The 117,156-nt window shown below is 40.1% G+C and overlaps 8 protein-coding genes across 13 annotated transcripts; 4 read left to right on the top strand and 4 right to left on the bottom strand.

The window, feature by feature from the left end:
• Window positions 1-1,463: 1,463 nt before the first annotated feature.
• Window positions 1,464-7,106, bottom strand: ndufa4l2a (NDUFA4 mitochondrial complex associated like 2a). The gene is made up of 4 exons (XM_026155221.1): window positions 6,919-7,106; window positions 3,534-3,619; window positions 2,771-2,831; window positions 1,464-2,671 (listed from the first exon to the last, which is right to left on the bottom strand). Exons 1-4 carry the CDS (start codon window positions 6,961-6,963, stop codon window positions 2,615-2,617), a joined length of 249 nt encoding a protein of 82 aa, XP_026011006.1. The 5' UTR covers window positions 6,964-7,106; the 3' UTR covers window positions 1,464-2,614.
• Window positions 7,107-13,330: 6,224 nt separating this feature from the next.
• actr5 (actin related protein 5) lies at window positions 13,331-19,403 on the bottom strand. The gene is made up of 9 exons (XM_026155109.1): window positions 18,981-19,403; window positions 18,544-18,782; window positions 18,260-18,429; window positions 17,789-18,006; window positions 17,078-17,242; window positions 16,563-16,667; window positions 16,195-16,334; window positions 15,834-15,966; window positions 13,331-14,738 (listed from the first exon to the last, which is right to left on the bottom strand). Exons 1-9 carry the CDS (start codon window positions 19,362-19,364, stop codon window positions 14,418-14,420), a joined length of 1,875 nt encoding a protein of 624 aa, XP_026010894.1. The 5' UTR covers window positions 19,365-19,403; the 3' UTR covers window positions 13,331-14,417.
• A 9,916-nt stretch (window positions 19,404-29,319) lies between these two features.
• LOC113014024 (vesicular inhibitory amino acid transporter-like) lies at window positions 29,320-32,933 on the top strand. Its single transcript, XM_026155328.1, has 2 exons — window positions 29,320-30,429; window positions 31,157-32,933. Exons 1-2 carry the CDS (start codon window positions 30,049-30,051, stop codon window positions 32,342-32,344), a joined length of 1,569 nt encoding a protein of 522 aa, XP_026011113.1. The 5' UTR covers window positions 29,320-30,048; the 3' UTR covers window positions 32,345-32,933.
• An 866-nt stretch (window positions 32,934-33,799) lies between these two features.
• Window positions 33,800-39,550, top strand: bpifcl (BPI fold containing family C, like). Of its 3 annotated transcripts, none has more exons than XM_026155210.1 (16): window positions 33,800-33,975; window positions 34,102-34,207; window positions 34,335-34,446; window positions 34,641-34,772; window positions 35,507-35,662; window positions 35,749-35,812; window positions 35,940-36,000; window positions 36,120-36,211; window positions 36,393-36,569; window positions 36,671-36,730; window positions 38,038-38,205; window positions 38,420-38,487; window positions 38,573-38,615; window positions 38,702-38,762; window positions 38,983-39,059; window positions 39,163-39,550. In XM_026155210.1, exons 2-16 carry the CDS (start codon window positions 34,108-34,110, stop codon window positions 39,205-39,207), a joined length of 1,416 nt encoding a protein of 471 aa, XP_026010995.1. In that variant the 5' UTR covers window positions 33,800-33,975; window positions 34,102-34,107; the 3' UTR covers window positions 39,208-39,550. The 3 variants fall into 3 exon arrangements, with proteins under 3 accessions (XP_026010995.1, XP_026010993.1, XP_026010994.1); XM_026155208.1 differs by having other exon boundaries at window positions 34,074-34,207; XM_026155209.1 differs by having other exon boundaries at window positions 34,071-34,207.
• Window positions 39,551-40,972: 1,422 nt separating this feature from the next.
• LOC113013689 (PRELI domain containing protein 3B-like) lies at window positions 40,973-45,538 on the bottom strand. Its single transcript, XM_026154793.1, has 6 exons — window positions 45,416-45,538; window positions 44,013-44,181; window positions 43,802-43,891; window positions 43,513-43,583; window positions 43,223-43,325; window positions 40,973-43,108 (listed from the first exon to the last, which is right to left on the bottom strand). Exons 1-6 carry the CDS (start codon window positions 45,445-45,447, stop codon window positions 42,992-42,994), a joined length of 582 nt encoding a protein of 193 aa, XP_026010578.1. The 5' UTR covers window positions 45,448-45,538; the 3' UTR covers window positions 40,973-42,991.
• Window positions 45,539-49,370: 3,832 nt separating this feature from the next.
• atp5f1e (ATP synthase F1 subunit epsilon) lies at window positions 49,371-50,941 on the top strand. Its single transcript, XM_026154668.1, has 3 exons — window positions 49,371-49,468; window positions 49,825-49,952; window positions 50,738-50,941. Coding segments are annotated over exons 1-3 (162 nt in total). The 5' UTR covers window positions 49,371-49,436; the 3' UTR covers window positions 50,740-50,941.
• Window positions 50,942-50,949: 8 nt separating this feature from the next.
• On the bottom strand, window positions 50,950-85,809 carry LOC113012995 (piezo-type mechanosensitive ion channel component 2). Its single transcript, XM_026153485.1, has 56 exons — window positions 85,746-85,809; window positions 84,339-84,434; window positions 79,339-79,440; window positions 79,105-79,150; window positions 78,841-79,000; window positions 78,116-78,332; window positions 77,791-78,004; window positions 77,490-77,655; window positions 76,777-76,896; window positions 76,559-76,600; window positions 76,296-76,428; window positions 75,825-75,979; window positions 74,882-75,148; window positions 74,223-74,331; window positions 73,902-74,023; window positions 72,895-72,954; window positions 71,760-71,908; window positions 70,597-70,761; window positions 69,867-69,908; window positions 69,540-69,572; window positions 69,241-69,353; window positions 68,771-68,946; window positions 68,407-68,583; window positions 67,919-68,083; window positions 67,392-67,592; window positions 67,096-67,300; window positions 66,824-66,925; window positions 66,569-66,734; window positions 63,338-63,581; window positions 63,120-63,216; window positions 62,384-62,543; window positions 61,389-61,478; window positions 61,191-61,273; window positions 60,921-60,986; window positions 60,561-60,673; window positions 60,277-60,397; window positions 60,077-60,151; window positions 59,769-59,935; window positions 59,264-59,463; window positions 59,027-59,188; window positions 58,414-58,707; window positions 58,029-58,287; window positions 57,658-57,846; window positions 57,368-57,572; window positions 57,087-57,219; window positions 56,792-56,939; window positions 56,470-56,684; window positions 55,858-56,016; window positions 55,563-55,710; window positions 55,085-55,273; window positions 54,736-54,828; window positions 54,085-54,254; window positions 52,771-52,887; window positions 52,419-52,498; window positions 52,087-52,312; window positions 50,950-51,984 (listed from the first exon to the last, which is right to left on the bottom strand). Exons 1-56 carry the CDS (start codon window positions 85,807-85,809, stop codon window positions 51,729-51,731), a joined length of 8,226 nt encoding a protein of 2,741 aa, XP_026009270.1. The 3' UTR covers window positions 50,950-51,728.
• Window positions 85,810-93,125: 7,316 nt separating this feature from the next.
• On the top strand, window positions 93,126-116,886 carry gnas (GNAS complex locus). 4 transcript variants are annotated; one of them, XM_026153833.1, is made up of 14 exons: window positions 93,126-93,387; window positions 93,731-94,603; window positions 94,790-94,928; window positions 99,971-100,043; window positions 103,773-103,827; window positions 103,925-104,044; window positions 108,759-108,856; window positions 112,984-113,038; window positions 113,351-113,424; window positions 113,567-113,625; window positions 113,717-113,837; window positions 114,140-114,270; window positions 114,708-114,775; window positions 114,919-116,886. In XM_026153833.1, exons 3-14 carry the CDS (start codon window positions 94,790-94,792, stop codon window positions 115,063-115,065), a joined length of 1,140 nt encoding a protein of 379 aa, XP_026009618.1. In that variant the 5' UTR covers window positions 93,126-93,387; window positions 93,731-94,603; the 3' UTR covers window positions 115,066-116,886. The 4 variants fall into 4 exon arrangements, with proteins under 4 accessions (XP_026009618.1, XP_026009619.1, XP_026009617.1 ...); XM_026153834.1 differs by having other exon boundaries at window positions 93,126-93,434; window positions 93,731-93,982; XM_026153832.1 differs by having other exon boundaries at window positions 93,128-93,387; window positions 93,731-93,982.
• The last annotated feature ends 270 nt before the right edge of the window (window positions 116,887-117,156 follow it).

The raw sequence follows: 117,156 nt of genomic DNA, 5'->3' as shown, positions 1-117,156 counted from the left end.
CTTTCCTGTAATCTTTTAAAGTTGTCTTGAGCAACAGTGCTCCAAGCTTTCTGAAGGTCTTTCAGATTTTTTCTTTGGACATTGGCTGCTTTTTCACTCAGTTTTAGTCCAGTCTTCTATTTATTAAGTGACTTAATACTGACATATGAATTATTCATGTGTAAAAAATGCACCTAACTCACAGGATGAACCAATGTTGTATCTACACATAACAGGAAACTTGGCAATTGTTAGGAACTTTACTAGCAGCCTGTCTCAGAAACAACTAATTTGTTCCCATTTCTCAAAGTTTGACAGGCATAAAATAGTATTTCTGCACCAACGAGGTGATTCAAAAATAGCTATTAGCTGAAAACTTGGAATATCTCAGCCTGCTGTGCGATATGCCTTCAAAATTGTGAAGGAAATGGACAAGAGGAGGACAAAAGAAGAAGTGGTCGGCAGGTAAACAGTATCTGATAGTCATGTCCTTAAAAAACAGGAAAGTAAATCCAGCAAAGACCTGGCACAGGACCTGAACGACAACAGTGAGTGTTTACAGCCATCTGTAAAAAACAGTGGAGCTCTGTTATAGTTTGGAGATGCATATCAGTCAGAGTTTTGGGGGATCTTGTACAAGAAAGGTATCGTCAGATTTTGGTCTATCATGCAGTACAATGTAGAACCCACCTGATTGTCAGCAGCTTCATTTTTCAGCATGATCCCAAATATGTTGCCAGTACAGTAAAAGCATACCTGGATAGAAAAACACACAATGTATTGGCCTCCCCATTGACCTCAACATTACTGAAGGTATCTGGGGAGGCCAATCATCTTGACAGAGAACAAACCAAAAGGGACCAACCATCCAAAGAAGAGCTTTGGATGCCCTTCAAGAGAAGGAGAGAACGATTCCTGAAGACTACTAAAAGAAATTATTGGAAAGCTGCCTAAAACAGTTCAGTCTGTGTTGAAGAACAAAGGTGGTCATACCAGATATTGACTAGCTTGGAAGAACTGTGCAGACTGTTTTTATATTTTATGTATGTTTGCACCTATTCCCAGCAAAACACAAAGAAACGAGAGGTAAATTAAGACTTTTTCATGTCCTATATATTAATGGAAAATAAGATGGTGTGTGTAGGACACGTGCACAGGTTATACATCAAAGTCTTTCAGGGGGAGGACTGTTGAGCGTCCTGCCTTGGCTGTCATTCATCAAAGATGGTGAGCTCCTGTCACACACACTGGTACACACGGATAAACACAAATACAAAATGCAACCACACACATTAAATGCAGTTGTAAAAACACTAATCAGGCTGCAGAGTGACAGCTGCATTGCCAACAGATGGATCGGTTCCATCAGAGTTACTGAATGCGTAGGTGTGGAAAAAGATCGGTATCTGGCTCCGTTCGGTGCAGGTGTTTGAGGAAAGTCACCTGTGTATGCGCTGGAAAGTGCAGAGTGACAACAAAGGCTCTTCTAAACACAAATAACACTTTATTTATTGAAAGAATTCAGCAAAGTTGATGCATCTCATCTTTTTTCATAACTTACACAGTCATCGCTGAATTTAGTGGCTGCTAAACCTACAATCATGTGACAGTTATGAAGGAATACATGCAGTCTGGTCACACTAATATGACCTTCACTGTGATGCAGCACAGCAGGCCAGTGTCATGTTATGAAAAGCTGGTGCAATTAAAGCTCCTCACTTGCACAAATAATGAGGAAAACAAAAAAATCAGCAACAGAGGAAGAGTGTATACAGAAGTTTGAAATACAACCTTCAGGAAGTGAAAACCACAGCAAAAAGCAGTACAAAGCATTTACAGGCTTCATCTCCTCATTTTACTTTTATGATCAATCATTTCTAGATATAGAATAGTTGACTTTTTCTTCTTATTAAAGGCAACTCAGTTGATTTCTGTCCAACACATAAAACAGATCTACCCAACCCTGACTATATTTTCATATACTACTCGTGTGTTTACATATAAATATTTGAATACCATGAAACCTTCTCAAACAGACCAATATGATGGGCTTGTATTTGTGATTACAATTGTCTGAACATGCAAAACCATTGTTCCGGTGCCAGCAATGTGTTGCCAGACATACGATAAAGGCTGAGTTTGTGCATATATGTGGAAACAAGCCTGTTTTTCTATCATGCATATGGGCCTTCAGGATTGATTGACCGACAATCCCGGTCACATTAACCAGGTCACCAGCAGCTCTGCAAACATCACACAGAATCAGAGACACTAAAGGCGCATCCTGATCTGGACTCTGTTTCCCCCGTCTGCAGCGTATTTATAATATTTATGTCCAAAATGCTAACTATAAGTAACTTGACTAGATGTAAATATTCCATGTGATTTTATTACACAAGTAATTATTTCTGGATTCTTGATTTATTTACATTCAGTTTATCAGTTTATACCAAGTATGTTTTCTTAATGATTATTTCAGATGCATTTTACACAAAATTATTCATTTTTATGAGGCCAAAGAATTTTTTTTTCTTGAGTATAGGAAGGGCAGGGGGGATGAGTCTGACCCAAGATCAGGATCTGTCATCCTTTATGGGGTTTTTTTGTTTTTTAATTACACTCTGGTTTGTGAGACTCAGAAGTCAGGTCCCTCTTTCTTCAGGTTTTTGTAGTCTGTGGTGATGGCCACAAACTGGGGGGGAAAGTAGAAAAAGACTGTGTTTGTGTACGTTGATTTAACGATCAATCGACAGTAAAACACAGTCAGATTAGAGTTCATGTGCTGCCTTACCTTGTACTGGTAAGTCGGGTCAAGTTTATTCCATGGCTCTGGGTTGTTGGTCTTGTCCCAGCTGAAGACACAGAGAAAATTAAATGATTAAATCTGATGAAAAGTTAATCAAGCTCTCTCCTGAGAGCTTTTTTGTTTCATCCCCGCTTTGTTCAACTGGTAAATAGAATAAGAAAGAAGCTAAAGAAACAACAAGACAGTGCTCCATCCCGTGAGGTCTTGTAAAAAGCATTTAGCCATGTCTGCTGTTGTTGGAGTTTCTTATATCAAGCGCTTGGGAAACAGCAGGAGAAGAGAAAGTCCAAGCAAAAAGGATAAGAGTAGGCAGGACTCCGTGTGACAGAAACCATCCTGAAACAAATCCCTCCACTTAGAATGTGAAACATTTATTCATCTCCTCTCCGCACGCCTTTGAATAAATTTTAACAAATGTGCATTTCAGGGTGAAATCAAGCCTATCACAGAAGGACGGCTAAGTCCTTTCTCTGTTTGGAGTCCATCTGTGATCATCCAGTAGGTGGGGACTGGTTGCTCTTTGGAAGTTGCATGCAATTAAAGTGAAAACAAAACTAAACAGATGTGCGAACCTGAGGAAACACAGGGTCTCCCAGCTGTGACACATTTCATTAAAAGATGGTGGGATAATGACTTTTAGCTTGTTGTTTTTTGTCAGTTGAAAAACAGTAATGATAACGAACAATTAAATTATGTTTTTAAAAAGTTCTCACACGTGATCAAAAGTCAGAAATTTATGTGTGCTTACGTAACATGGGGTCCTCTGGCCAGCCGGATCAGATACAAGGATGCTCCGCCCATTCCCAAACAAATGAAGAAGAACTGGGGGATGAGCTACAGAAAAATAAGAATTAGGCTTCTACACATATTTTACACTTAAACCATAAAAGACAACACATTTACGCCTACATGCTAATCTGCACCACACTCTTCACTGGTGTATTGGCAGCTGTACCTTTTGCTGCAAGGCCAAGATGCTGTTTTGTTTTAACATAATGGACGTTTGACTTAAAAAGAAAGAGCTCAGGAAACTCAGGAAAGCTGATAAAATACATTTCAGCCAGATGCATCGTAGACCACCCTGAAGACAGATGAAGACCCCAGGGACTGCCACATCCAGGGCTGATATACGTAATCTGGATATTTTTCTGCCAGCAGCAGTTTGTTTGTCTTATGTGATTTAGAAAAACAGAGCTGGCATTTACTCCCTTCAAATGATCGTTTGGAGCATTATTTCTATTTCGGCTGATTTTTCATTTTTATTTATTTGTCATTCTGCAGTCCTTATTCAAGATAAACTCATACCACCCTGAATATATTCACAAAAATCCATTGTTACCATGTGCACAATAACAGGAAGGGTAGTATAACTTGTCTCTTTGTATGTTACTTTTAGGGAACATGTGGGCTGCGTTGTTCTTTCTTTTGGCATAGAAGTTCACTGGTGACGCTTGATGATTCTTCTTGGTGAAGCCAAATCTTCTTATTCATTTATTTATTTATTTTACACTTCAGCTAACCTGTCATTTTCAGATTTGTCATCACAGCATCCAAGTGTGTTAAATCCCCACCTCCATGACTGAGAATAAAAAAGAAAATCCAGATTTGTCGGTCACAAAAAACAGAAATGTTAAAGGTTGTTAAATAACTATTATCACGATGGGAAGCTGTTAGTCCTTTCCAGCACTGCATCATCTTCAGCCTCGTGACTCCTGACAGTCTGCAAGTCGAATGTCTCAGTAAGAAAAAGCACATTCCTTGAATTTCAAGACAGATGCGGCACATCTTTTTTTTAAGCTAAAGTGAGGCGCGATGTGAGCCAACTTATTCAGCTGTGAGAAACTTTCTTCTAAATTAGCTGTCAGCCTTAAGCAATAGCATCATTTATTCAAAAACAGACACTCGATTTAAAACTGAGTCTATACTTAATATCTGCCGTAACAGAGGTGATCTGAGCAGCTGGCCCACTGAAGCTCAGGGGATTGAGTCTTGGCCTGCTGTTGCTCCGTCACCCTGCATCATCCCAGTGAACGTGCTGACACACATCTGGCGCATGTCTGTGCGTGTTTTATATAATTAAATCTCAGAGGGAAATTTTGTACTTCTGACTTCTCTGTCAGTAACTTCTTTAAAAAAAAACTTTTGCTGCTGCTTTTACAGAATTTTCTTGTTATTTCAAATTATATGACGTAAATAAAATGACAAACAAATAAATATTTGTTTAAGATAAAACTGTTTAATTCTAGTTTAATGCTGTAAATAAAATTCAAATTTGATGCACTGAGTGTAAAACAACACAAAAAATACAGTAAAAGAAGAAAAGTTTCTGTATTTTTTTATTATTATTTTCATAATGTGTGATTTAGTACTACATAAACCCACCCTCACCTCCGTGTTTTACAGCTGGCACACCAAACCTGCTGAACTCCATCTGGTCCAATAAAACAATGTGTTTTGGTTCACTCCACCAAAACAATGTGCTGCCACTGTTGATTAGACCTAATTCCAAGTCCTCTGGAAAAGCTTTACTTTGCAAGCAGCGATTTTTCTGCTCTGACATCCCCCGTGGAGACTGACTTTATGCAATGAGCTTTACACTGCCTGAGCCGTCACTGAAACACCAATTTTCACAGTTAATCTTTGTGCCAAGTAAGAAGCACTTGCCTGCTTATTTTTTGGATAGTTGAAAGAAATAGTGTGCAGCATGCCATATTATTTATTTCCAATATGGCAACTGTGCCTTGTCTTCCTGGTCCACATTAGCACTGCTGCAAGTGTTTTTCATTTTTACGAAGCCACAGATGCACAAAGGTATTTATTAAGAGGTTAGTGATCACTGGTTCTAAGGAACTTCACATGCTGGATTTCCATGTGCCATTTTTTTTCGGGTACAAGAATTTTCTGACATTCACACACTTGTGAAAAGTGTATTTTTGGACACAGTCTGTATAACTGACCCTCAGTCTGTCTTTGTCTTAGTGCTGCCACCACCTATCTGTCTGTCTCATTCTGGTTTTAATCACTGGTTCCATCTCCTCTCTGTCTGTCTCCCTGACTCTCGATCTACTTTCCCATCTGACCAACGATGCATTCATCTGGCTCATTCTCTGTCTGTGGGGCTCAGAGTTTCGGACTCTCTCTAACAGCCTTTCAGTCTCTCCTTCTTTCTGTTTGTTGTAACTTGATCAAGGAGGGTTGTAGAGTCTCACAGGGATTTGCCTCCTGCAGCTCTTCCCTCACTCCCGCTCTCCCTTAGAGTCTGTCTCTCAGTATCTCTGCCTGTCAGGATGATAGACCACATCACGGAGCGCTGGTAGAGTCTCATACGGATTTCTTCCCCGCTGCTTCTCTCTCTCTTCCCTTCTCCTGGGAGGCCAGTGAGAAGAAGTTAAAACTCTGTCACTCCCCTCTCTGACAGCAGAGCCGGTTAAAAACTGCAAAAATAATCCCCTGCCCTGTAGGGACAACTCAAATTTAAAAATTTCTTACTAAACATTTGTGAACTGCTTAGATTTTTGTCAGTTTAGATTTAAGGGGTTTGCGGAAGTCGCTGATGTGTTTTTGATGTCTTAAGCTTCTCAGTTCAGCTTGATTTTGAAACGAGCAACTGGAGCAATTTAACAGACTGAAACAGAGCTAAGATAAGATTAGATGAGACAAAATTAGACTTCTAAACAGACCTGCTGCTTTAACCAGTTCATTTACCTGTTACATATATACACTACTTAGGATGTCATGAAGTTTGCGTTAATACAGGCACTAGAATCAAATCAGTTATGTGCAGCAATTGTTAACATTGGGCAATACTTTCTTTGAGCATAGTCTAAACCAATATATATATAAACCTGTGGGTTTAATACTATTTTAACGAGCTGAAAAAAAAGAACCATCCTAGGATTCAAGTGTTTATCCAACCTCGCTAGTGACAAACTGAGTTTCTAGTGCAGCTTTGGTTTTGTTTCATTCAGTGAAGCATGTTTGAATAATTTCAACACACTAAGCAAAATTTCAGAAATGCAGAGCAGTTGATGGATTTCTATTAAAATGTAAGTTACATGTTAAAAGAAGCTGGACATGGCTTATCAAAATTTGAAACACCTAAAAACTGATCGAGAATTTAAAAGATTACTTACACCGGGGTGCTTCTTAGCATGCTCGACTGCTGCCCGAAACATCATTGCTCCAGTTTACAGTAAATCAGGAACAATGCATGAAAAGAAATGAATTCAGGCCTTTGTTCACAGCAAACACAAGCTTTGCACAGCCGAGCCCAGACGGGATGTAGACCTGTTGCTGGGAGAGGCGGGAGAAGGAGGAGAGAGAGGAGGAGGTCGTTTTACATCTGATTACAGCCACTGCTGTTCCCCTGTTGGGTAATTACACTGTGCTGGACACTGGTTAATAGTTTGTATTTAAACGGAAAAGTTTCGCCCCAGTAAACCGTTATTTGATATCCAGAAAAGAGACATTTGATGCTATCAGGCCATTCAATTAAAAGAAGTAGGGTTGTCTCAGACCTCAGAGGCGTTTTCTCTACCATTTCCCTCACTGTGTTTAAAGACTTGTCGGTCATTTGGGAGCTGACTAAAGGAAATGGAAAACCATTTGAACGCTGTGTCCTTTTAAATGCCATTAGGGAATATGGACCCTTGTCAGATCCACAAAGAGAAGACCCAAGTCCTGAATGAGGCTCATTCTTGCGTGAGCGTGTTTTGATCCTGAATAATTAAGTTAACCAAATGTTCGTTTGATTGTTGCTAAAATACAATTTACACAATCTTAATGAAATGCGCTTTTGCGATGTGTCCATATTGCATGCTCTTTAGCAGCAGATTCTCTGGGCTTGACTTGGCAACCAAAGTCAAGGATGCTCAACCAGCATGTTTGCTTTATTTCAGCACAGTCAGAGAGCTAGATGCACACCAAGTGTGTGAAATGTGGCAACACAGTTTAAGCCATCTAAAAAAAAAAGGAAAATCTAAAAAGCAAACATAACCCAGTTTAGTCTGAACACCAGAAGTAACACGTACCCTTCACATTACGGCCGTTGCTGTGATTAAATAAAGGTAAAACCATCAATGAGCAGAGGTCAGGGCGACAACGCTTATCAGCTACACTGTTGCGTTTTAAAGGGTTATTGCACTGATTGATGATGATAGAAGTAGAGCCGCTAACGTACGTGCTCGCTCGCGTAAAATGCACGCTGCCTTTGGTCATCAAAAGAAAATGTCCCAGTCCCAGTCTGCCTAATGGACCCGTGTCTCTGATTCACTGCACTTCAATTTAATTAGAAGTGAAAACAAATACAACTCAATTTAATAAACGATGGCCTCACTTTCAACTCCACAGATGTGTTGTCCCAGATGTCTGTGCTAGATAATAAAGCAGCATAATAAAAGTCGACATGATGAGTGCTGTGGTTAAAACAGGTTTAAATAATTTTCTGTCTACACGTTTTAATTTTTTAAATACTATTTTAGCCTTTTTTTTCTTCTTACAAATGAAAATGGATCATTTGCACAGCTAGACCGACAAGGTTTTTCATAACAGCAGAGATTCATTATAATGACTTCATCGGCCTCAGACAAGGTGCCTGCAAAAGGTAATGAATCCCAGAGTGAGACAGGGCCATGGTCCCTCCTGTGTGTGTGTGTGTGTGTGTGTGTGTGTGTGTGTGTGTGTGTGTGTGTGTGTGTGTGTGTGTGTGTGTGTGTGTGTGTGTGTGTGTGTGTGTGTGTGTGTGTGTGTGGTAGTCAGACCTTTTGCAAATTGCAAATGAGTGCCTGGAACTACTCTCAAAGAGACTGTGCGTTCAGTGCCTGTGCTGCTGATGTTGTGGAAACATCAATCTTTTCACACTCTGTGGACTTGTCTTCCTTTCGGGGGCAAAAGTTAAGTGGTTAACAAACAAAAAACTGTAGAATATAAATTAATTATGAATAAATAATTTTTGAAAAAACTTCAATGGTTTTAGTGTCTAGCACAGTTCTCCAGCTAGTTGATTTGGACTGTATAAAACAAATGAACCTGTATAAATCTGCTCACATCAAGATTTGGAAGAGAGTTTATCAAATGTATTTTTTATTTATTTATTTTTTGGTGTTTTGAGTATCGCAATGCAAATCTCTTTTAGTTGAGTTATAATTAGGAGAAGCCAGACGGCTAATATCTGAAAAACTCTCCAACAACAGCTTTATAATAATGAAAGCGTCTAAATTAGGTTTGGGGTTTTAAATTGTAAATGCTAAAAGGGGTTTAAAAATGAGAAATATGACTGTGTTGGGTTTTTTAAATATATCCTCATTCTTTTATACACATCTCTCTTAAGGTCCCGGTACAGCATTTCAGTCATGTTGAGGTCTGGACTTTGACTGGATCATTGCAGCACCTTTATTGCTTCTTTAGCTTTAGCTGTTGGACAGATAGCCTCACATCTGACTGTAGAATACTTATATATTATATACAATATATATATTGTATACAGAGGTGCAATGACTGCAAGGTGCCCAAGATCCAGTGGCTGCAAAACAAGCCTAAATCATCACCCCTCCACCACCATGCTTGGCTGTTGATATGAGGTGTTTGTGCTGACATGTTATTTGGTTTTTGACAAAAATGGTGCTGTTTATTATTAAGACATTGTTCCAGTTGTTGATTTGGAGAGTAGAGACTTTCTCCTGACAACCCTTCCAAGCAAACCACACTTATTCAGTGTTTTTCTAATTATGCTGTCACAAACTTTAATATTTAAAATGCAAACTGAGCCCTGTAGAGTCAGAGATGTATCTCTTGGGTCTGTTTGATTGATTGATTGATTGATTGATTGATTGATTGATTGATTGATTGATTGATTGATTGATTGATTGGCTGGGTTGGGTTGGGTTGGTATTGGTTGGTTGGTTGGTTGGTTGGTTGGTTGGTTGGTTGGTTGGTTTTGGTTTGGGGTTGAACAGCCTGACCTTGGGGAGAATATGCTGAGCATTCTCACTGTAGAATGACAGACTTCCCACTGTTTGGAAATTGACTTAAAACCCTTTCCTGATTGATGAGCAACAATTGCTTTTTAAACATTGTTGTTGACTCCTTTCCTCTTTGGCATTGTGTTAAAATAAACATAATGGCTGCAGATGAGCAAACTTTCAAAACTGTTAAAAACTGCTTCAGTAGTGAGGCTCACACTATTTTTGTTTTCACACTTCATTTGTGACTCTGTGACATGTTGTGCTTGTCTGATGTAAAAGTGCTGAGTGTTGCTGACGTATAGCCGTAACTGTCATTTCTGTTTCTTAAAGATAAACAGCTATAGGGATCAGCTGGAACTAGTTTTCTGGCCGTCCACACCCCGAGGATGCAGGGTACAGCCCCGAGGGATAAAAGTGTGTCTCTGACCTCTTTTCTGATCCATGTGAGATTACGTGTTCGCACTGAGATAAAGCTTTTATGTCTGTGTTTAAATTTCCCTTCAAGGCTGCGCAGTCAGAGAGGCAAATGACAACGATAATCAGTATATACCCAGCGAGCGTTTTACAGCTGATGAGGAGACAGATTCCAAATACCTTTTTTAGTATAAAAGCATGGCCTACTTTTGCCTTCAAAGGCGACTCTGGAAAGTTTGTAGTTCAGTTCAAGTCACTTACAAAGGTGTGAAAAAAGTGACAGGTTTTCACTGAGCAAAAAACTGTTTTAAAACATCCACAAACTTCTCAAAGTGTTCCTGCAGCACAGCCAACTTTCCTCTGTGAAAAATATATAGTATTTTCAAACAAAAAAAGCCTTTAAGATTTTTAAGTAGATAAAAATTCTACTTTTGCATCACACAGTTCCTTGAATAACATATTCACGGGCAACAGAGAAGTGGCTTAAACAGCTGGAATCTTCTTTAAAGGTTACTTATTTGTGCTTTTGAAGTCGGTTACTATATGGCTCCTTTGTCAATAGTATGAATATGAGCTTGCAATAGCCTCTGTTCTTGTGCATAAATACTCCAAATGATTTTTAGTACACTATCCTTACAGTAATTTTATCTACTCACAGACTGTCCATGTTCTCTGTCAGTGCAGGAAATACCAGCTGTGTCAGGGTCAGTCAGCTCCAAATGTTGATGTTATTGTATAGCATCTACATAAAGCTTCTCTGGTTGGACGGCAGCCAACATGTCCGTTGAAGATGAATCATTGAAGTCCCGTTCTGGGAGTCAGGAAACTCGAGACAGTGGTACATGATAGAATTTTTAATGGAGTAATGGATTTAAATTCATGATGTCAATGTGTTTTTACTTTGATTGACCACATTAAATGTTTATTTAGCAAAAATATGAGTCATACCCACAGATTATAAGCGCAGACAGGTCACTTTCTTATAGTGCAATCGTCTGCAGGGAAACCTTGAGTCTTTGCATTCATATTTTTGACACACACCATCTAAACTTGCAGATCAAGTAGACGGGGATCCACTAGGGAATCCTGTTACACTGCAGGAAGTGCTCAAGAAAGGATCAAGGAACACAGCAAAAATCAGGTTGTAGACTTTGACTCCAAACTGCCCAGGTGACATCTAATCAAGCATCTGTGGGAAGCCTCTGAACTATCAGCCAGAAAACCAGGGTTAGATCATCATGTTGGAACAATCATATCACTTCTTTTTTTACCCTTTTAGGCTCATTTAAATCACCTTTTGCAATGTTAACTGAATTTTAAAAGGTTTCTGCAGAAAACCAAAGTGAATTTTAATTGTAAACCGTAACTGTGGGTGCTTATAGGAGCTTGCATTAATGGAGGGGAAGTCTTATTCAAGACAGCCACTGGAGCAGCATGTCAGAGTCAGACTGACAGCAGCTGGCACGGTGAGCTCCGGGAGGGGGATGAGATACTGAAGTGACATTTGCAGGCAAAAAAAAAAAGCCCTATTTAAATGTAGTTGGACTTTAAAATGATAAAGAAGTACATGAACATGTAATGATTATGTGAAACTTCTATTTACAATAATCCATCAGATCCCATATTTTTAGATTCATTTAATGATTTCAGTCATTACGTGTCTCTAAATCAGCAGGTTTAAAGCTGGAGTCACCTTCATGTTTGCATGTGTGTTTACAGTTTAAAAAAAAAACGCCATGACTGACAAGAGAGAAGGCAGGAGGAGAGATGGAGGAGCAAGAAAGCATCCCAGACTCACTGTAACCCGGTTTACATCATCCGTAACTATGCCAACAAGACACTCTGCTGACAGGCTATTACATATATCGCAACCATGAAGACCTCTTTGAACTTTGAACTGGCAGGGAAGTGGATAATTTCACTGAGGATCTGTCTGCAATACAACAAGTTTTACACAGAAGCAATAACATAACTGATATTGGCCATCCATTAAGAAAAATAATACCTTTTGGGCATCTGTCACAGCTCCAACTCCAGGTCATTATTTTTTCCTCCCCTTTACAACAGGACTGTGACATGTGCTCTGAGCTGCCTGGCGTTCCTGCTGACCTACAACACTGGAGCTCACAAATAAATCCTCCTAATTGGACACTGGCCAACTTGGTGGCACAAACAGGGTGCAAGACAGAGCAGGCTTGTTTAAGAATACACAAGATCTGCATGGTGTACCTACAGTATCAGCAGCAGTGCTTGACTTGTGCATCACAGCTGTGTGTAGGGTGTACAATAACTGCATCACAGCAGCGAGAAGAATAAGGCCACTGGAGATCCTGACCTCAGAAAACGGTTAGGATTAAAGAGTTTTTTGCATTTTTTAGAATCTCAACTTAGTCAGACATTATTCACCTGCTGTGAATGCTGTGCACTGAATGGTAAGGAGAAGGTAGAGAACATCTGCTGGGTTTTTTCCCCTCAAAATCATTAGGAAAGCCTGGCTGGACTGCAGCGTAGCCATAGAAATAAATCCTGGTTACTAATTTTCACACATAAAAGATTGCCTTGTTTTTGCCCTTTAATCCCTCTAGTTACATTTGAGCCAATTAACCTGCAGTCACTGGCCTGTGTTGGCTCCGATTAGCCAAGTGCAGCCCTGCTGTGGAAACCGGGGGCTATTTTATGAGTGGGGTCGCCACACAGTTGTTTTGGGAAAAGCAGAACGTTCTGAACCTTGAGCACAGTTTAACGCCACATGATGCTATTAGACTTCAGAGGACTGAGAAACAATGCAATGCACACACCCTCCAAGGCAACTCACGGTGTGTCAGACAAGATTCAAAATTTTCAGATGAGTGTGGAGGTATAGATGTATACTCTGTCAACAGCAGACCAGATTCACCTGCTGTCCAACGACTCCATGAGAATAAAGTCCAATCAGTTTTAGCATTAAAGAAAGAATGCTAAAACTGTGGTAAGAATATGTCTCCTTCAGTCTGGCTGATAAGTCGACTTACATAAACTATTAGTACAAAACACTAAATACTGCTTGTAACTGAATAATAGTGAAGCCAGAGTAAGATTTTGTGTTCATTTGTGCCATCTAGTGGTAGAACGATATACTGCAGCACACAATTTTATTTATTTATTTATTTTTGCATTTAAAGAGCCCATCTACTTTTACCCAAAAATATTTTATTACATTGTTCTGGTGGCATTTAGAACAGAATAACTTTATTCTCCACATTAGCAGAAAATTGTGTGTGAGTCATCAAGTCATAAATCAATTCATAAAAAAAATACTGGCAGCACTCAGCCCACAGTCACACAAATGCATACATAAAACTTCAGTACAAATACATCACAGAGTCTTATAACTCAGTATGCTAATTGCTTTTGGCACAAATGATCCCTTATGCACCTTTTGCCTACCTAAAGGCGCCCTGTGAAGTCTTCCTGAGGGCATTAGTTCAAAATAAGAATGTTATGTGGTCTCATGCTCTCTAATCACTTTAACACCCACAACAGTAATTACATGTTCCAGGGTCAAATTACTGGTCAGATTTTCTGTAATCTGTGACTTAGAGCTCAAAAAGGATTCCTCTGATAAAAACCTACAGGACAAAGAATTAAAGCTGGCATGAAAGAAAGTTTCTTTTCCCTAACTTTAGTGAAAACAAAGGCTAGCTGCATGTATAAATAGCACTAGAGGTGTTTGAGGGAATGTGTGTGAGCATTCAGCAAACTGAACATTTAACTAGAAAACAGGAAAAGAAAGGAGAGAAGAAGAAGGGACAGAAGACACGAAATATCAGATTTCTTTGACAATCAAAAGACAGACAACGGTCTCCAAGAGGGGAAATGTTTTTGTTTTGTTTTTTAAAAACACAGACATACAAAATAAAATTATATTTACACAATAATACAAAAAAATACTCTTGGCCTTTAACAACATTCATTTGATCCCTGTTCAATATGAACTCTTGTGATTTCACCAAGAACAGCAGTGTACAATACTCCTGATTCAGTTACAGTTATGCATTTCCCGTCTCTCTCAAGCTCATTTTAGGGGTTTTTTCCCAGCGCCTGGAATTCAAAGACCAAAGCGTTCAGCAGGAGTGACAGCAGCTTTCTGGCGGTTGTTGAAAAAGCACGATCCGAGTCGAGCTGAACGAAAGAGGACAAAGTGAAACCCTTCACTTCATCCTGAAATCATTCCTGAACTTCGGACACGTCGAGGGGGGATATCAGAGAGCTTTGCTTCACGTGGTAACCATGGTAACATCAGCAACAGCACTAGTAGAGGAGGGGGGGGTCGGATCTGTCGTAACCATGGTGATGGCAGCAGGACCTTCTGTAGATGCTTGCATTGTAACGGGTGGCTCAGCAGGGCGAGCGGGTTTAGCGATCTTCATGGGAACGAAAGCGTTGGAGGCGCAGTGCTCGCTCAGATACTCGCCTCCTTTCTCCTCGTAGTCCTGTCTGCTGATCCATCCCTCCGACACTGCTCCAGGAGGGTGCTCCAACGCCCAGCCTCGTGCTCCATGCCAGGCATCCAAGGCCGGACAAGACGCCATGGTCACCTATGAAGAAGTTTTAGGTTAGCTTCAGATGATATCAACACTAATCAAAACATCTGAAAGGACCGGAAAGTTTAGCTGGAGTCATTTATCCCATAACGGTTCCCATAACTCACTTCTTTATTTTGAAACAAGCTCTGTTGCTTCATATCTAACTATATGCACTATTTACATGGCTGGCTACTCACTGGACACTTTATTAGGTACACCTTGCTAGTACTGGGTTGGATTCGTTTTCCCCTTTAGAGCTGCCTTAATTCTTCAGCCAAGTGCTGGAAACATTCCTCAGGACAGTTTGGTCCATAATGACATGATTTGTCGGCTGTGGGGGCGTTCACTGGATATGTTTTATTTTTCAGACCATTCTCTGTAAACTCTAGTGATGGCTGGGTGGGACAATCTTCAAAATCACTTAAACTTTTTTTCTCCATTCTAATTCTAGGTTTGAACTTCAGTGCCTGCATGCACCGAGTAGCTGCCATGTGATTGGCTGATTAGATATTTGCACTAACAAGCAGTTGAACAGGTGTACCTAACAAAGTGTATGGTGAGTGTACATTAGATCATTTATATTTATGTCACATCCCATGTTGAACTTTAGAAAAATATTTGAGCTGATGACTTTAAAGCAGGAGTGTTGAACTCCAGGCCTCGAGGGCCGGTCTCCTGCAGGTTTTAGATATCACCCTGGGTCAACACACCTGAATCAAGTGATTAGTTCATTACCAGGCCTCTGGAGAACTTCAAGACATATTGAGGAGGTAATTTAGCCATTTAAATCAGCTGTGTTGGATCAAGGACACATCTAAAGCCTGCAGGACACCGGCCCTCGAGGCCTGGAGTTCGACACCTGTGCTTTAAAGAGACGATACAACCTTTTTGTGGCGTTTTGCGTTCCGTTACTATGTTCAAGATTTTTTCCAGAGAAAACACAAAAGCTTAAAGTCCAGGGTTTTAGGTCCACCTGAAAGCTCTTGTTTTCTGTTTTTTGTGGTTACTGTTTGAACTATATTAGATTTTTTTGTCCTTATCAAAAAAAGATTTCAGATTTTTTGACAAAGTAAACATAACAGCGTTTTAGGAGAGCACAGGCTGTACCTTGAATTGTGACTGGAAGGGTCTCATGGCCAGCAGTTCTCGCTCTACCCTCTCTTTCATCCCAGGATACTGCATGTTCCCTCCGGTCAGAAATACATTGCTCACTAGCGCCTCCTGCTGCTCTGGAGTGTACCTATTTGTGATTAAAGCATCAAAGTTCACATCATTAACAAAAAAATAAATAACAAAAAAATAAATACCATCAGTAAAAAACTAATAAAAAAATAATAATAAAAGAATGTTTATATAACATAGCATTTTCTGGCTCCTTGTAATAACTTCATCAGGATGAGGTTATGTGTTTATACAACTTCTCTGCATATTCGTGCTTTTGTGTACAACCGTTACATCCCATCATTACCTGGCCAAAACATATTGCAGAGTCTCCATCAGTCCCATCTGCTCCTCTCCAGTCAGCGAAGGCTGGAACAAAATCTCTGGACACCGCAGACGCTCCGTCCCCACAAAGAGCTGGTGGTACTCCGCCATGTTAAACACGGGCTGGAGGAGGAGGAGCGGGGAAAAAAAAGTTCTCCTTCATTAACGTGAAGTTATGACAGTACTGACACCACCACATGTTTCAAATGTTGCAATAGCAAAGTTATGCTCAAAAACTACTGGAAGTTTTTCTACACATTTTGCCACACATGACCGCAGCAGGTATTTCCCTGCACAGCATTAATGAGGCTCTACATGTCTCTGAGACATTCAGGTATCCTGTGCCATTACCTGAACCACATTAGCAGGTTTTTCTGGCAGCGAGTCCTCGGGGAAGTCAGAATCCATCAGTGCCACTCCATCTGTCTCGTCCATCGGCTGTTCCAGCTCTGACACCTGACAGAGAGCCACAGAACAGCCTCAGGCTTTGTGTCAGGAGCACTACATCCACCGCAGCAATCAAGCATAGATGCTGTAGAGCCTCGCAGCACAGTCGTGATAATGACATTTACACCTAATTAATTATTGGATCATTTCAATTTCACTTGTGCTCTGTAGTCATTTTCACTGTAATTTGACAACTTGAGCTCTTATTATTTAGATAACCATCTCATTATAGATACAGTGCTAACACTGTCATATGCTCAGCATTCTTCTATTAACTGTTTTCTACCAAAAAGCAGTTGCAGATTTGTTTATCCAAATACTGATTCAGACACAGAGCCTGGAAATGTGGGCACAGCACATGCAAAAACAAGTCAGTACAACCGAATTCTATTTTTTAAACTTGATGGCAGAACACCTACCTCCGCCTTTCCCTCTGCTCCATCACTGTGCAGCAGCTTCTGTCTACCCTGCTCTACAGCGAGCTGCAATTTGTTGATGTACGACTGCAGCTCCTCGGCTGAATCCATGTTAAGCTCCACCAGACTCTTGTGAAACTGATCCAGCAGGCCGTCCTCCAGCAGCTCCTGCACGCGCGCGCACACACACACACACACACACACAACTCTATGATCAGTAGGTGAAATACTGTTTTATGTGTTTATTACCGAGTGCCAATTTCCATCTTGTCTTCCGTCCTCAGCTGGAACAATCAATCAATCGTCTTTGACTCGCAGTGTAACTGCCAACATATAAATTATGCATTTCTTTTCTGTGACTCTCTTTCGCTCTTGCTTGGTCACCCATAGTGTTGCAAATGATTCCCGCAATCCCAGTGGAAGTGCATTAAATTAATTAAATTTTATCTGCCAATCAGGTGCTATGTTAGAAATCATGTTGTTTGTCAACACTGCACTACCGTTACAACTACTATAAGTATGCATGCATGTACCGGCCTAAAAACAAGATCCAAACCTCCTGATGACAGTTCCATTGAAATATAGAAAGGTAGGCGTTTAAAAAAATGGAAAAAGATGAGAGAAACAAACAGGCTAACTGATAAGACAGGAATCCGCCATCAGAGAGACAACTCTTGTGCTTGTGAACTTTAAAAGGTCCAATAAGGTCCTTGCCTGTACTGCTAAGAGTCTGTCCAGCCTCTCTTGGTCCTGCTGCAGCTTCTCCTCTCGGCGGCGAGCATTAATCTCTTGAAGTCGTCGAAGTTGCTGAGCTCGTCTCTCTTGCCGCTCCTCTACACTCACACAGCCGCCCGGCACCTTACTCGAAAACGGAAGCTGCATACGGTGAACTTCCCGCTCATAAAACTCTGGGCTGCGCCACTTTTCCAGCTCTGCGGAAAACACAGCATAGAGGAAATGCAAAGTCAAGGGGAGAAGAGAGCACATGCATGCACCTCTGTGCTGACTCCTCACTCCTTTTATTCACAGTCATCTGTTTCTCTAGTAGTTCTGAGGAGGAACTCACTGTGTGCAATCTACCGATGTTACTAAAATATTCTTCAGCTATCATAAATCTAAAGCATTTAATTGCTGTCCCATAAAAAAAACAAATGCGTAGTTACATGTCCATGGATATATTTGTACCTTCATGATAATCCACAGCAGTGTAGCTGTGCTCATGCAGCAGCTCCTCCATGCGGCTGAGTGTGATGGCAGCAAGGTGACCTGGGTATTTCAGCTGCAGGAGGCGCTGCAGGTAGGACGCTGCCTGACTCCCAGCCACATTCACACGCTTACAATTCACAGCATCCAACCTCGAACAAAAACCAGATAAGAACTAAAACTACGGTGTGTGATAAAAATCAGGAAAACAGAGCAAACGGTAAAAGCTGTATATAAATCATTCGTTTGTGCATGTTGATCCTCACCTGCCATTAATAACCGGCAGGATGTGTGAGCAGTGGTAACCTGAGGACAGAATGATTCCCGTGTGTGGTGACTGGAGCTTCCTTTGATTGTTATTGTGGTAGAAACTGTACAAGGAATCCACACCATAGGAGACGTATGGGACGCTGTAGCACTCAAAAAGCAGCTCTGACATCATCTGGCGGCAGTGCAGTGGGTTGCAGGGCGCCTCTGTCAGCACAATGGGGTGATCCACACTACCCTGCAAAAATAATAATAATAATAATAATAAAGTGGTGTTGATGTATTGTCTGGGTGTCCAGGTGACTTACATGACTATAAACAGCTAGCAGAAAATATCCCGGGAGTTAAGTTGTTCAATTAATCCTGAACTCCAGATACAAAACCTTCAAACCGACCAACGTTTCACTTACAAATGACTGATTTAACTTCCGCTCACCTCTGACGTGATGCCCAGGTGTGTAAACACATAGTCGAAGATGAGCTCTTGGATTTCAAAGTTGACCACCACGTTTCGGTCAAACTGGCTCTTCAGCAGCCACCGCAGCGGCTCCAAATTGGGGATGTCGTTACCGATCTGGGTCTCACTGCGGGCAGCGCCTCTGCTTCGCGCCGCCACAGACTTGAACAGGAGCCGCGGAGGGTCGAGCTCGGCCCCCGGAGCCGCCCAGCCGGCCCGGGTCTGGAAGGAGCCGTTATCTATCACTATAGGAGAGGGTGTATGGGTCAGATACTGTACGGGGAGCTCAAGAATTGGATCAGGGGAGGCTTTCCAGTCCTGGAACGAGAAAATCTGACACACCGATCCTTCTTTGGAAGCCATTTTGAAAATGTGTAACTGCAAAATACAGCCGACTGGAGGCTCGGTGTCGCAGATTTACAGTTCCTGACAGATTTTTAAATCACTTTTATCATATAACCTTGATGTGTGTGATTTTAGCAATACGAACTGGAAACAAACATTGATTAAAACACACACACACACGCACACTATACATGACAAATCCGAATGGAGAAAAGCATAAGCATAAGACTAATATTCCAGCTAAGTGATTCCCTAAATATGAGACGACCCCCCTGGTGGGCTAGCAAGGTACTGCAGGTGGGCCCCATTTATGTACAGTTACATTCCATCTATCCATTGTATTTATATACAAAGTTAATTAAATCTGAGAATAGGCCGTGGTTAGTTTGCGATATTACTCTTTACTCTTATTTACTGCTCTTGTTTTGAAGTTCGTGTCCCAGTGGCAGGTGGGTCACACTTTAGCCTTAAAACTGTGTATATGACTGGGTAGTATGAGCAATTTATAGCCAAAACCCTATATTAGTTATATATTTTGAATAAAATGTTCAAGTAAATTCATCACGTTTTCTTGTATTTCTTTTTAGAGTGAAGATTTAAGATTGGGTGAGCCCCAGCACTCTTAACTTTGAAAATGGCTGGTCTAGCTAATTTAAACAAAATACAATTAAAACATTTAAATTATTTTTAATTCCTGATCACCAATTTATTTTTGAAATGCAGTTATTTTATCTACAAAAAAGACCCCGTATAGAGTTTCAGAGAGCTGTATGGTAAACACCAAGACCCATCACATCTGTGTAGGTTCTCAGTTCCAGGTCACAGTAATCTAAGGAGCTTGGAAAGAAACTGGACTTCTTTGAGTTTCTTGGAGAATTTTCACCTCTCATCCAAACAGCTTCTTCAGCTCTAAGAACAAATAATGGAGATTCCCAGGTATTTAAGCCCTAGTGGGAGTTGTCCCTTAAGATGGTCATTGACCCACTATTGACCATGTGCCTCATGACATGAGCCAAGGTGTGAAAAGGGGTGTGGATCATTATCAGCAGAGGTTTCGGGTGAGACCTTGCCTCACCCTATCATGTGACTTCCTTCCTTCCTTTTTGAAATCCTTTAAAGTGACCTCGCAAGAACTGCTGATGAACTTCTTGGTAGTATTTAGAGTGATCTATGCTCTACATCTGCTACTTCAGTTATTAGCAAAGGACTGAATAACACTGTATTCATTTAGAGTACAGAAGTCTGGAGCTGGTCAACTGTTCCCTAACTTAGAAACTCAAGAGTCTGGATAACTGTATCAGAGCACAGTGTCTAGTTTTGTTTTGGGCTGTTGTTTTATATCATTTTTTGATGCAATAACTGGACTACAAGAAATTTCTGATAGTCATTGTTTGGAATATAAACGTTAACAACAACAGAACCAGGACAGTGGTATATGTACAATTTAGAATTTTACAGTTTTAACAGTTTACAGTTTGATTAATCAAATCTGCAACTGAGATATTCAAAAGTACATATCATGTCTTTCGCATTTTATATTCTTTTTGAGAGAATTATTTTAATATTTCTTGAATATAACAGTGCAGTGCGTTTTTGGTGAAGGCCAAGAAAATGCTGTTGAACTGAACGAATCTACTTAAGCTTTTAAATTTAGCAGTACCGAATGCAACTGAGGCAATCTTTTGCATTATTTTTTAAGTTCTGCTAACGTTTTCGGGTTTAGACTGCACAATTTTGCTCTCTGTGTTGCATTTTTAACTTTATGTCTACTGTGTCCTCCAATCCCTCTTGGGTCCACACACTCTACAGGTCTTCTCTATTGTTACTATTAGATCTATTAGCCATTTCTTGTATGTCATCCCGCGTTTGCTCTCTCCCCACCCTCCTGTCTCCTGTCAGCACTGTCCTGTCCAATAAAGCCAAAAGGGATCATGTTCTGAAACGTTTCATCATCTTCCAAAACGTCCTGTCTTCTAATGTAACCGATGCTCCCTGAACGGAGAGTCTTTTTGACCTCATCATTGATAATAATACGCATATGTAAAGCTGTATTTGTTATGTCCCATCCCTAATTTCCAGCTGGGAATGAGAAATGGGCAAGAGCGTAGATTTGGCATGGACGGAAGGGATATGTCCTCACCAATAATTTGATCTCTTCGAGTAAAGAAAAACAAGCCAGACAGAAAGAAAAAAACGATCTGTCAACGTCTCATTCACCCAGCGGTGCAGAAAGAGTTAAATTACGTCCTCCACTGGAGTCCTACCGCATGTGACAAATATGGCCAATGTGATTGGCTGTGCCTTTCAGGGAGCTCTGTTTAGTTTTAGCAGCGCCAAGCCTGCGCTGCGAGAACCTGGAGGAAGAGAGGAGGATGGCAGCAAAAAGGAAGAACCTGGGTATAAGAAAGTTATTTTCAAAGAAACCTGTAAGTCACTTAAAGTCAAGTTCACTCATAAAATGTGTCCGTCATAATAACGTTACAGGCTATGCTAGGGTTTGGCCCACATCAGTCTAAAATTGTATGTAACCATGAATAACGTGTTTTGGAAACTAACTGCACAACATGCAGCACTATTAGTTCTCTCAGTCTCATTTCTAATTTTGATTGAAACTGTCTGGGAAAACGGCAGCCTCGAGCAAGCCAGGATATTAGTTTACAGAGGCTGTTAAAATTATATGTCTAATGTTAAAATGTTGGTGACACAATAATTTCCTCCTAGTGGTACTGACATATTCATATTTTTGAGACAAAATATCATGAGGTAGTCAAATATTCCACCTTGTAGTGCAGCTTGCACAAATTGTTTTAAAAATGCACTCACCGTACAAACATTACTGATGAGTCAAGATCTGCACAAATTGACAGAAACACTGAAGCAGCTACACATTTTACTCTTATTGTCATGTATGTCCTATTTGTCAGGTGAATCAATGTGTTATTTTATCAGGTGGCAGTATGTCCTAGTGCAGTCAGAGGGGAAGAGCCAGGGCCAAAGGTGAGGCACATCAAGCACATAATAATAATTTTAATCTGAGGATAAAACGCATGTACTGAGACTGAGAGCACTGAAGCTAAAGAAGCTTCAGTGCTCTCAGAAGACTAAAAGCATGGCTAAAGTTAACAATGACTCAAATGAGATTAAACAATGCTGCTGTATGCCATGTCCACCAGGAGAGACTGAACAGTATAGATGTAAAACAAGTATGCCAGCAGTTTATCTCAGTTAACGAGAGGAGCAGGCATGTGTTTGCCTCCTTCACATAGTGGACATTGAGTTGTTGTGTGGGGCACCAGTAGTCCATGTCTGTTGCTGTAACAGTAGTTCATGTTCAGAATAAAAAATCCCAGCTCACTGATTTGATCGGGGCAATAGTGTGGCTAAAATGTTGCGTAATTCTGCTGAGAGACCTGGTGGTTTTATGGACAAAAACCAGCAGGTCATTCAGTGTTCCCTTAGTGCTAATGTGTAAGAGATGTTGGTGCAGTATAACTGAAGTAATGTTGTTAAGTTCTTAAAGTCATATTCTTTTATTGTCATGACTCTATTTATTTATTTATTTTTACCTGATTTATATGGAATATGGCTGAAATAAACTAAAATCTAAATTACTTAGTCATTTGTTTAATAGTAATTCAACATTATATATTCACATATAAATGGTTATATAAATTATATAAATATAAATTAAATGGTTTAAAAGCATGTAGAGTAGCATATGTACGCAAGTATATTCTCCTTTTTTTATCAAGAAGGGGGGGGGGGGGGGGGGGAGAGAAACAGGACAGGGTTCGGTGGTTGAATCATCCGTTCCCAACAATGCCAAAACCAAATCTACGCCCTTGGAAATGGGTCCCGAAAAACAGAGGGTAAAATGTGTGGGAATGTGGTAGCAGACAATCGTAGATGTTTAAAATGTTCTAATGTTGGAAACTTGTGCTGGAACGCAGGGGCAGAAAGAGACGCACATTACCACGATTTGTATCCACATTTATAGAAAAAGTGACATAAATATACCTGCCTTTCACCACTAGAGGTCGTATGTCACCGTGTGAGGATAATTTATGTGCTCATATTTTCATTCATAGTTCATATTTGAGTTATTATAGCCAGATTCTCGGATTAGATCTGTTATTAAACATACAGATTTTTTTTGGTAAGTCTATATCTTCAATCTCGTAATACAAGAATATTAACTCCTCTCTAGAATAATATAATTGCCTTTCACAAGATTTTTCCCTCTAGTCTGAAGCTCTGGCTCTAACCACTGGAGCCATTTCAGTCTGTGTGCAAACTAAAATGCATGTTACAATTGTTGTTTTGTTTTATTTTTTACACACGCAGTATAAGCTGAAGCCATTCAATCTGTTATTTCACCAGTAAAATTCCTGGATTGTTTCCGTCTGCCATCCTGTTACTCTCAGCTGACCAGGCAAAGCCTCAGCTGGATATGTGGGGCACCTGCACATGAGAGCTACTGTACGTCCCAGTCGGCTTCCATTCAGATCAGCCATCCGCTGCATTATCTTAATGGAAATGGAACCCACTGTGGCAAAAAATGAGACACGAGATGCAAAAAAAGATGTTATGTCAAGTATTAAAATGGAAGAATCGTTTCTTTATCTTCATCTTTTCTTCTTGCAGTTTCTTATTCTTTGTTTTTATAACCATTATGCCCACCATGTGCAAATGTACACTTCATCTACTTCACATCCTGTGAAACTGAAACACAGCGAATGCACACAAAAGGCAAACACACTCAGTTAAACCATTAAAATACTGAAGACTGAAATACAAGACTGAAGGGCCAGTATTGTGCAAATCCAGCAAAGGAGCTCTGCTGATTATTATTATTATTATTATTATTATGATTATGATACACTTTTTATTTAGCTTTTCTCTCAAATAAACGGACACTTATACAGATAATCAGATAACATGTTTTTTGGGGGCAGCATTATTTCCTGGATAGCAGAGACACGTTGGGGAGGAAGATAAAGGTGTGTGTGTGTGTGTGTGTGTGTGTGTGTGTGTGTGTGTGTGTGTGTGTGTGTGTGAGAGAGAGAGAGAGAGGGGGGGGGGGGGGGTTACAGTATGATGGCGTGTCACTAAAGCACGAGCACAGTTCACTGCTCAGGCACAAAGCTCTAAGTGACTGCCGCCCCCTTCCTCCTGATGCTAATAAGCAGATCTGGGTCACATCACCCTCTCAGACACACACACACACACATGACTACATACCACTGGTAAGACACAAACACACACAACACACACAACCGCATCCATACTATCCACACACAGAGAAAAATTCATCCCCTTCCTACATTCTGTCCTTTCAAAAACACACACACACACACACACACACACACACACACACACACACACACACACACACACACACACACACACACACACACACACACACACACTGGCGTCCATTCCTCCTAGGAGGCGAGACGTGACTTTGTGCTGCTGTCTGTGCACAGCGCTTGCAGCTTTATGCTTGTTGTGCTTGTCATCCAGGCAGCAGTGATGAGGAGGGGGCAACTGATAGGCTACAAGCACTATGGGAGTGCCACGCGTGATGCCAGGCAGCCTCCATTTTGTGGAAGAATGAACAGACAGTCCCCACTGAAAGAGAGGGGGCGTGTTATAAAGGTCCTGTTTCATTAAAAATGTTTATGAATACATCGGTGATTTATCAGCGACGATAAGTCTCACTATGATGAGATGCAGTTAGTCAGTGGGTAGTGGGTAATGGGCAGGGCTTCACCTCCTTACAGCAGGACGTGACTACAGTTTCTCCTTCAGAATATTTTTGTTTTTTTTCCCCCGCACACAGTTTTGGGAGGAAAAACATCCGTCAGTGTGGATTAAGTGTGTGACCGTGAGTCACAGCATTCTGAACTCATTTTAATTCCGTTGTCATGGCAACACAGAACTTTCTTTTGGCCCACATCAGCACGGAATTAGGAGACATCCCTCCTTTTATCGCTTTTCTTTTTGTAATTGAGGAGGCAGCTTTAACCATCCTTGGTCGTTTGTTTAGGTTTGTGTCATTTATGGCAGGAGCACAATTAAGAAGCCTGCAGCAGTGCCAAAGCCAATAAGTGCATTTTTCCTCATTTGTTTTTTCTTTTTTTTCTTTTTTCTCTTTTCTTTTCTTTTTTAAATTCGAGTGTTACTCGCTGAAAACCGTCATTTTACAGACCTGTTTAACTGATCATTTGATCACACACACACATTTTCAGTGATTTCCAATGAACCCCTAGTTGGATGGTTTATAATCCATACTACAGAATGTAGTATATACATTTTAAATTACTACAGTATTTAAAAATGTTCGTTTGCACTGGTTTGGACAGAGTCATGTGTCTTCGCGTATTTTGAGATCAAATCAAATGTAATGTAACTAGATTTCTGATTGAAAACTCGGTTTAAGGTTGGGATAAGATTCGGCTGAGGATAAGGTTTGGGAAAGAATTACTGCGATTAGAGCAAATCAGATAATACTGTCAGTAACTGCTGCGTTTGTGGTAGTGTTAAGAAACGAACAAAGCAGGAAGAGAGACCAGTTTATGTAACGACTCTGACTCTGAACACTTCTGATATAGCAGAGGCACGCTGCAACCTCTGTGACTCTCCTCTGCGCCCTGTCACGTCTGCGCATTCAAGCACACACGCTGAGACGCATACACAGTAAACTGCACTCCTTTGTCTCTCTGTCTCTCTCTCTCATCACATACCAAAACACACACACACACACACACACACACACACACACACACACACACACACACACACACACACAGGGTTTGTCACTACCGCTCTCTTCAGTGCCTGGCCCTGTAAGCCTAGCAGATCTTTTTGGGCCACAGAGTGATGAATGTGTTTGTGCACCTGTCACTATCCATGCATCAGATATGTGTGTATGAGAGAGAGAGACTGTGAAAAAAGGTATTTCTAAAATTTTAATTTGTTATTGGTTATTTCATCCGCTGGGTATTTAAGAAAAATAATACACGTTTGGGCCTTCCAGCCATACAGGTGTTCTCACTAGCCTGGCTAATCCAACTTCTCATCCGGTTGAGCAAAGCTGTAGAAGGACGTGCTCATTCACAAACCCCGCCCTGAAAAGCACCTGTCCATTCACAGCCACCAGAATTAGTCACGATAGGCCCATCCAACTTTGTATTTCCACACAGGCCAAAATATTCAATTCAATTCAATTTTATTTATATAGCGCCAAATCACAACATAAGTCGCCTCAAGGCGCTTCATAGATACACAAATAGTGTGGTCGAATAACTGCAGCAAACTCTGTTCTTTCAGACGAATCTGCCAGTGTGTCATTGTAGAATAAAAACCTTGATATAAGCATGAGTGAGTTGCTGGGGTTTAAGTGAGGTGTGTAACAAAATCAAGTAGTAATGAATGTAATTTTTAGTGGAGCCATGTGCAGAAATTACAGTCATAGAAGGGAACAAGATCCGACTTTTGGGGGGGACAAAAAAAACCCAAAAACACAAACAGTGAAACTGTATTTTTCGCCTCCATTGCTGCAAATCATCATTGTGAGCAATGAAATCCACAATGTTACAAAATAAAATAAAATGCACTGCCTCACAGTGGTTTGATCCACTGCCTACATTCCCTCACTCCTCTACTTACCCGAGGTGGACTCGAAACAACATGTGAGACACTGGATTTACAATAAAATATATTTACAGTCACATATTAATAATATTCATGATTTTTTTGTGTTTATTTCTGATTTTTTTCCCCCTCAATTTTATGATTTCTATTTAACTAATCAGTGCATCGGTGTTGCTTGATATGGGTTTATGCAGCTGCATATAAAAATGTCTGTTTGTTTCTCAACAGTGCAGCTTTAATTTATACATTAATGAAGGGAAAGGTTCGATTTAAGCCTTCAGACAGAAAAAAAAAAAACCCGACCGGTGCTGAAACAAAAACTCTTTTCTCCGAAATCTCAAAGCACACGCGCGCACACCCTGTCCAATTACTGTGGCCATGGCAACTATCAGAGATTATTGCTCCCAGTCAGCACTGCACGGCTGTTAGACGGGGCTGTGAGCCTCTCCTATTTCAGGCCTACACACACACACACACACACACACACACACACACACACGGAGTCTGAATTAATCCTTCTCTTTGTAGCCTGGAAGCTAAACTGCTCGCCCCAGAAGCCAGTGCTAAAGTAGCTCAGTTTGAAAGAAAAAAAAAGTCAAACTGAAAATCGATTTATTTTCTTCAAGGGGAAGCGAAATATAAATCTATTCTGTTCGACAGGATTTAATCCGGGCTTTTATTTTATCACTTTTATTTCCCTTTTTAATCTGTTTCACTGTTACTGATATTATTTTCGAGTGGAAGCAGCGAGTTTTTATGTCGGATGGAGCTGAATGTACCAGAGCTGCGTGTTTGCAGTCGTGTGCGCGCCCGTGTGTGTGACATTTGCAGCGATCCTGTCCCGGCGTTAGCCCGGGGACTGCGCGTGTCATGGGGGAGGGAGAAGCGCCTCAAGGTCTCATCCCAGCTCCTCACCGTCCTACACACACACACACACTCAGACATGATGACACACACTCACTAACAAAAACTGTGTTGGCCTGAACACAAATAGCAGCTGGCAAAGCAGCTCAAGCCAAGCATGAAAATATGCGGAACTTTTACTGTCCTCTGGCTCGTTTCTAAATTTAGATCTCTCGCCCGTTTTTTTTTTTTTCTTGTAATGATGCTCGTTAAAACATTTGGGCCTGTGCAATCAATTTAATCACAGTTGTAAACAGGCGTCACAAAGATTGTTCATATTTTAGAAGCTCAAAAATCACTGCTCAGGGAGAATGTCTGTATTTTTCAGCCTTCCTGCCACGGAGCGCTACGTTTTTGCCACAGAGGCAAAAATGTGATGACAGTTTTGCTGTCTTGTCACAGCAAATTACGGAGGGACAAATGAGATGCTTCGTATTCGCAAGGATTCAATTCAATTCAATTTTATTTATACAGCGCCAAATCACAACAACAGTCGCCTAAGGGCGCTTGATCACATCTGAGGTGGAGAAGAAATATTCCCTTAAACTGAGATTTTCAATCTCGTCTTTAGATGAAAGCAGCTCAACGAGAGAAAATAATTATTGTATAGATTCGATGTTGCCCGTGTTGTGTTGCATTTTAACGACTGCTTCTTTGGTACATATTTTCTGTGTGACTGTGGAGCTGTCCGCGGAGCTGTCCTCGGAACTGTCCGTGGTGCGCATTCAGCAACTGGCCTGCAGCAGGATGCGCAACGAGTTGCATCCTTCCCCCAACCTGCTGATCACGCTCATCTGGAGTAGAGCTGCTGGCAGGAAACGCAAAGTCTGTTGCTGTTTGCGTGCACGTAACACACAAATAAACCCTGAGATAAATTTAAGTTTGACTCATTTCAATATTTGCCTCAAATTAACATGCTTCGTTTCTCTCACCTCTTCTGTTTTCATTACATAAAATATTACACATGGAAATGTGTAATATTCATCGATATTTTTTGTTGTTAACAAAACATGTTTTATGTAGGAACATAAAAATTTTTAAAGGTGGCACGCTGGGGCCTTTTGTCTTTTACAGAAAACAGAGAAAATTCGCTGTGCGCTGTGTCGATTGATATAGCGAGATATGGCGCAGTCATCGTGCTTCATTTCACAAAATTAGGATAGATTTCAAGTGTTGGAAGAGAATTTTTTTTATTTAATTTTCCTTTTTAAAGAAGAATATCGCGATTATTCACGCCTTTGTAGACGACATTGTTTATTTGTCATATCGGCGTATTTGAGGTATTCCAGACGTCCAGACGAGCACTCGGAAACTCAAAAATAGCCTTTCCAGTTCAGTTATTTTTACACAGCCACACAGCAGCAGGTTTGGATAAAGGGTGGAGGTTTGTTTCATCACATCACACCCGCCGTTTGTTGGTATCGGTGTCCGTGGACCTGTTGACAGGATGAGCAGGTGAAATGTCTGGTGTTTTCATTCATGCGTGATGTCAGACGCACTTCTGTGACACTGATGTATTTAAATGGCCTGAACGCTTTTATTTTCGTGATCGTTCGGTCGGTCAACCCCAGATGAGATCTCTCTCTATCTATGTCTCTCCACGCCACCCGTGACGGTTCCGCTGCGCGCGAGCCTTACACTGGCACTCTGTGCGGACACGTGCACGCCCCTCTCGCTCCCTCTCTCCCTCTCTCCCTCTCTGGGTGATGCGGAGATTCCTGCGCTCACGTTGTCGCCTACAAGACTCCAAACTGAGAGGATTGCTTTGTGTATGTGGGGAGGAAAAAATGCAAAATTGACATTTTTAACGACGAATGGAAATATTTTTTCGTTTTGTGTCTGATCTCAGGCGCTTCTTCGTGGAGGCAGATGCCAAGGAGTGTTTTTATTAAGGGAGGTAATATGGATAAACAAGCCAAGAAAAGCAGCTGAGGATATTTTTTAAGCTTTGAGTAAATCGGTTAGGCAGCCGTTAGAATGCTGGTTAGTTTATTTTGCAGTCACATCGAAGAGGCAACAGGCATGGTTTCACTGTAGCGGGTAAAAAAAGTAAAACAATCAAAGAAATTGCCCTGCATACACCTGAATCTGCGCTTTTTACGCGTCTTATTTAACTGTAGAACGGATTTTCTTTCGGAAAGAGATGGCTCACCTAATCCGACACAAGCTCACCAACAAATTGACCAATGCGGCCCACACGGTGTCCAACAAATCTCAGGCCAAGGTCAGTGGGGTGTTCGCCAGACTGGGCTTCCAGGCCGCCACGGACGAGGAGGGTTTGGGTTTCGCGGAGTGCGACGACTTGGATTATGACTACAGGCAAGGTATGCAGATGGATGTCCTTCAAGGAGAAGAAGAAGGGGGGCAGATGGAGGGAGATGGGGAGCTGGAGGGAGACAGCCACTACCAGAGAGACGGCACCGGGCCGAGGCCCTCGTCCCTGAAGACAGCAGGCTCTCTGGAAGAAGACAAGCCAAAAATCACGTCATGGGAAGCTGGCTGGAACGTCACCAACGCCATTCAGGTAGGCCATGATTACTGTCATCCTGCACGCGTGAGTGCAAAAGTACCATGTGCTGCACGGCCATATTAGGCCTGCAACCGCACATAAAGTCACCTTGAAGACTTCATATTTTCACATTTAATATTTAAGCTGGAAAATAGGATGATGCTCATGGGATGCAAATAATTCCACACAAGCCAAAATTAGAGTTAGTCACCTTTAATTTTGTGCGATGAAACTATAAAAGGTTTCAAATGTAAAGGGCCCGTTAAGCTACATTTTATCAGTTAGATCCAAGCTTTGGCTTCACCTCGAATTGGTTTGAGCGTAAATCCGTTGCAGTGAGTGGGTCTTAAAATGTATTTATTCAAATCTTTTTATCAGTGGAGCTGCAGGCGGGATCTGCTTGACTTTGATAGCCTGGAGGCTGAATAGCACCCACGTGCTTATCAGAGCCTCCATCAAATTAAAAAGCTCAATCAAATGAATTTGAAAATTCGTTTTGGAATTTTCCTTAAACGCTTTAATTCGATCTATTATTTAGTACAGATCAGGTATCGGACATATTATTGCAGTTTAATTTAAAATAATCCGTGGTGACAATTTTTCCTGTTGCGTTATTTTTAAATATAAATTTAGGCTGTTATTATATAAGACGAGCTGGTCCTTGCATGCCTGGGTTAGCTCGGCCTGTCACTGCGATGTGGGTCTCGTCCATTACCACTTAACTGCGCTTCTCTTTCCGCAGGGCATGTTTGTCCTCGGCCTGCCGTACGCCATCCTCCACGGCGGCTACCTCGGCCTCTTCCTAATCATCTTCGCGGCTGTGGTGTGCTGCTACACTGGCAAAATCCTCATCGCGTGTCTGTACGAAGAGAACGAGGACGGCATTAAAGTGCGCGTGAGGGACTCTTACGTGGACATCGCGAACGCCTGCTGCGCGCCCCGCTTCCCGGCCCTGGGCGGCCACGTCGTGAACGTGGCTCAGATCATCGAGCTGGTCATGACGTGCATTCTTTACGTGGTGGTCAGCGGAAACCTGATGTACAACAGCTTCCCGGGGTTTCCGGTTTCACAGAAAGCCTGGTCTGTGGTGGCCACGGCCGCGCTCCTGCCATGCGCGTTCCTGAAGAACCTCAAGGCCGTGTCCAAGTTCAGCTTGCTCTGCACGCTGGCCCACTTCGTCATCAACATCCTGGTGATTGCCTACTGCCTCTCCAGGGCTCGAGAGTGGGCCTGGGAGAAGGTCAAGTTTTACATCGATGTGAAAAAATTCCCCATTTCCATCGGCATCATCGTGTTCAGCTACACCTCCCAGATCTTCCTCCCATCGCTGGAGGGAAACATGCAGAAGCCCAGTGAGTTCCACTGCATGATGGACTGGACTCACATTGCGGCCTGCGTCCTCAAGGGCCTCTTCGCCCTGGTGGCCTACTTGACATGGGCAGATGCCACCAAAGAGGTCATTACGGATAACCTGCCTTCAACGATCCGGGCTGTGGTGAATCTCTTCCTCGTCTCCAAGGCGTTGCTTTCTTACCCTCTGCCGTTCTTCGCCGCAGTTGAAGTTCTAGAGAAATCTTTGTTCCAGGATGGCGGGAGAGCCCTCTTTCCAGACTGCTACGGCCCCGGAGGGCAGTTGAAATCATGGGGCCTGGGCCTCAGAGTCGCCCTGGTGGTCTTTACCTTGCTTATGGCTGTCTTTGTCCCCCATTTCGCCCTTCTTATGGGCTTAACTGGGAGCCTCACCGGTGCTGGCCTGTGCTTCCTCTTGCCAAGCCTCTTCCACCTAAAGCTCCAATGGAGAAACCTCCTGTGGCACCACGTCTTCTTCGACGTTTCCATTTTCATCATTGGGGGCATATGTGCCATATCTGGCTTCATCCATTCCATTGAAGGTCTCATAGAGGCGTACAGGTATGACATCCACGACTGAGAACTTCAGAGAGGGCCTGTGAAGGGCAATTGTCCTAAAATAACGCACTCCTGACGAAAACACCGCACTGAGGACTTGGCATAATCACTTGACGAGGATTATTTGTGTGAAATGTACATCTTTTTTTATTTTATTATTTTTGCCTTCGTGATAATGTGCAATAATAAACTCTACAGTCATAGTGTAAAGTAGTCTACTCATTCCAGAAAACGTGTTTCTTTAACTGGACAGAGGAACACAACCTCCTGCATGATAGGGGGTGAATGAATATGCAGGCATTTTAAAAAGCCTGTCAAGTGTCAGTCTTCATGCAAAGATCCAGTTAAAAAGCCCGACACGGGTCTAACTGTGTGCGTGTAGTGTTTATATCTGGGGAATGAAATATGTGGAAAAACAATGGAGTGATTATGTTCTTGCTGGTTTGTTGAACTGCTAGATATCAGTATCCCCCCACTTCAGAGAAAATACAAGACTAAAGCACCCATCCGATCAGATGGTGCACCATAAACCATGAATAACTTGTGTGTAGTGGTTTGAACAGAATGATTTTTTTTTCCAGTCGGTTTTTGGTTTTGTGTTTCTTTTTTTGTTGTTTCTTTTCATTTTTATGCCTATAGTAGTCCTTGCTGTTTGTTTTCTTGGTGTTTCAAGTGTCATTCTGGATGACGTGAATTCAAGTGCAAGCAAGTGGGTCCTAACTGTGTTATATATGGAGAACAAAAAAAAAATGTCTGATAATATTCTGTTCCTATTGAACTTGTCAGTTGTGAATTAATGGAACTAATCATGGTATGTGAGACAAAAGAGTATTTGTTGAATCAAGAGATAAATAAATGAGATATTTTATGGCTGGTGATTTCAATCTTTTCTTACCTTTTCTCTTCTTTATTTAGCTTAACCTCTGCTAAACTTCCTCATTAAGAATAAGTTGTTGCCACTTCGCCTTTTCACAATGTGAAGTGGAGGCACTGAAAGTGGGGTGGAGGTACATTTCTACATTTTCCAGTATAATCAGTTCATGACAGACAGCATAAACCTATAAAACTGCAAGTGGCAAACAGTGGGAAAACATAGCACATTTGTTATTAATCCTATTGTAGATGTGATCAATCTGAGCACAATTGCTGTTTAACTTTAAAAAAAGTTAAATAATCTAAAAGTAAACAGATAAATTTCACTTCCTTTTATAAGCATACAGCTATGATTTGCATTTATTCTGAGAATGAGGATGTTGGTACAGTGACTTTTTTGTTTTAAAGAATACTTTTAATCTACCTCCAAAAATTACTGGTTATGGCTGCTGTGCTTCCAGTGCAGACGGAGGGGAAATTTTCTTTCTGCTCATCAGTCCTATTTGGCTTAACTAAATTGGTTTTCTTAGAAGTGATACCACCCATGTGTTCAATGCAGACAGGGCAGAATCAAACAACTGCTTCCTCTTTGTCACACCGACATAAACAGAGAACGACTGCAGGAGGGGCCCGGGGTATTGTTAGATGTCTGTGAGTTTCACTTCTCAGTGACACAGGAAATTAAAGAAGAAAAACAGCACGGAGAGGCTGAGGCGACATGTTTGCACATGCTGAGCAACTCTGAAGAGCTGAATTTGGCAAGTTCATCCCGCATTTCAGGTATGATACCTGTGTGATTTATCTCAACAGGTTTGCTGTGCACGTTTGAGTTAAGAGTTTACTTTCCCACACCAAAATGTAAATGTCTTTGACAGCAGCACTGTTTGTTTGCACCACAAACGGCAGAGGAAAATGCTTCTATCTGTGACAGTAGTGCTCAGCCTCCTCTCCTGCGTTTGTGGAGAAAATCCTGCAGTGCAAGTTGTCCTGACCAACAAGGGGCTTCAGTACGGTAAGGACATGTTGGATCGGCGCTTGTTTTCACTTAGCTGTTAAGGTTGTGTAAACACAAGTCTGTTAATAAATGATCCGTTTTATTCACAACAACTGAAATTTTATGCAAGTGCTGTTTGTCCCAGGGAAGCATGCAGCTGCAGACTGGATTCAGGAAAGGTTGAGTACAATCACTTTCCCTGACATCACCGGCAGTGTTCACATCGTATTCGGGGACGTTGACTACACTCTAACAGGGTAGGATTGCATTCCATGTTCTACAAGTACAAAATCTAAGAATCTAAAATATCCTCTATAGAAGGAATCAGCATTTGTTATGAAAATTTCAGCACATGCATGTTAGCCAGCAGGAGTCTTTATTTCACTCACATGACTGATATTCCTCAGCTTTGTAACCTCTGGTTTGTCTCTGCTCTCCCTTTGCGTTCTAGCATCACCATAGTAAAATGTGACTTACCAGAGCCTTCTGTCGAGTTCCTTCAGAATCCCCCAGGATTCAAGACAACCATCTCAGACCTCTCTATTGCAATAACAGGCGGTTGGAGAACACATTTTGGCTTAATGTGAGTTTTCTACGTGTAAAATACAAGCTTTTGTACAGTAGGATTATAGGGTGTAATTTCTTAACATGTTCCATTTGGGTACAAAACAAATCATCATCCAAAAAACAAAAAAAATAAAACACGTGAGACAATCTGATCATCCCTTTTAACACATCCTTTTTTTTTTAAAAAACCACTGACTATAGTGTGATTTAAATCTGTAATGTACAGAAGCAGACGTGAAGTATAAATGAGGAAGTGTTAGTGATAGTGATAGTAAGTGTTTGAAGCTATAGTGTGTTTTTAAAGATAGTCTCTGGCGAGGTGAGGTTCCGCTCGCCTTTTCTAACACAGCTGGCATCTGAGTTATGTTAAACCTGAAAGCTTATCACCTGTATTTTAAGCTGTTTACAAAACCTGTGATATTTTCTGTTTTATCATCTAACAACAGGGGGTTAGAGTAACTTACAGCGCTAAACCCAAATATTAATTACAGCTTTAATCTACTGATGCTTTTCCAAACTTAGTTTCCATGTAACACATTTGAATGTTCTCTAAGCAGAGAAGTAAAGAGGGAACATTTCACATCTATATTAAACATGAGACCTAATTTGTAAACTCTATCAGATGCCTGTTGTAAGATACGCCACATATGCACAAGTGACAGATGTTTCAGCGCCTTTGAAAGCAGATGTTGTGTGAATAAGTGTTCACCAGCACCAACAATGCACTGTGTTTGTATTTTGTATATCCAGAAACGATGGCGGGACGTTTGATATGGCTATATTTAACGTAGATGTGACCTCTGTGGTGCAGCTGGGGAAAGAAGCTGACGGGCATCTGTCTGTCAGCAGCATCAGCTGTGACGCTCAGGTTGGAGATGTGGACATAGAATTTCATGGTGGAGCAAGGTACAGTAGAGCAGAAAGAGGGAGACACGGGGAGGTGGTGGGGATTTCATGTATGATGTAAACCTTGGCTTTCTATTTGTGAACAGTTTCATCTTCCAACCGTTTGTGGAACACTTCAAGGGACGGATCAGAGATGAAATACAGAAAAGAGTGAGTGCTTCTCTACAGCTTCATCGCATGTGTTAGTGGATGCTTGAGCTTTTCTGTATGATCGTCACATAATGTTCACTGAAATGTGCTGTTAAAACACCAGGACTTTGCTGTGTTTTCTCCCTAGCTGTGTCCCGGTGTGGAAGAAAACATTGAAAGCTTTGAGAACCTCCTGCATGTCATGAACGGTACTGCAGCTCCTAATTACAAAGAGGAAAACCGTGGGCCACAAATTAGTGAACAGAATAATAAAATAACAGCATTTTAAATGTATAAAGGAATAATGCTTTTTTCTCACTCTGCTCAGTTTCAGTCGATGTGAATGAAGTTCTCTCTCTTGCCCTTCCTCTCACTGACATCCCTATCATCGGTGCTTCAAGTATGAATGTGGGCCTTAAGGTAAGGATACACATTTTCCAGTTTCTATGTTAATGTCCCGGGCTTCTGATAACAGTCCATCTACAAGCCAACATATGCAACTATATTTTATAATGAAAGCTTATGAAAAAACATTGAGAAAGGAATAAGAATTTCAAAATAATGATATTTAGTTTTATTTGATCAATTTTTTTTATTAAAGGGGGAGTTTTACAATATCAAAGCTCCGGTCGAGCCTCCCTTTGAGGCCCAGCCTTTCACCATGCCGGACAAGCCGAGCTACATGCTGTCAGTGGGCATGTCTGATTTCACTCTGAACTCTGCCTCCTATGCATACTTCTCAGCTAAATTGCTTCAGCTCCTCATCAATGACAGCATGGTAAGTGAACACACATACTAAAAATAAAAGACAGTTAAAAGCAAAACAGTTCAAGTTTGAGGTGAAGTGTGTGGTTAACAGACGTTATTTTATCCTCTCAGATCCCTGCGATATCTCCAGTGCACTTGAATACCACCTCATTGGGAAAATTCATTCCAAAGGTAAGTCTGTTTGTGTCAGGGTTACATTTGGCAACACTGAAAAGTAATCCCAGAAACACTACATGATGATGTTCACCCTGCAAAACAGCGATACTTCAAACATCATTGCATTCTCTCAGATTTATTTTTCAATTCGTTTTCACGTTTAATGTTTTCAAAGCACCCTGACCAAGGTTGATATGGTTAAATAAAACTAAATGAAAAATTAAAGCTAGAAAAAGATTTTACTAGGCTAACATAAAAAAAACCTATAAGCTAATTTTGTAAACATTTTTAAACCCAACTAAAATAAAATTAAAATGTATAGAGTTAATTTTGTGTGTCACCTACACTCACATATCACTGACATGCTCACAGACACACACACACATTCACACACACATCACATGTTCACTGTTGCAGACACACACGACGCATGTTCACATATGAGTGTTTTAGCTGCGAAGGAAGGCGGGAGTTGGAGTTGGGCTAAGATCAGATCAGAGAAGACCTTCTCCCCTTGCAGCAAGTAAAAGACAGAAAGCGCTGTGGTCTTGCTTTTGTACACAAGTGATTGGTCTCTGAGTCAGCGGGGTTTAAGTGTTAGACCCAACAGTTCTGTTGGGTGACTGTGAGGACAGTTCACTGTTCTCTGTTCACTGGATATTTCCTCTTTTTCCGACCATTTTTTCACCTCATTCACGTAAACCCTCGACATGGTTACGCTGGAAAATCCCTGCAGATCAGCAGTTTATGAAATCCTCAGACCGATCCGTCTAACACCAACGATCACGTTACATTTGTCATTCATTCAGAAGCTTGTATGTAAAGATGTTTTAACAGATATGTTAAAATATCTTTGCATACAAAATGACAAGCATGATAAAACCAACCAGCTTGAAAAACAAACACACACTATGCCGATAACTAGTCACAAAAACTATTTAAAAAATCAAGACAGCTAAGTTTTGCTATCGTGGAAGTGAAAGTATTTTACAAATGGGCTAAGAGAGGAAGTATGTCTTCCATGCCTGTCTCAAGTACTTAGGTAAACATCCCTTTTCTAGTATGACTTCCGGGAGAAGTCGATGAAACACTCTGTGGCCTCTTGTGTGTTTTGTCTTTGCACGTATTAAAAAAAACCCACTTTAATTCAGTTCATATGATTAGCTTTGTGTCTTTATCTTCATCTGGGACTCATTTGGTTTCATCAGGACTCCGTTACCTCACTTACTTAGCAGTAGTTTGCTTAATTTATACTACTTTCTCTTTAAGTTCGATACAGTCAAGAATAAAGTGTTTACACTTGTTACTTGTTCACTTTGCAGCTTGCCGAGATGTATCCAGATATGCTGATGAGTGTTCTGGTTTATGCCCAAGAGGCTCCAAAGTTTTCCATCCAGCCTGATGCCGTTAACGTCACCATCAAGGCTGTTGCGAAGGCCTCCGTCATCCTACCCAATGGTACCCAGATCCCGGTGTTCACCATCAATGTTGTGAGTACTTTTGTTTGTTGGACCTTCGCTGTACTCACTATATTATCTTTAGGGTTGATATCAAAGTTTGGACCAACTTAAACTGCAGCATGCATTCTTTACGATTTCTGACATTTTTTTAGCAGCACTGATCGACTACAAAATATGACAGATTAATGGTAACAGAAATTAACATTTGTTGCTACTGAAATATAATCCTTTTTTTTGGTTCCAGGACTCCAAATTCAGTAGCGAATTGTGGATCGATGACGGAAAACTGAAAGGCTCTGTGAAGATGGATAAGTAAGCATAAGCAAGTGTTAAACTGCAAAACTGAGCTCAACTTCTTAAACTTCATTCTAAAAATAATGACACTGTTTTCTTCCAGTCTGACGCTGACCCTTGCGTCGAGTGAAGTGGGGACTTTCAAGGTAAATGTCCCCAAAATTAAATAAACAAGTAAAAACAGCAGATTTTCTGTTGGTCACAGGTCAACAGCGTGTTTTTCTCTTTGCAGACTGACTCTCTTGAATTCCTGGCGAGGAAGGGGGGGGAAATTGTACTGATTAGAGTGAACCGTGAGTCTTAGATACTTCATTTTTGCCACTTTGTGCTACTTCCACTTCTTCATGACATTTATCTAAAAAACAATGTGTATTATGTCAAGCAGTTTCCGTAAACTAGAGCGACGCAGGGCAGATACGAAGTACTTCCCCTTCTCTTCAATCTAACAAAGGAGGAGGCTCGCTGTGTGGAAACAGTGTTGCTCCTTTCCTGACTTGTTTTTTTCTGTGACAGAGAAACTGGGAGAAGGATTTCTTGTCCTCGGGACAAAACATGCACAGCTGGTCAACTCGGTTCTGAAGAAGGAGAAGGTCGGTACTTTTAGGAGAACACACAATGCTTTGGTCTTTGAATGAATCTGTAACTCAGAGCAGAATTCATCTTCGGGCTGACCACTGTCTTTGTCCCAAACAGGGATTCATATTAATCTCTTCAGACGTGCAGGTGTCGCTAACGTAGAGACGCTTCAACTGACAAACACCAAACATGGCTGCTCCTCGTCACAGTTCCTCATCAAACCTCCGACCACCAATCAAAATGAATGTGAATGGATGAATCTGTAGTAACAGCCCTAATGCTGTCTCCTCATGTCTGGATTGAAAATCATGCTTTGAAGTACATAATCAAAAAAAACTTGGCTTGAAATTTGCACATCTTATTTGCAACTTTTGAAACGTTTCCTAAGTGGAGCTGCCAGACTTCTTTTCTCTTAGTGACAACATCTATTTTTAAAACTTCTTTTAGATTCTCTGATGAAAATAATGATGTGAAGACGAGTGAATAAAGGATTAAAAACAACTTCTGTCATAACTTTAGAGGACTTTATAGACACGTACACTCACCGGTCACTTTATTAGGCACACCCTCATGGACCCTCTTTTACTTTCAGAACTGCCTCTTATAATCCTTCATCGAGGTGCTGGAAACTTTCCTCAGATGTTTTGGTCCATGTTGACATGATTTGTTCGCTGTGCCAATTCCCTGTAAAAACAAAAATAGATTTGTGGTTACTGGACAGAGGTCTGGTGTCTGTGGAGTTCATCTGAGTACAGTGAACTCATTTTCATGTTCAAGAAACCAACTGAGATGACTTTTTGGCATGGTGCATTATCAGAAGAGGCACACTGACGGGAGATGCACCCAGTGTGCTTGTCTGCCGCTGTAGCTTTCCGTTTTAAGGTTCAATGCGATGTGCGTCATAGTTATTGTAGTTTTGTATTTTCTAATTAGTTTTTTATTTTTATTTCATTTTGATTATTTTGTTTTTAGTTCAGTTTAGCTTCAGTTTGCCTCCAGGGAGGATTTTCTTGTTTCACCTTAGTTTTTATTGTTTAAAAATGTTCAGCGTTAGTTTGGGTCTTTTTAATTATTATAACACAAAGTGCATATGTCAGAGGCAAGCTCTAGGAAAACTAGTACAGATATTACAATAAAAACACAGAATTTCTTTAAAGCAGTTAACTCATTGACTTTTGTAGACACCCAAAAGTGTCCTCATTAGTCCAGCTCTAATAACATTTGTACTAAACTCAGATACTAACAGTAAGGAAAATACTTCTAATTCTTTTCAGTTCTTCGTTTTTATGTTAGGTTTAGTTTTAGTTAACTATAAAAACCTTGATGTGCATTCAGAGATCCTCTCCTACATACTTTGTTGTAACAAGCGGTGGTTTGAGTTACTGTTGCCTTCCAAATCAGCTTGAAGCAGTCTGTCGTTCTCCTCTGAACTCTTTTTTTTGGACCGGTCTCTGTAAACCTTATAGACCATTGTGTGGAGAAAAATCCCAGATCAGCAGTTTCTGAAATACTCAGATCAACACATCCGGCACCAACCACGCTGTTTAAAGTCACTTAAATCACCTTTCTTCTTCATTATGATGCTCAGTTTGAGCTTCAGCAGGTCACCTTGAGCCCATCTACGTGTGTAAATCCATCTAGGTGTTACCTGAGGTTGGCTGATTGGATTTTTGCATTAACTAGCAGGTGAACTACTGTTGAGTATACCAATAGAGTTAAAAAAAAAAAAAAGCAAAAAAAAAAAAAGCACCCTAATAGACAATCCTATTGTAGCTGGTGACAGTACACTGTGCATTATTTATTCTACCACCAGAGGGCAATGTCTTTAAAAGGAAAATTCCAAAAGAGGTGTTTGATTCATAAAGTCAGACAGCAGTGAACAGAATTTAAAACCATTTAATCTTTGACACAAATCCTCAACACCATGTTCATGAAACAATGACATCTCTTTATTTTGTAACATTTCAGTGTGCACACTTTAGATTTTGTTCCACGTTCACATTCTTGGAATGTAACACCACCAAAGTATCAATACAAGCCTATTTACAGCCACTGTTCTCAAAATGTACCCCATAGAAAAACATCACATTTCATGAAATGAGACTGTGTGGACGGGTCAGGTTTTAGACAAAATGATCAAGAGGTGGGTTGCACATGATGAAACTGAAAACCAGACAGTTACTGTTTTAAATGATGAGTCAAACTGGAAGTATGCATGTAATGCTGTCGAAACAGAAAGCTAACCATGGAGCATCTTGGAAGACCTGTGATGCTGCTGAGATCCAAGAAGGGACACTTTAACACTGTACAAAGCTTAAGATGTACCACCAACCCTTCTCGTGTAAACTTTATTTGTAGCTTTGTACATTTTATAGTAAGTACAAAAAAAGAAAAGAAAAAAAGGGATGTAACATTTCTTTCATCTCCTTGTGGTCTTTGAAAAACTTATTAGGGACACTAGCCATTGTTAACAATGTAGCACCTGAGAGTTCTCTATGACACAAACAAGAAAGATTTAAAGAGGGGGAGGGACTGCACCAAATTTGCACAACATCACAAGCCAACAGTTCTTAGTTGGTCAGTTCAGCCTTTGTAAATGTTACAAATACAAAATAAATAACAATCAAATAAAACAGAGCTCATTTGCCACAAATAAAGTTAGAATAAAGCGTTCTGGGGTGTAAAACTGGTTATTTCTATTTCTCATGTAGGCACAGAATGTGACCCTGAACGTAACCCTGCAGGGCTGCACCACAACACTGGTGAGCGTCAACAACACACTAAACACTGGTGAATCCTGACACATTGCTCAGTGCCCACTCTTCTTTTCCTTCTTTTTAATTTGCACCCTTCGAGGACTTGCCGCCACTTAAAGTATATATGCTGAAATTAAGTTAAACATTCAAGTATTTACATTCTCATACTGTAACACTTAACTATACAGCACATCACTGTAAGAAAAAACTGAATTCAGAAATCAAGTATTCTTGAAGCAAAACTCGACCACAGTGACCCACAAGTGGGTGAAGAAAAAGAACCAAAAAAAAAGTCCGGTCCACTGTGCTGACAGCTGTAGCATATATACCAGTAGTCATGCATTAGTAACACAAACAACAGTCTGCTCCACTTGGTTTAAATGCACTGAGACGTTTGTTAAATAACAAGTCTAAGCTGCCTTCATTGCTCTACAACACCTTCTCTCACTCTCCTGTGACCCCTGACACAGTTATGATGCAGTATCAGTATCAGACCTCAAAGTCTAACCCATGTTCTGAGGGAAGTTGCACTTCTTCAAAGTGTTTCTGCTATGGTGAAAACATCACCCAAAGGTACACGGAATCTGATCCACCCACCTGACAGAAAGCTGATGCAGTTTGTAACTTACAGTTTCCCCTTTACTTTCATATTCTTTTACAGTCTGTGTGCATGGCAGCATTTGGTTTTGAGACATTTCAGTCAGCTTTGCTGTGCACGGCATGGTCAATCAATCCAAAGGTTGACATTAAAGTTGCTCCAATCGAGCCATCCTCTGCTTGTTTATGAAGATTTGAAAGCGATGATGAAATGTGAGAGACAAAAGGAAGAACCTGGTGAGATGATTCAGAGGCACGCTGTGAATTCAATTCTAAAAAAAGTTTCCATATCACAAAACCAAGTCATATGAGCTTCAAGTGCAGTCCGATTTAAGTGGTGTTTTGTTTTTGTTTTTAAACCGTCATCAGCTCAATGCTTCCTCGTCACTACCTGACTGGTGTAAAAGTCTGTTGGCGCAGACTGCTGAGGAAGGACTAACAATGATCTCATGACAAACAAACGCAGGGCCGAAGGATGGGGCTGTGGTTAATAGGCTGTGTTGGCAGATGAGGTGAGGGTCCCCTTTGAGGGGAAAATTACAGAGAAGCCCATCGGTTCATGATGGTGGAGTAACAAACCGGGAAGATCCAGATCATTTATCTGCAACTGCTGCCGCCATGGGGGATCGCATGGTACCGCGAGCAGTGGCAGTCAGCTCCTCGATTTCTGTGTTTAACCGTCTGATTACCCACTCCATCGCCTCCCGACCCTAAAACAGACACAAATGCCTCACATTATAACGCGCAGTGATGAGGATTTTAAAATCAGAAGAGTAACTATATTATCAAGGTGAGTTTAAGGAGGATTTTAAAGGCAGCTTTACCTTGCTGGCATTGACAGATATGGTCTTGGCCATGAGACCCTCGAGGTGGTTGCTCAGACTGACGCCTTTCACACTGATCAAAGCCTCCTGTGTCAGTACTGTCCTGAATATGCAAGCATAGAAAAGTCACAAACACAGCTGAAACAAGTTTTTTCTTTGTAGAGTTTTTTGTTTTTAAAAATCTTGGAGTTAAACATTCAAAACCTTTTTGCAATAATAAAGGGTTTTTTTAATGTTGTGCTTTTTAACTCCAATTTAACTGATGAGAAAGATAAAAATGAGTCCCTTACTTTTCTGGGTCCTGTGGATGTGGCTTGTATGTCAACTTCTCATCCACAGACACCAGGTTGGTAAAGGAAATCTGTAAGAACAAAACACACCTGAAATCAGTCTTTTTATATCAGCATCTGCCACAAGGTGACACATAGCAACCACATCAAATCTATAGTGACAGAAATGCTGATTAGACAAGTAAATACAACTGCAGAGATCAGGTTACAGTTACATCCTTCCATAACAATTCGGCTTTCATGTCTGTATTGATGAAGCATAATAAAAGTATTTGTCAATCCTACTCACGTTTGTAGACTGCAGCTCAAACGTCTGCTGTTTAGGGTCCACTACTGAATGTTCCTGGACATACGTGCATGTTCTTGTGACCCCAAACATCTGCAGGAAACAATAAAATAAAAAAAATAATACAATTCTGAAATGATACAAGGAAAAACAACTTAACATTACCCAGTCTGAACAAAACACGTCGATCATTTCTCTTATCCTTTTAACTCACCGACTTGGCCAAAGCAGGGAGCCCCCACTCTGTGCTGAGCAGTCTGGTGCTGTGTAACCGTCCCTCAGTGTCCACACTTCTGTCCAGAACATCCACACCAAAGACACTGGGATTCATGGGATTGGGATACTTCTGCATCGCAGCCTTGGTCACCGTCTCCCATGGGTGGCTGTATGAATCGATATCAACGTTAGAAACGGGCAATTTAACATTCTGAAGATGACTCAATGCTTGCTGCTGAGAGTGTGCTCTTCAGTGTGGAAAAACATCTTAGATTCTGAGGTTACTAAGGTAAACACTACTTAAAAATCCACCATGCCTGTATTTCACTCATCTTACAAGCAACAAAAAGGACCAGTTGCGTTATTGTGCATCTCTACCTCCATCAGAACAAGTGTACAAGTGAACTAGAACAGATATTTAATAGACATCGCTTGATTTGACTTGTTTGGCTGGAGAAAAGGTTTAGTGCATTTAGTATCTTGCAATGCAAGCAGAAGATGTGGTGCATTTGTGGCTCCGAACAGTCAGATCCATTCATGCAGCGCTTTGTCTCAAACATTCAAGTTAGCAGACGACCCGCTTAACTCCCAACCCAATTTAGGAGGTAATAATATAGGAGAAAATTATTTTCTGCAAATATGGGGACATTTGAATGTAACAACATCGCTGATGGTGAATCACAATAGCGTCTGTGTTTGCAGACAGGCGGGAGAAGAAACGCCCCCTCTGCACAGCGCAGACTCACAGCAGCAGCACCCACGGCTTTTCTCTGGAAACTTCTAGTAGAGGGTTTAAGCAACCAGGCTGATTTTATTTATCAGTCGCTGTAAAACGAGCAGAAATGCTCTGATTATATACCGTTTATTGTGTTTAAACGACAGACCGGTCGTTATGTAACGTTCCCCGTCGATAATGTCAAACACGCGGGTAATTAAATTTTTCTTTATCCCGTAACAAATACCAAGGCTCGGGGAAAGCATTTGAAAACAGTCCTCCAAGGCTGAAATGTTACAATAAACCTAAACATCATTACAGTCATAGTATTCAAGGCGAAAAAATTAGCTTTAATGTTAGCAGCACAAAGCTAACGACAAAAGTTAACTCGGGTAAAGGGCACTTTAATTTCAAATACCAATACATGTAGCAAATACAGGCTTCAGCTGTAAACATCAAACGCGGTGGGAAGTCAAAAGTCATTTCTAAACATAACTAATATAAACTAAAAGCGTTGGGTAACTCGACTAAAGCGGCGTGCCTTCGTGTTATCTAACTTATCTGCAACCTTCGCAGCTTCGCCCAGACTGCACACGGAGCCACGAAAACTGATTATATAAGAAGAAATAGCCAACTTAACAACCATACTTTATAAAACACTACCGCAAGAAAAAAGAAATACTCACTTGAAAATGTGCTCTGACGTCCAAATCTTCATTTTTACCGTTTTTCTGTCAGAGCACGGGAGCCGGCGACAAATGACAGCGTGACCACTGAGAGAGGAAGGAAGGAAGGAGGGGCTGAGTGAGAAACCTTTAACAGTCTTAGCCGCGATGCTCCCCCTGCTGGCAGACAGAGCTGCTGCACCCCTTCCAGAATAATCCATTTGTTAAACACCTCTGAGACCCTCAGCAGCAGGGGCGGATCTAGAGAAATGTTCTTAGGGTGGCATAAAAAATTTAGGGTGGAAAAATCAAAGCCATTTCTTTACACCTATGCAGGTGTTAAATTCTGTAATAAAATACATCAAATGCAGGATAAATAAAGTCTTTCTGATTCTGAATTTGATGTATTTTAATAAACATGTTTATACATTTTTCATATAAACATAGTCTGCAACTTTCTTACTGGCTTAAGCCCAAATTATTACATATTTCAGTTACATAAAAAATGTGAATTTTGATGTTGTGTACTGTGTAGTCTATATAATAAATAAGCACTATGCCCAAGAAGTATAAAAGAAAAAAAAGCTACACAGAAAGCTACACAACAGGAAGTGGATGAGTTAGAAATACAAGTCTAAGTTCAGTTTCACACACTTTTTATTAAAAATAATCAAAGTTTTACATGCTTAAATTTGCACAAAATATCAGAAGTCTGCACTGTTAGTTGCTACAGACAACAACAAATCAAGCCATTTGATGCTATGTTTAACTATTTTTTATTGGGGGGTAACATTTTGCGGTATATTTAGTTTTAGAACTTATATTCAGTGTCAATTTTAGCTAGGCTAATGCAAACTTAATTTAATAAACAACATTTTCATGTACAAATCTATGGTGGTACTAGGGATGGCAAGAGATTATGCCACCAGAGAGAGTGATCGTTATATAATTTTCTATGAATGGTCCATGTATGAAATATAAGTGTATATATATGTAATGGTTCAATTCAATTTTATTCATATGGCATCAAATCACAGCAACAGTGGGAAGGAAAAGCTCCCTTTTAACAGGAAGTAATAACTCGTGATTAATTGCAGAGTGGTGTAAAAACACATAGCAACTGAAAAAAGGTGAGTGAAGAAGAAGCACTCAGATGGTGTTTGTCCCCAGGATCCAAATGGGAGCTAGTTCCACAGAACAGGTGCCTAAAAGCTAAAGGCTTTGACCCCCATTCTACTTTTAAATAGCCTAGGAACCACAAGTATGCCAGCAGTTTGAATGGTAAATGGTAAATGGCCTGTATTTGTATAGCGCTTTTCTAGTCCCTAAGGACCCCAAAGCGCTTTACACAACCTGTCATCCACCCATTCACACACACATTCACACACTGGTGATGGCAAGCTACAATGTAGCCACAGCCACCCTGGGGCGCACTGACAGTTTGAAGAAAGTGGCCTGATTATTCAAGACATTGTCTGTGATTTTTTTAAGTTCCTTTGTCAAATTCCTTTGTCACTTTGGGTGAACATTAACAACAAATATAAGAAATGTTTGCATTTTTTAATTGGTTTTTCCATCTTATTATTTAAAAGAAAAAAATTCCAGGTCATAAATTCCAGGTCAGCCATCAGCGATTTTAGATCCAATATTGTGTAAATGTATAATTTCAAAGATTTGTGTAACTTGATATTACAGCATACATCGTCATTTACTATGGACTTAATTAATAGATTAACTGTCCATGCAGTCACATCATTATGTGAATAATATGAAGTACAAAGATTCACAAAAATAACCCAAATATTCACAGTTCCTATGAAGAAAAGTCCTACTGTCTGTTGCTATGGTAACAGTGGCAAAATCTTCAGATTGAAATTGAAACTGTTGGCTGCACAGCTGATATAAGAAAGAGAAGCATTTTTATCTGTAGTTGAGTTGGAATTCTCCATCAGTCAGACCTGTTAGTGGGAAACATTTGTTAGTAGCAAAATTATTTCAAGTCAAAGATTCACATTTTCCCACAAGTTGCTTGACCTTGTTCTTTTTTATTCATTGTGCAGGAAAATGTATTCTACTTGTTGTTTTTAATTAAAATCAGCACCCTATAAACTCACTGCATTCATTCACATTGTGTAGATATGCAGTGGTTTAAAACTACATAACACATACATTTCAGTTTAGAGCATTTAGGCAGGGATGTCTAACTCATTTATAACATAGGCCACAAACAGCCCGCTTTGATATTAAATAGGTGTGACCAGTGAAACTCCTCTTTCTGTCAGTGTAAAGAACTTTAACTGCACATTTAATCCCTGAGATAGTTTAATATATCAACTTAATATAGCGTTATAATATAGATAGCTTAATATCGACTGATTGACCGCTTCATGAGGTGGTTGAGGTAAACCACCTGCAGCTGAATGTGGCCAAAAAAAGGAGCTGGTGGTGGAGTTTGGCAGAAACAGATCCCGACCCTCCCCCATCTGCATTGGTGGGACTGATGCCGAAATAGTCACATCCAACAAGTTCAGCTGGATCACAAGCTGGAGTGGTCCGCCTACACGGACGCTGCCTACAAAAAGGGTCTGAGCCGGCTTTACTTTCTACCAAGGCTCAGATTCTTCTATGTATGCAGCAGGCTGCTCTACATGTTTTATCAGTCTGTTGTTTCGAGCACCATCTTCTTTCCTGTGGCATGCTGGGATGCAGGCATCAAAGCAAAGGACGCAAACAGACTGAACAAACTCATCAGGAAGGCAGAGTCTGTTGTTGGCATGAAGCTCACCACCCTGGAGGAGGTGATCAGTGATAGCATGCTGGCAAGACTGCTGGCGATCTTGGACAATGACTCCAGGCCCCTCCATAACACACTGGACAATCTGAAGAGCAGTTTCAGCAACAAGTTACTTTAACCTCGCAGTCTGAGGGAACGTTAGAAGAGGTTGTCCCTTCCCGCTGCTTTCAGACTCTTTATTTCATCCACTTGGGTCAGATCCACACATGTTTAGCAGAATTAATCACACCTCAATGCACCTTGTCACTTTTGTACACCACAACATATATTTGCACACGTACTTGTCCTTTTATAGTTATATGTATATTTATATTTACACATATATCTCTATGTTTATCCACTTATCTTAATGTTTATCTATCATAACTCTGTTTCTACACACATTTATATGAGTGCTTCTTGTTTTTTGTATATTTGCTGCTATGATAACCGATGATTTAACTCTTGGATTAATAAAGTTTTTCTGAAGTGCAATTTCAACTGTACGTCTGCCATTTTTCTCCATGATAAAGAAATGCTGCTGCAGTAAATGAAATAAATCTATGAGTGTGACTCTTTCTGTATTATACCTTCTTGAAGCTGTTTTCTTAATTGTGTACATATTAATTATTAATGTAATTTTTACTAGTCCCTTGCACATTTTCTGTCTTACTTTTTAGTGTTCATTATTTAACTTCTTTTTTTATTATTATATTTTGTGGGGTTTTTTACAGTTGTAAATGTAAAGTCTTTGCTCCTTCATAGTATGAGGCCCTGACTATGCACCCGTGATGCTTTTACATGAACTATATTAGTTATTTATTCAAGGCTGCACTATTGGGGGAGTTGTCATTATTGTTGTTGGTTTTTATCCTGCCAGCTGCTGTAACACAGTATTTTCCCCTCTGGGATCAATAAACTATCTATCAATATTTAGGCTTAAAAAGAAATAAATGTGTGAAATTACAGAAAAATCCCTGGCAAGCTGTCCCATAATTACTTTTTTAAACAGGGTTTGTTAATTCACAGACCATACCACTTATTTATTTATTTTATTGAAATTTAACTTTATAATTTACTGTCGACTCAAAGTAAACAATAAAAAGCCAGGTACTTTGTTCATCCACGGAAGGCGGGACAAATAAAAGTACCAGCTGTCAATCACGACCAAAAACTGTTTTATTGGCTGGGAGGAAAAACGTCTTGCGCCTGTCAAATACGTCATCACGCAGACATCCGACCTGTCCTTGAAGCTACAACACAGCCAAGATGGTCGCATACTGGAGACAGGCAGGCCTGAGGTATTAAAATAAAAATAAATATGTAGTTACAATGAAATGGCTTGTGGTAAATGTTGATTGCTTTATTTTAACGGGGTTTAAAATGAGAACAGAATGCTCTGTCAAAGAAAATGTTGGTTTTTAGTGTTAAATTCTCAATTTAGCTACATAGCTAATATACTAAGTTTACTAACGTTAGTGTTCCCCACCGTATGCGTTTAATTTATGGCAGTAGCATTACCTCAATACCGAGTCAGGTGGGACTTCCTCTGATAGTATGTGGTTTCTTAATGAAGAAGAGGTTGTTCTTGTCCTCTACAGACAAATCATTGTCGGTAGCATTTAGCATGTGGCTAACCTGTGTGTCCTCTCTGCAGCTACATCCGCTTCTCCGCTATCTGCGCTAACGCGGTGCGGGCTGCCCTCAAGCCGCAGTTCAAAGCCGAGGCGATAAGGGCCGCAGAGTCCAACGTCAGAGTCCTCAAACCTCAAAATAAAACAGCATGTAAGTTCATCAGCTTTAAAGGTACCAACGCTGTTCTGATCACAGCTCATGCCCTCTGATAGAGTGAATGTCAGGGAGAGGCGGCTGTGACGGTGCTTTCAGTGTCTCCTTCAAATAGTGGTGTACTGGGTTATTATTACTGTTGCACACACATTTAAGCTCCATATCGTTGTCCTGTCTAGTTATGGTGAAGCTGGCCTCGTATTTGAATTGTCGAATGCATAGCAATTTAACAGTGCATCAGTTTAGCGTTCATTTTATTCAGACAAAGTCAAATGCTCTCAACAAATAAATCAAAAATATAAAGGAATATATTGGTTTAGGAAACGTGAGTATGCATTGAGATTTATAATACACAAGTTTTTTTGAGTATTAAAATTCAGCATTTGAGTGCATTTATTTGGTTGTTTCAGTAGTGGTCACTATTAGCTCGTATTGCTAATGTGCTGTGGTGGTTTCCATTCTTATCAGGACTCTGAACTAGATGACTTGGTGCAACATTTCACCAACTTGTTTTATTGTGGTGAGGTGAGCTCCAGGAGCATTTAACAAATGTGACAAACTCTGCTGAAGGGGAAATGTAGATGTTTTATCAGGCGTGGAGAGTTTAGGAGCACGTGGCATGCTCCTAACATGGGTACTGTCCTTTGTGGCTGACAGCTTAAGTTTAAGATCTCAAATTTGTTTAACTATAACCTTACAGTCACTGAATGTTTTAGATTTACGAAGACATTTTATGAGGATCTTTTCATTAATGTTTCCATTCTGCTTTGCTTTCCTTCCAGGATGTTTGACCATGATGTAGATATTTTTTTTTCTCATGGGTTGTGAGGTCCTGCAGCTTACCTGTCCTGCACACCGTGGAGAAGAAAAATAAAAGCTGGTTAACATCAAGATGATGTGTTAGACTGGGGACCTGAATGACACTGCACCCCCCGCCCCCTTTTCATTTGTAATCAAAATTGTATTAAAGATGGATGTTGGAATTCTTTTGTCTCCTTGTGTTCTTGCCCTTGTAGTGTTGTAGTGAATCTATTGTGGTATTTACAGTACTGCACAATAAGACCATGATTTTTGTCAAACACTTTATTTTGATATAAAGCAATGGAGTACTCTTCATAGTTATACACAGAAATGTAGTATTTACAGAGGTATATGTGTGTGGATCCATGAGTATATTAGTCATTAGAAGTCAGATGGGGATGCCATCTTTTATACCAGTAAAAAATGTAATTCGAAAGCATGCGTTAACCAATGGTATGAAAACAAATTGCATTAAAAAGAAATCAATAGGGCTTTTTACTCTTAAATGCAGTTAAGATCATAGGGTAATGTTTTTTTTCTGGCAGGTAATATAATAGATCTTTGGTCACTTAATTTTTTAGATTTTCGTGTAGGTGGTCATTTAAATTCATCAAATTTGCTTTCTGGATAGGAATTGAAGTGTTAGTGAACAGTGCAGCTCTCTCATTAATGACCTCTAGTTTATGGTCACATGAGAGGTTTTTGGCTGTGGTACATCTTGATGTCTGACCTTTCATATCTTTAGCAATGATTTACTGAGCTGCTTAAAAACACTTCTCAACTTGTCCTGTCACTTAACGTCAGAGGCCATGATTGAAAGGACACGCAGGGTAGCTTAATGATAAAGCCAGACCATTTTCTAATAATAGATTCATGCTGATGTTTCGTTTGTACTTTTCTTTTTATTTACTTGAAATCATCCTTCATAAGTTACAAGCGTAAAGCATGGGCATTCTGACAAGCCACTGAGCCCTAGCTGTCTTTCTTCTCTCTGGTCATCTTGATCATGGTCTCTGGTGATCGATAGAGGAAGATGAGCTTCTCAAACAGTGTCTCTTCTAGCTCCATCTCTCCCGTCTCACGAACCACAAAAATGTCTGTGCAAAGCTTCAGGACTCTGTCGACACATGGTAGCTCCTCAAACATGATGGACCTGGATATCCCATTGAAGAATTCCCTGACAAACTTTCCGATGACTAGCACCACTGACATGTAAAGACCCACGATGCTGTCGTGAAGAGGGAAAGAGGACAGGTTTTGTGTGTAAATGAATCCACAGCTATGAGAAAGATTTCCTGTCAGGATGCAGTTAAAATGTCTTGTTACCTACCCGTGTCCGGCCAAAAACCCCAGACTGGAGGGGCTGACTTTATCGCTGAACACCACTAACTCGATGCTTTGACATTTGTGCTCGGAGGACGTGACAACTGGGGAGCACTCTTCCACCACCCACCACTGATCTGCCTCCTTCTTTGACGTCCCATTGACCTGCTGAAGCTGGATTGACATGGGCCTGAAGAAAGCCAGCGCCTGAAGGTCTGGACGGTCTGTCAAGTCTAAGAGATGATATGGGTTTAAAGCAAAGTGCATGTTTTATACACCAACAACAAGGAATGAGACTGACCTGCTTTGATCAGGTAAAAAATACAAAGAGTAACTAACCTACTTTCATCCTGGTTCCCATTTTGGACTCAGGTCCTTTGGGACCCCTGATGAATTTAGGCAGCAGAGAATCAATAATCCTAGAGAGACAAGAAAACTCAGATTAACACCATAAAAATTTCAAAACATTCACTAATGTTGTACACTGGAGCTCTCCAGGGCTGCCTGAGTTCCCTTACATTAAATTTAGTTTGATGTTTAACCTTCTATGTGCTATAGGGACAAGAAGAGCAGCAGAGCCACATTTTCTACATTTCTGTTTGATTTACATTTACAAATACTTCATCACCTGAATAAAACACAATAATAAAGCATGCATAAACCATCTGATTGTGTTTTGACTGAGACTCACACAGGTCTGCTGCTGTTGCCTTTAAGCATTCGCACAATCCCTTCCCTCAAGGTTTTGTCGTCAAACTTCACAGTGTGCTCTCCCACGGTCTCTGCATTCATTGATATGGACGCATTCCTTAGGAGAGGAACATATTTTCCGGTGTCATTTTAAGTGTTATTTGCACTGGTGCAAAGTGCAGGCAAATGATGTGAAATTGCAAGTGCTTAAATAAAGTTAGCAGAAAATATCAAGTAATAAGAAACAATGGGCTAGTTTCCCAGATTTTTGAAGTTGATATGACAGTATAACTACAGTCATGTGAAAAAGTAAGTACACCCTCTGGTTCAGTACTTTGTATAACCCACCTTTAGCAGCAAGTTCATTTTCTCTATGACTTTAGCGGTCTTTCACATGTGGAGGAATTATGGTTGACTCTTTTAATGTAAACATTGCTTCAGTATATTGAGGTTAATAAGTATTCTATTGAGCTCATTCACGGTCCTATCGTAGTATTTCAATCTGAAATCTGGACTTTGAATGGCCCATTGCAACAAGCGCTCCTCTCATGGATTTGTGTCTGCTCCCACTGTCTTAAGGCTGCTATTACTAACATGACCTGCATTACTGAAAACCAACACAGACATGTCTCCTCCCATCTTACATGTGTCCGACAATTTAGTTAACCACTACACTATGAAGCCACTGACTGGGCCACTGTAACAACCTAATTCTTTTATTTTGTAGATTAGCTACTGTGCTTGGGATCATTGTCCTATTGCACAACCCAGTTTGGGACAATAGCCTTACATTTGAATCTACCATGAAGTCCTCTGGATAGCAAAGTATACAAAGGAGTTAATGGTTTGCTCAATGATTGTGTCTGTAAAACAAGCCCAAATCATCACCCCTCCTCTATGCTTGACAGTTAGTATGAGGAGTTTTTGCTGATGCATTTGGTTTTCTCTCATTGTAACAATAAAGGACATTGTTGCAGAAGTCTTCTTGCTGTGGCGCCTTGTTCTTTTTAGAGAGTAGATGCTTCCAAACAAGCCATACTTGTTCAGTCTATTTGTATTTTTACTGTCATGAACTTTAACATCTAACATGCTAACTGAGGTCTGTAGAGTTTGAGATGTAGTCATTGGTTTTTTTTTCTTCCCTGAGCATTGCATGCTCTGACTTTGGGGTGAATTTGCTATGACGGTGTCCATATCTTTGATGGTTAAATTACTTTTAAGAAAAATAAATTTTCTTTCTTTGTCTCAACTAGCTGACAAAAATACTAAGCAGAAATGATCTGAAGGTGAAAGATACACACACACACAGCCTGACCTGATCAGTGTCCAGCGTAAGGTCATGTATATGTGAGACGAGTTGCTGAGCTCCTGGATCATGGCCGTTCGACTGGCTGGGCTGATGGTCCACAGTAAACTGGCATCGCTCTTGATCTTAGCAACAAGAATGTCCTCAGCTTCATAGTTCATGATGAACTGCATGGCAGACTGAGAGAGTGATTGAGAGATGATTAGATTTCCTAGGTTATTTCAGCAAATGCCGCTGCAGTGTTCTGGTGAATTTGGATAATGATATTTCAACATCAACTAGTGTTATATAATACAAACACAGCATAAACTCTATTTCAATATGGCACAGTGAGTCCATGTAGAGAGTTAATAATGAATAATGAATGTAATAAGTGTAGTGTCATCTGACCACCCGAAGTTATATCTTCTTGTAATGGATATTGTGTAAGAAATGCTGGACAGTAATGTATTTCTACAGGTGTTCTGGTTTTCTGCTCTAATACCCGAAATGACTGCTCCCTCCTGTGGTCATAGATGGTATTATTACAGCTAGGACTGAGCTCATGAATTTGTTTTATAGTTTTCGAGGTTAATGTATTCTGTTAAAGAACCAGATTGAGTGGAGTTTTGATGCTTTATGTATTTGTTTCTATTTACAGTAGAATAAACTGTGTCTCACTGGATGAGTCGCATAAACTTTGGTGAGCCTGTTGAATTTTGCTTCTGTGTAAGGCACCAAGTTCTGCTCCTGGGCGCTCATAGTGAACAAAGGCTGTGAGAACACACAAAGATGCAGCAGAGAATTAACACATGTCCACACACATACACATAAACCATGACACTATTGCAGGGAAGTCATGTTTCTTGTGTTTAATGATAGCAAATATGAATTTAGTTTTCCATGCACCGTGACTTTGCCGTTTCACCTTAGAAGGAAGCACAAACTTTATAAATAATATTAGTAACCATAACATTTTTTTGTGGAGAAAAAGTATAATGAACACAAAATATGATGTATCGATTCTGACCTCGTATCCTGCGATGCTGAGCTGGATGGAGACGTCTAAAGGCTGATTGGTCACTCCGGCTGCTGACTGGACCAGTGACATGAAGAGCAGTGGGAACCAGATGATGCTGATGAGAGCAAAGATGATGAAACCTCCCATTCCATATTTCACCACCTTCTTCTTCTTCTGCCCCGGAGGGTGGGGGAATTTCTGGAAGAATTACGAATAGATTACCATCAAAAGTTATTCAGTCCACTGGATAAAGACGTGCCATTTCAACAGCTCGTCTCAATTTTCCTGCATCATAAATTTATAAAGGTAAGCAAAGAGTTCTGGTAGCTCACAGCCCAGACTCTCTCATATATTTAATGGAAATTTCTATAGTCTACACTGAAAAACACACATTTTTCTGTAATTTAATTGTTTATTTTGTACTTGTTCAGGGACTAAAATGATTTTAAAAGTAATTTCAACTACTTTCTTAAGCACTCCTGCTTACTTTCTCAGACTCCCTCCAGCACTTGAGGACGAATATGTTAGCGTAGATGTCTTCAACGCAAATCCAACTGGAGAGAGACAGCGTGGTGTCGGTCCAAACCCAATCCATCACCGCCCTCAGCTCTGTCAGGAAGGGAACCATCCGAAAACTGAAAGAGGAGAAGAGAGAGAGAGAAAAACGTTTTGAATTAAAATAAAAATTTGATCATGCTACAAACAAACCAGTCACAGTGTAAAACGTGTCTGAAGTATTTATGTTGGCGGTTATTTAGTTACAGTTTAGCCGGTTTTTGTACCCCTGAAAGAGGAAGAGGTTCAGGTAGTTGTAGTTCTTGGTGAGGAAGTTGCCCAGGATGCGGTTTGGGTAGCCACACTTGATCTGGTACGCAGACAGGCCGAAGTAGATGCACTTTACAAAGTACCACAGCTGAGCAACTGGGTTTCTGTTGAACCTCCTGGAGCAAATAAACAGAAGAGATATCGATCTTTGCTCCTTTTATTGTCATGGATCAGATTTGTTTATTTTTATTTTTATATACTGTGCTTAACAAATTTAATAGGCCTCTGTCGAATGTAAGATTTATGTGACATTAATCCACCAGTATGTGCAAGCTCTTAAACTGAAATCAATTTTTTAATGATAAAATATAAGTATTGTTGTTATCCATGAAATTCTAAGATTTACTGTTTTACAAAAAAGCTGAAAAAAATAATAAAGCTTTATTATTTTTTGATTACGATGCCAGATTACAGTTATCCAGCCCTGAACAGAAAAATTTGTTTTGGTGGTTGAATGTTTGAAAAGGTCAGTCATACAATGCCAACTTTATTTACAAAGCACTTCATTGAGTTTGACTTTATTTTACTGAGTAAAAAATGAGAAGAAGAAGAATTTATTGAACAATGACCTCTCTGTGACACCAGGGAGAATGAAGAACATCCAGAAGTGTATGCCAAACACCAGCACCACCTGGAAAACGCACTTTCCCAGCAGAGACTTCTTCAAGTAAAGGGCTCGGTCCACTATCATGGTACCAAACTGGATCAGTAGCATGACCAGAAAGGCCTCTGGAACCTGGTCTTCTGACAGTGATTCTGTGATGTCAGCCGCTGCAGAGTATTTCTACAGAGCGATGAAAATTAGCCTCATTGTCATAAATCATACATGTCAAGTAAATTTTATTTATGATTTAAATAATAAGAAATATTAATATGTTTGTGTAGTCTTACCCCAAAAGCCCAGTATCCGTATATGGTGACAATGAAGTTGACGACATCAATGAGAAACATGAGGGCGTAGACGTCACACACAGGGCTGTAATCTGGGTGAATGATGTCATAGAAAAACTGCCTTATAGGTAAGTAGATGTGAAGGCCGCTGCAGAAAGAGAAGAGACTGCAGAGTAAGACAGAAACGGGAAGCTCCTCTCCACTAAAAATAAATCTATGGAAAAATATTATCTACCAAAATAAAGTAATGACTAACATCTCAGAAAACAGACTTAGTGGACTGCAGACAACTCACACTTCTATGGCGGCAGCTTTGGCTTGTAGCATCCTCTCTCTGATCTGCTGTCTGATCCTCTGCTTCCTTGTCAGCGGAGCCTTATGTCGTTCCCGTCTCTTTTTCTTGCTTTGCTGCTTTTTGGGCTTCATCTCTCCAGTTTAAAAAATAAACAAATTAAAAGAAATTGAGAAAAACTAGCCATTTGCTGGTAATGAATTCAACATGACAACTTCCAAAAATGAGATAATGAACATGGAGACTCTTTATTCAAGACATGTAGGGATCTTCTGAATATTCACCACCAGATTCTGCAGATTCGCCTTTTTTCAGTCTACAGAATAAGGAGGTGGTGGACGCCTGGAGGGGGAGGAACCTCAGACGGCGTGGTGGTTGCTCCCTGCTGCCCATCTTCTCTGCTCCGGTCTTCTTCTTGTCCACTTTCTTCTTCAGCTTCTTGAAGAAATCGGGCATCTCAACCTCCTTGTTGTCCCACAGCCCGTGGCACTGCAGAGACATAGACACAGGCAGCACTTGAACATTTCAAAGTAGCTGCTTAAAAACTATTTACAGTGGTTAGTTTTCACATTACCTTTAGGATAGATCGGTGGAAGAACAGCGCGAGCAGCTGAATTAGGTCGAAGAGGACATAGCCGTCCTTCTTCTCCACCCCAATGATGTTGGGCAGGGCAAAGGGCCGGTCAGCGTTGATGCCTCGGTAGGCAGAGGTGGTCCAGGGGAAGAAACCAAACTGGAAAAAGTACTTCACCACAACAGTCAGCTGAGACAAACAAGAGAGACACAAGAGATGTGAGCGAGTTCTGTTTGCAGCACGCACATTAAACTACTCAACAAATCAACCATTAAAAGCATTTTATGTGTATCTAGTATTTGCATTAAGAAACTAAAAACACACCTTTGCTTCATTTAGATTTTATCTGACGTATTTACAAGAAAACCTACTTCGGTGTAAATGATGGCTGTCATCCAGAAGCGTTTGGTCGGCCGAGGCACAGACAGCATGGCCCAGAGGAATATGAGAATCGGCAGGATGAGGGAGAGGAGCGAAGCTGACACAATGTGGTTTAGAATGATCACAAAGTAGCATAGCATCTCTGACTTGGACACCATGGTGTTATAGAGGGCAAACAGCAGCTTCAGCGGCCTCGGCAAGGTCACGAAAAACTTGTCGGACTCGGAGATCTCATCATTTTCAAACATGCTTCAGAATCAGAAAGGACAGAGAAGAGAGGAAGAGGAAAAACACAATGATGGAGATTAAAGTTCTTAAGAGATGGAGCTTATATCTCTTTTGTCCTGCATACTAAATTTTTTTGTGTCTACTAACTTGTTGAGTAGCAGCTCACTGGCAGTGAGGTTCCTCGTTTCTTGACTCAGAGGTCTGGGAGACTCTGTGAGGTCAAGACTCTTCTCTCCATCGCTATCCCTGAGATCCAGCGAGGTCCATTCTGGGTATTTGGCACCTTCTTCCTCTTCTCTTTGCAGCGATTCCTCATCCCGCTCCTCTTTCTCCACCTCAGGATCTTCTCGTTGTTCTTGTTCTTCTTCACATTTCATCTCAACTTCTGTTTGTTTCTCATCATCCTCCTCTTGTTCATGAAGTTCTTTTGGTTCTTCACAGCTTTTAAGAAACAAGCGAATCAGAAATCTTACTTTCAGGAATCATAGAATCACATCTTGAAAGACAATTCTTGTATCTGAAGCTGTTTCTGGTAAATGAAACCTTTCCTGCAATTATGCGTGTTATTTATGTGGTGTTTGCAGTTTTACTGACTGGGATGAAGAACAGGAAGAAGTTATTCTCAATGGAAAATAATAATTTTATGAATTCTGCACTGGAGTTTTTGTCTGATAGATTTGTCTGTTAGAGATCACAGCTAACAACAGGATTAAACTGAGCAGAAATATGTGTCTAAAACGTCGTTCACTCATCCATTCACCTGGGTGAAAGTTCCTCAGTGTCAAAAGATGTCATGTCAATATTGGCCTCTTTAAAGAGCCTTCGTCTGAGCTGGTCAGCAGCAGGTGACACAGCAGGAGGCTCATCCAGCTCCTCCTGCGTTGGCTGCCGGGACACCAGCATCGTCTCGTCTGTCATGCAGCTGAAGTTAAGCAGGAGGGAGAGACTCAGTGTGTGTGCCTGAAAGGTAAACTATGACTATGTTGTCTGTGTGTACCTGGAAACACTGCTGCCCCAGGAAATTTTGGAGGCTTGGTTCTTCAGCTTCTTGTACGCGTGTTGTGAAGAAGGGCTGGCAGGTGGAGAGCCGGGAGCTGACAGGGATTTATCTAGATTGTCCTGAGACGACAGTGTGTTCTGACGGGACTTCCAGTTTTCATAAAACTGCTTCACACTCTCCTGACTCACCTCTTTACCCTGCAGAGCCAGATAATACAGACAGAGTGCTAAAAGGTGCATTAGGATAAAGGATCCTGGTTAAATAAACTGAAGATGTATCAAAAACACTTTAAAGACAAATTTAAAGACATTTGTGTTTAGTGTTCATCTTATGGGATTGCCTGGAATGTACTGAACTTGCTAATAGCAGATAATGTTGTTGTTTTTTCCCCCATAAAACTGTGTTAAATATAAATATCAGCCTTGAGACTAATTGTGAAACTTGTTCTGTTATAATTACATTGCTTATTGACTAAAATCAAGTGTTTATCCTCTCAGCTGACCTTCTTTTGCTGCTGGTTGAGTAAGGCTCGCTCGAAGCGCAGCACTTTGGAAATGCCCAGGTTGTCTTTACAAAATGAGTTCAATCCCTCCGTCAGGTCATCAAGAAGAGACTGAAGGAACACCCAGCTGAACTTTATCGTGCTGATGATGCGCTGCAGGATGTTTTCTGTAAGAGGTTATGTGTAAAAGCACAGTAAGCCAATTAGAGTGAAGGTTTTCCATGCTTTTAATGCTTCCTGTTTTCATTGCAACAACAAGCAGAGGGTCATTTGGAACTAGGGCATTCCCATCCCTTAGAAGTGTATACCTTTTTTCTCCTCTCCCTCCTCCTCCACAACACTTTCATCTGGTTCGTCCTCACTGGATTCTGCTTTATCAATGCCTGGAGAACAAGAGCCATCATCAAACTGTTTGTGATACAGCATGTCTTTATAGTTACAGTCCCCTTTACCATACATGTCTACTAGTAAGAGTAGCACTAGTAAACACAACATGATCCGTTCTCACCCTGCTGCCTCTGCAGCTCTCTCTTTGCTTTCTTCTTCTCTTCTTTCTTTATTTTTGTCTTCTCCTTCTTCAGGTCCTTCAAGGCCTTCTTTGAGCTCGTGACCCAGGCCTCATAGGCCAACTAGAATTAAAGACAAAGATGCACAGATCACCCACTGATCTTACAACATAGATTGTTTTTGCAGCTACAAAACTCAAAACGAACACTTTAAGGGGAAATTGTGAAATACTTTAACTGTATCTCCATTGCTTTTAGTTTTGGCTCAGATCATTCTGGCTCTAACCTGAAAAGCAGATTTCTTCTTTGGTGGTTGCTCTTCCTCTGTCTTCTCAGGAACTTCCTCTTCCTCCTCCTCACTGTCACTCTCAAACAGGTGGTAGCCACAATTGTTTTCCACTGTGTTAAACAAAACAGTGTCAAAACTACATGCACACACAGACATACCACTGGCATCTGATCTGCTCTAAAGAAGCAGGTCAGTGGCTAAAATCTGCTGCTGCATTTACTGTCAGGTTAAAAACATTTCTCTGATTAAATTGAAAAGAAGTGAAGCACACAACCTAATGATAGGAAACAGCATTGTCTTCACTCTTTCCTCTGCCAATACTCTCTTTCTTTCACACTGATTAAGGATCCTGCTCACCTCCAGGCTGAGAGACCCAGGGCTTCCACCATTTTCCTGCATCTCTCTTTGCCTTCTCGTCATCACCTGGAATTTACAGTTCGTTTTGTTTATGTGTTGATGATATTTACTGGCTTCCATAAAGTAAACACATCCATCACAGAGAAAAAGAACAAGCAGACTAAACCCCCTCCTCAAACATCCCTCACCATACTCTCTCTACTCTACTGTATGAATTTGGCCTGTTTTCCTTGCTAACATTAGAAACTGAAAAAGAGTCACTTGTGTTACCAGGTGTCACCTGCTCCTGATCAGCAAGAGGTTCTTCTGGTGGTGCAGGTCGACTCTTCTGTTTAGATTTGATCTTCTCCATCCTATAGGAAGAAGGCTGAAAGGTTAGTTTATAACTCGCTGCTTAGGAAGAGGGGAAGTGTGATGGTCTTTACTGTAAACCTGATCCATTAATGGTTTCAGTGTAAGTGTTCTTACTGTTTCTTCAGAGCCTCCACTGATTTCTTCTCCATCTCCAGTCGGGCTGCTACCTGTTTTTTCACTCTGGCCTCAAACAATTCAGCGCCCCTTCAAGGTCGAGATGGACAGGGACATTAACTGCTGTTTTAGCTTTTACTTTGTTTGTTTTTACATTAACAAGCTAAGTTTACATTGTGACTCTAAAGCAGGGGTGTCAAACATAAGGCCCAAAATGTGTGACAAAACTGGCCTGGCGCAGACTCCAGTGCGGTCCAATTATTACAGGACAGTCTGGGCAATGCTTTACACATTTTGTTTTACACATCATACAGATCTTGGCAACAGATTTCTTTCATTTAGTAGAGTAACACTTCTTAGTTATGCAGCAAAACTGAGACATACTGTTGAAACTGCTCTTTTTACTTATATTGAGATATTTCAGCAATTAAATGTGCAAATAAACTTCTGTATACAAACACAAAGAAAAGAAAGTTTCACTGGTCTGGCCCTCTCAGGATGAAAGTGGGTTGTATCTGACCCACCATGTAAAATGAGTTAGAGTAAGAGATTAGTGATGTCTTTTTACAGCTACTATGTTGTAAAAACAGAACAGAAAAAAACAGAAAAAATAAACTGTAGTTTGGTCATTCTAGCATAGCCTTGTAAGCCTTAGTAAATCCACAGCAACTCAAACAAACATGCCGAAATACATTTTCATGCAGTTAGGACCAAATCACGTTGTTCTTTCCAGGAAAATTACTGGAAATTATTATTAGGAATTCTGTGTAATGATTTATCCATGAAAGAGAGAGCTACCAAAAACCTCTCGTAAACAGCTTTCGCATGAATTCTTGTGTCTTTGGTTTTCTTTTATTTTTTAAGTGTTACACTCAATCTAGATTTATCCAACAAAACATATAAAACTTTCAAGTTTTCAAACCTCACTGACCTTATGTGTAAAGCTTTAAGACTACTGTATGTTATAGAGCTAAACCTGAAAATGAAGCACTGACCTAGAGGCCAATATCTTAGAAGACTTGAGGTCAGACACCACATAGAGGAAGTAGTAGCTGAGGAAGACCCTCCTTTGTGCCAAGAGGACAGTGAAACAGATCGCATCCCAGACGATGCCGGCTTCACCTGCAGGCAGCTCACATTCATCATCGGGATCAGCTGAAAGGCACACAGGGTAGGAGAAATATGTCTGAAGAATTTACAGCAGATTTTAACAAACTTTTACATGACAGAAAACATTTCTGCATCATGTGTTGTGTAGAATAATGACTTTGATTTTAATTTTAATGTATACCAATGGATATTTAATTCTGCATTTTATTTTGGCTAATTAAAATGATAATTTTAACCTTCCAAATAAAGTGCAACTATAAAAAAAAAAAAGTAAAATATAACACAGCTGTAAAAAAGTGTTGTAAAACATCTAAAAAATGTTGAATGTCAATATAAAAACTCTAATTTTCCATCATGTATTTCTGTTGTGTTTTTTTTTCTTTTTTTAATGATGCTTATAATTATTGTTTCAGCACTGTGACAATTTCAGTTTGTACTTCAGCAGGTCATGCACTGAGTTGCTGCAATGTGATTGGCTGATTAGATATTTGCATTCATGAGCAGTTTAACAGGAGTACCTAATAAAGTGGCTTTGAGTGTAAATATACCATCGGAAATTCTGGCACATTCTTTTCTCCCTAACACAAATCGTGACTAAATATCCTTGTTACAGACACTTACGGACATCATAACCTTTGATGGTGCAAAACATGCTAAATGCCTGAATTAGCCAGCAGCTGTTCTTCACCAGGCTGTCCAGGTAGGCACAAGAACCCAGCTGAAAGAAGGAAAAAGAGGCATTAATCAGTAATGCATGATTTTAAAAAAATAGCTGCATGTCTTGAATTATTCTGTACAATTGTACAACTTCTGAACTTCTTTATGGTATGGTCGCTTACAGACACCAGGTTCTTCATGGCGATCACAAAGCAGGTGTACCCAATGAGCCAGTCCCATAGCCGCAGGATGTATCTGACTGGCTGCATCAGCACACTGCCTCCAAACAGCATGAAGTAGAAACAGGCCACCAGGTAGCCGAGACAGAAGATGTTGATGCGTGTCGTGCCAGTGATGAAAATGAGACAAAGCACCAGCCAAAAGAAGTAGCTGAAAACAAACACCTTCACCATATCAAGATAGCACCTGAGGACAAAACAGAGACCACATCTTCAGTTTAAAAAGAAAGCAAATCATACTGCCAAATATTACAAAGCTAAACCATCGCTATAAAAAATATGTAAGCACTACAGTTAATCTAGTTTTGTATTTTCTATTAGTTTTTATTTTTAGACGCCACATAGAGGAGGGCATATTTTAGAGGCAGGATTTAGGAAAATCAGTACAGGCAATACAATAAAAACACAACATCCAGACTCCCAATAAACACATCCATGACTGCTTCATTAAGCAAATTGTGATAAAATCAAATTATCAATTATATTAAAATAATAAATATTAAAACTTTCACTATTTTTTTTATTTTAATTTGATTTCCAAGTTCACGAAATGTTTTAGTTAGTTTTGATATCTTTCAAGAGTCTAGTTTCTATTTTTATTTAAGTTAATAAAAAAAAACCCTTCTAATTCCAGCTTTTACTTTAGTTTTAGTAAACTATACTAAACCTTGGAAAGCACATATTTAAAACTCTTCAAGTAGTTTATTCCTTCTCTGTATTTACATTAAGATACAGCAAAAAAAATATTATTAAAGTGCACGTTATCCATATTTAATGTACAGGCTTATGATGTAATTGTCCAGGCTTATGGATTTAATTGAATGCATTTCTTACTTTTTCAAATGTTTGAGAGAATGTTTTTTAAATTTTGTAGAACAAGTAAATAAGAAAAGAAAATTAGATGAAAACTGTTAAAGATTTTAACAAAAGAATGAACTGAATAAACGGGTTTGTAGTTTAACAGTTAAAAACAATGTAATCTCTTCAACCACTTCCACGGAAAGCATTTTTCTCAGAGGTAGCGATTGTTTATCTTATAATGCACACAAAAACACTTAATGTCCAAGAACTCTAGACAATTAGAAACGTTTTAAAAGTATTTAGTGTTCTTTACAGCCTTTTTGAAGGAGCAATCTGTCTTTGCATAACTACGTTTCACCTTGCACTTCTACCATGAACTTTGCCACCTCTTCATCCCCTCTATCTAAACAACAGGCTCTGAAGTGCAGGCTGACACTTTGGAAACTCATAACCATTAACGTTTAGAGATTATGCTGTCTCATTTCAAGTTGTTTATACTTATCTATCCAGAGTGGTACAAAAATTTGACTGGGGAAATTAGAGATTTTGTATTCTATATTTTCAGGCTTTTCAGCTCACCAAGGAAACAAGGACATTTAATAGTAACTTACAAAATTAATGTAGTTTAGCATGGGAACACTACATGCCTAAACAGAGTTAGTTATAACACTAACACCTGCACTGCAGACAATAAGAAAGTATTCAGTGCAGTTGTAGTACAATGAATAAATGCATGGATGTGAACAGACAGGGGAGAATTCAATGATTTATGTTTTGTTTTCTGTTTATATGTTTAATAAAAATCATGAGCTCTTTACTAAATGTTGCTTCTGTCTGGAAGCGAGGCCTCAGATGCTCCCTGTGGTCATTGACATCACTCACGCACATCAACATAATGGAACATGATGTGGTGTTATTATGTGTAAACAAATAAGCAAGTTCTTTCTTTTATCAGTCATTAACCTGCTAGCTCCTTAGTACAAAGTCTGTCTGGTGAATTTACAGTAAGTCAAAATCAGGTTTCCTGCCTTCTGTGCACACTTTTCTGGCGGCTCCATAGAATCGAACTGAATCCAATCTTCCAGCATTGTCCAAAGTACATGTGTAATGACGGCTTTATTTCTTAAGTTGGCAGACGGGGCTTTAAAACGGTTTTCCCTCTGATTAGGCGATCAGTCGTCTGCGAATAGCCCAAAAGTTCATCAGAGAAATAAGTAGAGATATAAATAATAATTTTGTCGTCCCTAATATGTGTTGAAACAAAGGAGCCCGAGCCTCAAAATCATCGCTCATGTGGCTTGCTTGCAATTTTACAAATAGGGAATAATTAATTAATGAATCAATAATATAGGTGGCAGGGATGATTAGTTGGATTACAACAATCAGAGAAGAGGAGCAGGAAGAGTGTATGTGAGAGAACGGTGCAGAGCAAGGAGGACAATCATTTAGATTAAATCTGAACTTGTTCAAAGACTTCAATCTTACTTCATGTATTTTGTAGTCATCATAATCAGAAAATTCAGACTTCTACATACACGGCACTGAGTCCTGGGGGCAGCAGCATAAGCAGAGAAGCCCATACCTTCCTCTTTCAAGCCACCTCCTTCAGTTCATCCAGGGGAGCATCGAGGCATTTCCAGCCGAACTCAGAGAGATTATCTCCCCAGCGTGTCCTGGGTCTACCTTGGAGCCTGCTCACGGTAGGGGAAAACACCTCATCCAGGAGGCACCAAAAAGCATCCTTGTCAGATGCCTGAACCACCTCAGCTGGCTCCTTTCAATGTGGAGGAATGGCGGCTCTAATCTGAGCCCCTGAATGCCTAAAACCTATCACTAAGGGGCAGGCCAGCTTGTTTCCGCCACTTGTATCTGCAATCTTCTAAGCTGACAGGGAGTCGAATTTCTTGTATTTATTTTAATATAAAATTGTACATAAATTACTAATTCCAAATGTGTTTTCCACATGGAATTTTTTTGGTTTTGTCTGAGAATTTTCAGAAATATATTTTATGGACAGCAAGAAATCTGAAGACTGAAATAAAGCCCATTAACAAAAGTTCCTGGAAATGAGACACGCATAAATTAATAATCTAATTCAACCCTTTAATGCTCCTAAAATGACCACAGACCAGCGTGATGGGCTCCCAACTCTCCATATGCAGTTTAACCCACAATACAAAAAGCGGTTTGATGAGAGTGCTGGATTATGGAGTTCAGGCTATTTCCTGCTCCGATCAACACTAAATTTAGATTTGGAGGGTGAGTCATGTTAAAGATAAGAAGAAAATAAACTGAACAACAGAATTACACAGTGTCAGTATACTGATAACAGACATATCAACCCTACAACAATTAAGAATCACACATTCTGACCTGCAGTGAAGAAAGTTGTCAACAGGTATGAACTGGTTGAAGGAGCAAGGATCCAAACTGCGGCTGATCTCGACATTGTCCCCGGCCAGCAGTCGCACTGCAGCTCGGTTCTCCTCCTCAAATACGTGCCACTGCAGAGACGAGCAGAGCAGCAGGAGGTAGTCATCTGCAGACGGAAAAGGACAAAAATGGGAGACCCTAACCCAGAAGAGGAAAAGAAGATCAACAAAATAAGAACTTAGAAGATCAACTCACAGAATATGAATAAAGGATTGGGTCTCATGGCAAAGTCCGGCATGTAAAACCACTTAATCACATTAGAAGACAAAGGGTGAACAGCTGTTCTCCAGGGGTAATCTACCAAGCAAATGGAATAAAAGGCATAGCACAGATTATTTTCATTTATATATATTTATATTTCCTTTGAAGTGATTTAGGTGATTACATTTTTTATCTTAGAAACTTTTTTTATATTTTTTTCAAGACATGGAAGCAAAACTGCTACAAACTATTAGAAAGATCCTTACCAACACAGAAAGCAGGAGGGATGCCGATGCAGAGCAGATACTGCAGCACCATGAGGCCCGCTGTAAACGTGCAGTATTTAGACCACACTTCACCAATCGCCTTCCTGCGTCGCCGAGACAGGACGGCTAGCAAGGCGCAGGAATGGAGCAGGGCGTAGAAATCCATCCTCTGACCAATCACATTGACTGCAACGATTAAACTGATCTAAGAAGCAGTACAAGCATGGTAAGAAGTCAGAGATGTGCACTTTCAGTTAAAGAGAAACAGAATGAATACTGCAAGCCTGAAAAAGTACCTCGAGTCCAAATTTGTAGAAAAAGAAGTTGATGAAGTACTTGATGCATGGCAGGATGCCATGATCCAGGTGCTGCCTGGTGATGCCTTGGAAGATAATGCTGAAGGGTGGAGGCTTCAGGCTGTTATTGAGACGAAAGTAGAGCTGGTGGCGGTGGACAGTAGACTCGAACACCAGCAGACCCAGGACCATCAGATGGTTCTACCACAGTAAAAAAACAACAACCAATAATTACTTTAATGCTATAATAATAGTATGGATATCAAAGTATTATTTTCTCTAAACAAAACTACTGCTAAGTAACTGAAATCTAAATTTCTTAAAGATTTTTGCCCTAATGAAGTTTCATGACTAGTAAATGACTTTAAAAGATGCTCAATCATCCACGTAAGTAAATCTCCAAAAGTTGATTCTGTTCATCTGGACAACTTTAAAAGAGCTTTTAAAAGCAGGTGCACTCTTTTCTAAATGTTGGAAACACATCACAATTTTTTTAAGATACCAAACTTTGACATGTATCAGCTCACCCTGAGACAGGGGAGGATCCTGCCCTCACACTTGCGCAGTGCTCCACACCAGTAGACGGGGTCAACGGGCTCGATGTAGAGAATAGACCTCCTCAGCAACTCCACCATGTTTCCCTTCAGCTCTGCTCCATCATCCAGGCCCGAGCTGTTGGAGGGAAGTAAACCCTAGACAAGGTAGTCAGACTCATTATCAAAGCCTGTTTCTACCTCAGTATCAGAGATGACATCAGGACCATGTGACTGAAGTTTGTAATGTTTGTGCATAGTAGAAGAAATAGCATCCCACATAACTACAATCCTGAGTGACACAGTGGCAGTTACATTCACAAATTAACTTAACATGCATTAGCAGGTTTGACCAGAGAACCTTCTTGCTGTGAGGTGAGTATAACTGCACTACCACAGAATACAAGCGCAAAAAACCCCAATAACACAGAAACGAGCCACTTAATCCAACCTCCAGAGACTTATAATTACAGAAAACTCACAGCAGTGCAGTTAGAGGAGTAATCAAGAGGTTTGATGACTTTGAGCTGGTAAAACATCTTGCACACCACCATGACGCATGCCCACACAGCAGAGATGTTTGATGCTAAAGGTCGTAACCGTGGGAATGGGAGTGCAAATGCCCACAGAACCAGGAAAAGCAAGTTCATCAGTGAAACCTGTGCAAAATATATTAACATATTTATGTACAGAGAAGAAGAAGAGCTGGAGGTTAAATGTACCCTCATCAACATCAGCACTAAGTAAATCAATACTGTTGGACATATTTTTTTTGTTGCTGCTTTAATAACTTGTATTTACACACCTATAGAATTTATGCATGCATGATCAGAGCCAACATCCCACCTCTTGCAGCGATACCCAGATGATGCCAGACGACACAATTTTGAGGCTGTGGAGCTCCATCAGCCTCCAGCTCAGCTCCTGGAGCCTTCGAAACCCCGACAGACCCTGGATGAGCAGCAGGCTCGCCCGATCCACAATCACAATCCACTTGTCCTCACTGCTGCTGTGCACTGTTTCTAAGAAGAGGGGATGATACCAAGGGTAGGAAAGGGCATCAGACATAATTTGATCATTAACAATGGATTATATCAATGCTGCAGCCGCAGACAGTAACAGTACAATCTCAGTTATCTGAAGAGGAAACATCAGAACATGTGAATAGACTCCAAATGCTCTAAACTGAAAGAGTAATGTTTGCATGTGTTTGCATGTGTTAAAGGAAGCCAACGAGTTTCAGAGAGTAAAATTGAAAAAACAACAACAACCTGTGCCAGCTTGTTAATGAAAAACATTGTTGTTACAGATACTACCTTCTCCTGTCTCCTCCTCCTGCTCTTCTGCCCCTTTTTCTGAGGAGCTTTGCTGTCCAATGCTGGCCAGAGTCTCCTGACTTTTACCATTTCCCATCTGCTCCTTCACAAGCCTGACAACCACAATGAGGGTGTTCCATTTAACTAAAAAACTGCAGGAATTCAGTAACAAATCCATCGGCAGTTTTACAGGTTGTTATATATCCAAGTATACGTAGTAACTTTTCATCCAAACAAATTATGTTCCAAATTAATACAATACAGAATGAAGATAATAAAACAACAATGAAAAGTTTTACCGTTTCTGGAGCTTTTGAATGTTTTCTTTAATCCTGGGACAAAATGAGAATAATGACAATACTTGTAATATTTCAGTTACCTCAAAGCACAGCCAGAGACTATTTTATTATTGCCCGACTTTTAATATTTTTATGTAACTGAAACATAATGTAATGCTCTCACCACATAAAGAAAGTTCATTTTGATTCAAATGCAGATTTTATCCACAGGCAGTGAATAAGCCGTGTGAGATGCGGTCAAATGTGGTGGATCTTTGTACAAACAATCAAAGTATTTGAACTGCGAGTACAATTAAAAATTTATAATAGGATAATTGCTACACTTACGTGTCAGATATCTCATTGACTGAATTCATGAGCTCTTCCTCTCTGTACGAAGAAAAGGACAAACGAGACACATAGTATGTAGTATAGTCAGTAGGCAATCAAAACGTAAACATTTCATACGACTTATTAAAATTTCCCTTAACAAAAAACCTAAAAACTCCCCTTCAAAGTTGTTTTGTTGTGCATCTTCTGACTGTACCCAGTGATGCTACAATTTTAACATCCTCTTATGACGAGTAGCACTTGAGCAGCTGCGAATTCACCTTGAACCTCAAAATCTTGCAGAACACAATCATTAACTTCTGTGCCAAACTGACCTGACTTTTACATCAAGTATCATTCGTGGTAATGAGTTAGGTCTCTGGCTACAATTCAACAATGGCTCAGGTGTGCAGGAAGACAACCCTGAAGGGAAGAATTTAAATCTGTTAAGGTGTTTTCAAGGAGTCATAGAGCTTTTTTATTGCACCTCATACAAAAAAGCCACAAAAATTTTTATTTCATTTATCTAGAGAGGGGGAAACCTATAATTACTTTTAAAATATAATAAAAATAATGTATTTTTTATATTTTCTAAGTAGATTTATCCTATTTTGACATACATGACTGCCTCATTTCTTTAAGTTTCTTTTAATATAACGCACCACATGTTCTTGTTCATATCGATATCAAAGGACAGAATGTTTTTTCTGAGCAGGATCTTTCCCTCCATACATTCCTGCTGTCTCACCTTGAAGTCTCTCTGACAGGTACGTTGTCCAGGTCAGTGAGAGTCAGAAAGTCAAAGTTAAAATAATGAAGCTGGAGGATACAAGCCAAAAGGAACGTAGCAGGAAGCAGAATGCGTGCAAACAGCTCCACCGTGTCGTACCGTTCCAGACCCAGGTCACGAAGACTGGAGAATCACATGGGAGAAAAACACACAACCTTATAACAAACAGCCAAGTCTGCTACAAAGACAAATTAAACAGATATAAAGAAGCTTCTTGCTTCATATCAAAATGGCTCCTAACACTAACAAAAATAAATTAATGAGTAACAATTCACGACCTACCACGAGTATATAGTACAAGACAAAAGACTCGAGTCTACACCCCTCATTTCTTTATATTTGCTTTCTAGGAGTCAGGCCTTCTTGCAATGTTTTAAAGTGCTCTTGAGCAATAGTTCTCAGGGCTTTCTCAAGGTCTTTCAATGTTTTTCTTTGGACATTGCCTGCTTTTTCATTCATTTTTGGTCCACTCCTTGTACCTGACCATTTCAGAGGAAAGTTTTCTCTTTATTAAGCCACTGACGTAAGAATCATACAAACATAAAAAGGACCAAACTCAAGGTATAAACCAGTGTCGTGTCTACACATAACTATGGAAAAACTCAATCTATCCTTTTCTACATCAAGTGTTGGGTAGAGAATATGACAGTGACCAAAACCATCCAGGTTTTTTCTAACCAAAAACTCAGGATGATGGGTGAAGTACAGGCTCTGATCAAAACTAGTAATTGCGCCTTCAGCATGAGGGACAGCTCTCTGTGCCAGAGCCAACCTAAGGAGGGGCATCAAACAGGCCAAGGAGGCCTACAGGAAGAGGAAAGAGAACTTCCTCACAGACCAGCTGCCAGAAGGTGTGAAGAGGCATCCAAGCCCTCAACAACTACAAATGCCAGAGGCCCCCCCCCCCCCCCATAACCCCCGACAGCAGCCTCAAACCTATAGCCCTCACGTGTTTTGAGCGGATAGTGTTTCAGCACGTCAGAGACTGTCTTTCACTGTGTTTACATATGTGCTTGCACATGTTTCCATAAATTGCAGCATCTATTATCCCATTTACCTAACAAAATATAAAGAATCAAGAAGTTTCTAAAGACTTCTGCACAATACTGTATGAGACTCACCCTTCCTCTGACATCCCCATGATTTGTCTGAATAGCCCAGACACGCTTCTGAACTGGTACATGTAGATAGCTATCAACACCACCATGGAGTAACCAACAACCACTGCCCAGAACGTCTTCAGGAGTCGACGCCACACATCATAACGGATCTGAGAGAAAAAACACAGTTTATAATTTCTCCTGTAAGTCTTATAATTACCAATTAAATATCCATCCATCGATCCTCTTTCCCTTATCCTTTTCAGGGTAAGGGACGGATGGAGCCTATTCCAGCCACCATAGGGCGAGAGGCAGGGTACACCTTGGACAGGTTGCCAGTCTGTCCAGGGTGTACCTGGACAATAAATATATACATATATATATATATATTTAATATATAAAAATTAAACAAAATAGTTCAGAACAGCCAAATTAGATCTTCATTAAAAATGACAGTGTTGCATTTATCCTTCGAATCGCCTTGGTATGTAAAACACCGGGCGTTGCTGATGTTGTCTAAATAGACATGTCATGTCCAAAGCCATTAGGCCTTCCTGTAAGTGCCTACCATCTTTCTAAAAGGTCAGCAGAAACATAATATGGGCAAGAAAAAACAGTAAAACTGGAGCAAAAAAAGTGGCTGTGTATGTGCTTATTAGTCATAATCAATACTTTTAACTGGAAAAGAGTATGGATGAAGAGTAAACAGTCTGCCTTTGTGAGCTTTTCTACATTTTATGGAAGATCTACACCCACTCCGAACATTTTTACGCACAAACAACAACTGAATGGTTCACTGATGTTAGTTTAGGAGTCAACACATTATAGTGTAAGATGAACCTAAAATATATTGGCTTTATGTGTTCTACAACAACATTTTAACTATAAAAGTGGATTAACTTTCCACTTAGTGACCCATTTCAAAATCATAGATAGATAGATAGATAGATAGATAGATAGATAGATAGATAGATAGATAGATAGATAGATAGATAGATAGATAGATAGATAGATAGATAGATAGATAGATAGATAGATAGATAGATAGATAGATAGATAGATAGATAGATAGATAGATAGATATTTTGTGAGCTGAGTAACTATACTCTGATATAAGTCTACTTTAAGTTAGAGGACAGAAAACTAAGTTACTAACCTGGTAAAGAACAACACAGAAGAGGAAGAGGACAATGTAGAGGATTTTGTATACGACCACCTGAATGAGTGAAACATGATACAATGAATGAAACAATAGTATTTACTTATTATTTGCACGGCTCAGAAACAATTCAGACTGAGATTATAGAAACAGACGGATCCAATGACGTGTGGGACTATGGGAAGGAGCATTTTCATCTTCTTTTTCGTAAATAAGGTTTTACTAGCAGAAGACAAAACACATGCTGATATTCAACAGTACTGAAGAAGGAAATACATGTGAAAAAACAACAACAAGAATAACAATAAAACTACTTTTAAACCTATTACTTCTAATACTACTACTAATCATAATAATATTCGTTTTTGACCATACAGAGGCTCCTAAAGATCAGTTTGAAAATATTTTTGGAAAACTCTTTTTGCAATACATTTTTGTTTGCATTATATCCGACTTATAGAGAAAGGCTCTGCTTTATAATGATACAGTATGGTGCATTTTCAGTGCATTCAAGGACGAGGTGAGAGTGCATTGATGTTCGGGGAAGTCGGAGGAGTTGCAGTTACAAAGGTGACTGGAAGCGCTGGTTCCGCTCCCTCACTGACCACAGACAGACTCTCTGTGACTATGTCTGCAGATTAAGATTGTGCAGCCTTTACTGAAAGCCGCTGTAACAACATCTTCATTTTTACAGGATGTAACTGGGACTTCATCTCACAACTCTGTTAGATGAGCATTACTAAAGCTGCTGTACGTTGCCGTATGTAGCACCATGGGCTGAAACAGTAGCAAGATGAGTTCTTACAATAACCATGTTAGCCAGAGTGCTCACAGCCAGTACCTGGTGAGCACTGGGCACTACATGTAATGAGAATGCAAAAAACATATTGAGAAGCAAAGCAAAAAATAGTTGTTAAAAAACTTCTTCCTGTGATATTTAGGGCCTCTGTTAGTAAAAATCTGCCTTAGCCAATGCTACGATGTTTAAGTCTGTCATTAGATACCTTTCCAGAGAAGCTGACCACAAAGAACATAGAGCAGCAGAAGAGGATCCAGTACTTCACCAGAAACCCCTTTACACCTGAGATCAGTTTCGCTACCAGAGGAGATGGCTGATTTTCCTCCGCTGGCAAGGTGCAAAACAAGGAGGCAGAAACACAGTGAGAAAGAGAAGGAGGTAAGGGAGGGCATTACAGAGACAGCTTGATGATTAAACTTGTCTTGTTGATGTCAGGATGATTTTCATTAGTGCCCAGGTAGGAGTTACATTACTCCAACATCTTCTGACATATAATCTCGAGAAAATCAATGAAAAGATAAATTACATGGCACGACTTTGACTTCATCCAGAGATTCTGCCTTCATGCTCTGCCCCTCCTGTCTCTCCTTCAGCTGCTGACGAAACATCAACCAAAAGCTGAAGGTGTAGAAGACCTGCAGTGAAAATAGTTTATCATAAACACATCATAAATATTAAGCTGAAGCAGACCTGTGTTGGGAACAAAAAATTATTTTAAAAAAATCTGTCAAAAGTTTTCAAAGTACACTAGTCTGTGAATACTGTTGGAAAATTCTTGTTTAAGAAAGATTTAAACTGAATTCAGTGACTTCAGACTGTCTGGTTAAAAAAACACAAATTTCCTTATGGTAATAAACTTTAGATGGAATACATGAACACACTGATAAATAAATGTCAGGAAGAAAAAGTGAATTAGAGTTATATTAGATAATAAATGTGTACAAAAAAAAAGCCAAACTACTATACAATAGTAATTTTTACTAAGTACATAAGGTTACTGTATACAGTAAGGCTCGTGTTTCTTAAATGACTGAACGGTAACACACACAAAAAACAATATAACCTACAAGCTAAGGTAGGTCTAAATACAGCTTTATTGTTTTTAATGGAAGCGAGAACCACAGAAGGAAATTACAATAGTTTATCAGGTCCATTCCTGCTCCTTATTACCCTGTCATGGCTAACCTTTGCTCCCAGGTGGACACAGGGTGCAGGGTGATAGCTGTTCAGGTCAAAGTCCACTATGACCGCCGGGGGCAGACCCGGGTACAACTCGGCCCGGCTCAGCCGGAGCCCGCTCAAGAAGCCCAGCACCACCAGCACGGTGCCATAGATGGCGAGGAAAGGGGCGGACATCATGGCATACCGCCTTCTGTCTCTCATCATCCAAATTACACAGGACCACACAAGCATGGCGAAAGTCAGCCAGTTGTTGTAGGTGATACTCCAAATCTGTATGCAGTGGATATCATAACAAAAACAACTTTTTTAGCCGCTTAGGGTGAGTTAGCTAATATTGTTAATGTTGTGAATAATAGTTATAGTTAACTTCATAACGACATAATGAGCCTGCTATTAACTATGCAAAGTTGCTTGCTAATCTTTACTCACCCAAATATGGCTGCTTTAGCTTCAACTGGTCAGATGTTAATTAGTCAATTTGTGATAAAACTCGTACGAAAACTAACAATACTACTAAGATCTAGTAATATAGTAATAGTAAAAAAATTTTTTTCAAAAGTCATGTTTTTCATTTTATTTTAGCTAACTAAAATGCCTTTCACATCTAGATTTAATTTTTATCTTAGTTACAGTTAACTATAATAACCTTGGTAGAAAATAAAGAAAATACCTGTAGACTCTGGGTATATATAAATTAGTCTTGCAGTTGTCTAAAGTATTGTAACTGTATAAAAAAGTGGTTTCAAAAAACAAATAAACCAGTTTCTTTAAAGGTTGAAACTTCATAGCTAATGCATAAATCCTCCTTATCTTTGCTTGTAATATAATGTGACCTATACCTAATGTCTTCACCTGTTCAACACTGTGATGATACTGGTTGTGGCTGCTAAAAAAAAGTCACCACACAGAACACATTTATGAACCAGCATGATTATTTGTACTCTACCATCATGATGATAAGGCCGCTGACGTAGCTGTGCTTTTGCACCTGCTGACCAAAAATGACCAGACCACTTGGGCCTGAAGGTGGAGGCAAGGTCTCTGTCAGACTCTCATGGACCTCCTCAGTCTGCTCCTCCACATCTTCCTCGCTTTCTGTGTCTGGCAAAAGAGGGAGGGAAAGTAAAGAATGAAATGAAAGGGTTTAGTGAAAAATAAAAGTTGACTCTATATCATAGTGGTTTACATATTTACCTAACAAACAAAAAGTTCCCTGGTTCTATACCAAGGAGGACACACAAATCTTTTTTGGGGTTGTGTGAAGAAGGACATCTGTCATTAAAAAATCTGCCAAATCTATATGCAGTGACCCCTTATGAATAAGAGAGCAGCTGAAAGTAGCTTCTGCTTTTTTATCAAGTTTGTGTACCGTATAGTTTTAGTTAATTAAATATGTATTTAAGTTTTCTGTGATTACCATGAGACAGTGAGTCCTTGCCCTCATAATGTGGTAGAGGGTAACCGTTTGTGTAATCTGCCCCTCCTAATGGACATCCAAGACTGTCAGTGTGGAGATCTTGCCAGGAGTTTCCTTTGATCAAAATCATTGGCTGAAGAAAGAGAGCAAATTATGCTGTGTGTTACAACAAAACTGTAGGATAATCTCTAAGAAATTTTAAGTGAGTCCACATCTGATTGAGAATTCAGTGTACTAAATAGAAAATGCTAAAACATCCTCACCTCGTCAGGTAGATAGGTTTCCTCATCTGTGCTACTTAAAAGCTAAAAAGGGAAATCTCGACTTTAATAGGCGTTTAAATACCAACTTGTAGTAATAAAACTATGTGATGTCCAATAATTTATTTAACAGCCATTAAGCTTTCAGCATGAATTCAGGATCACTGATATAAGTACCAACCAGAACGATAGTTGGATGCAAAATTCAATAATGAAGTTACCTCTTGCTTATCTCCTGAGATGTAGATGACCCTGGAGAAGCTTGGAGGAGCGTCTGGACTTTCTACTGGACTCTCACCCTCATCTGCTTCATCCTGAGAAGCACAATCACTATCAAAAGTCTGCCAAGTAAGTGAAAACCATGCGGACCAGCAATGGCAGAGTAGCGCTCAAAGTAATAGTAAAACTTGCACTTCTACTTGTAGTACTGTTGGGAGTGGCAACCTTCCAAGATAAGCTGGTAGAACCTGGAAATCTGCTTCCTTGGGCAACACAGTTGTGGAAGTTGGGGCAGAGATGTGTTACTGGTATGATAAAAGCAGTAGTTTTCTAAGCTCAAGTCACTGCAATAGCTGAAGAGCAGATAATGTATGCACAACTCTAGTGTTTAAAAGCAACTTCTCCCCTCGTCAGCCAAGGCAAGTGTTGCTTATTAAAATCCACCAGCCAGAAACATTTTTTTTAACCTCATTGGACTTTACACCCATGTGACTGGATCTTGTGTGACTTAAAATAACCCAGCTGTCTGCATTATTGTCTGTGTGTGTGTTTTGTCACTGGCTTGTCTTCTGCCCAGGAACCTGCACGAGTTCTGATGTGTGTGAGCGTGTATTTCTCTCATTTTAATTAACAAAAAACCCATGTTTGTCATTTCGAACCTATCCCATATGACTTTTGACTCTAAACATATTTAGTCTGACACACACACGCGCACCTTCTCTGTGACATGAACCCATTTGTGCAGCAAAGCCACTAGTGTGTAGTAGAGGAGTAGAAGAACCAACGGGTTGAGGAAGTCTGGCCAGCTGACGTTTGTGTGCACGCTAAGAGAGTGCAGGTTTGAAGTGTCGGATCTGATGACTCCTATCATACCAAACAATCTGGAGATGAATGGGAAGAGTAAAGGGAGAGAGAGAAAAGTGCCACGTAAGGCATATTTTTAGTAAAAAGAATTTAAATAAAGAAATAGAAGAACCAGACTGATATAATTTAAATATCTACTCTTATTTCTATACCTGGGATAAACATCTTCTGGTGGTATAAGCTCCTGGGAAAGTGGCAGCTGATAGAGATACAGAACCAGCAGGTGTCCTCCGCTGAAAATGGCCATCATCACACACAGGGAGCTGAAGAGCAGCATGCTGATGGAGCGGCCTAACACCCACCACCACACCAGCCCCAGGAACACCCCGAAGTACACTCCTGAGGTAAGGGAGGGCAGTATGATACCTGTACACACATAAAAGATGACAAGCCATGAAGAAAAAGGTGATTTAGGCAATACTCACCATTTTTAAGCTATAGTAAGCTGGCATGCACAAAGCTGCTGCTGTATTGTACCTGCCAACCCCAGCAGCAGAGTCACCACCACCTTCCCTGCTGTGTTCATGATAGCTGACAGCAGCAGCCTCAGTCCAGCTGCAAACACTATGAGCTTCTGGACAAATTGTGGTGGACCCGACTGTACCGGCAGGGTAGTAGTCTCTTCTGAGCTGTCAAAGGACGAACCCTCTATTTCACTTCCATCCTCTGACTCCGTGTCAGAGGTTTCCACATCCTGAAAGATCCATGAAACAATCAGTGCTTTGTTAGCTTAATGCAGGGAAGTCAAACCAATAGAACATTGTGGGCCACATACAGCCTGCTTTGATCTGAAGTGGTTCAGACCACTGAAACTCACCATTCTGTCATTGTAAAGACATTTAGCTAAACATTTAATCCCTGAGATGTCTTAATATAAGAAAAAAGAAGCACACAATAAATGTGTAAAATTACAGAAAAAGGTCTAGTTGCTCATTCCCCAGACTGCCCCGTATTTGTAATAATGTTTTTTGACTGATGACTCACTGAATGGCAAAGTGAGTCATCTTTATCAACAGAAAAAGCTGTAAAATGTATTAAAATACAGTTCAAAATCTTTGTACTCCTTCATATTATCCAAAACTTTCCAGCAGACTAGACTGGAGTCTTTGCTGGGCTGATTCTGGTCCCTGGGCCTTATGATTGATACCCCAAGGGTAATGTTGTGTCATAGTGACTATAGCTGTTGACAAGCGAGTGGTTACCTGAGGGTCAGAGGGTGGGATTCCGTTTTCATGGAGGTTGACCTGAGGCACGGGGCGTAGCAGTTTCCTGCAGAGCCTCAGTATGAACAACGTAGAGACCAAGAGGCCCACGTCTGGGAGCAGGAGACGTACAATATTCCCAGGATCAACCGAGCTAAATCTGAAAATACACATACATTAACATTTGATCTTCACTGATCTCCAATAGATGATACATCAATTTGTTTATAAGCACATTTAAAAAAAACAACACAGGCTACCCACCTTACAATTCCCAAATGGTAGAGAAATCCATCCCAGAAGCCACTAACTGTTAGAAAAGGGGAAAACCAAACAGCCATCAAGTTAAAAAGCATTATTCCTGTTTTAATTGGGTATTTCTTTGCACTGTTTTATAGTCAAATTATTTTTTTGGCTGTCTTTGAGGTCTGCTCGGAGGATTGGTGACATTTTATTATAAAAATTGCTCATTTATTGTGACCAGAGTTTTGTTTTCACCTTGTGGAGGAATGTATGCGAAGGGGATCTGCAAGAAGCACTGCAGGGTCAGGAACATCAAACTCGTGTAGATGATCAGCCGCAGGAACTGCCCAGTTTGACCTAAGACCAGTAGCAAGCAGGAAGCAAAAGTAAGTGCAATTACAGAATTCAGAACAAAGTCTTTTGTTCTGTGTAATGAGCTAGAAATGGTTTATGGTTTACCGTAGTGCAAACAGTTACGCCCATAATTTATTTGACCATCACATAGTTTGTAGTTTAACACCTGTGTACACAACCACAGTGGATTTTAAATTGAACAATCACAATGTGATTAAAGTGCAGATTATCAGCTTTCCTTGATAGCTTCTATCAAACATTTTGTAAAAACTGTTAAGGAATTACAGCATTTTTTATACATAATCCGACATTTTCAGAGACTCAAAATTAACTGGACAAACCAACATAACTTTGAATGTAAGGATTGTTTTCAATACTTGTATTAAAACCCTTTTCAGTCAATGACTGAAACACCACCATGTTTGACAGATACAGTGGCTTGTAAAAGTATTCGGGCCCTTGAACTTTTCCACATTTTGTCACATTACAGCCATAAACATGAATCAATTTTATTGGAATTCCACGTGAAAGACCAATACAAAGTGGTGTACACTTGAGAAGTGGAACAAAAATCATACATGATTCCAAACATTTTTTACAAATAAATAACTGCAAAGTGGGGTGTGCGTAATTATTCAGCCCCCTTTGGTCTGAGTGCAGTCAGTTGCCCATAGATATTGCCTGATGAGTGCTAATGACTAAATAGAGTGCACCTGTGTGTAATCTAATGTCAGTACAAATGCAGCTGCTCTGTGACGGCCTCAGAGGTTGTCTAAGAGAATATTGGGAGCAACAACACCATGAAGTCCAAACAACACACCAGACAGGTCAGGGATAAAGTTATTGAGAAATTTAAAGCAGGCTTAGGCTACAAAAAGATTTCCCAAGCCTTGAACATCCCACGGAGCACTGTTCAAGCGATCATTCAGAAATGGAAGGAGTATGGCACAACTGTAAACCTACCAAGACAAGGCCGTCCACCTAAACTCACAGGCCGAACAAGGAGAGCGATGATCAGAAATGCAGCCAAGAGGCCCCTGGTGACTCTGGACGAGCTGCAGAGATCTACAGCTCAGGTGGGGGAATCTGTCCATAGGACAACTATTAGTTGTGCACTGCACAAAGTTGGCCTTTATGGAAGAGTGTCAAGAAGAAAGCCATTGGTAACAGAAAACCATAAGAAGTCCCGTTTGCAGTTTGCCACAAGCCATGTGGGGGACACAGCAAACATGTGGAAGAACGTGCTCTGGTCAGATGAGACCAAAATGGAACTTTTTGGCCAAAATGCAAAACGCTATGTGTGGCGGAAAACTAACACTGCACATCACTCTGAACACACCATCCCCACTGTCAAATATGGTGGTGGCAGCATCATACTCTGGGGGTGCTTCTCTTTAGCAGGGACAGGGAAGCTGGTCAGAGTTGATGGGAAGATGGATGGAGCCAAATGCACGGCAATCTTGGAAGAAAACCTCTTGGAGTCTGCAAAAGACTTGAAACTGGGGCGGAGGTTCACCTTCCAGCAGGACAATGACCCTAAACATAAAGCCAGGGCAACAATGCAATGGTTTAAAACAAAACATATCCATGTGTTAGAATGGCCCAGTCAAAGTCCAGATCTAAATCCAATTGAGAATCTGTGGCAAGATCTGAAAACTGCTGTTCACAAATGCTGTTCATCTAATCTGACTGAGCTGCAGCTGTTTTGCAAAGAAGAATGGGCAAGGATTTCAGTCTGTAAATGTGCAAAGCTGATAGAGACATACCCTAAAAGACTGGCAGCTGTAATTGCAGCAAAAGGTGGTTCTACAAAGTATTGACTCAGGGGCCTGAATAATTACGCACACCCCACTTTGCAGTTATTTATTTGTAAAAAATGTTTGGAATCATGTATGATTTTTGTTCCACTTCTCACGTGTGCACCACTTTGTTTTGGTCTTTCACGTGGAATTCCAATAAAATTGATTCATGTTTGTGGCTGTAATGTGACAAAATGTGGAAAAGTTCAAGGGGGGCAAATACTTTTGCAAGCCACTGTAATGTGGTATGCTGGAGCAGTTTGTCTTCTGCTCCACGTCTTACTCTCCCCATCATTCTGGTACAAGTTAATCTTGGCTTCATCTGTCCGAGGATTTTGTTTCCCCAGAGCTGTTCAGGCTGTTTTAGATGTTTTCTTGCAACATTGCCCTCTTATTCTTCATTGTAACCTGTGGTTTGCATCTTTTTGTAAATTCTTTGTATTTCCATTTATGAAGGTGTCTCTTTATTGCGGACCTCAACAATGATACAACTATACACATTTTTTCCAACCCTTTGAATTGAAGGTGAAAATCTTCAATCGCATCGTGATTGTTTGATTTAAAATCCATTGTGGTGAATTACAGAGGGAAAAATACAAAATTTGTCTCTCGAGGAAACAAATGATGTATTTCACTATATATGTTGATAGAAAAGGTCCCGAGGTGTGACTTTGATGTTTTAATCTTTAATAATTAGCAATTTCTCTCCCTCTAAATGTTACCAAGAAAACTTTATGAAATTAGGACAAAATCTATTATTTTTATCTTTTATGAAATCACAAATAACTAACACAATTACTCATAGACTGAAAATACTGAGTCAATTCAACTTTCTTCAAACTTTAACTGTAATTCAAATATAAAAGATGAATATGTAAATAAAATGTGAGCAGGACAAAATTTGTGACACCCTGGTATAAAATTTATAGAGAAACAAAAGTCAAAGAAAGAGATGTCCTGAAAGGCAAAGCAAGCAAACTGTTGCAAAACAGAATATTATGCAATAGTTTTTTAAATCTATTATATTGTTCTATAATTGTTGGAAGCCAGAATTGTATCTGAAATTAAGTAGGATTAATTCCACAGGTGTAGTTGCAGAGAAAAGTAGGTTTCAATAAAAATAGAAGTTGCTTTTATCTTTGCTGTACACCACGTGTTTTGTTGTCTCCTGTTCAACTCAATAATCATTTTTATTCCCCTTAAATAAAGCCGGCATGTTACTCTCTGAGTTCTGGGACACATATACACAAAAACACACAGTAATGGATGCATCCTGTGGTTCTCTTCAGACATTGTTCAGCAGAATATTGTCTCCCAGACACTTGGCAGTAAATTGGACTGGTTCTGTCCATACTTCAGTTTCTTTAAAAGAAACTGGACACTCAAGTCTCAAAGAAACGCCTGGCTCTGTCACAACTGGTCTAGTACAGCTATTTATCCAATGAAATCGCTTTGTGGCACTATTTTTGAAATCACATTCGTGTCACAACATTATTTGCACAAGTTCCGAATTTATTATCTTTTAGACTGTCATTAAAGATATTAATGACAGTCTAAAAGTGAGTTGCTGTGTTGCGATTTTGGCTGTATATTCAAATAAATAAAACAGTTCATAGTCTCAGGGCTAGAGTTCTTGTAATCAAAAGGTTGGAGATACAAAGCATTAATAGCTGACGTGGCTTAGCATTAGCTGAGCCAGCAAATGCGTTGTCGATGTTCACGCTTTTTACTAAAAGCATTGTTTCATAAAACACACACGTACACACTCTCTCCAGCATAGGTGGGTGCACAGAAACGCATGAGCCGTACACACACGATGTACACAGGCTTCACCACTTAGTCCAAGCGCAGTAAGATTATAGCAGGGGGATTTATGAAGCTGAAGGGTAAACAGTTTTTATATGGAGGCATAGAAAAAGAGCGAAAGAAGAAATGCTGTGAAAATGCTGACATTACATCTTTTAATTCCTTGCTGTAATTACCAGGCTATGTATAATTGATTTGACCATTCAAACCACTTCCCCTTTACAAAGTACTTTGAGGGAGGGATACATATACTTTAATTCATCAGAATGCTGTGATCAATACAGAGAAGGCAGACACACACACATGCTGTAGACATATATACATCGCACACAGGTTGATTTACTTGCGCTGGTCTTTACATTTCTTTTACTTCACATCAGATTACTTGATTTCTCCTACTTTTGCACATACGTCATGTGAAACTGTGTCTGCTCTTTAAACTAAGTTTAAAAAAAAGGGAAAGGCAACCAGCGAAAACACAAAATACAAGTTTGAAATGATAAGTAGGTAAGTAACATCACAAAACTGTACATAAATTAACGTAAAATAAATTAAAAAAATTAAATGGCATAAAAAACAATGCAAAAAGCAGTTAAGATAGAGACTAAACTAAAATAAGCAAATATATAAATTCCTAGTTATATGAATTTATATATAATGATCAAGTAATACCAGCCTGACCTTGCGAAAACAAAAAAGTATTTGCCCAAACCTCAAAGCACTGCTAATTGTTTGGAGTATGATTTGTCACACAGAGACTGTATAACTGTGGATGTCCTGTTCCATCGAATCATCGCCTGAACTGAACAGAAGCATGAACTGACTAAACGGCCTCAACATGCCAAAATTAAAAGAAGCCACAAGAAAGAAGGTGAGTGAATGACGTCAGGGTCATGAAGCTAATTCTAAATTTCTAAAAATGTATCTTAATTTTTATCAGTTTTAACCAAACATTTTAATCGTTAAAATAAGATGCCAGATCAATATTAGGTTTGAATGCCACAGAGCATTTGGTGTACAAATATGTGGAACCGCAAATTTTATACAACACATCACAAGAAATGTTTCTTAAAGTGAAAGCATTTTCTCTAACCCACGATTGTAGGAAATGAACATTGTTTTTCTACAATTACCTGGTACATGCTGGAATAATCTTATAAGCTTAAAGTTCAGGCAAAAAAGACTGAATCACTGATGTTGTTTAGATTTGAATCAAGTTTGAACCAAGACCTTTACATTATGATTCAGAGCAACAACATGCCAGATGACATCATTAGCCTCTGGAGCCCCTCTCACCTTTCATGGTGACCAGACTCGGGTTCGGCAGCAGCGGTAAGATGAGCAAAAACAGGAAATATACCAGTGACAGACCATTATAGCGGAAAGATGAAGCTGAGAAGCAGAGGGGAAAAAACACAATGGGTCTGAGAGAAATTCAAAGAAAAAGAGTATTTTTTATAAGGCACAGCATGCTTCTTTTTAATGTTAATTATTATGTAAACTCTAAAATACTCGTAATGTTTCATCTAAGGTAGCAGGTACACATCACAACAGTAAAACACACATAATGAAACAAAGGCTAAAAGAATAAACTGTGTCTAGTATACCTTTGATTTTTTTTTTTATAGTATAACAATTTATAAAACCTGGCTGAAAGGGTTGTTCTGGGTTGTCTATCCACATCAGTATGACTACTCTGCTTATAGTAACAGCACTGAGTGTATACTACTTAACAGAAGCCCTATCATTTTCCTGTTATTCTTGCCCATTTGATAAGCAAAGGTGCACTTTATGCATAATTAAATTAACCCCAACCTAAAGTTGTTTTTAAAAAAAAGGTTACACACTTCCGGGGTGATTTCTTATGTGTAGGAAAAATCCCTGGTAAGCTGTTATTACCATTAATATAAGCCATTATATTTGTTTTAGCAAGGAAACCTTAGTTAACAAAGCTGGTTAAAGATGCTGATGGTTTTCGATTGGTTTGCTCTATGCTGGAAAAGACCTGAGTTCAACAAGTAGACCTAAAATATTTTGGAACAGGAATAAATATTAATTTAGTTGACTAATTTAAAAAAAGCCCTACAATTCAGCTAATATTTTGGTACTGCTGCTGGATGATTTGTTAGAATCTTAAAGAATATTGCTTAATACTGACTACCTCATACCTAACCTCAAATATGATACATTCATTTTAAACAACATTATAACAGCAAAATGAGAACATTTATGCCAGCAGAAATACCAACAAATGATAATCAAAATGCTCCTAAGCAGCAAGCACAGGTTAAGTGTTAACCTTACCCTGTAGCACATAGGGCCGTTATGTGCATGTTTCACTTAAACAGTTTACACGATGGTGGGTACAGAAATACTGCTCAGATAGGAGTAACTGTTTTTCATCAGCACGGTCTACCTCAGGTTTAATCTGGCAGCACATTGCTTCTCACAAATTGTTTTTGTGTCTCGATAATATGCTGCAACAAGGGTTCACCAGTAGCTTTTACCCAACTTATGCTGTGTTAACAGATATGCAACCTTTAGTAAACACCTGAAGATTCTTGCCATGTAAACTTTTACACCCAAAAATCTGAAACCGCGTCTATTACATATCCCTATAAACCCCACTATCTCCGGACAAAACCACCAACACCAGCAGTAAAAATAAATAAAAATTAAATAAACATACAGACATCAACTCACCAGTGAGCAGGAGCAGGGGTAGTAACAAGTTATACAGCATCCCAACCACAAGGTCCCCCGCCATGTCCTCCTCCGTGTGTCAGAGACACCCAAACTGCTCCTTCAGATGCTCTCACTCGCTGGATGTCCGCATAAATAAGTAAGTGACTTAGTTATGTGGAGGGAAATTCCAGCTCGCTCACATATTTGTCAGAAGAGAACTCATGTTGCCTCAATCAAAGTATCTTATAGTACAGCAAAGAAAAAAATAACACGAGGACGAGAAGCAGTGCGATTAAAAAACACAGCAGATTCAAATATTGTGTGCGGATAATGACTCCCTTTGCTCTTCGCTTGTGTTTCTGTCACACCCTCCTTTCCGCCTCCTCCTCACCTCCCTCTTCTTTCCCTTTCTCTCTCTCTGTCTCTCTCCCAGACATAATGGGTTGTAACCCAGCATCTCTGTTACTATCCTCATATTGTAGCTAATCTCACTCAGGAGAATATCCACTATCGTTGCTTCACTGTAAAACACGCTTGCAGAATTACACAAAAGCAGACGAACACCAAAGTGCAGCAGTGATTTTTGTGTGACTCTGCTGAAAGATGTCATTGGGGAGTATTATAAGTTTCTGCATGTGCAAGTTGCATCCATGCCTTCATTCTTGCATTGTATTCGAACTAGTGTATCCCAGAATCTTCTCTATCTGATATATGTGAAACCCATACAGATACTCTCATATCTCGTTGTTTGTTTCCTTAAAGCCGCGTCAGGCTGGCTCATCATATTTGCACTGAGGGGTGAAGGGAAGTGTATCTAATATTCATGGATGTGAGGCCATTAAAGAGCTGGTGTGACTACAGAGGGATGATCAATGCAAGGACTTACAATGCAATAACATTAACTTTGTTCTAAATATAAGAGAAAGGCTGGGGGAGAAAAATCCAGTATGATCTTTTTGTGTTTCAAATGATAGTTTTGGCAACATAAATAATGTAAATGTGTTAAAATAGCCTCTTCCAGGACTATTAGTAGAGTGAGACTGGAAAAGCACTTTATTAGCATTTAATTAACCGTGGCACAGGTTTGAGGAAGCAACAGCGTTTATGCATTATGTAGTGTAAAATTATGTTCATTTAATTTAAATTGCAGTATTGTAAAGTTTAAGGATTTGCAGGAATGCAGGAATTTGCTGTGTATAAGAACAGGAAAAAAAAGAAATACCAGCTTCTTAAATAAAAAAAGATAACTTAAAACATTAAAAGTAGTAGTTGTTGTCCTAAAATGTCACAGTTTTCTTCTTGTTTATATATTGCAAGGAATCAACACTTTGTATAGCAGGTCAATCTATGTGTGATATTTTAATCAAATTCATACAGCATCCTCTGAGTTTTAGCGGGGTACTGAGTGTGAATCTTATTTTCTCCGTGTAAAGCAAAGCAGCAGAAATGATATTTGTGAATAGAGGTCACATTTTGGTCTTTAAATAATCACTCAAGTTGTTTTTTCAAGCAAACTTTAAACTTTCCTTTTCTTTATTTTACATGGTAAAGATTCAAATAAGGGCATTTGAGTGTTCAGACAAAAGAGATGCCACCTCTCTAGGAAATTGTATTGGACCTTTTTTTTTAAAAAATTTATGGACTAAGCAATAACCAATAATGAAAATATCAGCTGTATAAAATGAAGTGTTTTGTTAACAATGTGGTAGTGGGATCTCTTGCAGCCAGACAGGAGAATGGTGGAGGGATTTTTGACTATGCTTACAGTTAATGCTTAACATCTAACTTTTAAATTGTCGTTACATTACAACACCAAGCTATAGTAATAAATCCCTTTTGTGTATGTTTATAGATATTTAGATGTGTGCAGATAAGCACACAGTGTAAAAAAAAAAGAAAGAAAGAAAGAAAAAAAAGGTTGAATTACTCCTCAGCAGTAAATCTAAATTGATCATGATGACAATGAGTGCTGAGTGTGCAGCTAACATTTCATGACAGTGCAGTTAGAAAGAGATGCCATCGGACATGCCCTAGAAGGTTCATGGGTGGGGATGTGAGTGCATGTGAGTGTGCATGTGTCTTTAGCTATTTAAGAGATAGGAAAATATATTTGAGATGTTCTCACCTTTCTTAGGTTTTAGTTTTAAGATCAGAATAATAATTCATGCTCAGCATGTGCGCAAGAGGACGTGCACAGAAATCGGTAGAAATGGCACTCTGACTCAAAGTGAGTTTTACTCTCTGAGTTTAGCACCCTGGTTTCGATGGGTGTTGAGCCAATATTGATCTGTTGCCGGGAACAGTCTCACTTCAGTTCCTCTAACATTTACAGATCATTTGCCAGCATACATCACTGATGCACTTCACTCTACCGCCTTAAAAATACAAATAAACCCACACCTGCCTTGATATTAAGGCTGCATTATACAGAGACATTTCGGTTTTTGGACAGTGAAGCAGTGTTTGTACTTTTGCTTCAGTACAGTATGACTGTGGATTTTAAATAAAGGAATCAGGATCTGGTTGAAGTGTGGACTTTCAGCTTTAATTCAAGGGGATTTAAAAGATATGGTGTATTAACTGGTTAGCAGCTATAGTCATTTTTATACATAGTCACATATTATCAGAGGGTCAAAATTAAGTAAACAAGCTACATTCATTTTAAATATAAGAATTTGGATGAAAATCTATTCCAGTCAATGACTACCTGAAGTTTAGAAACTATGGACATCACCAAATGCTGATTTTGACAGACTAGGCCTTTGTTTGTAGGTCTGTCTGCTTCAGTTTTGTCTTTTTGCTTGAAATCAGGTGACTGACTTGGCTATTAAAGACCAGCCCATTTTTTGTTATTTGTTTGTTTTGAGAGGCTCTTGTGTTGCTTGTACAGTATGCTTTTTGGATCATTATCCATTTCCATTGTGAAGCGCTCTCTGGCCAGTTTTGTGGCTGAATCTGAGTAGAAAGTGTAACCCTGTACACTTAATTACATAATTCATCTTGCTACCTCTATCTGCAGTCACACCATCAATACATACTAGTGACCTGGTTCCATTCAACATTACCTCCACCATGTTTGGTCACATGCTTAGCATCAGGGGCTATTTCTTTCCTTCTCTATACTTTGCTTGGCTTCCTTCTTTTAAATAATGTACTAGATCATGATTTGGTTATTCCTGAAGGTTTTTGCTGTCTCTCTGATAGGTTTACTTGTTTCAGCCCACATGAGGATGGGCACTTGCACTGACATCTCTTTGTAAGTCAAATATTGAGAATTCCAGTGAACAACTAACAAATACAAGTTTGAATCTGTATCATTTCCAGATGTTTTATCAACCAGTTGCTTGTCAGTCAACTGTCCAAATAGTATTGAGCCTCTGAAAATTGGTGACTATGTATAAAAATACTTTAGCACCTTAAAAGTTAGCTCAATGCTTTTGTTCAATCCCTTGAATTAAAATTGAAACGCTGTAGTTAGATCATATCTTGATTGTTTGATCTAAAATCAGGGTGGTGGTGCAGGGAGAAAAAACTACAAGAAACTATGCATTTGTCCAAGGACTAATGGACCTATAGGACCATGCAGATCCTGCCTTTATTCTAGTTTATATTCCCCGCATGATATGGTGTGAAAAACTGGACAGAGAAAAGGTGGAGGAGTCTAGTTCTCTTTTAGACTATTTGTATTACAATATGACAAAAGTTATTGTGAGTTCTTTGTCCAGTGACATGCAAAGCAATATGCCTACCCCAGTTTTAACACTAAACACTAACAACATGTGGTATATATACTATTAGTTTGCAGTTAGTGACTCAAATGAATGGGGACACAGTTAACAGGAGATTGTGATTGATTTCAAGTTTGAAGTCACAACTTGATTTCACATCTTTTAGACTTTTAGCATATTCAAAGAGATGGTTGCCAAAACAAAAAGGTGTGGCGCGGCTTTTTTTTTTTTTTTTTTGTATTGTACTTGAACAGATGGTAGACTTCTCCTCAGGGAATTTGACAAAATATTTTTAAAGAGCTCCCAGTCTGCAACGGACTCACTACCAAAGGCTACCACATGGTCATGGAGTACATCTTGGTAAAGTTTCATGGTTCTAGTTTTAAATCAGTAGAAAGAAGGAAGCCAGTGAAAACGGCTTAGATATTTTTCAGTATGTTTAATATGATTCACTTACTCAAAAAATAGCAGTTTTTTAAAAATGTGTACAATAAAATTGTGACTTGGAAGTAAAACAGGAAGTAGATGAAAGGGAACAGAATAGAGACAAACACTTAAAAAGGTTCAAGATGTAACTAGGGAGCCTAGACTGCACTAGAATAAAGTAACAAAAATAAATAATGCAAAGTAAGAGGTAAAGAAAATCTGAACTCTAAAATGAGGGTTCAAAGCAAAACTCAAGGAACAAAAGCAAACAGAGAATACAAAATGAACAGCAATTAACAATCCAAAACTCAAAAATGTTGTAAATATTGTTAATTGATTTGGTGTGGTGTGCTCTACAGTCAAATGTGTATGAATGTCATGGGGATAACTCAGAAGCAATTGACTTAAACCCAAACCTGCCTGCTGATTTTGAAAACTGCTGCCACCCAGTGTCTAAAAGTCCTAACTGCAGTTTGGATTCTGGACATTTGTTTTGAAGCATGTACATTAACTTTTCAAAGTTCACCAGGACATAAAAGTTCAAAGCCATGCTTTAACCAAGTCTTTTAGCCTTTAGATTAGCTGGCTGTGACTTGTGGTATTTTAGTATTGTGTTTAATATTGGTAAAGGAGAGCCGTGTTGCTCCAATGGCAGAGAACTGATAGATTACATCCACTATCACAGGCTATAGCACATTTTATTTGATATCTCTAGATCTAGATGGAGAAGGGATAAAGACTCCGCCCAGGACTCGATCGGGATATTATATGAAGTGAATACATGTGTAGGTTTGGTTACAGGTTATACAATAAATAATGGATATCTAGAGGAAGCTGAACACTTTGGTATGTATCAGTCAGAGCTTTTAGGAGTAGAGAGTGCTAATGTCAGCACAGCTGGCTCTACTCATTTGTGTTTGAAAATACAGCTTCTGCCACAGGTGACTTTTATCTGTGGCTTTATTATCTTCGATTTCTAAATAAAAAAAAACGTGGATTTTAGTTTTTTTTATCTGGAGGACACTATGGGACTCCTCATCCCTCACTAAAGATTTGCATGGTATGCCACTTGATACTTATATTTCACAATATTTTATAGGAAAAAAAATATTGCACGTGGCTGTTTTATTTTTCTCATGAATTTATGGAGTGACACTAAGTAGTCAAACAGTTCCACCACCTGCGTTATTAAAGGAGACCCTTATTTTCTCTGACATGTAGTACTATTAAAACAATAAATACTCAGTTTCAAAAAAAATAGGTCATTGTGTGTGCAAAGTCAAAAGCAGTCGCAGTTTTCTTCTGCTTGTGGCTTTATATGATGTCAGTAAGAACAGATATCTTTAATATAGTCATCTCAGGCAGACAGCTGTGTGCCAATGGGGAGCCAGGGGGCAGCACTGGCCACCCCCCAAGATTTGTTACCCCCCCCTAGGGTGGGTCCTGTGTTGGTAATAATTTTAATAAATGTGAGCGCAAGAGAGAGGAAGACACCTTACAGCAGGGGTGTCGAATTCCAGGCCTCATGGGCTGGTCTTCTGCAGGTTTTAGATATCACCCTGGGCCAACACACCTGAATCAAATGATTAGTTCATTATCAGGCTTCTGGAGAACTTCAAGCCATGTTGAGGAGGTCATTTAGCCATTTAAAACAGCTGTGTTGGCTCAAGGGCACATCTAAAACTTTACTAAAAAATTGTCTAATTTAAGTAATTGTCTGACAGAAATCAACAAATGGTTATATGACAATTTTCTCCAACTAAACTCTGATAAAACAGAAACTCTAATTATTGCTCCAGACCATATGGTCCCAGAAATTAGACAGCATATCAGCTTCTTAGACCCTTACGTAAAATCAAGCCTTAGAAATCTCGGTGTCTTATTTGACAGCTCGATGTCGCTCGAGCAGCATTCTAAGCAGCTAGTCCGAAACTGTTTTTATCATTTACGGAATATTTCTAAACTCAGACTAATGGTATCAAAGCTTGAACTTGAGATGATTATTCATGCTTTTATTTCTTCTCGTTTAGACTATTGTAATGGCCTTTTTACTTGTTTTAACAAATCAGCCTTAAATCGTCTTCAGACTGTGCAGAATGCTGCAGCACGTCTCTTAACAGGCACCAAGAGAAGATCGCATATCACTCCAGTCTTGGCCTCCCTTCACTGGTTGCCTGTAAATTTTAGGTTTCAGTTTAAAATTTTAGTTCTAACCTTTAGGGCCCTGCATGGTCAGGCTCCTCAATATTTATCTGACCTGCTGAAATCACATACATCTTCTCGGGCTTTAAGGTCATTAGATCAGAGACTGTTGGTGGTACCACGCACTCGTTTTAAAACTCGTGGTGATCGGGCCTTTCAGACTGTGGCACCACGGTTGTGGAATTCTCTCCCACTGTCTCTTCGCTGCACGGACTCCATTGATTGTTTTAAGAAACAGCTGAAGACATTTTTATTTAGAAAAGCATTTGATTAATTTCTTCTTATGCTGTTTTTATAGTTTTATTGTTTTACATTGTTTTATTTACTGTTATATTGTTTTATATTCCTATTTTCTGTGTTGTAAAGCACTTTGTGATTTTTATCTGTGAAAAGCGCTATATAAATAAATTTTACTTACTTACTTACTTACTAAAACCTGCAGGACACCGGCCCTCAAGGCCTGGAGTTCGACACCTGTGCCCTACAGTGAGCTGGAGCATTATTTTTGTCATTTGTATGTCCCTTACGATGTCACCCTCCCCCCACCACTGCGCCCGGCACTCTTCTGTTTTTGGTGTGCCACCCCAATATTTTTAGTGGCCCCCATATGGCCACCCCTATGAAAACAATTCTGAATGCGCCTGTTGCACTCACGTGCTTTACAAGAGAAAGCCAGTCAGAATTAGCTTAATGTGAGGGCAGCTTATTTCACAAGATAAAGAATGATTATTTAAATCGTGAGTTATGGAAAACTATTTTAGCAGATTTTAAGAAATGGGTATAATAGTGTTAAGCCTATGTCTTGAAAGTAACTTAATGCACCAGTCTTCCTAATAGTATAACTCAGTATAATCCGCTGCTGATGTGCTTGTACTTTTCCGTGAATAAATGTCTGTAACAGAACATATCTAGTGGTCTTCTAAGATTTGAGTAGCCCTGCTCAGAGGGGTCTTGTGCTGTTATTCCTGCATACAAACCACCTCAGGTCTTTTTTCCTTGAAGAGGGCGCCTTTTTCTCTCTCCGCACAGCCACGCCGCTAACGCGGCTCCGCACCCGGATCACGTGACCAGGCGAAGCGGCCTCTCCTCCTCCTCCTCTCTCGGTCCTTCCTTCCCAGGGTTCAATGAGCGTTGTGTGGCCCCACCCCGTCTCTCTAAAAGCGCTGTCTATCTGTTCAATGTAGGCTACTATTCTCGGAGAGAGAAAGCAAGAGAGAAAGGGAGAAAATAATAACCTCCAAGAATCGGGTATTCCCGTCTTTCACCTTCCTCGACCAGCGGCCAGGAGGGGAGCGGCCTTCACGGTGGGAATGTGCTGCTACAACAGCCCCGCGTCCTACTTTTTGTGAATGTAAATGCACATGTAGTGTCAAGTCTGTAGCCTGTTTACCCACCTAGGATTCAAGAGGAATCTACATATGTGTATATAAATGTATGTTTGTATGACAGCGTGTGTGCACATGTATAGGCCGTATGTAGGTTATAAAAGCCGAGCCTGACAGCGGGTGTAGCTTTTTCACCTGCAAGAAACGTGGATACATTTCGAGGGATTTTCACGTCTTTGGTCACGTTTTCTTTTTCTGTTATTTTGTCCCCCTCCTATTTTTTTTTTTTTTTGTAATTATTTCCCCCCTCTCTCTTTTGAAGGGATTCATCGGAGTCGAGCCAGAAATTAAGAAAAAAAGTCTATCGGTGCGCAGTTTTGGAGGCTTGGTGGTGATGTGAGGGGCTGATAAAACATTTCAGCAACAAAAGCGAGGGGCAGAGAGAGAGAAGGCCCTTTGGAGGAGAAAACAGCAAGGAACAGCCATCACATATAAGGAGGACAAATCGGAGGGGGGATACTGGATCATTTCGGATTTGGAGGTGGCGAGGGATCAAGACGAAAAGACAACCGCAGTGAGTTTGGGGCTGATTTGATGCAGAGAATGAAAAAGAGCCGGGTGACGACGGAAGAAGCGAGAATGCCACACATGTAGCTCGTTTGGGTGTAAATATTATTTTCCTTACAGCTGTCCTGCTGGGTCCCCGACGAAGACAGCCGTCGGGGAGACAGAAAAATAGATATAGAGTCTAAGTATACACCCATGGAAATGTTTGTCATGAAAAGCGACGTGGTAACGAGCGGCGCTACAGCACAGGCGAGCTTTGCGGACACGCCGAGTTCGGCTCCTTGTCACGGGCAGCTGTGAGACGCAAGACCCGGGCTTTTGGAGATGCAAATTAGGCTGTTTTTTTCTGCCTCCGTTTGAGGTGAACCGCCGTTTTTGGGTCTTATAGTGGACATTGTGGATTACAAGTCTTTATCTTACACGGCTGAAGGGGGGGGGAAAGAGTTTGGAAAAACGAAACACAAACTACTGCATATAAAAGGGAAAAGCCCGAGCCGGATTCAGCAAACTGAGAAGGCGGCCTCCGTGTCGTCAGCAACAGTATCCTGCCCTTTCTCTGACAGCAAAATACGCGTTACGGACTTTAAATCTCTACACAGGGGCGCCACGGACCTTAAACGGTGTAAATGTGGGTAACGTTGCTGCCAAATCCGCGGGTCAAACGAGGCATCTAGACTAGTTTATCTGATTTATTTTTCTTTCTACATTACCCCCCCACCTTCCCTTCCCCCTCCACTACCACCTCCTCTACTTCTTCTTCCACCACCTCTTCCTCCTCCCCTGGACCCCCTTTTTTCTTTTTTCTTGCGGGAAGATGGGTTGTTTGGGCAACAGTAAGACCGAAGACCAGAGAAATGAGGAGAAGGCTCAAAGAGAAGCAAACAAAAAGATAGAGAAGCAGCTCCAAAAGGACAAACAGATCTACAGAGCAACACACAGACTACTACTTCTAGGTGAGTTTGACACATTTTTACAGATCTTATGTGCTTGCTGCTTTACAGACAAGGCCTCTGTTTGGACGGTTGAGACCCTGCTTCCTCCCTGCAAAACTTTCTGGGATGTTGTTTTGGGAAACATTGTCAACAGTGACTTTGCTCTTGCATAAGGCCAAAAATGCAATACGGTGCTGGGTTTTTGGCATGTTGCTGTCAGACTGTCATTCTGCAATGCTAACTCCCCAAACCTGCTGTAGCACAGCCCATTGGCTGGTTTTAGAGTATGCAGTGAGGCAAACCTGTAAGGTGGGGTAAACTGCTTGCAGTGGTTAAAGGATTAACGAGCACCAACATCAATCAGAACCAGCCTGTCCTAATTGATCATTAAGTAATGTATGTTTGTTCTTTAACTCTTTTTCAGTTGTATTAAACTGGGACTTTGCAGCATGCTGAACAGTGCTCATTTCTAGCACTAAGCATGCATGCAGGCCTCAAATTTGCCAAACTAACAGAAGCTTTACATCACATGCCAGTTTGTGGGTGTGTTGCCCAAACATAAGATAATGTGACTCAAAGAAAAGCACACCAAAACTTGGTTAATGAAGAAATGAATATGTGTAAGACTCAACATGTGGTTGTGTGAGTGAAATTTAGGTGGGCTGGGTCTCTTTCATTATATAAGAGTGTTTTTTGTTTCCTGCAAAGCTCTCATCTGTACCCTCCTCGTATATCCATTCACAGGGTTTTGACTTCTAAGAATTTGCGGCGGACCCTTGGGGGAGGGGGTCAATTTGTTTTGAACATATCACTATTGAGGGTGGATATTGTATGACATGTCACTACTTGCATTAGGGAGGAAGTTGTGATGACTTTTGGAAAGGAGAAGGACAAAACAAATATACCTTCTGTAATTTTTAGGTCTTTCAGATCTAAAATATCAGCTTGATTTAAATGCGACCCTTAAAGGAAACTTTTTTTTTTTTTAAGGGTGAGCAAAGGTAAGTAAGCATAAAAAAGGGACACTCAGTTCACACCTGCTACTAGACCTTGTGTTAGCTTTGTTGGTAATAAGATGATCTCTGCAGCTTGACAGGCAGTAAATTGACCAAAAAGAGTCTACGAGTTAAAGCTGGACACACAACCTAACCAATTCTTCAGCATTTGTAGTGTCGGTTTGTATTGTAGCCTAGCTAAAACACAAATGTTGACCATCTATTGGCAGAGCAAAATTTTGAGCATGCGTGCCCACAAGGTTTAAATTTGCAGATCATTTATGTGTTTTGCTCAGTATGCTTTTGATTGGATTAACCACCCAGTCTAATTAAAGCCTTAATAGGTCCATGTTAACGAGACCTGTTAAATAAGACACAATGGGTGAAGGGTAGCAGTACAAAAAGACTACTGGATTGCTCTGTGCTTATACTGGTCAACCCCACAAGCTAGCTTTTCTGTCAGAACACTGCAGGGTGCCCCAGATGCAGTTCAGCTCTTGTCCATCATGATACTACATCAGATGAACAGTCATGCTTCCTGACGTGGAACCCACCACATTTTGCTGCACACCATTAATCCTGTAAATTACTACATTTTAATTTGGCATCTTTGTCAGACTTCATTATAAAAAAGCATCCTAAATTCTCAGGGTGTTAATGTAAACAGGTTTTAGATGCCACATTGCATGTGAAGCAATATTTAATGAGTTTGCCATGACAAAAACAATTGCATCTTTAATGCTACCACAGTATTTGCAAAACAAAGGAACAAGCATTTTCTTTTTGTTGTTTTTTGTTTGTTTGGTTTTTTGTTTTGTTTTTTTAAATGCTGTGTTAGCGTACAACTATATTAGCAGCTAATCTGATGTTTTAGTTTAAGCAATGTTGCAAGAGTTTCAGTGCTGATGACTTCTGTGGCTGTGAAGGGCCCAATGGCAGTTTAGATTTCATGTTTCTGCAGGTTCTCTGTCATCCAGATCATGGTTGTCTTGAATGCTTGAAAAGAACATAACTGGGCTTTAAGTTTATCCAAGAGGCTTCTTTACTTCCAAAATGACTGACAGTCCCAGGTATTGAACCCTTAGTTGGGGTTGTCTCTTTGGAGATGGTCCTTGACCCAACGTTGATCATGTGGAATCTCGCATGATCAGTAGTGTTAAAAAAAAATAAAAGGGCATGGGTCATTCTGTCACTGGGGGCATGGTATGAAATTTCTTATATCATATCTCCCACCCCACCATCATGTGAGCTATTGAGGTCACCTGAGGCAAAGTGTGAGTGGGGATTGTAATGCCTGGGAAGGACTGTTGAGACTGTGTTGTAGGTCGTGATAGCTGGTGTTCAACAATGAACAAATCAAAGTGGACCTAGGTGGCCTCTTTCACTCCCCTGTCAAACCGTCCGTCTTGGATGAAAATGTGAACCCTGGTGTCCTTCTCCTTTAGGTACAAGTGTACAGCTGAGTCTTGAGCTGGCTCTCCTATGTTGTGTTAAACATTTGTAAGGTGGTTGTTTGGTTTGTCTTGTTTAAAGGTCCAAGTATTCCTGACTGCACTGCATACACTATGCTGTTTAGCGCGTGTGTGTGTGTGTGTGTGTGTGTGTGTGTTGTCCTAGGGATGAACCAGTTTTGGTCTGAGGGTGTTACTCAGCTTGAAGTGCACTGGGATGTTATGTTTGGAGCAAAATCTTGATTTTCTTCAACAATCCTGCCACATAATGGACCAAAGTATTGTTCTATCATTCTGTTTCTGGCTGGTTGATGTCTGACATTCTGGTGTATCTTCTCTGATTTAATGTGATAGAACTGCCAATGTTAAAGGGTCTACTAGCAGATATGCTCACTGTGGACATGTGGTGGCAAAAGTTCCCTTTTTTTTTTTTTTATTTATTTTTTTTTTAAGGCCATTGTTAAGGTGTTAAAGTCAGTCGGGATTTTCATTTTGGATAATACTCATTTGGCTATATATGACCTACTTTTTAAAATCATTTGTGTGGTTAACATTCTCCAAACTAAAGTGTACTTTAGTATTTGTCCTTATTTTATTGCTTCACAATGTAGTCTGGTAAAAGACGGGTAATGGGCAGAGAAGGAGGGAGCACTGTGACACGAGGTCATCAGTTATCGTCGAGCTCATGATGTTACGAGTTCATGATATATACTGTAGCAAGCTGAGCCATCAAAATGCACAAGTCCCAGACTTGTGTGGCTTCTCTGATGTGCTTGACTAACAGTTGCACTTCATTGCTGGGAATCGCAGCCTAAACTGGTGCAAACTGTCAGATGATGCTAATGTAAAGCTGACTAAGTTATTTTTTTTTACTTTAGACTTCGTCTTTTTACCTTGGAAATGTATTTAGTTAACTTTTTTTTTCATTCGTCCAAAGTAGGACAGAAAGGGAGAAAAGAGCCCTAAGATAAATGACATCTGTACAAACATGCCACTTATTACGCCTTTAACTTTACTTTGAAATATTCAGTATTGCTGTAATACTGTAGAATGCCAAAATAAGTTTTACATGTAATTATGTATTTAGACATTTACTTCAACAGTCACTCATCATGTCAAGCAATAGTTAAAAAAAAATCACCTAATAAATATTTAATCTTCTAGATATTAAATAATCAAACAAACTGATGTACTTGTGGCTTTGTGCTTCAGTCTGTTTTAAGCTTTACCTTAAGTACGTTAGGTTTTTTTGTTTGTTTTGTTTTTTGGGGGGGGTGTAACTTACATTTGTCTTTATTTAATTCAAGGTAAATTTAATTTTACCTTAATGTAAGTGAACACCAGAAATAACTAAGATGACAAAGACAAGACTGCTGTTTCAGGCCTCTTTTTTTTATTTTATTTATTTATTTTTTTTTAAATTTATATAAATAGGCCTGAAACGGGAAAAGCATACATCTTGGTGTACATTGGGTCTTGTAACTAAATTTGCTCATTCCTCATGTAGCCTTGCATGCTGTAGGTTTGACATTACAGGGCAAAAACTGAGTTTCATTCTTATAGCAGTTCCAAGCAATTCATCTGGCAACCTGCAGCTTACCACTAACGGCCCGGTAGTGCTGCATGCTATCAATTTCAGTCTGTTAAAATAGAAATGAGAAACGAAAATGAATAACACACGTATACAATATTACACAGTAAGGTTCAGGCTCAGATAAAGTGACGACAAGCGTATTGTTGACATCTGAATACAAACACAAAAAACCCTAATTGGATTTAATTTATGTATTTATTTTTTAACAATTCAAATTTTTCATGCAGTATCTTAGGAGAATTGTGATATGTTATACTTTTAGCTAGTCTTAGTCTAACTGAGAGCATGGTGTCGAGATCAGGACTCTGTGGGGGGTTACAGCAACTGTTGATGGACCCCTTGTTCTTGTCAGATGGTTCTTGGTGCTGGCTTTTTTTTTGGGGGGGGGGGACTCATTGTGATGCTGCAGAATGAAGTCTCCCATCCCGGGTGATATTGAATGATCAGAATATTCCTCTTGTGTGCACACCTTAACATGTTTTCTCCCCAGGACACACAAATGGGCTTTCGAATTGTTTTGGGGCTTTTTTTTTTTTTGCTTTTTTTTTTTCTGTATTTTGTCATAGTTGCTTAAAGGGTAAGAGATTGTAGGGGCAGACACAACAAGATGTTATACTTTATTCAAAATTAAACCATTATTTGAAGTAGTTTAAAAAGGAATCTCAAGGTCTTCTTTTGTTCTCTGGCCCCTTGGATAATAATCTAGTGTTGTGCTTTATTGGTGGCCTTATTTGCACTTGTTCTCACACCTCTGTGACCTCATAGTAATGTCACCGGTGCGAACATGCCTGTAACAGCGGGCACTGCACTAATTGTCAGTTTGCAGGCAACTTATTCAGTCAAACCCATAACAGTTTGGGACCTTTAACCTTGTAGTGAGCTACAGTGCTTGTGTCCACATAAAGGAAGTTGTACTTACACTGTAAACTGGTATTTCAGATAAACACCCATTTTATCCCAACACTGAGTGCATGTAAGTGTATCAGTAAGGTACATAATCCATTTTCACTTTTTCTCTCTCAGGAGCTGGAGAGTCGGGAAAGAGCACCATAGTGAAACAGATGAGGATCCTACATGTCAACGGCTTCAATGCAGAGTGAGTACTAGAGTGAGGCTGAGAATGAGCAGCATTCTGATGAGTGCTCTTTTAAGTCTGAGGCTCATGTTGGCTTGTGGGTTTGAAGACTTTTATCCCAGGCTGAATCTACATCTCCTCCTCAGCGCCACAGAGACCCCTGTAAGAGTTTCTGTCAATGGTCATAAGTTTCTAATGAAACAAGTATACCTCTTTGCAACTACTTTGACCTAGCAACAGCCAGCAACCACTTGCCAACCATTTGGCAAATTTACACTTTTTGCTACCAACTGGAGGTTTCCAAGGGGTCGCTGACCAGCCTGCAGGCTTTTCACTGTGAAGAGAACTGACTATATAGTGGGATACTTTGTCAACTTTTAGTAGACCTAACTTGTATTGATTCAGTTGTAAAATGGTGCAATAGAATCCTAAAGGTAGTTTCATCTTCTACTATATAGCCCTGGAGCATTGAAGTAATTTATTTATTAATTTATTGATATGCTAGTATTGGCAGAAATTAGACATTTTTTGATTTGGTTAAAAGCGATTATTTAGTGAGCTAATTCTCTGTAAAGACATTATGATGCCACTTAGCTCACTCATTGTTGACCACCTCTGGTCGAAGCTAAATTGACTGCTATGACTGGGCCTAGTTTAAGTTTTGAAATCTGCCCAGGTAAGGAGAAGCGTGCATGTAAGGGTAAGGTGCTCCAAGCCGGCTTAAAGAACTGACAGTCAGTACCCTAAAAACTGCTCACCTACAAGTAAAATTAAGCCAGCTTTGTGATAAATGATTCCAATAATTTGCTGTTCTCCAGTGCCTCAACTGCTAGCTCCACCATGTTGAAGAGTAGTTAGCAATGCTGCTCATTTTAAGATCAGGGTAGTGGCACTCTTGCAAGAGATCTCCAGGGCAGAAGTCCGTCTGAACACCAGACAAAATAGAGAGAAGGCTGAATGATATGAAAGACCACTAGATCAGTGTCCTGGTCAGCTTTCCGATAGGAGAACATGAGATGGGAGTTGGAGCTAGCTAGCCAGCAGCTGAACTTTTATAGTACTTGCACAAGTTTCTGTCAGGGTCTCCTAAGGTCACTCCAACGGTGACCAACAATATAACTGATAGTTGTTCCCTCTGATGGATTGGAGTGGGGGTGGGGGGTTGAACTGAATCACCAAGCATACTTGGTTGAGGGTTAATCTAGCTGAGTGGTCTAACAAATTAAACCCTCTGTGTGAAAACTCTAAAGACTACCCTTGTGTTGCATTTCTTCCCCCCCCTCCTCAGTGTTTTTGGGAGCACATCTTTAACTTTTGCTTAACCAGTTTCAGGAGTAAAATAAGATGTTTGTATTGGTCTGGTGGTGGTCATGTATTGATAAGATGGAAGTATCTTTGCGAGGTTAGGCTAGATTTTCAGCACTTAAGGCGAACTTGGGCATATGACCCAGTGTGTGACTCCACAACACAGAACAGTGTGTGTCAGTGTGTCTGTCTCTGCTTGCATGGGTGAGATCTGTCTTCATTAAGAAACAAATCCGTAGAGTGCCATTGGAGTCATAAATGTGACTCGTGTTTATTGAGACCTGTATGGCTCATTCCTGTCCTCAGATGCAGTAAACTGGAGGATTTCCATGTTAGGTTTATTGTCTGTGTATGTCTGATCAGACGTCACCTTTGGAATTAGTCACCTTCATCAATGAAGGTCTCTTTAAACCAAAACGGTGTTCCAGAACGGACTTCACATGACAAGCATAATAATGTGCTTTAATTTGCCTGCATCCTCAGGCAGGACATAATATACTGATTTGAGCCTTAAAGGGTTCAATAAGGCCTGTGATAAAAAGAATTTTGGGGTGAATGGATTGAGTGTTGTGGCATCATGGTAATGTCAGAGTAATTGTCTCGTGACCGGAAGACTGGCAGTTCCAATTGCCGGCGTGATTTGGGAAATAGATGAATGGATGACTCATCTCTCCATATTCTTTGAACAAACGTGACTTAGCTGCCCTTGGGCAAGGCATTTGGAACTGGAAAGTAGGCAAAAATGAGGACTGGGGTATTTGGGACATTTTTATTGAGGGGGAGGGGCAGATGATGGGCCTTAAAGTTGAATCAAAGCAGTTCATTTTATTATTATCCCCCCACCCCCTTGGCCATGAAACCAACACAGCAAGCTTAAAAATGGGCTGAAGTGAGACTTCTATACAGTCTTCATGTTAACTTAATGTGGCTTCTTACAACTTACTGAATTTCAGTTTCATACAAGTCTGTTTTTTTTCTCTTTTTTGGGGGGGACTTTGCTGGCCCCGTTCTGGCCACCACCCCTCATGTTTGACACCCCTGGTATAGATGGCCAGTTGATTATTAATTAATCCATGTTATGCAACACACTAGAGTACAGAATGTTATTGATATTGATTTCAAACCCTCTTTAGATGGGCTATCATCCACCTAAACGCTTTTCTTTTTTGTTGAACACATGTTTTTTGGATGCAATCACTGTAGCACATATTGCATATATGTTACATCTTTAAGTCCATCTCTCTCTAACCATACAGAGGGAAGCAGTCTCTCTGCAGAGATCACACAACCATGTGACAGTCTTCATTGACTATCAGTTTAAAAATGTAAATGTGCCTTCCCAGTTCCCCTCATAACCTCTTCCTCTTTCCCCCCCCATTTTATTTTTCTTTTCTTCCCAGTTACCTCACATGTGGTTTGTTGTAAAATATGTTTTTGTTTTTCTTTCACCACAAAGACTGAGTGCCAGAAATGCCAAGTTACTGAAGCTAGTGAACAGACGTTAGCTTTTGGTGTCATGGCTTTGGCTGTATACATACATTTGTGGCTGTTAAGTGTAGATAAGTTTGTAAAGGGGACCGTTTCACCCTTGTCACTGACATGGAGCTATTGTAAACACAATGTACTGTTGTCCTGGCAGGCTCAAGGTGAAAGATAGACTAACTGGCTCTCCGGTTGCCTTTTATTAGAAACATTTTTTTTTGTCAGTCCAAATGTCTCAAACACACAGCTATCATTTACAGCAGACAGACATAATTTCGCTAGCATGCATGTCAATGAAGGTCTGTTTACCCATACAGACCAAAAACAAACCTAATACAGTGGACTGTAATGCACCCGGTCAGGGTAAGAGGGACCTCTAACACTTTTTTTCTTTTTTCTTTTTTTCTCCAAGCTTCATTAAAATGATACTTTATAGCAAAACTAAACATGTTTTTGATGTAAATATAGTGGTTTGAAGAGAGGCAGAGTTGCAGTGCAAGCTGTGAGAATGGCTGTTTTCTTTCAGTGGATGTGAAGTTGCTTTTGTATCATGCAGTTTTGTCTGTTTGACAAAATGTCACCGACTGGTTCAAAAAACAAATGTAATCATTCTGTCACCATTAGCCTTAAATTATTTTTTAACGCTAAATTATGTCTTGTCTTTTTATTTACTCTATTTTGCTCCCTCTTAACAGTTTCAGATTATTGCTGTTTTATGGTTAATTTGTGGTCTCAATGTATTGCAGGTTAAATGCTAAACATTAATATCCAAAATCTTTAGGATATTAACTTTTTCTATATATAACAAATCACCTGCAGACAAAAGTAGAACTCGTTTTACATGTTTTGAGCACTTCATCTCAGTCAAACAGTTTTTATATGCATGCACTTTTTTCCCTGTTCTGAAGACATTTGCAGTATTTCTGCGATTTACTGCTTCTCATTGAACATTTTCTGTTTCAGAGAGAAGAAGCAGAAAATCCAGGACATTAAGAATAATATTAAAGAGGCTATCGAGGTAAGTGTGCTGTTGGTGGTTTAGTAGCAGCTTAGACAAATGCGGCCGTAACCTGTCGTGTTGTCTTATCGTTTTTCTTTGGGTTTCTTTTCTACAGACCATAGTAACAGCTATGAGTACCCTAACCCCACCTGTCCAGTTGGCATGTCCTGAAAACCAGTGCCGGATTGAATACATCCTCAACTTTGTCAATCAGAAAGACTTTGATTTTCCATCTGTGAGTAGCAATATATCACCAAATACATATCAACCCACACTTTGGCATGTAGCTTTCTTTAAGTAATTTATTTAGCGGTTTTTCTTGTTTGCCTTGCTTTGATCTTCAGAACTGTTTTATAATGACAGTAATTTTCCAGCTTTACTCTTTCAAATTGAACTCATGGCTCACGTTTTCATAGTTCATTGCCCCAGTTTATGTTCTACTAAGAATTGTAGAGTTGACCTTATATACTTGTTTGAGTTTGTTGGGTTGCTTCAGAAATTGGGATAGATGTGTAAGGTACATTTTAGGACTTTTATTATTTAAATTTGTGTTATTATTTTTAAAGTCTGTATAATGGATCTGTAGCAGGGCCATGGCCTTTTCAGCTGTGTGTTTGTACTTCAGTAGATCATGGTAGGAATTACTCCCAGTGTCACAGGTGAGGATCTCTTGAAACAGGTAAAGACTGTGTCCAGAGACTGTTATAGACACTGGGGTTTACTAATGAATCCACTGGTAATGTCTGTGTGGGTTTGGTATTCTCAGCGGGATATTTCCATTGACTAATTGTCTATCCCAAGAGATGAAGGTTTGCACAATACCTACACTAATATGATTATAGCAGTTTAAGGTGAAACAGTGGTATTATTTTTGGGAGTCTTTGTCCGTCTTGAAAATGTGTATGTTAAGACAACTGACACTTGGTATGCCGCCATGCACTGGTGGTGTAGTAGTTAGCACTGCACTGCAGTGCTGGAGCTCAGCAGCATTTGCAAAAGTCTGAGGGCTAGTGCAATGCATGGGAAGTAAGTTATGCACTCAACACTAAAATGTTAGTGTGGACATTAGTCAGTGTTTATCTACAGCCACCTGTTGAGCTTGAGGTTTCAGGTCACTCAGTCTTGTATGACCTTTTCAAGAAGAAGCTTTTGTTACTTCTGTTTATTTTGAATAAAGTTCATAAATGATAAATAGGGGTGGGAAATATTGAAACTAAAGGGGCAGCTGTGTTTCAGTCAAGTAACGATCCTCACCAGACACCCATTTATTTACATAGTGGCACTGAGCTCACACTCTTACCCTGAGTGATTTGTAGTTTGTAAGCAGACAGCAAATCTAACTCTGCAACAATTCATTAAGACAAATCAGCTGTCAGAGGACTCAAATCTGAGAGATTTAACCTACGAGCCACTCTCGTCAACCACTAAATCACCCTGCTGCCCAATGAATTCCATGCATTCTGAGCTGTTGGGAAGCAATTATTTGTTTATGGTAGTTTTACTTGTTTGGTTGGATGACTTGTTTATGACAAGCATGGCATAGTTTCCAAGTTATAAAACATGATGGTGAAAAGTGTGTGTGGTGGTGAGCGTCATAGGCACATCATCACTTCCAGTCAGGACTGTGACATTATTAATTTATCTCGAAATGAAGACTAATGGTAAATCAGGATGAAACGGGAATCAGTTTGCAGGAAGTCAGTTGCTTTTAAACTGGCTTTAACAGTGCCCTTGTGCGCCTGCCACTATAAATGTTTAGGTTAGATTTCATTTTTAATTTAAAGGAGGGAGTATTACAGTTAATTCAGCAAGCAGAGTGCTGGTAAAGTTGTAAAGAGCTACGAGGACGGACGTGCCCACACGTGACGCATGCAGGTTTGTGAACAGGTGAATTCCAACATTAATAGTTTAAAGCCGTTTACCACGGTCAAACCGGTTTAGGACTTTAATGGAGACGAGGAATTGAATCCAGTGCAGATTGAAAATGATTGGAGATCCTTATTTTTGTCAGGTACATTATTGTAGACTGCCTGCTGGATGATTGGGATAAGATAAGTCCAACCCATTTACTTTTCCATTACATGATGACTTGAGGGCTGCACTAATTGTTACCAAGTCAGATTTCTTAACTTTAACTGAGTTTATGGAATGAGTGTTTCATTTGTAAAATGTGAAGAGCAAATTATGTTTGCAATTTGAATCACACATTTGTTAATGTCTCATCTCTGCAGCCCATAGTGTAAATTAATAGAGGAATGTGCCGTTGACTTGCTGTCTAAGTAAATATTGGATGACTTCCTACATATGGCTGCACACAGCAAATTCCAGTGTTTATGTGCAACACAGCCATTTGTCTATTGCCCACTCTAGTACACTATGTAGATTTTGGTAAACACTTTAAATTTCAAATGGTAAATGGCCTGTATTTATATAGCGCTTTACTAGTCCCTAAGGACCCCAAAGCGCTTTACATATCCAGTCATCCACCCATTCACACACACACATTCACACACTGGTGATGGCAAGCCACATTGTAGCCACAGCCACCCTGGGGCGCACTGACAGAGGCGAGGCTGCCAGACACTGGCGCCACCGGGCCCTCTGACCACCACCAGTAGGCAACGGGTGAAGTGTCTTGCCCAAGGACACAACGACCGAGACTGCCCAAGCCGGGGCTCGAACCGGCAACCTTCCGATTACAAGGCGAACTCCCAACTCTTGAGCCACAATCGCCCCAAATGTATAAATCAAGCACCTAGCCATGCAGTCTGACTTTATAAACACTGCTGAAAGAGCCAGTCTAAAGAGTTTGCTGAATTCGAGCATGGTGCTATATTAGGGATAGTACTGTTGCAGCAAATCAGTTCATGAAATCTCTTCCCTCCTAGATATTCCACCATGAACTCGAAGTAGTATTATTGCAAAGTCAAAGTGTTTAGAAACCACAGCAACTCTGCTTCAAAGTGGCAGAGCAGGGTCGTCAAGTCCTGAGGCTCTAACACTCCGCTGACTCAGTAACAGCCAAACTCTGGCATTAACATCAGCACACAAACTGTGCACCAGGAGCTACATGGCATGGGTTTCCAAGGCTGAACAGCTCCTGTAGGTGTAAAGTGTAGGTGACTCAATACCTTTGTTCCTGTAGTGTAGGAGAAACCAGATATATTTGACCTGCATTTGTTTAGTTTATAGATGAGCTAAAAATGGCTCTGCACATAGAAAATACCTTTTGAGTCACTGCAGTTGGTCTGCTCTTAATTCCCCCCCCAACTTTTTTATTTTCATTAAATGAGTGCATCAAATTTGATTTTTTTCTTAGTTTAGCAACTAGCTGCAGTTATTGATCAAACAGTCACATATTTCATATCACAATCTAGTGATGCCTAGAAATCTGCAGTAAGAGAAGCAGCATCTCTCATATTAAATGTCAATATCACAGCACAGATGCTGGTATTTAAAAAAAAAAAAAAAAAAATGTAAATGAGCAATATAATGAATTTGGCTGTAATGAAGGAGAATATACTATGTGTTTAGAGTGGGCATCTAAATCGGCAGAAAAACTAGTTGTGCTGTTTGTGTTAAGTTATTTTGGGGTGATATGTCAGCAATAACAGGTGTTACCACCTTACAGCCACAAGTAAATTTCAGTAGCTTCAGTGCATATAGCTACACACACACGGGGAACACGCTGTTGTACATGAGGAAAACCTCCCTGATCAGGAATGTGGAGACACAGGGTTTTGTCAAAATGCTCAACAGTGTGCTCATAGGGATTGGAAGACTCTAAGGAAATCAAACTTGTTCCTTTTTAAATCTAGGAGCAGAGTCACCTGACTAATGGCCATGTTTCTGTGACATTGATGAGAGGTTCAGGAGCAGCAGACCGAATGATCCATTTTTAAAAACTGTGCTAAATATGTATTGCGTGTTTTTTAAGGATGAAGGGTTTGGATGCTGCAATGGTCCTTTTTTTATAGCAATGATTCTCATAGTGTTGCCACTTCATTTCGTAAAATCTACTGTAAGCCTGAGCAACAGTTCAAACATCAACTCCACCTTCACAAAGCTTGCACCCTTTCAGTTTTTGATGTTATTAAAGAAGCGACAAGTCAGCTTTGTTACTGGCTTCACATAGTGGCTGGTGGTGTACCGGAGTGCTTGACATTGCCTAATGTTTCTTCATGTATGTTAATGGAGTGGACAAAATATTGGGAACATGCCGTGTAATGCAATCCAGCACACCACCAGCCACCATGAAGCCAGTTAAGAAGCATGCATGTACAATGCTCCGGACAGTTCAAGTCAGGTTTAACGGGTGTGCTCAAAGTGGTCAGTGAGTGACACACAGAGGTGGTGTTGTTGCTGTTGTTTCTGCAACTTTTTACTTCCTTAAAATGAAATCGGCAAAGGTGTTAAGAGTGCAAAAAAGATAAATGCTTCATTGATTTGATATCTGCATGTCACAAAGTCTCTGTCTGCTGTGAGGAATCTGCACCCTTATTTACCTTTTTAAAGATGTGCACACAGACATCGCCCAGGCACAACGTACACTGCATATGGTGTCAACAGAAACGCTGGGCAGGAGGTGCCCTCACATACACATCATGGACAACAGACAGCCCTGTGCTTTTTCTCCCCCCCCCCCCCCCCGTTTCATGTCATGTTCAGTGTAACATGCACAAGGAATACACACAATCGCCTACTTTGAAACATGTTTAAGCACATGAGCTGTTGCTCAATCCTGTTTAATCATGCAGTGGTTCTAATGTTGTCTCGCATTTCCACTGCAGTGACACAGAACTTGTTTTTTGTAATTTCATGATAAACATGATTACTAACAATGTCCAACTTTTGCTGATGCTTCAATTCTCCTGTTCTGCCTGTATGATTCATCTTCTCCTCCCCCCCCCCCCCCCCCCCCCTCCCTCCCCAAATCTTCTTGTTCTCAGGAGTTTTACGATCACGCAAAGACACTGTGGCAAGACGAAGGTGTCCGGGCTTGCTATGAGAGATCCAATGAGTACCAGCTAATCGACTGTGCACAGTAGTAAGTAACTTAAGTTCAACTTCATGGTGACGTGATTTATAAATGTGAGGATTCTGTGAGGGATAACTTCTAGTTTTTATTGATACTGTGCATGTGGTGCCATTTTGTGTGGTTATCTTATAGTTGGTGTAGTTTTAATTGTCATTTTTTTTTTAATTTATTGTTTTGTTTGCTTTGAGTTACAGAAGCTTATTACTAGTAATCTGAGGCAAATGTTGTGTACTTGGGGCATCCTAGAAGTTGCATAGCAGAGCGGCTCCTTTCAGCTTGAGATGGTGTCAGGTCCTGCTGGAAGCCGGTTACAAGCAGGATGAACAGTTGCATTATTGACAAAGAAGTAGAGACTGAAGTATGTTTTCGTATTTGTTCTAATACTTCCGGTTTTATGACTAAAGCATAAGTAGGGTGAAATCTGGGGTAGACATGCTCATCCTGATCCCAGCATGTGCGCTACTAAGCGGTTTCATGGCAGGTAAGGCATACTAGTTGGGTTTTTTCAATTCATGACTCCTATATGGCAATGAGACCGTGTATTATAGAAAAGTGCATTTTACCTTAATTTCCTTAAATCTGGCTAAATTATTTCCTTAGATTAAATGACAACTAAGGACTCAAAACTAGATGATAGCAATGTGAGCCCTAGCCTCGTCAATCCGGTTGTTAAGTGATGATGTATGAACCCTGCTTCCAGGTCCAAACTACTCTGCGTTTATTAAGGCTGTTTTTGGTTTTGTTTTTGGTTTGTATCTTATTCAATGTCATCTGAGCAAGCCCCCCAAAACAAAAAATTCAGTGATCACTGTCGACCTCTGTCACTTTTATTACCACTATTCATTTTTAAAGCTCAGCTTTTAAAACCTTATGATGTAACTAAAGCCCCATGCAGTAGTATATTAATGACCAACCTCATATTTTGAATGGATTATCTCAGTTGTTCTCCTGACTGAAGTTTAGTCTGTTTACACCTTCCTGATATGCAATTGCATTTATCCCTAACCATCGGGAACCATCACATGATCTTCTATTGAGTGGAAAAAAGTTGGCATTCATCTTCCAACTTTAGTGTACTAATGTGTTTATATTATGCAAATCATAGCTGTGTAGCTAGCAGTGACATAGAACAACATTATATACCAGCTAGCCCAACTTCAGTAACCCTGCAAACATTGTTGTTTAGTTTTCTGTCTTCATTTTTGTCGGCTGTGATAGCAGAGCTGTAAGTTTTAATTTTTTCAGAAATCTCAATCCATGGTTTCCATCTCTAGCTCCCTGCTAGCTCTGTTATGGTGAATGCCTGGATGTTAAACCTAATTGTTACACCTGGTAGAGCAGTCACATTGAGCATTTTATTAAAGAGGAAAGAATTTAGGCAAAATTGTAACTCTGTGATGCTGCTATATTTGTTTAAAGTGTAGCTTGGACCCAGAAACGGCTAATAATATCAGACTTAAAGACCGGATAGTATGAATGCTCTTGCTCCCTAAGAGATTGCCAAAAAATCTACTCGTTAGGGAAGCACTATGCACCCTACATAATATTAACTGTGCTTTAAAAAAGATTTAAAAACTAAATGCAATGAGATCCAGAGTTTATTTTCCATCAAGAGGAGAAAGCTCATAGGTAATATCGGCATATACCACCTCTACATACAGTTATGGACTTCAATACTGTAACCGGTGCTCATACTCGAGTTTGAGATGAACAACTCAACCAAATGTTTTGACTTGACTGTGACACGTTTGTTTTGAGTCTTAACAAAGACTTGATTCTGTTTTTCTGAACCCTTCTCCATACCCTCACCACACACTGCATGTTTTCAACAACACACACTGACTCAAAGTTCAGGAAAAGAGGTAAAGTAGCTAGTCTATAAACAAAGTTGCATGAAGCTCTAATTTAAAATCAACCCAGCAGATAGAAACGCCCTCCTTCTGTTTCCTCTCATTTTCCCAATGTGCGGGCACCAACGCACCCTTACACATGTAAATGACGAGTGTGGTTGTATGTGAAAATGCTGGCATGCAATTGTGTAGTGGAGAAGATTAGATTTGACGATGCTGATTCAGTGCATTAATGAGGGAAAACTAGCTAGAAATCATCTCGATTAGGAGTAAGTCCGACAATATCAAAGCTCTTCAGCATAAAGGGAAACGAGTCTCTTGCTGAATTAAGACTGATACAGTGCATCACTATTATTAAAACAGCTTAGTCTTCGAGTGGTGTTTCTAAACATGCAGTTTTCATGTCCTGATAAACACTGAAATAAAACTTAAAGGGTCATATTTTTGGGATACATTAAATACCTGCGGACTTCTAAAAATCACTGACGAGACTTGGAGCACTCTGCATCTGCTACAAATAAAAACAGCAAAGTTATCATAACCTGTCAGGAGTATGGAGTCATCCTAACAAAGGTGGATGACTTTTAAAAGGGAGCTGAGACAGGAGTCACTGGTTGAAATCTTAAAATCTGGATGTGCATACGTTAAGTGATTAAGGGGGGTCCTAAATGTACTTTTTATAGGTCAGAGTTGTCCAATTTATATATTTTTTTTCCAAACAAAAGCAGGTAAAACCACAAAGAAAATGTATAGTGAAGGAGTCGTGTAACAGCTGCAGTTTGCAGGGTTTGGGAGCAAACATGGCGGAGGCTGAGTCATCTACAGATCAGAGGATGCTTAGAGGAGGGGGGGGTGATGTTTGAGGAGGATACCTTCGCTGCTCAGCTCTTGACTATGACCCTGTAGTCTTGACTGTTTTTTACTAATAAATCCATCCTGGTGAATAATGCATCCGGTCATTGAGAACTTTAGATCGGTTTGATCTTTAAAAAGTTGATTTCCTCACTCAAGTGGTACAGTCCAGTCTGTGATCCCTCCTCCTTCCGCCTTGCACACAACACAAACTCATCCTGCTCTTTCTTTCCTTCTCTCCTCCTTTTTTCCCCTTTCTCCATCAGTCTGTCTTCTTTCTGGTGCTACTCCAGCTGCACGAGATTGGGTGCTGATAGACTATTAATAGTGCCTGTGGTTGGGTCTCCATGGTAACCGTGCTGCAGGCCAGGGCGCTGGGGAGCTATTTTTGAAATCTGCTCTGTAATGTCAGACAGACGCCACTACACCTTCATTCTGTCTCTCTCCTTCTGTTTCTTTACCTCTTCCACTCTTGTGTGTGTGCTCTCATCTTACCTTCTGGACACTTTTTTTTTTTTTTTTTTTTTTCTCTTTCTTTCTTCCCTCTCCGGATGGGGCTGGTGGTTGCTCGGACCTTCAAAGAATCCCAAAGATTCTCTCACTGTCCACTTCCTCTTCCTGTTTCCTAGTTCATCCATGTCTTCCATGATATATTGATGACCTGCTGTCATTGGCAAGATGTTTGAATGCTGCCTGCGGCTTGTTCTGATCTTTAACATAGCACTTCTTGGTCATCCTTTTTACTCAAATGTGAAATAATTGCAGATGTTGCAGGAGGCCCACCTTCTCTTGCAAATGAGGAAAAAGCTACATTAAATACTATACATATTAAAACTACTGAATGCACTGTACTCTTCTCCATAAGATCTTAGTTTCCTCAAGCTGGGTGTAACCTGAATCTATCGTCTTCTGCCCTTTGAGTTGTCATGATCACTTGTAGCTATGCTCACTCCCTGCTTTCACATTGACTCATTTTGGCATACTGGACAACAGCTTCAGTGTTTTCCCTGCATATTGAGTGAGCAGTGAGGATGCTTCTACCTTCAAGGTCATCTGCTGTAGAAAAATACAATTAAATTCAAAAGTTGGTTTTATTGGTATCTCTCTCTATTGGAGACTTTAAGTCTCAGTATGTCGGGCTCAAAACCACACGGACAGCCTCTCTGGCAAACTGGTTTTGTATTTCATATAATACCACAGCTGTGGCGATGTACATGAGAGATGATACTTAAGTGTTGCTGGAGGAAAAAGTGCACAGTCATGCCTGGTATTATACCAGTGTTGGGGTTTTTTTTTTGGGGTTTTTTTTTTTTTTTGTCTCATTTGACTCCTTGAGCACACCTGTACAAGTCTTACAAATATGAAACCACTGTGTGGTCTATAGTATTACTTCGGTAACTGTTCTCTTGCCTTTTGTGTCTCTCGTCTTTTCAGCTTTCTAGACAAGATCGACATTGTGAAACAGAGTGACTACACTCCAACAGATCAGGTGGGTGAACTTCTTCCACTACAAAGTTAATAATATCCTACATTTAACTATACAACTATTTCCCCTGAATAGTATTTTATGAGGAAGGGACTTTAACATTTTGGTCCCTGTCACATATTAAAGTTATGCTTTTGCTCCTTTGGTGCCAAACTCAAATGTGTTATATCCTCTTATTTTTCACTTTGAAATTCAGTATATTGTCCAAATATTCCATATGTTGGATTTGTATCTTGTGAGTGTTTCTCCAGGTTTGTCACTCTAATCTGGCACATAAAAGCCTTGTTGTTACATTGTGTCACTCCTGTTCACCAGGATTTGCTGAGGTGCAGAGTACTGACTTCAGGGATCTTTGAGACGAGATTCCAAGTGGACAAAGTTAATTTCCAGTAAGTAAAAAAGGGTGGAGAGTAACAGTTTCTTTCAAAGGTAATCTACAGTGTCTGAGGATATAAACACAAATCAGCTGTACATATGCATTTTCTCCACATGATGGCAGCATTTTCCATGTTTACATTTATATCTGTACAGTATGTTTGATGTCGGCGGTCAAAGGGATGAGCGCAGGAAATGGATTCAGTGCTTTAATGGTAAGTGGTGTTTATTTCCTCTCACTTCCCTTGACTCGTATCCTTTTCTCTCACGGTGTCTGATTTATCGCTGTTCCTCCCTCTTCCTCAGACGTAACAGCCATCATCTTTGTGGTGGCCAGTAGCAGTTACAACATGGTGATCCGAGAGGACAATCAGACCAACCGTTTACAGGAGGCTCTCAACCTCTTCAAGAATATCTGGAACAACAGGTGAGGAAAGATGCCAAACCTGTCATCCTGTGGACTTGTGGTTTGTTTTGTATTGAATCCTGAGATTAAGTTGACAGCATAGGAAATCAGAAAGCCGTCGCAGCACTTCAGCCTCTCAAGGGTAGGCAAGTTATTTATCAAACATGGTTTCGAAGCTAGAACACTTTGAGCAAGTCCTAAGCGAACTGTTATCTGCTGGCCCCTGTTATGGCTTATTTTGGCTGACTGAACTTTGTCTTTTCACACTTGGAAACAGTTTTATATTTCAGTGTGATCTTATTTCAGTCTCTCGTCTTCCTCAGGTGGCTGCGGACCATTTCTGTCATCTTGTTCCTAAATAAACAGGACCTGCTTGCAGAGAAGGTGTTGGCAGGGAAGTCCAAAATCGAAGAATACTTCCCAGAATTTGCTCGCTACACCACACCTGATGATGGTGAGCTGCCTTATTACAGCATCTGATTTTGAGCTCTGTGTGTGTGTGTGTGTGTGTGTGTGTGTGTGTGTGTGTGTGTGTGTGTGTGTTAAGATTAAGTACAATAAATTATACCGACGTGAAAACACATTTTTATTTTCATCAATGAAATTTATCATTTAAAAAAAATGGAAAATTCAATGCAACAACTCATCCAGAAATTTGAAAGGATACCTTTGATATCATTCACCACAAGGGGTCATCCTGGATACACCTAGAAGATTTTTGTAGTGAAGCGCTTGCTCTGTGAGGTGGAAAGCTTCTTTTTACATCTTACACATTCTGCTATAGAGTTGTAGTGCCTCCTTACTAGTTGTTGCATTGTCATGTTTAAATTGTCTACCTGTGAAATTGCATATGGTGAGAAGTTAGTCACTGGCCTCTGTCTCCTCTTACAGCGACGCCAGAACCTGGAGAAGATCCGCGTGTTACAAGGGCAAAGTACTTCATCAGAGATGAGTTCCTGGTAAGTGCGTAGCTGTCTTTCATGGGATTTGTTTTTAAATGTATGCAGTGGAGGGGCGGGGGTTATGCTTTAATAAAATTTGGAGACGTTTCTGCTGCACAAAAGTTGTTTAGCTGCTTTGTAACTTTTCCTTTCTTCTACAGAGGATCAGCACAGCAAGTGGAGATGGAAGGCACTACTGTTACCCCCATTTCACCTGCGCCGTCGACACAGAGAACATCCGCCGCGTCTTTAATGACTGTCGAGACATCATCCAGCGGATGCACCTGCGGCAGTACGAGCTGTTGTGATGGGAGAGGAAAGGTGTTAGGCCAAAAAGATAAAACCAGATCGGACTATGGAAGACGAAAAAGAAATCCCTGAACCTGCGTCTCTGAACTCTTCTGCAGAAGTATGAGAGCTCTTGTGACACAACAGGGGCCAAAACACACACTTATAGTAAACACGCCGTGAACCCAGAAATTCCCCTGATGCAAACTCTCTACCTGATGCAGAATTTTTGACGGATGGGTTTGAGGGGCTTACACGTAAAACAGACTTCAGTCTTGACTTTCAGCCATACTCCCAGCTCCTCACCTTTCGACATAATGTTATCGTCACGTTACCTTCACCTTCCTAAAAACAGAAAAAAAGTGGCCCAGTCCGGACTGAGTTTCCTGCAGCGAGGGTTGGAGCTGCAGCTTGAGTTTTGTTCGTTTTGGTTTTTTTTGGGGGGGGGTTTTCTCCCCTGATTGGGCTGAAAACTAAGAGCTACTACTTCAGTGCAATTGGGAAAGAGATGAATTACTGCAAATGGAGAATGAATATATCACAGCAGATCAACTGAACACTGTATTTAAGAGAGACAAAAAACAAAAAAACAAGCACTGTGCTCAGGACTTTGACTCAAACCATGTACACCAAACCTTCCTTTCACTTAGAGACATCTTTAAATCCAGTGGCTCTGCTTGCGCGCACACAACACATCTCACCTGCTTTTTACTGGACTGCACAACAGGGGGGTCAATCTGGCAACGCACGTACCTGCTCGCATTTCGTTGAGATGCCGGCTATTTATCTGGGTCGGTGCTTTTTGAGATTAAACGGGCGAAGCTCAGCCGAGCCCAGAGGAGCAGCGTTACCACAGACTTAACCAGACCACGGGTGTGTTGGTGAGACGTCACTCGAGCAGGTGTTCACTAAAACGGGATGGGAGCCAACTGCGATTTGAGTTTCTCTGATGGGAGGTGTCGGCCGTGATTGACCGGGGCGCCAGCGGCTTCTCTACAGAACTGTTTAGCCACCTGACTTTGTCTTGTTGGTATCGGAGCATCACGTGAGGAGGATATATTGAGTTTAAAACAAAAAGAACCAGAAATGCCAACTTCTATGGGACTTTCAATAGAGGGCGACGGGCATCCTTCAACAGTACAGTACCATATAAGTTAAAGAGAACTCTCATCCTGTTATACAGTCTCCACAGCTGTTTTTCTCTGTGTAGACTTTTGTGCCATTGTGCCCTGTGCGCTCTTTCTTTATCTCAACTCTTTGTCATCCTTTTGTCACCCGTTCTCTACACGTTCTCCATCTTTCGCCCACCCTCTTCACCGCCACCTTTTCCATTTGCACTTTTACCTTCCTGGCAGTGGTCTTTCATTTTAAAGAGAAAATAAGATATATTAATCTTGGAATATTAAACACAACAAAATGGGACTTTTTTTTTTCTGCCCCCACCTGTGTGCTTGCACCTCCCTGCCATTCCTCCCTCCACCATTCCTCCTCTCCTCCCTTGTATGTCTGTCTTTACTTTACTGCTGAACTATTATTCTTGTACAGACTGTAAAATGTATTATTTTGTACAACTTTATTGAGGAAAAAACTTTTAGAAGATCCCTGTGCCTTGATCACGACTGTACGTGTGTAATGAGCTAAAGTGGGTGTCATACTGCGCTGTATAGCTTGGCCAATCCTCTCCCTGCCTCCCTCGCTCTTACATTCTCTCCCTTTCTTTATCCCCACCTCTCTCTTTCTCAGTCTATTTCTTTCTCCTCTCCTTTCCTTGGAGATGGTGGATGATCATTTGTAGCTTTAGTAGAGTTTTGTTTTTTGGGGTGGTTGGGTTTTTGTTTTTTGGTTGGTTTTTTTTTTTTTTTTTTTTTTTTTTTGGGTTATTTTTGGGGGTTTTTTCCCACCCTTTTCCTTCCAGCCCATCTTTATGATTTAATGTCTTTTTTTTTTTCTTTTTTTTTTTTTTTTGATCCATATACCCCCAAAAAGATAAATATGAAATCTATATGGGTTCTAAAGTATTTTATTAGAATCAAATGAACCTTGACAAATTGTACACTTGATGGTGTGCATATTGCTATAACTTAATCCTTTCAACTGAAGTTGTTTGGGAT

The sequence above is a fragment of the Astatotilapia calliptera genome, chromosome 20 (genome assembly GCF_900246225.1).
Source record: "Astatotilapia calliptera chromosome 20, fAstCal1.2, whole genome shotgun sequence".
NCBI classification, from domain to species: Eukaryota; Metazoa; Chordata; class Actinopteri; order Cichliformes; family Cichlidae; genus Astatotilapia; species Astatotilapia calliptera.
This window is presented reverse-complemented; position numbering and strand designations above follow the sequence as displayed.

Excerpts from the sequence above, each read along its gene's own strand:
- LOC113014024 (XM_026155328.1), top strand. The coding sequence starts at position 30,049 with ATGGCTCACCTAATCCGACACAAGCTCACCAACAAATTGACCAATGCG. Across the intron at positions 30,430-31,156 it reads ACGTCACCAACGCCATTCAG|GGCATGTTTGTCCTCGGCCT; the intron begins GTAGGCCATGAT and ends CTCTTTCCGCAG.
- actr5 (XM_026155109.1), bottom strand. The coding sequence starts at position 19,364 with ATGGCTTCCAAAGAAGGATCGGTGTGTCAGATTTTCTCGTTCCAGGAC. Across the intron at positions 18,007-18,259 it reads TGCTGTGGATTATCATGAAG|AGCTGGAAAAGTGGCGCAGC; the intron begins GTACAAATATAT and ends TGTTTTCCGCAG. Across the intron at positions 14,739-15,833 it reads CCTTCCAGTCACAATTCAAG|GTGACCATGGCGTCTTGTCC; the intron begins GTACAGCCTGTG and ends ACTTCTTCATAG.
- gnas (XM_026153833.1), top strand. The coding sequence starts at position 94,790 with ATGGGTTGTTTGGGCAACAGTAAGACCGAAGACCAGAGAAATGAGGAG. Across the intron at positions 113,425-113,566 it reads GTGGACAAAGTTAATTTCCA|TATGTTTGATGTCGGCGGTC; the intron begins GTAAGTAAAAAA and ends ATATCTGTACAG. Across the intron at positions 114,776-114,918 it reads TCATCAGAGATGAGTTCCTG|AGGATCAGCACAGCAAGTGG; the intron begins GTAAGTGCGTAG and ends TTTCTTCTACAG.
- ndufa4l2a (XM_026155221.1), bottom strand. The coding sequence starts at position 6,963 with ATGATGTTTCGGGCAGCAGTCGAGCATGCTAAGAAGCACCCCGGT. Across the intron at positions 2,832-3,533 it reads GCCAGAGGACCCCATGTTAC|CTGGGACAAGACCAACAACC; the intron begins GTAAGCACACAT and ends CTGTGTCTTCAG. Across the intron at positions 2,672-2,770 it reads ACCCGACTTACCAGTACAAG|TTTGTGGCCATCACCACAGA; the intron begins GTAAGGCAGCAC and ends TTTCCCCCCCAG.
- LOC113013689 (XM_026154793.1), bottom strand. The coding sequence starts at position 45,447 with ATGAAGATTTGGACGTCAGAGCACATTTTCAA. Across the intron at positions 43,892-44,012 it reads TCCCTGCTTTGGCCAAGTCG|ATGTTTGGGGTCACAAGAAC; the intron begins GTGAGTTAAAAG and ends TGTTTCCTGCAG. Across the intron at positions 43,584-43,801 it reads TTGAGCTGCAGTCTACAAAC|ATTTCCTTTACCAACCTGGT; the intron begins GTGAGTAGGATT and ends TTGTTCTTACAG.
- LOC113012995 (XM_026153485.1), bottom strand. The coding sequence starts at position 85,809 with ATGGCGGGGGACCTTGTGGTTGGGATGCTGTATAACTTGTTACTACCC. Across the intron at positions 59,464-59,768 it reads TCAACCAGCAGCAAAAGAAG|GGTAAAGAGGTGAGTCAGGA; the intron begins GTCAGCTGAGAG and ends CTGGCTCTGCAG. Across the intron at positions 52,313-52,418 it reads GGGAACCAGGATGAAAGTAG|ACTTGACAGACCGTCCAGAC; the intron begins GTTAGTTACTCT and ends ATCATCTCTTAG.
- bpifcl (XM_026155210.1), top strand. The coding sequence starts at position 34,108 with ATGCTTCTATCTGTGACAGTAGTGCTCAGCCTCCTCTCCTGCGTTTGT. Across the intron at positions 34,447-34,640 it reads GTTGACTACACTCTAACAGG|CATCACCATAGTAAAATGTG; the intron begins GTAGGATTGCAT and ends TTTGCGTTCTAG. Across the intron at positions 36,731-38,037 it reads TGGGAAAATTCATTCCAAAG|CTTGCCGAGATGTATCCAGA; the intron begins GTAAGTCTGTTT and ends TTCACTTTGCAG.
- atp5f1e (XM_026154668.1), top strand. The coding sequence starts at position 49,437 with ATGGTCGCATACTGGAGACAGGCAGGCCTGAG. Across the intron at positions 49,469-49,824 it reads TGGAGACAGGCAGGCCTGAG|CTACATCCGCTTCTCCGCTA; the intron begins GTATTAAAATAA and ends TCCTCTCTGCAG.